The sequence below is a fragment of the Osmerus eperlanus genome, chromosome 8 (assembly GCF_963692335.1).
Source record: "Osmerus eperlanus chromosome 8, fOsmEpe2.1, whole genome shotgun sequence".
In the NCBI taxonomy this organism is placed as follows: domain Eukaryota; kingdom Metazoa; phylum Chordata; class Actinopteri; order Osmeriformes; family Osmeridae; genus Osmerus; species Osmerus eperlanus.
This window is the reverse complement of record NC_085025.1, coordinates 7,452,433-7,593,515: the sequence shown is the minus strand read 5'-3', so window position 1 is coordinate 7,593,515 and position 141,083 is coordinate 7,452,433. Positions and strand designations below refer to the sequence as shown.

The following is a 141,083-nucleotide window of genomic DNA, read 5'->3' as shown; positions in this document are numbered from 1 at the left end:
ATCAAAACTGATGAAAATACCCACCCTTTTCTTATTGCTTAGATATGCATGCCAGTCACATTCAAATAATGGCTGAATAGTTGGATCCAAGAAGGAGTTGGGAAACTTCAATTTCAGTCCCTGGGTTGAAAGAGAAACTTTAAGCAGCTCAATCAGCAGAAGACTAGTAGCTACAGTACATCATCTTTCCATGCATGCCATGAAAAGTTTTTCATATGCATTTTAGCTAGCTAGCTAACTACTTCAGTGTTGTCAACTTGCAGAACTTTAGAATGAAGTAGTTACCTCAGCAATGCCCTTAGCGATTTGAAAATTATGAACTTTCATCAAACCGACAATTTCTATATGTACTTTGGAAGTCATGATGGCTCGTCTTGACAAACTCCCTGGTGCCTGTGTCAGTAAACAAGACAGTCGTCTCCATGGTAACGATGCCTCGGGGTCGCACAGAAATGACGTTGTAGCGGTCCTCTCAATTTTTGTTACGCACGCTACCATAAAAGATTAGGCTTACATATTGATAATAAAGCACAAAATAAAACATGTCCACAATAGGTAGATGATAGGTATGTTTAATAAGTGCTTACAAAACTCTCACAACGTTCTCCAGAAAAAAATCCTAAATGTAACAAGGCACTTTTTTCACAGCAGTTTTAAAAGAGACATAGTTTCATGTATTTATTGAGACCACATGACAATGAAAGTAGGCTAGTCATGGACAGTGTGACTGCTGCATGAGCCTCGGAATACTATAGCACACCGGCAGCAGTCCCAGGTGAATCGCCAAATGCCAAGAACCTGTGCAGCTTGAACTCAAAGTCAATGGGCTGCTCCCTGGGGTCCTTGTACTCCCTGGTCATTGTAGACCCCAGGTAAGAGATCAGTTCGCAATTCTCCTCAAACGATGCTAGCTTCCTCTTGTACTTTTTACGGACATAGTCTGAGTTGTTGGGGTTGAAGGCTGAGGAGCAGAAGAAGAGTGTTGAAAAAGAGCAATGATGTCTGGAGAATCATGTGACTAAGTCAGACACAGATTCTAGTGATAATGATGACATGTGACCTCAGAACACTGTCTGACATAAGGCTGGCACAGTGTGTTAAATGTCCCAGAGGTATCTCTGTGTGCTCGTCATACCTTTCAAATAGAAGGCCAGATAGAGGAGAGACGACCTCTTCACACTGAGGAAAGGGAACTTGGGTTTGAGACACCCAACAGCAGTCAGGCCTTTGATGATTGCTCTAGCAACACCCTGATACAGAAAATATCTTCCATAAAACACTTCCATTCGGGTTCAGATCACAATAATAGCCACATACAGTATTGAACAAAAATCTCTGTAAACAGTGATTAAATCTGATCAATATAATATGTTGTAAAGGGCCCAATGGAATATATTTTCAAGGAGACGCTGACCTGGTAACACCCAGAATTCCTGGCGACGCCTTAGGTTGAATAATACATGTATATCCTATATTTAACCTAGGCGACTCCCCTGCAGCCAGGTGTGGCAGGTGTGTGAGAACCAGTCTCACCTGTTCTAGGTATCCCAGCATGGGGAGGGAGGTGAGATGCACAGGCTCACTCATGGGGGGCAGCTTATCAGGCAGCCTTTGGTCCCAGTAAGTATCAGGCATTCTGAAGGGAGCAGGATTGCAATGGTTGGTCATTGGTGTGACAAATGGGCTTGCATAAAGCCCTGATTTGATCCACCCAACCGTTGCACATGTTTGAATATATTTCATAGCAAGTCTTGATCCACCAAACCTTTGCACATGTTTGAATATATTTCATAGCAAGTCTTGATCCACCAAACCTTTGCACATGTTTGAATATATTTCATAGCAGCAGGTTATTTCATACATCATGTCAGGTCAGAGTCTGACACTGTAATAGTGGGTTGGGCTCCATGATCTCTGACCTTAGGAACTTTACTTGTTTCTCCTCAGTCTCAAAGATGTAGATCCGTTCCTGGTATGCAACAGCATGTTCCATGCTTCCACGGACCAGCGCCTCATACCTGTACGGAGTTCAGGCTCAGACCAGTACCCCAGTGGGTTGGTAGGCCAGAGTTTCCCATAAATCGATTTATTTTTTGCGCGACCCCCAAAAATTGACCACCACAAATGTATAAACATTTTTTTTTCTTTACTGTTTAAACATGGCAAAAAAAAATAAGTTTAAGTGGTGGAAAGCTTACCTCTGCCTCCCGTCCAGGAAGGAGACAGGGCAGTATCCCTTCATCTCCACCTGCTGGGGGAACCTGCCCTTCACCTGGGAGGGTGTCAGCTTCCTGGGCAGCATGCGGGGAGGGGGCAGAGGGTGAGGGCAGCCCGGGATCACAAACTGCTCTGGCATGGCCAGGAAGAGCTGTGGTGAAGTAGGATTAGAAGAAGGTAGGAGGAAGAGAATGAGTGTACATGTGTGTAAATTCATCATGTAGGCTGTGTTGAGAGGCTGTGCTTTGTACATTGTTTTGCGTGCAGCTTCTCAGATGTGACATTCTGCAACACACAGCTCACTATAGGACTGTTTTATCATGTGTGGGACCCACGTTTAAGTGCTCTTGTGAGCACATCTTGTAATAGTGTCCTCTGAATTCAGCGGCCAGCTCAAGGGATGTTATGTCGGAGCAGTCCACCAGATGGCGATGAAGGGCCAGGCTGACGGGGCAGTACTGGCTGAACTCCCCAAGACGAGACAGAAGCTCTTTGGGGGTGATGCACAGCCTGTCAATGCTGGCAGCCTGACCTGTAGGGGAACAGGGAGGTAGAGAGAGAGAGAGAGAGGTAGAGAGAGAGAAGACGCATATTAAGAGAGGTATAACAGGGAGGAAGATAGTGCAGACCATATTGAATCGACTCATTTGAGAACCATCCTAAAAGCGTTCCAGTGGTGTCGCTGTGTTTCCTACCGAGTTGTATGTTCTCCAGGTAGGTGTGGATGTGTGTCATGCTGATGCGGGTCTCCTCCAGGACTCTGTTCCACACCCACCACTTGCTGTTGTTCCCGTCCAGCACCAACCAGTTCTGGTAGTGCTGCTGGTAGTACTGCCTCACGGCCTCCACCTCCCTCTTGAAGCTCGAGTTGCGGATGGTCAGGATCTGGGGGCTGCCATGCGTCAGGTGGGGCCTGACACCACACAGAGGGATCAACGCTTAAACCAGGGACATCATGCAACTTTGCATCTGCAGCCCCATGGTCTGTCTGAGGGAATCTGTTGTCTGTTGCCAGTTCTCTGTTTTCATAGTACAGTTCAAGTACAGTACTAGTACCGGAATTGTAAAGTACAGTACAGTACTAATATTCATGTATTTCTAACCCCATCTGACCTGGTGGGTTTCATCTTGTCCCCCAGGGCTCTCTTGAGAACCTCCACTGTGTCTATCTGCAGCTCCACCACCCTCATGGGGATGATGCTGTGAGCCTCCATCAGGTCAGCCTGCCTGCGAGTCAAAGGGAAGCCGTCCAGCACATACCTGGAGTGGGGTTACCAGGGAAGGAGAGAGGGGGGGCATCTTTATGGTTAATACTTTCCAAGAAATGCATGCATCCATGCATATAGAAATGTCAGTAGACAATCCTACAAGAACACAACTCAGAATAACACCATACTATCTAGACTGAATGTGTCCGCCTACTGGCCTGCCTGCATGGCCACACATCTGCCTGTCTGCTTGCTTTGTCTGTCTGTCTGTCTGTCTGTCTGTCTGGCCTCCCTGGCATCTCACCCTCGGGTGCTGCACACCAGGCTCATGAGCGCCACCTCCAGGCACTGGATGGCCAGCTCGTCTGGCACGGTGAGGCCCTGTGAGAGGTAGCCGCGCATGTCGGCGGCCAGCTCCGTCTTGCCCTGGCTGCTCAGCACCATGCGCATCACGTCCCCGATCGACAGGCGCGCCAGCCCGTACTCACTGGCAAACATCCTCGCCACTGAGGAGAGACAGCGGAAGGCACGAGGCTCAGATTCACACTGGGTTTGTAGAGGTTGTTTTTGTATAGACCACAAGGACACTTTTTGCACTTATTCCTTATATTCCATGATATTGTTTCTACAAAACTATGAAAATACAGATACCTGTGGTTTTTCCAGACTTGGGGGGCCCTACTATGGCCAGTTTCACGGGCAGGGAGGAGTTGGGCTTGGGCTGCTTCAGGTATTTGATGGGGTTGACCATGAAGGTGTTGCGAGTCTCCTTGGAGGCGAAGAAGTAGATGAACTGGTGCAGGAGGACAGCGTAGGTGGTGTTAATGGGGCCCTGCATGGGCTGGATCAGGTCTCCCTCTGTGAACTGTGGGAGGACAGGAAGAGAACCTGCTGTCTGCTATCAGCTGCCACACAACACCACACACTGGGAGCAGCACAGAAACAAAGTTTAGACTTTAAATGGGGGCTAGCTAGGCAGACAGGCAGGCAGGCAGGGATACAAGGTTGGCCACACAGACGGACAGAGAACTGACCCTGACTGGGTCCCAGCAGCCATAGGCGGTGGGGTACTTGTAGGAGAAATGGATCAGCTTGCGGGCCAGGGAGTAGCTGAGGGGCTGGCACTTCAGGAACAGGGCTTCTCTGTTTGACAGCAGAGGCTGGACCTTCTGGAGCAGCTGGTAGCGTACAATCCTGGGCTTACGGCCGGCGCTGATAGTCTGTCTGGGAATCTGGTTCTCCATCAGCAAGTCCTGGAGAACACAGGCAGACAGGTGAACGTTTGTATCAGTGTGTTTATACAAGTGTGTGTATATTGGAGAGAGTATGTTTGTTTGTCTCTGTGTGTGTGTGTGTGTGTGTGTGTGTGTGTGTATGAGTGTGTGTGTGTGTATGAGTGTATTTGTACGAGTGTGTGTGTGTGGTAGTGTGTGTACAGTGTGTGTCTGTACCATAATCCGGTTCAGGTTGTTGTCGTCTGACTCGAAGCGTTCTCCTATCTCCACCTCCAGCCTCTCCGCGGCCGCCTCCTCCGTCTCCTCGTCATCCCCATCCTCGTCCTCCTCCGGGGGGAACTCCTCCAGCAGCATGGCCTCCACCTCATCCTCCATGTCTTCCCCCTCCTCCTCGAAATCCTCCGGGTCCTCGTCCTCATCCTCGATCTGCAGAGGCGGGCACAGGGTGCGGTCAGATCAGGGGTGCGGTCTGTGATACGCAGGCATACGGCACATACCCACCAGGATTTCCAGTGATAATGAGGTGTGGGACGGCACGGGGAGAAGGGGGCCTTTGGTAAACTGACTTGCTTCATACGCTGCTGAGTAATACAGACTACAGTGTTCAAGTGATCAAGGCTGGGGAGAGGGTCACCTTCATGGAGGGCTGTTTGGAGTGTTCTGCTACAAGCTCTGCTCTTCTCTTGGTGATGGCATCCTCCTGCAGAGAGAGAGAGAGAGAGAGAGAGAGAGAGAGAGAGAGAGAGAGAGAAATAGAAAGAAAGAAAAAAGAATAACAGTAAAAAAAAGGTGTGTGTACGACAACAATGGGACTGTTGAGTGAAAGAGAGCAGTAAGGACAACGAGGCAGCAGAATCAACGTCACTTGGTACCCATCCCTCAACTTCTCTCGCCCCCCTCTCTCTCTCTCTCTCATCCTGCCCTGTCCCGCAGGTGAAGTCGTCTTCCTCACCCGTATTTTGCGCCGAAGCTCTTTGACTTGTCTGAGCTGCTCCCTGTGCCGCCCGCGGCGTTCTCTCCACCTGGCGAGGCGGGGAGGGAGCAGGCGCCAGGCCACGTCCGCTGCCTCCACCGCCATGACCACGGCGGCGTCGGGGAACAGCTGCCGCTCCCCCATGAACTGGAACTCGTCGCTGTTGTGGGGGAAGCCCTCCAGGATGAACCCAGTAGACCTGGGGACGGGGTGGATGGAGGGAGGGATGGAGGACAGGAGGGAGGGAGGGAGGGAAGAAGAGAGGGAGGAGAGGGATTAAGTGAGAGAGGAAGGTGGAGAATGCTTTAGCAAGGATTCATATGTATCCTTATGTGTGTGTGTTGCACAGGTCCAGTGTGTAGGTGTAATGTACTTCTCCAGTGGGCAGACGTACTTGTAAGGCTCCTGGTCCCAGAACTGTGGCAGGACCATCTCCAGGATCTCTGCTGGCAGAGGGTCCCCATCAAACAGGTAAGACTTGATGGCCTCCTCTTCATCTGTCAGCACCACCTCCTGACAGCACCAGACAACAAACACACAAAGTAATATTTATGTATTTATCTATTATCCACAAAGCTTCCAGGAGGAGGGTGGTGGTAGGGGAGTTGGGGGTTAGAATATGCTAACATGTACACTTTTATGACACCATTATCTGAATTGAGCTGAATTTCCTGGTGAAATAATTCTACATAACCAGTCTATATATTCTTCTGAAGCACACTCTGTTGAGAAGATATGAAATGTGTCATCACACGCCTCTCCAGCAGGTTCCTCGTGGGGGACGCCCTTCCTGTCAGAGGTGTCTGTGTCCTCCTCGTCCTCAGAGGGGGGCGCCCGGCCCTCGGCCTGCTCCAGGAGGCCCGCCAGCTCCTCGGGGGGCTCCTCGGGGGGCTCCACCTCGTCAGAGTAGGGCACGCGGGTCTGCGTCTTGGCCAGGATCATCTCTTGGAGACGTTCCCGGAACTGGATGTAGAAGATGCCCAGCTTCTCTGCCAGCCACTTGCCATGGGTGGTCTTCCCTGACCCCCTGGTTCCTAGAAGGAAGATCCTCAGAGCTGGAGGCTGGTGAAGGGGAGAGTGGACAATGGACTTGCCTGTGAAGTAACTACGGTGATGGTTAGGAAACACAAAGATACAAATTGTGCCAATGCTTGAGAGAGAGAGAGAGAGAGAGAGAGAGAGAGAGAGAGAGAGAGAGAGAGAGAGAGAGAGAGAGAAAGAGAGAGGTGGGAGGTGTTAAGAGAGGCAACTCATTATCTTGTCACCGCCTCATATCCTCACTGCTATTGCAACAACTGCCTATATTTCTCTTTTCTGTAGGTCTTTCTTAGATTGTTTTCATCATCCTCTACTCCTTCCCGGTAATCCCTTAACCCCCTCCCTCCCTTCTTCCCCCTCTCTGCACCCCCACCTGTACCTGGAGTAGGTGAGTGCGGGCAACGTATTCCTCTGGACGGTTGAGGAAGCGGTCTCGGGTCTCAGGGCTGGTGAAGTAGAAGATCTTCTCCCGGTACCTGGCAGCGTTTTCATCTGGACAGGGCACCAGCACGCCCCTCTCCTTCAAGGCCACGGGGCAGAAGTTCCGGGTGTCCCCCATCACTCTCTTAGACGCGGCATCTTCCTGGGACAGGCCACCCCGGGGCGAGAAGAGAGGGGAGGAGAAGGGACAGGAAGAAGAGGAGTGATGTCATCAACGTGGAACTGAAATCTGTATGGAACTGACTGGTTTTAAACAGTCCAATATCATTCCTGTTGTGGCTGTATATAGTTTAAATGCATGTTGTTCTGTTGTGAGAGGCTGACAAACTTCAGTCTCCTGGTCCTGCTCCTCCTCAACTTTCTCCATCTTCTCCAGGTCAGCCAGGGCCTGGATGACCTCCTCCTCCTCATCCAGGTCGACCCCAGACAGCTCCCAGCCCACGTACCTGAAAGGCTCTGGGGAACACACACAGACACTATGCTGAAAAATGCATCTCTCACGCTCCCAGGCTCATCACTCTTCCTCAACAACACACACACACACATCCCTACACTCACTCTCCATCTGGAGGACCATTTCATTGAGCAGCTCCTCTGGGCTCTTGCCAGCGATCTCCAGTACAGAGTAAACCCCTGTGATAGACGTTTCCATACCCTCCCAGTCCATCACAAACAGCTTCAGCTGCTGCTTGAAGCCATCCATCTCTGGGCCATCAGGGTAGCCCCTCTCCAAAACTGCAGGTAGACTCACCACTAGGGCGAGAGAGAGAAGTGGGGGTGAGGGAGAGGCGGGGGGGGGGGGGGGGAGAGGAGACAGAGGCAGAGGGAAGAGAGAGGCCAAAAACATTGAGAGGTGGGGAGAAGAAGAGAGGTAGGGAGGAGAGATGGGAGGGAAGAGAGAGGTGGGGAGAAGATTGGGGTGGTGGTGATGGGGTAGACTAATGTCAAGTAAGGGGTGAGGCAGATAGAAACTCAGAGTTGAATGTTGGAGGTTGAGACTGAGGGGGATGAAGATATGCGTGCCAATGTGTCTTCACCTTCCTCTTTGATGCTGACAGTGCGAGGGCCTGTCTCTGTGTGATCAGAATCTGGTTTGGCTGCGCCTTATAAAAATACACACAACATCCTCATTCAGCTGGAGTAGAACACACTGAGAAGACAAACTAGGTTCTTACACTCAAGCCAATCCTGAGAGAACCTGAGCCAAAACCAAGCAGTTTGATTCAAGTGTGGCGTTACCCTCAACTTCCTCTTCCACCACAGCAAGCTTGGCCTGGGCATCCACAGCCTTAGGCTCCACCCCTGCCTCAATCTGCTGTCTGCGTCTGAACACCACAGGAAACACAGGAGGAGACTGAAACTGGCTCCGCTGTGTGGCCATATTGGCTCAGCAGAGGCGAAATGGTGCCTTAGCTAGCTACCATTTTGGTTCTACTCACAAAGCATCACTGGCTCTCTCGTTCTCCTCCCGTTGGAGCCTGAGAATGACAGCCTGGTGCACCTCCTCCTTGTTCCGCTCGTACAGCCTCGTCAGAACTGTCTTACCTGGGACAAAACCACTCTGGGTAAGCTCTCACATAAACCAAGCAGCACTTTCTCTGAAGTTTACACAAATATTTTCTCCTGCCGGTTTTACCCTCACCGTCGTTGTCCTTCAGGCAGAAAAGAATGTCGGGCATGATCCCTGCGTGGACTTCCTGTATGGTGGCCAACTGAGCCCTGTTCCTTGGAAAGTTGTCCAGCACCCAGCCTCTCTTGATCTCTGAACTGGCATCTGCTGCTTCAATCTGGAATAAACATCAATGACATTACATCAACTATTTTTTTCTCTCAAACTAATTTGGTGTTCCCAAGGCGTTCTAAGAGTTCCAACCGGTTATCAAGGGAAAGCTTTTATCAGAAGTACCTGTCTAATGCGCTTCTCTAGAACCTCAGCATACAGGTCGAGAGAGGGTGTGGCTGTATTTTGCTCCATCCCTCTCAGTGCCTCCTCCACGATGGCCTTCACCTCCGGATGGTTAGCTGTCACCAGTGGCATTTCTGCATCCAGGCAACAGCACACTCATGGTGAATAACGGTAAACTAAAGGATTCTATGACACTACCGCGACAGAAGTTTGTACTGAAGTGTTTGTGAAGCGAACTCTCCGAATCTATGGAGTGGGTGGTCATCTCTGTTAGATGGCATAAGAGATCAAATGGCATGACAGAATGACTAGTCAGATTTGAGGTGGAGAGACTGACGGATACTCACCTGAATCCTCAGGCGCCGTCTCGCTAATGACGGGACTCACTTCCACTAAGAGGGAAAACAGGCATGTTTACCTTCACCACTTGTTTACATCTTCTTTACGTCTTCCTCTACCTTCCACCATCAAGATGGCGTCATTCTCATTATGCTCATACTCATCGTTGTTAATATCATACATCATCGCTACTGCCGCCACCATCATCATCATCTTTGTAATCATGATCGTCACCTTCATCAGTGTCATCATCCTCACCCTCCCTATGATCATCATCCTCATCCCCACCACCATCATCCTCAGTACCAACTCACTCTGGCCATTGGTAGCATTCATCTCCATTTTGGCTCTGATCTTCTCTATGGCCTGCTGGGTTACATCTTGTCTGACCTTCTCATGCATTTCCTGTCTGAGCTTGGTTACAACAGGCTCCGTCAGGGCCTCCAGGTCCAACAGCTCTGCTCCATAGTTCTGGGCCAGCAGGGCGCACAGCGTGCTCTTCCCCGAGCACGGGGGCCCGATCACAGACACCTTGCAGGGTGGCCTGGGCATGGGTGGCAGGAGGTACTGCCGGGGGTTGGTCATGAACTTGTCCAATGCCTCCTTGGAAGCCATGATGTAGATTTTATCCAGGAAGCTTCCAGTGGGGGAGGTTGGTGGTGGGGGAGATAGTTTGGTTGGGGGTTAGAATGTGCAAAGACATATACTTTTATTACACTATTATATACACACACATGGATGTGAGCACACACACACATATCGTAAATGCTTTTTTTGAATGCACACACACTCCACTCACCCCACAGAGAACTCTGGCTTGCCCTTGATGATATTGCCCTCCTTCAGTGCCACAGGGCAGGCTCTGCACCAGCGGCTCCTCCTCCACCTGAACCCAGGGGCCACCGTCTTGCAGGAGGCCAGAGTCCGCAACAACTCCTCCTGAGGGAGGAAGTCACAAGCCAGTGGTCAGGGTTCACAAGTGAAGGTCCAAGTCAGAGCTGAGCACAGCCTTTCAGGACTTGACAACGTCCTATAACCCCGGGCCGACATGACTGTTTCAGAGGTGTGTCTGACCGTGTCAATCTCATCGGGCAGCTCCTCCTCCTCCAGCTGGAGCAGGCGAATGGGAACAGCCGCCGACCTCACCGCCATGGACTCCAGACGGGACAGCACAGACTAGGCGAGAGCCCCACAGAACAGCTGATGAAACCTTGGCTAACAGTATTAAGACTTCCACTATGAAAGCTTCCCTTCCTTGGTAAACCAAATAGTCTCACCGTAAAGAGCTCTTCTGTGGTTTTATTTCCATCCAGCTCAAACAGGTAGAGGGGGTTATGGTCTGCCATGTAGTCCTGCCAACAGACAGACAGCAGGGTAGACATTGTGATAACAACACTTACCCTTTGTGGTGTCATGTTGAATGTCTTTGGTCAAGAACCTAGAAGATGGTTATGCGTCGATCAAGTGAATAATATGCGTTGAAGTGAATCAAGCAGATAATGGTGTGTGTGTGGTCCTACTGATCTGACCTCCAAGGGTCTAAGCATGGTGTCCTTGTACAGCAGGATTCTTTGGTGAGCGTTTTTTGGAAAGTATTCTGGTGTCCGCACCAACTTAATGATCATTTCCTTCTGAAGTTCCCGCTCCACCTTGCCAAAGGAACAAATAAAAACATACAAAACAGATTAACCACATTAAGGTGAATCTTTGCAGCACTTCAGGTCAATGGCATGGGTTGGATGTACAAACTCAAAGAACTGCATATACATTTTGAATATGAATGAGCCACAATCATCTCCTCTCACCTCCTCCTCTACCTCCTCCAGCGGCTCCTCTTCCTCCTCCCCCTCCTCCTCCTCAGCATCACTCCTCTTCTTGGTGGTTTCCTTCTTGACCAGGTCCCACTGCTCTCTCAGGAACACCCGGCCTGTCTCTGGGTGCTGCCTCTGGCCAGTCTGCCGGCGGATCAAGTCTCTGTCTGGACACTGGGGCCGGTGGGCGGGGGGGTAGACGCACAGCAGACCAGTAAGCATTACCTTACCGCCACACACAGTAAGCACGAATATATGTTGAATACAGTATCGTGATTGATTACTCCATTTCCTTCATCTTTTCTAGATGCAGGGACAGAAGGAGACAGGAAGTGAGGTAACCTTGATGTTGATGATGAAATCAGGGGTCAGCTTCAGGTTCTTTATAAGCTCAATCTGATCCTGGATCTTCAGGTACTCCTCTGACAAGGAGGGCAGACAGCTCAGCACGTAGCCTGAGAAGCAACAGAGCCACATTACGGCCACCGCACACTTGACCTACAGTATCTCAGGACTTGTATACACTCTTGTCAACGTGTGTGTGTGTGTGTGTGTGTGTGCAGTGGGGTAGGGTGAGCTGACATTACCGTAGTGCTTGACCTCTTGCGATTTGAGTCTGTCAAGAATTAACTGAAACATCATATCCTCTGGAATACTCTTCCCCTCGTTCAGAATATTCATGAGCTGAAACATGAGCCGTCATCAGGAAACATCAGGGACTGTAAATCTGCAGAGAATCTGCCTTGGCCTGAACAGAGACACTGCTCACCTCTATGCCTTTCTCTGTACGATCCTGGATGTGTAAATTCAGTAGTTCTGTGTCTGAAATGGTATACACATATTTTTAGAAGAGATGTGTGTCTCAAAATACTTTCAGTGTTGAAGGGAAAATAGTATGAAAAACAAAGTGAATTAAGTATTTACCATCAACCAAGATACACTTCCAGGACTGAGACAGTTTTCTGGCAAGAGTAGATTTGCCAACCCCCTTGGAACAAGATTTCAAAAATAGATTTGTTACGTGGGTGTTTCTGAAAGGACTCGATTCAGTTTCTTTGTGTGTGTCAACTATGTATCTCACCGGCTTCCCAATAATGATGAAGCAAGTGGGTTTGGCAAGGAGAAGTGCCCTCTCAGCTTCATCCTCTATCAAGTTGTCCACATAACCATCCATGATGGTTTTAGGCAGGTCAGTAGACGACATTCACCTTGCAGCTCCTATAGTATAGGTGTAGAGCTAACTTACTGTAGCTTCAATTAATATCGATTAATACATTGTATCAGTACAACCCCGATACAATTGATTTAACGATAAGTTTATGATACAAACCAAAAACAAGTGGCTAGCTAGTTAAGTATATGGCTAGCTGAACTAAAGCGATAGACTGGATAGTACTAGCTAACTGCGCAAATTAGCTTGCTGTGTCTGTCTGGGACTTTTCTCATACAGTACAGTATACGTCTAGCCTAGCTGGTACGTACTAGAGTACAGTACCAGTACACACCTAGCATACTAGTTTTCATTGAAGATCACTCACCACCAATTAATTTTTACCACACAAATGTCGCTGTTCTAAATATCAGCTAGATAAACTAGCTAGTTATATTTGCTTTCATAATTTGCTGTTTATTATGTGTTATTCCTTCAAGTTACAGTAGCTAGCTCTATCCCTCTCTGAAAACGGTGTTGTCTGGTAACTATAGTAACCGGATTCAATGTGTTGGTACAATAAGCAAGTGGAAAGAACAACATCACAGAGAAACGTAAAACTAAACTAAAAGCAAGCGCTCCTTTACGTTTCTATAGGTTTGTTTCCTGACGTAAAATGTAATAGGCCTTCACATACGCTCAATTTACATGTAATTGACATTGTCTTCGATACCTCGGGCATTAAACCTTATTGACTGTGCGGGCACCCGTACCAGCTGAATTCCACTGGTACGTCTCAAATGGCTTTGGACATCAGCAAAAACCAATGTCACGTGATAAAGCGGGGCTCAACCAAGGATCTAAATTTGGAAAATATTTCTTTAAAACTGTTGGGTTCAAAATAGTTATGCATTAGCTTTTAACTTACAACTCCACCGTGGAGTGGTCCCATGCGCTACGCACTTTGAAAACGGGTGCGAATATAATCACCGGGTGCAACGCAGCATTACACAGTTTTCCTAAACAAGCAGACCTCATGACAGTCACCTGATCGTAACAAGTGTATGAGAGCAAAATACAGTGTGTGCAAACTATTCTGGAACAAATGAGAGTTTAAGATGCTATGACTTAATTTATTGATAGTGCACCTTTTTCGCGTTAAAAGTTTTTTTTGTGTGGATATTTTTATTGCGTGCCTTGCTTAACTGGACGACATTTGGTAAGCAAAAAGACTGGCTGTTTACAGGGCAGTATGAATGCTAGTGATGCTACTGTGTTCGGTGCCTGCTTTCGTATTTACCATTCGAGTAACGTTGCTAAATATCATGCTGATGGTATTTTTTCATCTCCCTTTGTTCCAGTTCTAAATGTTCTAGTCTTCGCACTACGAAGTCTACGCAGCTTCTTGCCCACCGTGTGCACCAAATCAGTCTGTTTTGTTGTAGGCTACCAAGAACATCGACTTCAACCCATATATCATGCCTTTAACGGCGGCGGTCATCAGCGGGGTGCAGAAGCTGGTTCTGTACGAAACCAGGGCTGTAAGTCCCATTATTATATAAATTGCTAGTTCCTTTCCACTAGAGTTTACTCCTCAGCAAAAGCAATTTACACTCGTCTAGCTACGTACCAGGGTCAAATGACCCTCTTTCTTTCCTTAACCACCCGACTAATAACAAAGTTACTATTATTGTTAACATCTAGTGTTTATGCCTGCTTTGACTCCTTCAAGGAATGCGTACAGCCTAAGCCACTAGATGGCAGCAAGGTAGAACAATAATTGCCAGATTTGTGCAGCGTACTTCCGAATTCTCGATAGTAGCTGCTATCGAGAATTCGGTCATTATGAGATTTAAGATATTGCCTGTTTTAAAGAAACTCGTGAATACAGTTTCTACGTGCTCTCATGCAATATCATATGTTTGATCTAAAGGAGCAAACAAAAGCCAGTTTAACTACACTGCCATTTTAGTCACGTTGTTTTTCTTTGTACGTTTTGCATTTAACGTTACTTACAACCAAAGAGAGACCTAGCAAACGGCATTACAGTAACTTTTAAAGTATCGTTTTTATGTATTTTCTTGGCATTGACATAAAGTGGCTGTACCATGTCAGCTCCAGCTGGTCGATGATTAAGAGATGTTCAGAAAGTAGATCAAGACTTTATGCAATGAGGATTTGTAGCAGAACAGGATGACACAGGCCTTTGTTCCAGTCTGTTTTGTCTGAAACACGTTATGTCTGGACGTTAAAGACCCAATCTCACACCAAAAAGAGAGAAATAATGTTCTGTAGGTATTCTCCTTATGAGCCAATTAGTACAGGGTCTCTATTATGCTGAGGTGTGTGTTAGATGTTCTCTTTAATAAAAAAAAAAAGCCTGTAGTGTCAGAAGAAACTATTTTCTGTATGTAACAGTCTTCAATTAGTGTTCATTCTGGTCATTGATTTTCTAGTTTGAAACTGTCATCTCACTGTCCCTACTCATCCATGATTAACTCACCCATCCAAACAGCTGTCTCTGTTTGCATCTCTGTCTCACATTTGTCTACTGTTCATATCTTACCGGCTCACTTCAGAGATACTTTCTCGTGGGGAGCAATCACGCCCAGACCAAACATCGTGTTCTCAAAATTGACCGCACGGAACCTCGGGACCTTGTGATTATCGATGACAAGGTGAGATGCCACAGGAACCCAAAAGCCAACCACCAACCCCCATCCACACATGAACTACCCCAGTACTGTTGCATAACACAGAAGAGGATGCCTTGAGGTAAATTGTGCAATTTCACTCACCCTGGCCTAAGAGCCCTGCTGGGGACAGCTGAGATGATGGAAGCAGTTAGACTGCAGCTCTCCTCACTGTGATCATTACTGCTCCAGAAATCTATCGTCCTCCGCTTTACATTTTATTCTGGGGGGGGGGGGGGGGGGAGGGGGGGGGGTGCCAGAACATCACCCCGCCATCCTCCCCCACTGTACATGTTTTACAAGCTTTTCTGTGTAATGGTTAGCCTTACTTGTGTGCTACCTTGAGACCTGAGCCCTATTGTTGTGAAGTCCTTGTATTCCCATTTTTAAAGTTTCATGTGGTATGGAGGATGTCAGCAAGATTTAAGAGTTGTAAATTACATGCTATAAGGGTAGCTGTCATATATCTTGCTATCTTGCTATATGATGCTGACACCTGATCACCCTCTCCCTCTGGTCTAGCACGTGTACAGTCAACAGGAGGTCAGGGATTTGCTAGGGCGACTGGATCTTGGCAACCGCCCCAAGATGGGTCAGAAGGGCTCATCTGGCCTCTCCAGAGCTGTGTCTGCCTACGGCATCGTAGGTAAGAAAGAAAGAAAGCAACCACTTCCCTCACCCCCTTTCTTTCAGGTTGCCGTGGGAACCATGACCAGCCAGTCAGGGGATGTTTGTGGTATGTGTTCTGGAGGTCTGGAACCTACTTCCAAAGCTGCTTCCTGTGTCTAAATGTAGCTAATTATTGGTGGCTCATGTCAGACTGAGGCAAAGGCTCTTGGATGGAGTTTGAAGGTCCCAATACAAAGTAGGGCTTCTTGTCATGAAAGCAGATACTGTGTTTTCTGTGAATAGCATATGGAACTCTGTCTGAACTCATGTTCGGGCCATGTAGAGTAGAACTAACTGCAAGACCTCAGGAGCAAGCTTCTCTGTGTTTTTCCCCCTAGTAACTGCAGATCTCCAGCCTGCCAATAAAGCACTGTGTTACTTTATCCTGGCCTATCCTTGGGTTGCCATAGGACCCGTCTTCAAGGGGCCCAGAATGACAATGTCATCGTTACTTCTCTTACAGTCCTCTTGGATGGAGTAGCCAAATCAATGTTGTCACAGTCGTTCCGCCTTCACCTAATTACTTTTGCGTAATCTACCGCCTGTCCAATTTGGATATTTTTGCTTTTTGAAAGACAGTTGGCCTCCCTTTCCATTTCATCCATTAATAAAACATGACCCTACCATCGGAATTGATGGCAGCCCATTTGAATTATTACAGTAAGGAGGATGAGTTTAACCTATTTTTGCTTCCTAAATGTGTCTTTTGTATTAGAATCTCATTTGTCTGTCAGTGTCAGACTAGTTCGGTCCCTCTGTCTAAATGGATTTGTACTCTTCTGGTGATGAGGACAGCAGGGGTGATCCTGTCTGGTTAAAAATGTCAGAGTTATCAAGGTCACGGTGTACAAAAAATATGCATAAAGAGAGAGAAAGAACATGCGTGGAAGAGGGAAAGGAGGGTAGGGGGGGTTACAATTCCTGTTACCCGTTATGACGACTGTGGCTCAGCTTTCATCTTGGACATAGCCTCATCTGTTGGCCATGACTTGCGTTTATGGTTCTAAACGCAGGGTAATTGGTGTGACTGATAACAGGATTCATAGAGGCAGGACACGCACACACACACACACGCACACACAAGCACACTAAAATGCCATAATGATAATTATGTTTTTGTTCTCGGTACCATGTACATGATATTACCCTAACCAGCTGCAGGTAGTTAAAGTATGTGGTGCAGACAGATTATTAGAGGTGTTGGTCACAGCGACACAGACGGTCTCTGTCAATCTTTAAATTGGGCCCCCTTTCACGGTGCTATTTTCCCCACGTCACCACCAATTCACCCGTTGCAGTGTAAGAGACCTTTCCAGACTGATCTTTGATGTGGGGACAAAAGACAAGGCTTGCCATGTCAGGTAATATAAGGTTACTCAGTTGGCCTGTACTCTCAGGTCCTTTCATTGATAATCACGGACAATCAGCTGAGTGAAATTAGGTCACAAGCTTTTCCACAGCCCCATGAGTCAAGCTAGATCTTCCACAGTCCTGCTGTAAAAGTCTAATAGAGCCCCTTTAATGTGACATGATGATAGAAGGCAATCTAGGTCATCTCCGCCCTCCCAGTCCAAGACCAGTACAATGTATGCACAGTGCCTTTACTGCTAGGCTGACCAAACACATGTATGTGTAACATATGGCTTCCATTACCTAGCCACTGTGTGCTCAGTCTGCTACAGTTGTGCTAGCTCTAGGCTGTGACAAAAGCTTAGTGAGAATGCCAGAGAGGTGTTTATGACAGAGGGGATATCATGTCCTGCTTTAGACTGTCAGTGGAGCCAGACCAGTATCCGCGGACGATATAATACTATGTTCTGATTTAGCTAAGAAGATACAGATAGTCTCTGAAGCTCAATGTATCTCAACCTATTTCCAGACAAAGGTATTTCACCAGGGAAGCAGATGAGATGATGCGTCTGGGAACCACGGTGTGTGTTGCAGCCACAGCCTACATGAGCAGCACAGCCCTCCGCAGCCTGTCGTTGTGTCTGTTATGTAAAAGGTCCAAGGCTTTGAACAGGAGCGTCATGCTAATTCTGGCCCCCTTGACACAATTTCTCTTGGAAAACAGCAGTACCTTTGAGTGTGAAAAGCAAATGTTATATAAACGCATAAACTGCATCTCATTATTTAGTCTCTTTTATTACCTCTGAGATTTTCAATGGAGTATTCATTAGAAATTGAGGTTTTTGATTATGTCATGAGGCCATGGCATGGAGACACACACACACACACACACTCAATCAAATGTGAAAACTCTTTATCTTTGCTAAATGCTAATACAAATCTAGTTCAGAGAACTGAGGAGGTGTTGAGTGAAAGCAGTGGACAGGAAAGTGTGTACGTGTTATTTGGTATAGAAGAGAGGTCCGGGGATTCATGGTGTGTTGATGTGTCTCTGCAGGCTTTGTCCGCTTCCTGGAAGGCTATTACATTGTCCTGATCACCAAACGGAGGAAGATGGCTGACATAGGCGGCCACTCTATCTATAAGATCGAGGATACCAGCATGATCCACATCCCCAACGACTCAGTCAGGGTTACCCACCCTGACGAGGCCAGGTGGGAGAGACACCTTTCTGTACAGTATCTCTCTCACTCCCCTTCTTTTACTTTCCTTGAGTTGTTCACTGTTTCAGTCTCTCCTTTACCCCCTGCTTCTTTCTCATTCACACACTGTTATGTGCTGTCGGTATATGATGTCAAGGATGCACACACACACAATCTGTTCTCTAATTCTCACCTGTTGCATAAGACCTCTTGGTAACACTGACCTAGTAACCCAGTGAGACAGCCAGGAACGATGACATTGAACTCATTAACACAGCTTTTTTCCCGATCTGAAGAGGTTTTCATGATGACGTTGAAGCATCTAGCATCTGTGCTTTCTCCCTTCCATTGCTATCTTGCAGATATGTTAGGATCTTCCAAAACGTGGACCTTTCTAGCAACTTCTACTTTAGGTGAGCTGTTTTTTATTTGATCATATTATACAAGTCTCTGCTTTGAACAATTCGATACAAGGTTGTCTGCCAGCCAACACTTGAGCTGGTCTTATCTAGCAGACAGAAGATTCTCTCTCCAAACCCTCAGCAGCATCACCACATAGGTGTGATGTCCACACCCCAGGTGTGACGGCCCCACCTGAACTATATTCATTGCCTAATTTCAGGGGGGGAATTGTGGGTTTCGGATGTTTGGTTGAATAAACCAAGAATTGTATTAAACAGGGAATCAAATCTACAGTTAAAGTATCCAGTTGTTCTTGTCTTTTTGATGATACTCCAAAGGCAGGTAAACCTGAACTGAAAGTCCCTGATCTTATGTAATCATGACTTGCCAGGTGCTTGCCACGTCCAATAATAGTTCACTTATTGCTTTCATGTGTCTTCTGTTTCCTTTGACCGTGTCCTCCTAGCAACAGGTAATGATCCACAAAATGGCCAATTGATTTGAAATATTTAGCTTTTCAACAATGAATCTCTGATCCTTCCATCCATCCGTCTATCAGCCTAATCATTCAGACCAAACGCTCTCATCATTACTGTCTGTCTCTGTGTGTGTGTGTGTGTGTGTGTGTGTCTGACCCTCTAGCTATAGCTACGACCTCAGCCACTCGCTGCAATACAACCTGACGCTGCTGAAGAGCCCATGTGACCCAGGGGCGGAGCCAGAGGAGGAAGTGCACACGCAGAGCCGCCAGGACAGCTTTGACATCTTTGAGGACGAGGGTCTGCCCACACAAGGTTAGGCACGCAATCTCTTTCTTTAATTCATTCTTTATCCTTTCTTCCTCCCACCCCTTGATCCAGGGTTCTGCACCCCCACGCCGCCCCACTTTCTCTGTGCTGAAACTCCCTCCTAAACTTGTCGGTTGAACCTTTTCATCAATGTTGTGTGTTTGCTCCTCCTCTGTCAGTGGTCCACGGGATTCAGAACGAGCCCTACGCCAAGTATGTGTGGAACGCCAAGCTCCTGGAGTGTGTCAAGGACGTGGTGCATCACGACTGGCTCATGTACATCATTCACGGCTTCTGTGGACAGTCCAGTATCCTTTCCTCTTCACGGAAGAGAGGCCCCAGACCAAACAAACGTTTCAAGCACGTGTTTGAATGTGTGTGTGGGGGGGTCGGCCTTCAGTTTTTAAAGGAAAAAACAAACAAAAGGAACCCGTCGCCCTCTCAGTTTGCATTTGAGGAAAAAACCTTCAAAGCACTGATATTGTCAGACAGCCTATCTGAACCAACCTCTATGCAACACGTGCAGTGCTACAACCACCAAAGGCTCTGCTAACCAATTAGGTTTCTATCCACTGGTTGTGGAACAGCAATAAAAAGATGGCAAGTAAGAAATGGTTATCGGCTATGTAAACAGTGCAAGGTTTACACAGTGTGGCCATCTGCTAGGAGGAGGAGGAGGAGAGGGATGAAACTGGTTGCATATTTCATCACAAGCCGTGTTTATGTTTTAGATGAGAAAGATACAGGCGGGCATGATGTGTGTGTGTGTGTGTGCAGAAAACAGGGGGATCTCCTTCGCTGTTGTTCATTGTAGGTCTCAGTGGGACAACGAGATGGAGACATACAGATATACGCACACTCTCACAAGCCCACACTCTCTCTCACACGCGCACCCCTAGACCTACGTACACACACGCATTGCACATACTACACGTACATGCTTGCACTCACAAACTTTCTCGATCACACGCACAACTGTACATACACATACTCTCTCACAAGCACAACACCTACACACACACACACACACACACACAAACTCACATACGCGCACACACCACTTGTTGTCTGCCCACATTGAGTCTCCCCCTCAGAGAAGGGGGTCTGTATGGGGAAAGGGGGGCCCAGAGAAGGGGGTCTGTATGGGGAAAGGGGGGCCCAGAGAAGGGGGTCTGTATGGGGAAAGGGGGGCCCAGAGAAGGGGGTCTGTATGGGGAAAGGGGGGCCCAGAGAAGGGGGTCTGTATGGGGAAAGGGGGGCCCAGAGAAGGGGGTCTGTATGGGGAAAGGGGGGCCCAGAGAAGGGGGTCTGTATGGGGAAAGGGGGGCCCAGAGAAGGGGGTCTGTATGGGGAAAGGGGGGCCCAGAGAAGGGGGTCTGTATGGGGAAAGGGGGGCCCAGAGAAGGGGGTCTGTATGGGGAAAGGGGGGCCCAGAGAAGGGGGTCTGTATGGGGAAAGGGGGGCCCAGAGAAGGGGGTCTGTATGGGGAAAGGGGGGCCCAGAGAAGGGGGTCTGTATGGGGAAAGGGGGGCCCAGAGAAGGGGGTCTGTATGGGGAAAGGGGGGCCCAGAGAAGGGGGTCTGTATGGGGAAAGGGGGGCCCAGAGAAGGGGGTCTGTATGGGGAAAGGGGGGCCCAGAGAAGGGGGTCTGTATGGGGAAAGGGGGGCCCAGAGAAGGGGGGCTGTATGGGGGTTCATCAGATTCCTGGAAGTCCTTGCTCCCGTCACCAGGGTTTCTTCTGAGACAGAAGGGTGACAGGAAGACAAAGCAAGAGCAGAGACAATACAAGGTAGAAAAGGTTGATCGTGTATTGAAAGTTAAAGAGAAACTAGAAAAGTCAAAGTAAGAAAAGTTAAAGAAAAGTTGGACGGAGTGGGTCAGGCAACGAGAGGACAGGAAAGGTAAAGTAGAGAAGGAATCATCGGTAAAGGTGCTAAGGGTGGTGAGAGAGAGAGATGGAGGGATATGAGAATGATTATTAAGAAGATTCTAGGAATTGGAAAAAGAGTGAACTGTGACCATGGCACTGTGAATGTAAGCGTGTTTTTATGTGCTTGTGAGCGTACATGTGTGTGTGTGTGTACAGTGTATTGTGTGTCCCTCCTTAAACCTGGGCCACAGAGCTCCTGATATATGGAAGGCCGGTCCATGTGACGCTCATCGCCAGGCGCTCAAGCAAGTTCGCCGGAACTCGCTTCCTCAAAAGAGGAGCCAACTGCCAGGTATTCACTGCCGTTGCCATGGCAACATGGCCCACTTGTCCCCCGGTGCCTCATAATAGCAGCAGCAGGGGTGGAGCGGGGATGGTCAGATTTGGAGGGAGGGAGGGAGGGAGGGGGGTGGGATGGGGCAGAGCAGGAGGAATTGGTTGGGTGAGTTGTCAACAGCGTGATTAGGGGGGTGGGCGAAGACTGAGTGAGGGTAACATGATGTCTCTGTCCCCATCTCTGTGTGTGTGTGGGAGAGAGAAAGACAGAGAGAGAGAGGTGGGTTTGTCTTTACCTCGGTGGCACTGTCTCTGGCTTACATGCATGCTTTTTGGGAAAGATTATTAATCTGTGCTCTGATCCTACTGTACGTGGCATCCCAGCTATATGTAACACACATGCTATGACTTCATGTATATATTGAAAACCAGCAGAAATGTGGTTGTGTGTATTGGAAATAGGATTTAATTGACAAGACAAAAAATCCAAATCAAGTGGGACAAAAGATTGAAATGCATCTTCCTTGTCTGACTCCTCCCCCGTGTAGGGCGACGTGGCCAATGAGGTTGAGACAGAGCAGATCATCCATGACGCCTCTGTGATGTCGTTCAGAGCGGGAAGCTATTCGTCCTATGTCCAGGTCCGGGGCTCCGTGCCCCTCTACTGGTCCCAAGACATCTCCACCATGATGCCCAAGCCCCCTATACGCTGTGAGTCTCCTACCCCTACATCCCCATGTTCTGGAAGTGCACCCCACAACACATTTTTGTAGTAAGTTTGATGATGCAGGCCTCTGGTCTCTCGTCCTGTTTAAAAAGACCCAGTGAAGAAAGGGAGTAGTGATGAGGCGAGGGACCGAGGGAGGCAGGGACCGGGGGAGGCGGGGACCGAGGGAGGTGGGGACCGAGGGAGGTGGGGACCGAGGGAGGCGGGGACCGAGGGAGGTAGGGACCGAGGGAGGTAGGGACCGAGGGAGGCAGGGACCGAGGGAGGCAGGGACCGAGGGAGGCAGGGACCGAGGGAGGCAGGGACCGAGGGAGGCAGGGACCGAGGGAGGCAGGGACCGAGGGAGGCAGGGACCGAGGGAGGCAGGGACCGAGGGAGGCAGGGACCGAGGGAGGCAGGGACTGAGGGAACTTAAGGTAACAGCTTGAGGCATCATAGACAAAAGACAAGCTTCACTCCTAAACCAAGGAACAGGGAATCAAGTGAGTGACATCCATCCATCTGTCCCTCCCTCCCACTTGTCCTCTTCATCTATTTCTTTCATTATCAGTCCTGCAGAATTAACCTCCAGAGATTTAGTTTCTGCGATGGAAAAGGAAGAAAGCCTGCAGATAGGTGTGTGTTGAGTCTGGACTGTTTTGAATTCTATGATCTTCCCTCATTTGCCCTTCAGTATATCCCAGGATGACATTTAGCTGCATGTGTGTGATTGTGACTGAGTGATAACTTACCTAATCTACTCCCCCTGTCTGGCCTTTATCCATCCCAGCCTGGCATTTCCTTTCATAATCAACAAATGCAAGATGGATCAGGTTTCTTCTGTATAAGTTCAGTGTCGTACTCAGCCCTAAACCCAACCCCACTTCACCCCAAAAACTACATTTTCCCCAAAACCTCACCCCACCCCAGAGCCACAGCTCACCCCAAAATCCCAATTCACCCCAATATTCTCTGTATAAAATAGGTAATCACTGTTGGTACAATACATGACTTTTGGCGTGTCTGGGACAAAGGATTGAGTCATAGTCAATCACTACACTCCCACTTAGATTTAACTGCCCTTTTATTTTTAATAACTCCTAGATCTGATTCAGCTTCCTTACTTCACCACTCAGTTTTTTTGCAGGCACTGTGTGTTCCTGTGTGATTATATAACCAGATCTTAACATGGAGGTTACAATGCCTTACTAAAGTATTCACTCCCTTCTACCCAACTCACCTTTTTCAACCTAACTGCCTCATATCAATAATGTATTATAGATTTTCCCACTCGTCTACATTAGTTATGTGTATTTGTAAGACATCAGTGGTACATTAGAAGCACTGCCTACAGGTGTAGTTGTTGATGAGTATAGTTTACTTTTGTGAGGCACCTTAATGCCATAGAAATCCCGGTCAGGTAGGTGTATTGCGACTGCGCTGGTGCTCCAGAACCACCTCATAATGCATATGAAGGCAGACTTTCCATCTCTCTCAGCATGTTTCCTTCATTATAAGGTGCTGTGTTACGTGATGTCGGTCGCAGCTTAATGACCAGCCTGGTGTAAGTGGAGGTCTTTGGCGGTGTGAAGGAGGTGCATGCTGGCTATGCGTGATGTCTGACTCATTACCTGCCCTGATTACAGGGTAGGAGGGAAATGAGCCCCACTTTTCTTTTTACTCTGTTTTCACTTTCTCTTTCTACTTTCAATCTCTCTGTCACACAGTTTTTTTTTCTTCGTTTTTTTTCTCTTTGTCCCTCACCTTATTTCCCAGGTGAGGGACCATTTAGATATAAACACATTCAGCTGACCCAGATTCTCCTTTCTTCTTCCTGATTGGTTGAAATGGGGTGCTGTCCTGTGAAGATAGTTTACACCCGTTCGTTGAAAAACAACGGTGAAAGACAGGATGATGGACAAGGACAAACAAAGAGGATTTTCAAGTGCTGCTGTTTTGTCAGGGTCAGAGCCATAGAAAAAGAGAGTTGCGACACTTCCATAGACTCCCATTGTTATCGAGGAATGCGGAAGTAAAGCGTGTCACATGCGACCTGTAGTTCCAAACATTGCATTTTCCACCGTTCAACCCCATTCATTTTCAGTGTTTCCGAAGCAAGTTAGCTGGTAAATTGATGAAAATCCTTCATTTTTTCATATTTTTACCACCACATATCAATTGTTATTAGTAGTATTTCATATAGCTAGCTTTAGATAAAGTGTATCGTAAGATTATAGCTTGTTTGATTCGAAACGCAGTTAGAGCTAGACTGTAGGTCTAGCTAGTAACATAAGCAACACTTTTACTGAAGCTACCTAGAGAGCACGTGTATCATAACCAGAAGTCAGTTGGCTTATAGTCTGTCAAATTAGTTCTAATTATTGGTGTTCGTTGGCATACAAAGTAAGTCTTCTATATATAGCTCTTATTAGCCAAGTTAGTAGAGCTAGCAACAATGAATTGCAAATTAAGTGGTCCGAAGCAAGTTAGCTGGTAAATTCACGAAAATCCTGCATTTTTTCATATTTCGACCACCACATATCAATTGTTATTGGGTGTGCTCAAGCCTTCGGCGAGAGCACAACCTTTGTTCTCTCACATATATATTTATTTATTATTGTGAGAATGCTGTTCAGCATTCTCACTATTGTTTTTCAACTTCTTAGTTCTTCCGCCGTTTTTTGGCCTTTAACTCGTTCTGCATACTTTAACCGATTCCTACAACTTTTGTATCAAAACGTTCAGCTCCTTCAGGAGATGATGGCTATGACTTTTGGTATTTCTCACTTTTATACTTTTTAAGACATTAAGGTTTTTGTGCAAATTATTCTCCCATTAAAAGTAATGGTAAATCCTTTCAAATCATTAAAAAGCTTCCTCCTCTTTCAAACGTAACTACTTCAGCTTACTTTCAGCTAGAGACACCATTCAACCTTTAAAATGTTCACAAGACATTCAGCTATTCCCAAATGATTCAGCTTTTTCAAATGTTCAGCCAATTTTGAATTATGACAGTTTGAAATACATTAAAATGTTTGCTCCTTCTTGATTTTTATGAATGAGCAGCAAGCAGTGGCACACTCTGCTTGCTGCTCTTTTTCTGATATTCAACTAATTTGTCAAACAAATTCCTCTAACGTTCATATAGTTTAACTTAGACACAAGTTATACCTTAAAATGTAGGAAAAATTGTCCTCTTTCAGCCAATGTAACTACTAAAGAGCTCACATTTACAGATTTTCAGCTATGAGCCTTGAAGCGAGAGCAGCCTTTCAAATTCTCTCACTAACTTCAATGGAGAGGTGAGTAAAATCAGTCAGAGAAAGCAGGAAGAAACAAGATTTTGAAACTGCCGATAGTCGTATTTCTGACCGCACAGACATATAAAGGACATCTCTGGTTTCGGCAGAGTCTTGGGTCTCGGAAAATATCCTTATATTTTGGATTGGACGTATAGTTTTGCGTCTAGGTCAACTTGTTTGAGGTGTGGATGCTAGGTAAATGTTCGTTTTTCTCTCTGCCTAGCTCGTTAGCTATCACAGCTGCGCCATCACCGTGGCAACCAAACAAACAAGCACCAGGAAAGCAAAAGGAACACGTTTTTGAAACTGCAGGTAGAGTCGTATTTCTGACTGCACAGACATATAAAGAATATCTCTGGTTTCGACAGAGTCTTGGGTCTCGGAAAATATCCTTATATTTTGGATTGGACGTACAGTTTTGCGTCTAGGTTATCTTGTTTGAGGTGTGGATTCTAGCTACATTTCTCTTATTCTCTGCCTAAACTTTGTCAATCTGTTCATGAAAATAATTAATGTCAGGCTAAACCGTACAACGGAACGTTAAATCAAATTCAACCAACGCAATCGCTACCAAGACGAACACAGCAGTAGTCTACTGTACTTTACAATTTACCAAGGCAGCTTCTCCACACGGCTATATCGCACTTGGCGTTGTTACTGACAATGATCGCTACCAGTGAGCTTTTTATGAAAGCGATTTTCCACTAAATAAATGTCAAGCTTATTTACGTTTTTGGGGGCATATTTTCAGTTAGCAGATGGTACTGTTTGAATCGCGATTCCATCTTCTACTGCCTGTAACGTCGTAGAATAATCTTCAAAGGGGGTTCTTTATTCATGAATGAATGCAATATGAGTAGGCTAAATGCCTTAAAATATCACGAGAAGGGAAAAACTTTAAAGGACGTTTAAGTCATAGAGATTAGGTCAATTTTTACACAGGTCTGCCAAATTTATTCGTTTTGATTCAACGATGAGGCTGCCTCTTGCAGGGGAAATGAGAAGACATCTATTTCATTCTACACTTCACTCGTATTTTCAGTTGTAAATGAGCAGCAAAAAAAATATTTTAAATCTACTGTATGTAATCTTTATAAATAATAAGTATGCATTTTTATATAAAATATACAGAACTATCAGTTGTAAAAATGTCATCCAAAAACGGACCCCTGTGCAACCGACGCAAGCAAACACACCCTACAATTTCCCCAGAAATTGTACCCTCTCTAGTTAGTATTATTTTATATAGCCAGCTTTAGTTAAAGTTTATCGTAAGCTTGTTAGATTCTAAATGCAGTTGGAGCTAGACTGTAGGTCTACGTAAGCAACACTTTTACTCTAGCTAGCTGTACATGTATCATAGCCAGAAGATCACCGGATCACTACAAACAAAAGGAGTGGAAGAACACAGGACATATTGTACAATAAAATGTTTTATTGAATGCAGTCGGTTGCCTTGTTTATTCTGTTCTATTTACCAAACTCCTTTCTTGTCTTAAATTGAGCAGTTGCTGGTGATAATGGTTAGATTCAACTTGCATCAAGTACTACAAATATAAGTGTTGTTAATGTGGTAGGCTAAATTGTAAGTGGGCTGATGAATAAAAAAAACGTTTAACAAGACCCATTTACTTCAACCGTCTAAGGTTAAACGTTAAGTGGAACAATATAGTCCTCATTAGGCTACTGTTTGGTTTGTACAGTATGGTAGCTAGCATAGCCATTTCTAGCTCTGCTTCACAATATTGCGTTATGTATAAGTTCATGTAATACATACATGTTAATAAAGTATCAGACATACATGATACAACACACCAGTAACCAATTGACATTATGTGTTAATATACCGAAAATGTCCGTGAATCGAGATGGTGCTGCTGTCTGTCCCGCCGAAAACCATTCAAACAGGTTGACAGCAGTGGGGGTTTTGTTTAACCCTCGTGCTGCCTTCGGGTCACATGACCTAAAGGTTCATAACGAACCATCGTTGTGTTTACCCAATTTTACCCAATACAAAAACAAATAAAAATAATTTTCTTTTAACCTTCGCAATGTGGGGGGTCTGAGACAGCCCAACGGTTAAAAGAAAATGCTTCACTTTGTTTTTGTATGCGGTAAAGTTGTCGCAATACGACGGTGGGTCACACGGCTGATGGGTCAGAACGACCCGAAGATAACACAAGGGTTAACTACAGGGAGCTACCGGAACCACGTGACAAAAAAGCTCTAGCCTTTTTCCTGTGTTTCACTGGCAGTGAGTGTTCACAATGTTCTATTTCACTCCATTCTACACCAAACACGTCAGGGAGGACTGCCTTTTGTAGATACGAGTCTGCTGAAGATAGACAGAATATCGGATTTCTTTAACCAAGCCTGTTTCATTCATCATTTGCCTGAGAAAGCGACTTCCGTTGGCCAGCTTCATTGAAAACCATTCAAACCGGTTGACAGCAGTGGGTTTTTTTGGAACTACAGCGAGCTACATGAACCACGTGATCACGTGTCGGCGAGATCAAAGCGTGTCGCAACTCTCTTTTTCTATGGCTCTGGTCAGGGTGTGCTACGTAACCACCCGCTTTAACTGTACCCTGGCTGACCTGCTGGTTCGGTTACTTGGCATGTGTTCTCCTTTATGACTTCACTGATTGGCTAGTTCTGAATACGTGATTTGTTGGTCGAGGAGGACCTAATTAATAATAAACAGTCCTATTGCATTGTAGAACACATATTTATTGAACAGGTTAGTTTGAATATACCACATATCTCAGAACAAGGTTGAAACCTTGGTTGAAAAAGGTTGAAACTGTCCTGTTAGAAGTAGTTGACCTTAGGCCTGTATGCATCTGATGGCTGCCTCAGACATCCTCCACCCAGTCGCCTGGTCACAACCATACCAATGTTCTGAACTGCTCACGTACGGGCACACTACTGATTCTCATTGACCTCTGACCTCCCACAGTGGACCAGGCCGACCCCTACGCCCACGTGGCCGCGCTCCACTTCGACCAAATGCTGCAGCGCTTCGGGTCACCCATCATCATCCTCAACCTCGTCAAGGTAACCTAGCAGCCTCTCCTCTTCCTCAGCTCTGACCCTGCAGAAAAGAGCCCAAGCTCACAACATCAGAAAGGTTTAAGAGACACGTGAGGCGCAAAATATAGGAGCTCTTTCATGCAGAGCAATGAGGTCACGACAATGACAGAGAAATGGATAGCGTGCCATAGAATAAGGTCGCTGTGGCTAGTTAGACTGGAGGAGGGAATAAACTGGTCATTACTAGCTGTTGATGCCCCTTATAAAAGGTAGAGACAGCACGCACGCGCTCTATGACTCATACGACCAGACACACCTTAAAAACATACTCGTATACGTTCCCCAGACACACACACATCCTCTCAACTCTACATGTAACCTTTCTATCCACACTGCGTGGCAAATCCAGAGCCTTCCCTGGTTTTGTGTCCAGTGTCCAGCTCACATTGTCATCCCCAAGACAACGGATAAAGAAATATCCAATCAGATCCCTCACACAAATGTGAGACCAGGGGAGTGTGAAAGGGAACCCCCTCTATCTTCACACTCTGCCTCTTCCTTCCTGAGAAAGAGAGAGAGGGACAGAGAGAGAGGGACAGAGAGAGAGAGGGACAGAGAGAGAGAGGGACAGAGAGAGTGTGGAAGACAGGTTGATATTAAACAGAAATAAACCATGAAATTACAATAGTCTACGGGGCTGTGGGAGTGATGTATACTGTGGTGGCCGTGATCACGGCCAGAGATGGGAATTGTGTGTTAGTGTGTATGTGCATGAGTGTCTTTGTGTGTTCCTCTATAAGTGTGTGTTAATGGAAAACGATGATGCAGAGACGTGTCTAATGGCCAGAAGTTTTTTTACGTGGAGTGTCTGTGTCATGGTATCAAGGTGGTTGGAAACACTTGGTGAACTAATTTAGCCATTAACACACTGCTCATTAGGCTGCATGCTGGGATACTGATTGGCATGTGTGTTGATATCTGTGGGATATTAAAGGCTGTTGTGTGTGATTAGCTGTGTAGTGGCACACTTTAAATGGGGACAAGATGGGAGAAAAAGAGGTGGGGAGGGATAAGGGGGTGGAAGTGGGGAGGGACGTAGGGAGGGAGGGAAGTTGGGGTAGGAGGAGGGGAGAGAGGGAGGAGGTGGGGATGGAGGAGGGGAGAGAGGGAGAAGGTGGGGAAGAAGGAGGGGAGAGAGGAAGGAGGGGGGGAAGGAGGAGGGGATAGAGGGAGGGGAGAGAGGGAGGAGTTGGGGAAGGACGGGAGAGAGGGAGGAGGTGGGCTAGGAGGAGGGGAGAGAGGGAGGAGGAGGGGAGAGAGGGAGGAGGTGGGGAAGGAGGAGGGGAGAGAGGGAGGAGGAGGGGAGAGAGGGAGGAGGTGGGTTAGGAGGAGGGGAGAGAGGGAGGAGGTGGGTTAGGAGGAGGGGAGAGAGGGAGGAGGTGGGGAGAGAGGGAGGAGGTGGGGAAGGAGGAGGGGAGAGAGGGAGGAGGAGGGGAGAGAGGGAGGAGGTGGGGAAGGAGGGGGGGAGAGAGGGAGGAGGGGAAGGAGGAGGGGAGAGAGAGAGAGGAGGTGGGAAGAGAGGGAGGAGGTGGGGATGGAGTAGCAGTTCGAATTGGGTGTTTGTAATACAGACATGATGTTTAAAATATGCTGTTCTTCTATTTCAATGCCTTTTTTTTTATTAACATTACTTAAGAAAGAAAGACAATTAGGAACAAAATCTTACAGTCAAAGAAACACTCAGACACAGCTGATGTGAGTGACATGACTCACTCTTTTTAAGTGTTACCGGAAGAAAATAAACAACTTATTTTTTGTCTTGGATGGGGTGTTGATGGATGAAAATGGTTTTGGTCACAGTGGTGTGGTCTACAATCTACCCAGACGCTCCCATGTTACCCCGCTCCTCATCTCTCTCCACTGGCTACCTATCATGGCCCGTATCAGATTCAAGACCCTGGTATTGACCTTCCGAGCAGTGAACGGGACTGCACCCGTCTACATCAAGTCTCTCCTGCAGCCTTACACCCCCACCCGTCACCTACGGTCTTCTTCAGACAACCGCCTGGTGGTCCCACCGCTCAAGACCGCCCGGTCCCAACACAAGCTCTTCTCCTGTCTGGCCCCCCAGTGGTGGAATCAACTCCCCACCTCCGTCAGAGACACTGACTGTCTCTCCACCTTCAAGAAAAGGCTCAAGACGCACTTGTTCCGGGAGTACAACGGTACTTAGGAATGGTTCGCTTGACCCGATGTTAGTTTCCTCAAGGATCACAATGACTCTTGCTCAGAGACTTGTTGCTCTTGTGGTTAGTGGTAACTGATTTAAAATTGTTTGTACTCGCATAGCAGTTCATGTTGTTTAATTGTAACTTGTTTAACTACATGCTCTTATGGTTCTTCCCTTTGGCACTTACTTTGGTTGTTCACAATGTGTGCTTCATGTTTTGGCTACTTGTAATGTTTTGTGGCTATCTCGTTGTTATGATCAGTGACCTATGCACTTTGTAAAGCTCTCTCTTGGAAGTCGCTTTGGATAAAAGCGTCTGCTAAATGAATAAATGTAATGTAATGTGTTGTTTAGATAACAACCTAGATTATAATTCTTTTTTGCAACAAAGGTTTCTCTCTCCTGTCCAACCAAAGTGGTCATGTAATTCAATATTTACCGACAGAAAAGAATGACGTGCCAAGTAAAAGTAGGCCATAGACCCAGTTTCATAACCAAACACAGCTTTGTGTCTTGGATCACACTTTTGTATTGGTGTTTTTTTTGGGGGGGTGTAGAAACGAGAGAAACGGAAGCATGAGAAGATCCTGAGTGAGGAGTTGCATCCAGCCATCTTAAACCTCAACCAGTTCCTCCCACCAGAACACTGCATCGACTACATTGCCTGGGATATGGCACGGTACACCAAAAGGTAGCTGTCAGCCAATCATTTAGTTTATCTTAGCCTTGTAAGCTTAGCAATGAGCTACATCAAAGTGAAGCAGCTCATCTTCTGTCAAATAAGACAGCCAAAAAGGGAAGAAATCTTACCTTAACTTCCATTTCCCCATACACATTGGACTCAGGTCTTTCTCAATCCATTTACATGACACGTGTCAGTATATTGTACAACGTATTTTCTACACTGCTGTGCACAGTTTTGCATGTACAATCAGATAGCTTAGTGGCTGCCGTAGCCATGGAAACTGAGGGAGGCAGGGATGTATTTTGTGTTCATGTCTGCAGCCTTGTTAATATCCATGAACCCACACTGCCGAGTCCACTCACAACTGCTACCTTACCTTCAGGAGATGTTCAATGCTCTTGTCATTTAAGTTTATTTTAAAGTCTAACTTTTCTCCTCCCTCACCCTTTGCACCCTCTCTATTTATCTGTCCTTGTTTTTTTCTTTCTGTCCTTGTATCTCACTTTTCTTATTTGTGTTGATCTAACTTTCTGTCTCCCCCCCCCCCCACCTCCTTTTTTATCAATCTTCTCTCTCTTTCCTCCCGCCCCAGTAAACTGTGTAACGTGCTGGACCGCCTCAGTATGATAGCAGAGAATGTGGTCAAGAGGACTGGCTTCTTCATCAACCGTTCCGATTTCTACTGCCACAACCTCCGGCCGGATGACAGGTTAGTCCCTCCTACACACACTCTCCATCCCCTGGCCTACCCATCCAGCTACCTCAACTACAGGACCCTCCCCAAACTTAGAACTCACAAACACACACATACACACAAAGACCCAAAGCCCTACCACCCGCCTCTGTCTATTTCAGAACCAGGTTTAATATAACCTTTTTCCCCGTTAGAGTGTCTGCTAATGGGAATCATAAAAAGTCCATCTGGGAACTCCCCAAAGATGTGGACCATTAATAGAGACAGCGGTTGTCTGAGTAACCAGTCAGAGCCTAACTGGCTGAGAGGATGGCAGACCATGCAACCTAGTGCTGAGGGACTCTGCTCCCACACATCCTAATCACATGGTGTGGACATGACCACTCCATTACATAAATAGCAGCACCAAAGCTAATGCTTGTATTCTTTACCATTATTATGATGCCAGCACTGTCAAACACCAGCTTCACAAACATTCCCTCTCCATGTTTCTTTCCAACAAACAAAAAGTTGTCTCTCTCTCTCACACTCCCTCTGTCTTCTGAGGGTTGATAAATCCATGCTAGCTCAATTCCATTTGCATTAAGTCATTTAGCAGTCGCTCTTATCCAGAGCGACATACAGTAAGTACAGGGACATTCCCCCGAGGCAAGTAGGGTGAAGTGCCTTTCCCAAGGACACAACGTAATTTGGCACGGCTGGGAATTGAACCTGCGACCTTCTGATTAATAGCCCGATTCCCTAACCGCTCAGCCATCTGACTCCCTTCCAATTCCAAGACTGGACGTGCTGTAAATCCAGACCCCCTCCTGACTCCATGTGTGTTTATTGTCCTCACACACACAAACACACAGGCCAAGTTTCTCAGACCAGTCTGGAATTCCGTTTCCATAGAAGACGACTGACATGTGATTGTAGTGATACTGTATGTGACAGATTCACACACAAAAAAACAATGTAAACCCCAAGTTAAGTTTTTTTGTTGATTTGTGTTTGCCTGACCATTTTGTTTGTTTTTTATCCAAGGTGGGGAGACTTGGGTGGGCACATCTCCTCCAATGGACGTGTCCAGGTATGATAACAACACAACACAAACACACACCCCCAACCACATCCCACACACCCTACTGAATAGCTTACTCCCAGGACCTCTATTCATGTTTCCTGTGTTGGGCTGTTGTGGTGCTGCTATGATTCATGCTTAGGTAACACTAATATTGGAGTAATTGGGTTAAGAGGATCTTGTCACATATGGAGAAAAACCCACCACATGCTCTTGTTGTTATGTTACCATGGTAACCTGTAAGCACTGATATCGCTCATGTGTCTGCAAGTTTGGAAGAGCTGATCTTGTCTGTCTTTTGGTATTCCCTCTGTCAATGTACACAATACATATTTTTTATGTAGTATTCATATAAGTATTATAATAAATGGATGTACAGTATATATTTGTTATTTGTATAAAACATTTCTTAAAGGAAAAGGGAGTACTCCATATCTATTACCATAGCAACAACAACACCAACTTCCTGTTTTAGACTGGAGTCCTGCGGACCAACTGTGTGGACTGTCTAGACCGGACCAACACTGCCCAGTTCATGGTGGGGAAGTGTGCCCTGGCCTATCAACTTTATGCACTGGGCATGATTGACAAGCCCAAGCTCCAATTCGACACAGACTGTGTCCGGTATGGAACTAGCCCCTCTTACAGCATAGCACAGTACAACATTAGTACATGTCACAGTCTTATTGAAAGAAATCCATCATTTACATGCAAGGCACTCAGGCACTGACTGAAGATTTAGACTACACAATGAAGCACATTGAGAACACTTATGTTACTGACCTATTGCCTAGTCGTCTATTCTGGGTTTGTAATGTGTGTGTGTGTCCAGGCTGTTTGAGGAGCTCTATGAGGACCATGGAGACACCCTCTCTCTCCAGTACGGCGGCTCCCAGCTGGTCCACAGGGTGAAGACATACCGCAAGATCGCCCCCTGGACGCAGCACTCTAAGGACATCATGCAGACACTGTCCCGTTACTACAGCAATGCCTTCTCAGGTACACACACACACACACACAAACTTAATCCCACCCAGTTCCGATTTCCCCCAAGTATTAGTCACATCTTTTCAATTACTCTGTAAAAGCCCCCCATATATACACGCACACACACCACATACACAAAACCTCAGAAAAACAAAATAGTGCATTGATTATTACACAACCAAGTTGTGGGTTGAGCTTAGTCATCCTCTCAACCCTCTAGCCTCCCCCCCCCCCCCACCCACAACTGCCCCCCCAAAACCTAGGTTACCATGGAAATGCAGACTCACTTTTTCCTTACCCATTCACAATCCTACTGTTACATAACATTGCCCCCCCCCCCTACCCCCACCACCATCCATTAGTCCTCATAAATTTTCCATCTACAGGGAATTAATTATGAGTGTTTTTTCCGCGTTTATGGCTTCTGACACATCTAAATAACAATATAAATCAAGTGCACACTTCCCCCTCTGACACATGTACACACACACACCATGTACAGTAAGAGCATGTCATTACTGTATTGAACCATTGGTGAACTCATCTGTGAGCAGAGCTCTGGTCCTTTGTCATCTGGATTGGCACCAGACATCTGCTAATGAGTTCAGTCATTCCATGACTGCGTTGAGCCGGTAAATTATTTTATTGATGAGCAGTTTTGGGGCGGCTATGGCTCGGGGTAAAGAGGATTGTCTGTTAATCGCAAGGTTGGCGGTTCGATCCCCGACTCCTCCTAGGTCATGTGCCGAAGTATCCTTGAGCAAGACCCTGAACCCCAAGTTGCTCCCGATTGGCAGGACGGCACCTTGCATGGCAGCTCGCTGCTGTCGGTATGTGTGAGTGAGAGTATGAATGGGTGAATGAGAGTGCAAACATTGTAAAGCGCTTTGAGTGCCGCTAAGGTAGAAAAGCATGTTATTGTTCCTCGCTGCCCTGCAATGATTCCCTGAAGTGTTTCAGAGAAGACAGCTGATTGACAGTGACTTTCTTTTAATGCACATACACACCCTATTTTCCCAAGATTCAAAAAATAAAAGTAAAAATCACATAACACAAACACACACTTGGGATGCTCGTCATTACAAAGGGATAACTTAAAGAATCATGACTTCACCCAGGCGTGGGCAATCTTTTTTTTTAATTATCTTACAGTAAATGCTAAACATTTCCTGAGGGGCGCTTTTGGTTACAAGAATACAAGTGAATCGGCTCATTTATCCTTTGGGCAAAAACATATCAATATTGTGGATGTTGTTGATTGTGGCTGCCACTATGGGTCTGGCTTTCCTGTCATGGAATTATCCTTCTGAGGCACATTCACTCACTAACACACACACATGGTCTGATTGTTGTTGTAATGCTTAGTTAATTTGCTCATAGCCCAAAACTAGTCTTGAGTTATCACCTCTTCCGTATTGATGACCGTGCGTGTGTGTGCGTGTGTGTGCGTGTGTGTTTTTTATCCGTTTACCCTACCTCCTTGTTTTCCCTGCACTCTGAACGACTCCCATTTTAATCAATGGAGACACAACCCTGTGCACCCGAGGGGCACCTGAGTGCGGGTCCAGGTCACAGTAATTCTGGAACCCTCCTGAGCCAGTCCCCTGCCAACGACACTCCTAACAAGGACTGTGTCAAAGGACTGGAAAAATAAAAAGAGAGTGAAGAAAGGGACAGCAGTCAGACTAAATCAGCCGGTCTACTGTTATGGTGCCCTTCTCCAACACCTCCTCACCCGCTTCTTCCTGATTTACAATTTCATTCCCTTATTACCGTGGTGCGAGTCAGTCGAGTCTCCTCCTTAATAAGAACACTGGGACACTCACTTTCTCTCTGGCTGTCTCACATTAATGATATTTTTCTACAGGTCCACAGCTGAATGTGTCTTTTTTTGACGGTACAATAATGAAGTCTGATATATGTTTTCTATGCTCCCTCCATCCCTCCCCTCCTACTTTCCTAACATGTATCTTAAGCCGCCCTTGATCCTAAAGTCAGGTACAGGATGTGTGTTCGGGTCGTAGATGGTGTGTGATTTCATTGACCCCACAAGCTCAATGACATTTTTGTTATGTCCTTTCCATCTAATCTTGTACAAGGCCATGCTGAATTTATGGCTTATGACAGCACCTGAATTTAGACACTTGCCTGTAGGTCTGGGGAGGGCCAGTCTGGTTACTCAAGTGGACAGGAAGTGAGGTAGAAAACAGAAAGAAACACGCATACACACACACACACAGATCAGACATCTTGTAAGTTATCTTTGTGTTTTATCTGTTTCTTTCCCAGGAAGAAGTTACATGTCTTTTATCATCCACTTATCACATAATGAGTCAAAAGACCCACGCAGGTTAACGTGTTCCAAAATGACTTTATTGTCTAGTATTATTTCCAGCGTATACAAAGTCATACAAAGATCATTTCCTTGGCTGCTTCTGTGTAGGATCTGAACTCCCACGTACAGGCTTCAGTGGACAAAGCTCAGGATGATAATTACCTTCAAATTGGTTTTAGGTTAAAGAGCCGTAATTATGACTGCAGTCCATCATTTGGGGGATAATTGATCTGGCAGTTGGACGAGGGTAAGCACCACCTGACTGGCTTTGCCGCGTGCTGAGGCCCGTGCCACTCACCGTACACCCATGTGGACTTGGAGACCAGGAAGTCATGCTCTTGTCTTGGATCTGTGTTTGCGTACCTGTTTTTTTTTTCCTGGAAACTTCCCTGGTGGCTTGTGTGTATTTGATTTGAGAAGGTTTCTCGTATGTTCTGAATCTGCTAACTGTGTTCTATCTTCCTCTATAACTGGGTTTTATTATCTCCTCATCATTGGTGTCTGTGTTAACTGTTTCTGTGATGCCTGTGTGTCTGTGATTTGTGTGTTTGTTTTGATTTTTTTTCTCTCTTTTTTTTTCTCATCTCCTCTCACTCCATCCCTCCCTCCCTTTGTCTCTTCCTCAGATGCTGACAGACAGGATGCCATTAACCTGTTCCTGCAGGTGTATCAGCCATGTGACAACAGGCCTCACCTGTGGGAGCTGCCTACAGACTTCTACCTGCACCAGAGCAACACCATGGCCCTGTTCCACCACCGCCGCAGGTACCACACACACCCGCTCACTGGACACGCCAGCCAACACCACAACACCAGCTAGGCGCTGGTGGGGCTGTCGGAGACTATACCCCACACCTCCTGAAGTGTGTTTGTCGTGTCATAATGTGACCTAGTTTGCAGAATGGAAGATTTTGGAACTCCCTTTGCTGAAACATGTAAACAAACTACCGGTAGGTTGGTGGCCATAGAGATTGAGAGCATATCTTGTTGGTCAGTTCCATATGTGTGGAATTGGTGCTCAAGTATTTTACTTTGTTGTTGTGTGTATATACAGTTAGGTCCATAAATATTTGGACATTGACACAATTTTCATCATTTTGGCTCTGTATACCACCACAATGGATTTGAAATGAAACAATCAAGATGTGCTTTAAGTGCAGACTTTCAGCTTTAATTTCAGGGTATTTACATCCAAATCAGGTGAACGGTGTAGGAATTACAACACATTTGATATGTGGCCCCCCCCTTTTTAAGGGACCAAAAGTAATTGGACAATTGGCTGCCAAAATGATGAAAATTGTGTCAATGTCCAAATATTTATGGACCTAACTGTATATATAGATACATAAGTAATGCATCAATTAGCCTAGTGTGTGTGTGTGTGTGTGCCTGCTGTATAACCTCACAGTAGATTCCTCACAGCTTTTCGATGCGTGTGACAGTGCCCATGCACCTAGGTGGAAACTTATTTCTCCACACACTCAGTGACACTTACAGACACACAAACAGTGCTATAGCAGAGCTTCTGCTGTTTATACACTCCCACAGGACGTCCACTCTATTTCTGTGTGTGTGTGTCCACACACACGTTTGCATGTCTGTGAGGGCCAGGCAGAGTTTGTTAGGCTTGTTCTGTCTGTGCTCATATGACACCGCAACACTTCACAGGCAGAAACAGCACTAAGTCAACTACTGAGAGAGAGCAGTCTGTCTCCCTGACAGCCTTAGTTTTGACCCAGTTCTTTGGTGTTCTTGGTATTCACCACTGTGACTGCTCCTTTTACTGTAACTTTGTGACTTATTGAATAGAAGGATGTTTTGTTCGATGTTAGACCCAGGGTTGGCTCTATGAATTCAAATCTCCATATCTGGGTTATAGAAATGTAGGCCTAATAGCTGTTCTGAATGTTTTTTTCTTTGCAAAATGTGTGTGTGTAGCTACACGTACTGGTGGTCGGAGGGAATCTTGTCCTATCTGCCACTGCCCTATGATGAAGGTACGTCCTTGATTCTCTTCTTCAGTCCTATTTGAAGATCAACATTACCATGAGCTAGTTACACCTGCCGTTTATAACACACTTATGCGTCTACATTGTTGGTGTGTGTGTGTGTGTGCGTGCGTGCGTGCGTGCGTGCGCGCGTGTAATATTTGTTATATGAGCGTGTGTGAGAGAGCGAAAGCACATGAATAGTGTAAGCCTGTGTGAGGTTGTGTGTCCTCATTTTGTTCACTCTTTTCCGCTCCATCCATCCAGTCCCTTGTGAAGAGAACATGAAGAAAGTGAAGGTGAAGAGGGTAAACCGCTATGACCAGAGCATCGACATCTACACAGAGTTCTTCAAACCATATGAGCTCACCTCATTTGACGACACCTTCTGTGTGGCCATGACCAACTCTGCCAGGTAGGGCTGGTGTTACATCTATAGGCCAGTGTTGTCTCCTCCACTTCCGTTCTGTGGTGTACACACACACACACACACACATTTGGACATGCTTAGCCCAGTTCCTCTCTATATCCTGCCCCCGTGCATCTGTTAAGTGCCCTGAGCAGAGGGTGGGAACTGTGTCATCCGTTTGAGAGAGCTTCATCGAAACCAACTTTACTGTGCGTGTGTGTCTGTGTGTGTCTTTGTTCTCACAGGGAGTTCATGCCCAAGACGGTGGGAGTGGACCCCAGTCCCTTCACTGTGAGGAAACCAGAGGAGACAGGGAAGTCAGTTCTGGGGTAAGCTTGTGCGGGATGTTTTGGTTCAATTGTGTTTTTCTGTATCAATTTACTCGAGTACATGCTGATGAGGGGTGTGAGTTTATAAAACCCCCAAAACATGTGCAACACACACACAGTGTCCTCCTCCCTCCTGTTCCAAAGCAGTCAATTTGTCCCCATCTACTACAGCACTGCTACGAAACACCAGACATGCGTTCATGGACCTATATCTGCTGTCGTTGGTGTTGGTGTGTTTTTAAATGAGGCAGGGGGAAGGTGTGGTGTGTGTGGGGGGGGGGGGGGGGGGGTGGTGCAAGGTTTGGTGAGTAACCCTCTGCCATTTAAGGCAGGTGTTTGTAGAGACAGAAATAAGTGGTTTGTTTACATTGGTCACTTTTCTGTGTCAGCACACTCTGTTCCATCCCCTCCCCCACCCCTCTCTGGCTTCCCGTCCACTTTTATCCCAGTGTGTCCCAGAGTTAAGGGCAGTCACTTGTAACACAAGCCATTCTCTTGGTTAGCTGTTATACTGGCAGAAGAAGCCTTCAAGCCTTTTCTGTGTGAGCAATTAGGACGCCACGACAGTCAAAGCCGTCTTGAACTTTATTCATCTTCATTTGTCGTTCTTAATAGTCTAGTTCAAAAAACAACAACAATTCTGTCTCTCGCGGGTTCATCACACTTGTATTAATTAAAATTAACATTAACATCTCTCGACGTACAGAAAGGTCTCTGTTGCTGCACATGGTGCATGACTGTACAGTTACATGACTACAGGGGCATCTATCTGTTATGTCCCGTCGAGTGCACCCCCCCCCCATCTTTCACTCCTCTTTCCCTCCCCCTCTCTCAGCCACCTCCCCTCCCTCCCTCTCTCCCTCCCCTGTCTGTCCGTTGTGTCACATGGAGGTTGCGTGCGTGCTGTTTTCAGGCTGACTGACGAATCCCTGACGAATCAGTCAGGCCTTATCCATTACATTTACATTGTTATTTAGTCATTTAGCAGACGCTCTTATCCAGAGCGACTTACAATAAGTAGGCAAGTAGGGTGAAGTGCCTTGCCCAAGGACACAAAGTCATTTGGCATGGCCGGGAATCAAACCAACAACCTTCTGATTAATAGCCCAACTCCCTAACCGCTCAGCCATCTGACCCCGTTATCCCTACTCTTCCCTGCTGTGGTCACGGTCAGGTTACCTTCTGGTCTCAAAGCAGTAACCACAGTGTGGTTCATCACTGTCTGTTAACCTTGCGATCTTTCCACAGCTGTTCCCTTATATTTTAACAGAGGCATTCACTGTGTGTCCTGGCAACAGCCTTGGATACCACTTGGGGCTGCTGTGTCACTGATTTGTGGTTTAACTGGGGTGTGTGTGTGCTGTCTTCTCTACCTTCCCCCCCTCCCCTCTCTCTACTGGCCACACAACCCCCCCCCCCCCCCCCCCCCCCAGTAATAAGAGCAGCAAGGAGGAGGCGGTGCTCCAGAGGAAGACGGCCGCCAGTGCCCCGCCCCCCCCCAGCGAGGAGGCCATATCCAGCAGCTCGGAGGACGACTCGGAGGAGGACCGCGAGGACGACCCCTCCGTCTCCCAGCGCTCCACCCCCGTCAGGATAGCCGAGGCAGGGGACGGCGGCCGCGCGCAGGAGGTACGGGACTGCACACGCACGTGGGAATGAAGCCCCGCGCGCGCACACACACACACACACACGTCCCATATGTCTCTTGTGTCACACAGACAGGAGTTGAGGGGAGGGGAGCAGGCTGGGGATATTTCATATGTTGTCTATTTAACATTCCACACAGCCGGCCTGGCTCATGCTGGCAGTGCCACCCCCATCATCAGATTCTAGCCTGCCACTGAGATGATCCTTGTGTTAACAGGCCTCCACTGTCTCTCCTCTCCTAAGTCAGGTGTTCCACCTTCAGCATTTATTCAGCTGTAAAATAGTACATTCTAGAAGCATTCAACCAGAACCTGACTAACAGACAGACAGAACGTCCGGAGTTCTATTTATCTAACTGGGTCACAGCAGAAGCAGCAGATGAACCCACAGGCCAAGATGGAACTAGAACAGAGCAGGAACATCTAAGTGGCTTTCCCGTAGTAGTCGTCCAGATAGTGGCCCTTCAGGCCAGGCTGAGTAGAAGGTTTTGCTTCTGGTTCATACGCTACCTACAGGCTGGCTCTGCCCTGCGTCCACTCTGTTTCCTACTTCCTGTCTCCAGCTTGTTCCTTACCTCTCTTCCTAGAGGCCGTATTCTCTGGTTGCCCAGGTGACCAATGCAAGCTCGTCCATACAGCTCCAGATACGGCAGTGACTTAAATTCCTTGTTGTGGGGGGACGGGAACCAATCAAACTATGATGCAAGGCAACAAGGGAGCTCTCAAAGGCTCCTGCTGGGAACATGTCCAGTAACGCACAGGAGAGCCAACCATGACCCCTGTGTGTACCTGCCCCTTCCAAGTGACCCCCCCCCCTCCTCACCCTGATATGTTAAATACGTTCCTATGCTAATTCCTGCTTAAACTGAAAAACATACATATACATTAACCTGTAGATATACTCTGTTTCTCATTGATCTTGAATGTATAAAATATAGTTGCTGTATTATTCTTTCTCTCTTACTGTCTCTTATCCTTTGTACTAATGAATACATACCGCTGCCATTTATATTCATTCCATCCCTTTTTCTCTTTCTCTGTGTCTCTCCAATTCTTCTTGCTATCGAATGGTTGATATATAAAATATTTCTTTCTCTCGCTCTCTCCGTTTTCTTCTTCTCCCAGTCTTTCTCACTGTCTCTCTCTCCCTCCCCTCCCTGGCCTGGAGCTAAGAGCCTGACATGAATATTTGGGGGCGTGAGTAACGTGTGCGTCACGTGTTGTCTGAGCTGTCCACGTGTGTCTCGTGTGGCTGCCTGAGAGCCTGAATGATCCAGAATGCATCGCCACAGCGCCAGGGGAAAGCTAACTGGCTGAAATATTTAAACATCTGATCATTACCACACAATTACACACACTCATGTCATATCCCTGGAGGTTGCTGTGTGTATGTGTGTGTGTGCCGACTACAAGGTGTGTTTGTACAGCTTCTCTGTAGTGGATTGCTTTTTCTTGCATGGTTAGCAGGAAGCCCAAATTTAATAGAGCTGTAATGACTGATTGCCTCAAAGAGCCTTTTGATCAAGATGAACATTCAGCTGCTGTGAGGGGCACAGGCACCAGAAACAAAAGACCACTACTCTTTCATAGAGAGAAGGATAGAGAGAGGCTGATGGAGAGAGAGACAGAGAGTACATGTGATGTCTGGGCTGCGTATTGACACCTAGCTGTGGACATGGAGGCTTGTTTGAGGTTGGTCGTATTACGCTAACACACATACACTCACACACGGCGCTGGTGTTTCTCCTGGGAGGAGCATGTGTCTGAGTGGGCACATGGGGGTGGTACGGTCAACGTGACTGACCACTCGTGTGTCTCATGTGGAATGCAGCAGATACTGGGAGATGTTTGATGCAACATAACAGTACTCAGCACCAGCCTCCAACCCTAACCTCTCTGACCTTTTACCTGTGAACCCCCCCCCCCTCCAGGACCAGCATCAACCAATGAGGGAGACCTACGGGCTCAACCTGGCTGACTCTCCCGCCGAGGGTGACCTGCTCATATATCACAAGTGAGAGATTCACACACACTGGCATTACACTCACACACGGATACATTCAATGCACCCTCTCCTTTTACTCGCGCATCACCATCCAATCCACTGAAAGTAGTCCCTAGGAAACAAGGCTGGGCTATTGAGTCCTCTAGTAATGATGGTTCCCCGCGCTGTAACGGGCCGGTGTTGCTCTCAGCGGCTGCAGCAGTGGCCTGCTGTGTGTGAGTGCTGTGGTGATCTTACAACCCATTGTCAAGCCCTCTTTTCTTCTCCTCCCAGACCCTCACTTCTCTCTGTCTTTCTCCTGGACTCTTTGTACCCAATTATTTGTATCTTCTTTTTCCTCAAACACCTCACTGTGTTAAGAGTCTGTTCTCTGAAAGCTGTGCGCGTGGGGGGGGGGGGGGGGTGTCATCTGGTTGCTAAGGGATGGGTGGGGGTGAGGGGGGAGTCCTGTCTTCCCCTCCTTTAGGGAAGTAACGACCTTCAAGAAGGGAACATGCGCTCACACATTCAGCCTCTCACTCATTCACACATGCACGTACCTGCAGACGCACGCATGTACACGCGCGCGCGCGCGCCCTGGTAATAAGAATAGAAGTGGTGTGCTGGTGGGGGGTGGTCTCTCAGGACACCGGTGGATGCTGGCTGCCATCATCGCAACCTGGATGAGTACCCACCGCAGAGTAAGGGCTGTGTGGCTTTCCTTTGAGACCCTCAGATCCTAATCCTGACAAAGAAATGAATACACACACAGGCACTCACACGGGTACACACACATACACACCTGTGAGACCTCCTGAAGTAATACTCGTTGTTGTGTGGTCGTTTTTATCAGCCAACTAAAGATGTGAAGATAGGACTCCTATGTCCAGTTTTGTACTTATAGCTGGGTCTTATCAGTCTTAAAGTGTGTGTGTGTGTGTGTGTGTGTGTGTGTCAGATATCATGTTCTGTGGATGGAGCTATATAGAAGCTTCACCTTGTTTGTGATCCACACACACACTCCTTGATCTCGACTGACCTGTGGGTCGTGCCTCCTTCAGGTAATGAGAGACCTCATCTGTGTGTCTGCATGTCTTTCCAGGACTACACAATGGTTAACTGTGTGTGTGTGTCTGCAGGTTTGCACACCTGGGTCAGAATCAACACACAGTGGAGAAGACGGAGCGCACTTACCTAGAAAATGCCATCAACCTGTGAGTGGACCCACACACACACACACACACACACAGACACAAAAGGTACATGTAAAGTACACAAAAAGGCACACCCACAGCATTGTCACCATCTGTGCAAGTTGACCAGCATACATCTTTTTCTGGTTCAGTAGTTAGTAGTTGTATTTTCCTCAACAAGACTGTTAGTGACAGTTCAGATAGCAGGTGTTCAGATGAACTGAGCTTTTGGTCTCACCTCCTCTTCCTCTATTCTCTCATGCTCCCCCTCTTTGGTCCTTTCACTGTCTTCTTCATCTCCCTGCACTCTGCTTCTCCGCTGAGCATGCACTGAGGAAGCTAACCTTCCACTGCACATGTATTGCCAATGTGTCACACATATAACCGCAGCAATACCCCCGCCTGCCCCCCACCTGCACACACACACACACACACACATCTCTTTCGGAGAGATGTGTGACCTCCTCGTGGAGGAGGTCACACATGGGCCAGAGAAACTGGAAAGAGAAGCAGACAGTGGTCAACTTCACTCAACGCATGCACCTGGAACTCTAATATACCTCCCAGCCTCTCAGAGCCCAGCTTCTCGGAGCGCAGCCTCTCGGAGCGCAGCCTCTCGGAGCGCAGCCTCTCGGAGTGCAGCCTCTCGGAGTGCAGCCTCTCGGAGTGCAGCCTCGCATCATCTCTCTCTCTCACATACAAACACTCACACATACTAGAAAGCAGCTAGACGTCTCTATGTAAAGTATGGCCTTAACAGGACACGTGTGTTAGGGCACATGTACACGTGTGTATGCATGTGCAGGGTGGGGGCTGCCGTTACAATAGCCTGCTGATTAAAACAGAACAGTGGTTCACTAGCACACCTGCTCCCAACAGTGGGTTTGTCAATGGAGGACATTATCTTTGTATTAGACACAATGACACAAGCTGTGGACACTATTAGACCACATTTAGACTTAACACATGACTTTTCACTCATAAGTGTACAGTATTATCCCTTTATATATCTCTCTCCATTACGCTTTCACTGCTTCCAGTCTATATCTTCATCCCCTCCTCTACAGATGTCTGTCTATCCATTGTCTATCTTATCCCTGTCTATCTCTCTTTCGCTCTCTCTTAATTTTAATCATCTCTGCCTCTTATCTTTTCTCTCTCATCCTCCCTTTCTGATGTCAGGACCACGCATCCAGCAGGTGTGCCTTCTGTAACATATATGTTCTACATTGCAGCATCTAAAACATGGATTTCCTCTTTTCTGCCCCCTCTCTTTGTTTTGAACTAAAGGTTATGATTTTTGTCACTGGCTGATGTGTGTAGAGCTAGCTAAGGTGGGCGACACTAAAAGGTCACGTATCAGCAGAAGCGTGTGTGTTACAGACAATTAAAGCGATTCCCTTTTTTCGCTTCCTGATGGCCCTCACCTGCATGGCGATTTCTGGTGGGTTTGTGTGGTGTTTTGTCAGGATGTGACAACACTGGTGTGCCAGATGTGTAGATCACACATGCACACACAAATTGGTTTTGTTATTCTTGCGGGGACTCACACTTCATTCAATTCAACCCTAACCCTAGCTCCAAACCCTAACACTCGTATCTCCTTAATGTAACCCCAACCCCACCTGAATGTCATTCTAACCCAGACACAAATCCTAACTCTGAACCCCATTTTCTTTCTACTAGTTTCCACTTGTGCTCTGGAGAGCAAGCGTACCAGCTACACCTTCGCTGTAACTGTCTAACCCAAACATTGGCTCCATTTAGTCAGGTAGAGTCTCTAAGAGGGAGAGGCATTCAGACACTAAACACCCAGACCTTGTCTAATTAGATTTACAGTGGAACAATTTCTTCCTGCCAAGCAACGGGTATGAGTGGAGGGGGCAACAGGAAGTGGGTGTGGGGTGTCAAGGTAACACCTGTGAGTGCTGAGCTGATTGCTAAGGGAGATGTGACTCACAGGAGCTCAGGGCCTCTGTGCTACCAATCTTATGCCAAGCTCCCCTATGACATTTTTGTCTGAAAATGGCCAATTTGGTGGTAAAAGATTATTCGTTTGATTTTGCCAATTTCTGCTCGTCTTGGTGGAAATGAATCCAACGCTGTCTGCGGATGAGGACCTGGAGGTGACAGGTCAACATTAACACACCAACGCACACTCATCCCACTGGTCAGATTGCAACTACTACATGTCACTTTGGTGCGGTACATATTGACCTACATGCCCATAGGCTGCCCTAAGTGCTGTCCTAGAAAGGAATAGAGAGAGAGGGGTATAGAGAGGGAGTGAGAGGGAAAGACAGACAGACAGAGGGAGAGAGGGAGGGAGCTAGCAGGAAGAAAATAAAAGCTAAGAGAGACGCTAGTTTCGACCTCAAGGTAGAGACATGCAGTATCTTTAACTCTTTCTCCTTCAGGCTTGTACTGTACTTTACTCTACCGCTGTATCAACATTACACTAAGCCCCTGTACTCCTCTCCTTCCCCTCACCTAGCCATCTCCTGCCCCCTCTCCTGCCCCTCACCTAGCCATCTCCTGCCCCCTCTCCTGCCCCCTCTCCTGCCCCCTCTCCTGCCCTCTCTCCTGCCCCCTCTCCTGCCCCCTCTACTGCCCTCTCTCCTGCCCTCTCTCCTGTCCCCTCTCCTGCCCCCTTTCCTGCCCTCTCTCCTGCCCCCTCTCCTGCCCTCTCTTCTGCCCCCTCTCCTGCTCTCTCTCCTGCCCTCTCTCCTGCCCCCTCTCCTGCCCTTTCTCCTGCCCCCTCTCCTGCCCCCTCTCCTGCCCCCTCTCCTGCCTCCTCTCATGCCCCCTCTCCTGCCCCCTCTCCTGCCTTCTCTCCTGCCCCCTCTCCTGCCCCCTCTCCTGCCCCCTCTCCTGCCCTCTCTCCTGCCCCTTCTCCTGCCCTCTCGCCTGCCCCCTCTCCTGCCCCCTCTCCTGCCCTCTCTCCTGCCCCCTCTCCTGCTGATTCATTCCCATGTTCCTATGTTATTTTAAGGTTCTGCTATTGTTAGGTTTCCAGATGGTTTTGCTCCTTTAGTTGTAGTAAAATGATCTTGTTCAGGGCAGGTTGAATGTGCAGTTTGACACTCCTCTGACCAACCCTCCTTCTTCCTCCTCCTGCTCCCCCTCTTCTCTCCCTGTTTTCCCTCCAAACCCCCTGTGTCCTCCCCGCCCCCTCGGCCAGGGTGCCTGTGTCCCGTTTCGAGGAGGACAGCATCTTCGAGGTGTCCCCTCCACGTGTGGACAAGGAAACCTGCGAGCTGTTTGAGAGCCATGTCATGACTGGCCACGGCCAGGTGAGGGCGCTGTGCAGGGAGGATGTGCTCATGTACCGAGAGTACATCAAGAACAGGTACATGTGAGAAAATCAGCTCCACCAACCTGTCGTGACCCCATCTCCACCTCATCCTTGGTCTGGATGGGACCGAGGGGTTTTGACGGGGTGGGGGAGGGCTCGACGGGGGTGACTCTTCACATACGTCATTCAGGAAGACCAGGCTGGAGCTGTCCTGATATATCCTGCTTGGATGGATTTGGATGGAAGCTCTATGGGGTGCCATTTCAAGGACCTTTTTCACATTTGCTATAATGTTCCATTCTGCTGTGAGAACCGTCCTTGGGGTGCCAGAGACTCACAGGTGCAGTAACAGACCTTGCTAGACAGGAAAATAAAATTATGTTGATGGCTTACAAGAACTTCAAAGTGGGACAGCTCATGTTTTAATGATTGCTTTAATTATGCAGGTATGTGCACTTTCAAAGGCCAACATCCAATTGTCCATTTTATTTGCAACCTTTTTTAGTTTTTTTCTCTTTTTTTTAATGGCATACCTGACTTTTAAAATAGCAACTATGTATTTTTTTTACATGCAAATTAGATTTTCAGTCATTGTCAAGATACTGAAGAAATTATGGAAGATGTAAACTGTTCAAACGATTGGTTGCACTTAGCCCCTGAAATTATGAAAGGTTTGACTGAATCCAAGATGTAATATTACTTTCTATTTTAATTTGTCACACTTATTAATCATGAGTTGGATGACTGCCTTACTGTTAAATGTACTTCCTAAGGATTATGTAACAACATGATGTCTTAATTAAACATTATTTATTAAATAAATACAATTTGTGAGTTTAATTTGGATGATAAATGGTAATGGGTGGGGACACAAGTCAGACTGTCTGTCTGTGAAAGAGAGTGACTGAAATTATTATAGGAAACTATTATTAACTGCTATTAAATCCAATAATAAAACTGGATGAATGAAAAGAGGGATAAAACAGGTGCTTGCCTTCTCTCTGTCTGTGGATTACAATCTTTCCCTTCTCTCACTGTCACTTGTCCTCTCTCATCCTTTCTCTCCGATCTCTCTCCATGTCCTGATGGCTCATGTCTGTCCTGCCAGCTATTAGGAAAGCAGTTGTGTGTCTTCAGAGAACGGGATTAGCATGCTGAGTCGTATAATAGTGCACAAAACAACTTTGGTATTCACTGAATCATTCAATGTTTTCCATCTCTGCCATGTATAAGATTATTTAGGAACTTGCCACAGTATATATTGCTGGCATGTTTATGCCATGTTTTTGCTGAAGGTAATGACCAAACCAACTGGACCAGAGAAAATTCTGATCTATCTGACATTTTGGCTTAAAGCGTGCAAGGTTTTTTGTTTTTGTTTTGAACAAAGGCCTACAGTATCTTGCCTGTGTGAACATCTGGTTTGTTTGTGAGAGGGATGAGGAGAGGTGAGGATAGGGAAACAAAGAGGATAGAAGAATGAGAAACAATGAAAACGATAGCATGGTATAATGTTCTGGAGCTCTTTAAGATGTTTGTATGTAAAGGAAAACACATGGTTGTCTTCTCTGTCTTATGTAATTGGTGTCAGCATGTCTTTTGTCCTTCAGCTCTCCCCCTCTGTCCTCCCCCAGTCTCTTCCAACTGCCCTTTATATGTTTACCATCCTTTTCCAATCTCTGCATCTCCATCTCACCTCTCTAAACCTCTCTTCCCTCTTGTTTTTTTTCTTTCGCTCTGCTTACTTTCCGTCTGTCCCACTCTGTTTCGTTTAGCCTTCCTCTCCAACTCTTTCTCTATTCACATGGATGTTTGTCAAATTCTCTGTCAATCTTTTCTTCTTTCTCTGTCTTTTACTCTTTCCAGTGTATTCTGTCCTTTTATATCCACTATTTGTAAAATGTATTTTCCTTGGCGGACAGACAGACCCTCACATGCAAATACAGGGGTGGACATTGATTGATGTCAGGTTGAATGACATTGTGTGTGTGTGTGTGTGTCTGTGTACGCGTGTTTTTTTTGTCTAAGGGGAAAGCTGTAGATGTTTTGATGTTTGCGTTCCACTCAACCGTAGTGCCAGCCCACCCCCCCTTCTCCCCCATGCACGCGCACACACACACGTGTGTACATACGTACATACATTTACACTCACAAATACAAAAACACAATTTAGAATACATGTGATGATCAAGACCCTCTTTGTGACCCTGGTATAACAGACTAGCCTCATAAAAAAACTGAAATATCAACTTGTTGTTAATGACAGTTATATTTCATCCAGTTAAGATATTATTCTCTTCCACTGCTGCGAGAGAAATGCAAGAAGCACCAATGGTTGCTAGGAGACCAACACAGGTTGATACAATATTCAGCAACGGCTAGACTGGGCAACACAGAACATTTCAAAGTGTTAAATTAACTGCAGAAGTGTTCCTTTTTACGGACATTTGATGCGAAAAAATCTCCAAATCCACCTGCTTTCCTCTACCAGCCCACCCTCATCCACGCACCCAAGAACACACATATACTGTGTTAGTCTGTCAGCCCCCCTGAGAGAGAAACAGGAAGAAAGGGAAATAAGAAGGGACCTGAAAAGATGGATGGTCAAGATAAGGGAGGAGAGAAAGAAGGAGGAAGCGCTGATGGACAAAGAAATGAAGAAACTAAGATATGAGATGGAGAAAGTAAAGGATGGAAGTAGACATCTTAAAGTACATCCGGTACATTCCTTGTGCACAGTTAATGTTACAGTATGTTTGTGCTTTGGACAACCACAATGGACAGACAAGGATTCAATCAAATGACGTTAGATTGTCCTTAGTGTTGAGCAAGCTGAGATGTGTTTGCTTGACATCGTTGTGCTGTCCTTTTGTGTGTACATGCTTATTTTCCTTATGTGTGTGTGTACATGCTTATTTTCCTTATGTGTGTGTGTACATGCTTATTTTCCTTATGTGTGTGTACATGCTTATTTTCCTTATGTGTGTGTGTACATTCTTATTTTCCTTATGTGTGTGTGTACATGCTTATTGCTAGAGACAAATCTGTGTGTGTGAGGGAAAAGAAGAGAAGGTGTTTGGGTAAAGAACACATGTGGTACAGGTTGAACAATTAAACATAATCCGGGCCCTATCCTGGGAAATAGAACTGAGCCCCTTTACCAGGAAACAGAACAAGGGCCATACCAGGCTCCGGGACTAGGTCCCTTCACAAGGAAACAGGACCCTGATGAGGCCAGAGGCACCACACATGGTGGCCTGGGGGCCATTGAGTTTGTTTAGCCAGTTTGTCCAGACACCTTTTTGTCCGTGCTGTGTCACACACACATCTTCTCTTTTCCTGCTTCTCTCTCCACTCTCTCTCCACTCTCTCTCTCTCTCTCTCTCTCTCTCTCTCTCTCTTTCTGTCTCTCTCCTACAGAACTGGACACCCACAGCTATTGAAGCATCATCAGGAAACTCTAAACATGAAAATGAAAAACCTGCTTTATAGTGGAATAAGATAGTAGAGTACAAAAATGAAGGCATTCAGTCCTATTCTCATCCACCGATGAAACTGAGTTTTTGGAATTGTTATTATTGTGATTTTGATGTCAGTTTTGTTCTCCCGTATTATTTCAAATATCAAGTGACCACTGTAAACTGATAACATTAATTAACTCATGTAGGCAGCGTGGTGCAAAAGTATTGTCTCATGTTTTATGTAGCCCTGATAGGGGATTGCGCGCATGTCCCATGGGCAGCATAGCCCCTGCATGTCTGCCACATGTGTTCAATCTTCAGCTTGTGATCGAAAGGCGGTCTCTCTCTGTCTCTCTCTGTCTCTCTCTAGGTCTCTCTCTCTCTCTCTCTCTCTCTGAAATGCTACACTATCAGCACTGACGTCACTTGGGTATAATAGCAATCCCAAACCGCATCCCGTCGACAATAATCGTTACTTTTCAGCTCTCGCGCTTTAACTCGTCTCCCCCGCACCGGTCAATGCTTCACGTCGCACCTGCCCTCAGTGTCTCGCCCATGCGAGGGATACGGAACAAAATCAAGGGGTTTACTTGAGCGATTCCGTGGAGAAGGACGGTGAATTGCCGTGCAAGTGAAACAGGGGTATGTAGCACTCATTTCCCACTTTCCATCAAAGACAACATATTTCAAACGGTTCTATATGATTTTATATATTATTGGACCTATATTGTTGTGTGTCTTTAGATCTTAGATGTTGTTCAATCAAGTACTGTGGATACGTTGTTGGGGTTACGGCCAACACTTCGCTTGTCAAAGTTTCAGCACCATGGACAGCTACATATGCGTTAGCGCTTGCGCTTACTCAATTTGCTTTGCTCGGTCTTTCTCGGCTATGCTATTATGTTGTATGTCAAACATAAATATGTACATGATTGTTTCAATTAAGATTAGGAACGATTATCGTTGTTTTTACTCTCAATAGGCACAATAGAACTAGATGGGCTCGTCTGCTTCCTTGGTTCTGAGACTAGGCTGCCTAAACCTTTTTGAGTCTTGATCATGCAACTTCCTTCTGTTTACTTTGTATAACTTTATATATCTATATGAGTATCTACATTTGGGTTAATTCGACGTTTTCTTTCTTTCTCTTTCTCTATCTTTTTCTTTAGGAAGGAAAACTGAAGGGAGACATGAACGAGACACTGGTTGTGAATGACTCTTTGACAGCGGCTGTTGAAGCGGCTCTTCCCTTTATAGAAAATGAGTCTCCGGATATGAACGCTACCTTGGAGCTCTCAACGGCCCCACTAGACTTTGCCATCAACCCGTGGGACATCATGCTCTGTATGTCGGGCACCGTCATTGCATGCGAAAACGCCATAGTGGTAGCCATCATCTTCTACACACCCACACTGAGGACCCCCATGTTCGTGCTCATAGGTAGCCTAGCCACTGCGGACCTACTAGCCGGTTTGGGACTAATCCTAAACTTTGTGTTCCAGTACGTCATCTCCGACGAAACTATCAATCTTATAACTGTTGGGTTCTTGGTAGCCTCCTTTACGGCGTCCATCAGCAGCCTCCTCGCCATAACGGTGGACCGTTACTTCTCTCTGTACAACGCGCTGACATACTTCTCAGAAAAGACCCTCCAGTATGTCCACCTAATGCTTGTGGGGACTTGGGGGGTTTCACTGTGCCTGGGTCTGCTGCCCGTGCTCGGCTGGAACTGTCTGAACGAGCCACAGTCATGCAGTATTGTGCGCCCGCTCACCCGCAGCAACGTGACGCTGCTGGCCATCTCATTTTTCGTGATATTTATGCTTATGCTCGTGCTCTATTTCAAAATTTGCAAGATAGTGTGCCGCCACGCGCACCAGATTGCGCTCCAGCAGCACTTCTTCACCACCTCGCATTACGTGGCGACCAAGAAGGGTGTCTCCACGCTCGCCATCATCCTGGGCACGTTTGGCGCGAGTTGGCTGCCTTTTGCCATTTACTGCCTGGTGGGGGAGCGCGAGTACCCGTTGGTGTACACGTATGCCACGCTGCTACCGGCTACCTATAACTCCATGATCAACCCTATCATCTACGCTTACCGGAACGCTGACATCCAGCGCTCGCTGTATGTTCTTTTCTGCGGCTGTTTCAAGGCCAACGGAGCATACTGCTCGCGGTCCCCTAGCGAGGTCTAGGACAGTCTAAGAGAGACAGAGATAGAGTGAGCGCGAGAGAGTCATGTGCACTGTGTGTGGCTGCAGACCATCAACAGTCCGCTTACTGAAAGTGCTAATTTGGTCAAGAAGCTCAAATCTTTGTCTAACACATCTGCACTTTAATGGGGCTCGACAAAATGACGTACGGAGTCCATAAAAAAAAAATGCTGTGAACAATGACGTTTGTGAAGAAAATTAAAATAAATCTGAGAATGTTATTTAATACGAGAATGGAATTATACATATGCACTTTATTCAATGTTTCAAACTGCCAAAGCAGTATTGTGTAGGCGTCATTTTGTGATGAAGTTCCTGTAAATGTCGGTACTGTGCACTGTAAAAAAAACATTGTAACAAAACAGGAACAATCTGGCAGCATTTTCTATTTTAACGTCGTCTATGATTGTGCGTTTTATACCAGGTTACAGAAAATAAAATTACATTGAAGAGAATTCCGCACACCTCGCGTGTTTTATTGTCTTCCATGTTCCTTTTAAGGTTGTCTCATGCAGCACCCGAGTTGTTTTACGCTTCCTATTTCCCTATATCTATCTCTCCCCACTCTCCACCCCATCCAATCATTCTGTGCGCAGGTGAAAAGATGAATGGCACGTTGAGTGACTAATCCCAGGAACAGCTTCTGTTTGCTGCTCAACATCTCCAAAAGTGCACTCAGTGTGCACGTGTGTTTGCGAGAAAGTGAGATAGAGACGGGGGTGGGGATGAAGAGAGAGAGAGAGAGAGAGAGAGAGAGAGAGAGAGAGAGAGAGAGAGAGACAGAGACAGAGACAGAGACAGAGACAGAGACAGAGACAGAGACAGAGACAGAGACAGAGACAGAGACAGAGACAGAGAGAGAGAGAGAGAGAGAGAGAGAGAGAGAGAGAGAACTGGACCGCAGAAAGGTTTTAAACATGCTCAAATGTGTTTGAGGAAAGAGGGAGGTAGCGCACATGGATTACGGTTGACCTCACTCCAATCTCACACGTGAATCAATCCACACAGTGAGCCGGTCTGATAGATGTAGCCCCACTGTCAACCCAACAGTTACCTTTGGAACAGATGAAATAGGGGTTTTAAAGAGGCGCAAATCAGGAATATGCGTACGGGATGTGGTGAGATGTCCGCTAACCTGATCAGACAATTATACAATACATTAAAAGTACACAGTAGAAACAACAGGTATGGCACTCATCTGATTAACATTTTGTTGGAGGATCTGAACAACATTGAAGTTTTAATTGCATATCAAAACAGCAATCAGTCTCATAAAATGAATGTATTCTCATACAAGGTTTATCAGCATACTTATTATGCTGTTGCTTGCACTTCTCCTTTGGGATGCCTGAAAGGTTGTGGTTAAAGTAAGCGTGGCTCTGCGCAGCCACAGTACCCAGCAGCACCGCCACCGTGTTTTATCTGTGTCCATGTTTAAACAGACATCCATCCCCGCGCTACGATAATGTCAGGCACCCCTGGGTATTGAAGACTGGGTGCGCAAGGCGCTGTTTGGACAAGCACGCCGTCTCCTCGTGAACCGGTTTACGCGCTGCTCAGTCACGCTCTCAATCACAATTTCTATGCCAATCACTTAATCACAACTTTTATAACCAGACAGGTGCCATTGTATGGTATCGGCAAATGGGAAGGCTGGTCCGAGGGGTTTCCTGATGGGCCGTCAGCAAAGTCTGAATTGGGGATGGAGAACTGGGCTAAAGGTTGCTGCATGCTGACGTTGCTAATGGAGAGCATGTAAGAATAAGTGACTAGGGAGACGAATCTAGAGAGCGATGTTTGTTTATAGTAGAACATCTTCCTGAGCAGATGTGCCCTGTTTTTTTTTTTTTTTTTTAACTGTTCGTTTTAAAACCTAAACCGTTGGTGTCGTCATAACAAGTGCCCAACAGAGCCACATGATTGGGCGACCCTGGCAATTGAAATATGGCTCACACTCAATACTAGACTTGCTAATTATAGTCTGTAAACGGTGAACGGTGGACCCACTACTTGCTATGCACCCGGCTTGGCTTGACATTGCATATCAGAGGATTTGGTTTGGCCTCTACACCCGTTTGGGTGCTTGGCAACCTTCAGGGGTTGGCTGTTTGAAAGCCAAAACGCAGACGAGATGTCAAAAGCAGGGGTCACATAGCTGTTCAGTTTAGCAGAGGGAGGGAGGTAGAATTAATTTGAAGTCAGATTGGTCCTGCCTTCCGAGGTAACTTCAAGCAGAATGTACTTTCAAACTGCTTCTTTAGCTTACCTCCACACAGGGGGGTCGTTAGACCCTTTTTACTGGGGCACGTGCCCCAGTATAAATCTGCTGTGCCCCAGTAAAATCTAAAGTTTGAGTTTTAACAATTTACTTTATTTGTCAATGCATTCATTTAGATTGATAAAACCATAAAAAATAAACGCAGTATCCCAATCAACTCTTTTAAAAGTGTTCAACCGAAAACACAAACCGATGCCCGCAGAATTCCATGTCAGCACGCTCTTCTGAGCTTGCCAAATAGCCACTGCAGCACACACACAGAAGTCCAGGTGTCGGACTCGGCACACAACTCAGAATCGAGGTAGTCTAAGAAAACATTTCAAAACAAAAGATAGTTTATAAATGATAGGCCTACCGATGATCTTATTTTGACTAAAACATAAAAACAATATTACATGAAGCTGAAAAAAATTGTATTTGCGCTCAAATGAATGCAAAACAAATGTGCCCACTTGCATTAGCTATTGATGTCCCTGCCAAATCTGATATCAAACTTGCGTCCCTGAACTGTTGTATATTGGGTTAAGCCAGGGGAGTTTCTATAGCCTAGTAGTGCATTGTGCGCAGCAAGCTTGAAAGAAAAAAAGGGATATGAATAGGGGACTGTGCCCCAATAGAGTTTGATGTCTAACAACGCCTCTCCACAGCATCGCTCTATGGACAGCGTGTCTAGAGTACATATCAGTGTTTTAACTTAATAAAGAGGATGCAAGCACACACAACACACATGATCTCTTTCTTTCTCTCTCTCCCATCACATACACACAGACGACCACCCTCCTCTATCTGTGTGACAGAGTCTTCCTCTGTGCCCTCCCTCCCTCCCTCACCCCCTCCCCTACCAGGATTCTATAGTGTTGGAAAGTGCTTTACTCAGATCAATCAAACTGGTGATACCAAAGCCAGTTCCAGATGAAGGGTGAGGATAAATGTGTGTGTGTGTGTGTGGGGGGGGGGGGGTAGGGGAGTTTCTTCCTGTAACTTTAGACTCCACGGGACCACGACACTCAGACAATAAGTCTGTGACTCAGCCATCAATAATGTTCATGATTCTGGAGTTGTACTGTAAATATTCGGCTTGGCAGAGTATTTGCACAGTTACTGGCTTTAGAAGATTGTGATTAGACTTCTGGCCCTGTAATATTTAATGGTATCTGGTACACAACTGTCACTTAGGTTTTCATTGCTGTGGAATTCAGATGGATACCTGATTGAGAGCATTATGGACACATGGTCAAAAGCCATATTTTGAGGTTGCATTTAAAATATTCAATATTTCAATCAATCTTCCATCTTCTTCCCCTTGTTTTGGTGGCTTTCTGGTGACCTCATGGAAGATCTGATGGGCTTTACACATGTTCTGATTGCTAACCTGTCAGAGCAATACACACACACACACATGCACCACCTCCTACAGAAATGTAACCCGGCAATAAACCACAAACTCATCTGACCTCCATCCCCTTTCTGCATCTGTTCAAACACTTGTGTGCATGCATGTGTGCGTCCGTCCTGTGTGTGTTTGTGTGTGTGGATGTTGACTCAAAGCTGGTTAGAGTGTTCTGGATCCTTCTAGAATGTACCTGGAGTTCTGAGTGATGTTCCTGACTGGTCTAAAGCTGATCTCATCAATCCTAGTCAGACGGAAATTGTACTTGGTAACTATTCCTACATTTATCTATAAAACAATTATCACTAAACTAAGATCAAATATTTCTGCTTGATTAAATTCAAATGTTCAATGTGCGTGATTTTGTCTCTTTTTGATGTTAGAATATTCATACTGTATGTTATTATCAAATAGTAGTGTATTCCAATAACTGTCATGTTGATTTTTATTTTATTATTAAACATTTTTGTTCCTATATGTATTTGAAATCCACTACAATTTGGTCTCTCACTGTGCTCAGAAACTACTCTGTGATGTTTGTGGGCGTGTGTGTGTGGACCATAAAGTCTAGCACAAGTATTCTGCGTCATTCTTTATGTGTGTAGGAGGGTAGAAGAGGTTGTAAATGCTTTACTCTCTGGGCAGACTGTTCAAAAAAGTTCTATCAGATCCTGAAACAGTCGGACTCATCAAGTGTGTGTGCGTGTGCGTGTGTGTGTGCACGAGGGTTGGTTCCAAATCAAATCAAATGTATTTGTATAGCCCTTTTTACACGCAAGCATGTCACAGAGGGCTTCACATACGCCCATAGAACTGCCCCTCAACCAACCTAAACCCTCAAGGTTCCACATCTCCTTGTCCTCAGATCTCATGGTGAGCTCACAAAGCCAAACCAAGAGTCTCCCCAGCATTATCCCATCTATTATTAATTATTAAGTAATCAAGATGTATTTGATTTGTGTCCCAGTTGGCACTTGAGATAATATATTTAGTTTAATTGCAGTGGGGGAGACAAATAAAAAAAAAAATTTGACAGGATTTGCTCATAAGAATGGACCAAGATGTCGTGAGCAAGAGCTGTTTAAATGACACAAACAGTTTTCCTTACATACTTACATTTACATTTAGTAGACGCTCTTATCCAGAGCGACTTACAGTAAGTACAGGGACATTCCCCCGAGGCAAGTAGGGTGAAGTGCCTTGCCCAAGGACACAACGTCATCTGGCACAGCCAGGAATCGAACTGGCAACCTTCTGATTACAAGCCCGCTTCCCTAACCGCTCAGCCACCTGACTCCCCTACTTCAGCCCATCTATTCCTGAGTCTGAAGTGAGAGGCTCATGTCACGTCATGTGCTAGCCCTGACAGATCCAGCTCGGTACAGCTACTGAGGAGGCACGTGCTGAGCTGGAGAAGGGAACAACTGGGGCTTCATTCCAAACACAATTTATTTACTTATCACTCAGAGAATAAGTGGTTGACAGACAGCCGTTACAAGCACCATCAGTGACTATGCAACTACAGTAAATTATCATTTTGTTTTGAATAAACAGACCATTGATCAGACACATTAGCTTACCTCTCCTCTGTCTGTGTATTGAGGCAACTGTAGGGCTGTTGGCGGGAATATCCATGTGTAAAAATGTACAAATCCAATATTCAGAGGTTGTCATGTGAGTCCTCTCTATTGACTGCACATCTATCTATTTTCTGTCCAGAAGGTAATCTCTCGAGTTGGAGAAAGAACCTACAGGTGAGTAACTCTCCAGGAGCAGGGTAGGAGTTTGAACTTACAGGACGGTATCTCTTCAGGAACAACAGAGTGAAAACCTAGAGGAGGATAGCTTAAAACTGTAAAGATAACCCACAGGAGGGATAGATATATAGGAACAAGGTTGCAAAGCCCTGGTCTAAACTACTTGGGAACTGTCATCAGAACTGATGCTGATCTCCTCTTAGGCTGGGTTGTTAAGATGAGTGTATAGTACAAATTGTACTGGAAGACTGAACATCCTGTGAGAACATGACTGTCCTGTAGCTTGGAGAGAGATATGACTAACAAGCCACTACCCTGCTCCAACAAGCAGCTCTACACCTTCTCCACTCCATCCATGAGCAATGGGCTGGATTCAGGTGTGTGTGTGTGTTATAGGCTATGATAGGAATGTGTGTGTAAATGGGGAGATATGTGTCTCATGCAGGCCTCAGCCTCATTGTAGAACAGATACATTGTTTAGGGTTTAACACACACATTACATAGGATACTACTGAATTCAAAACAAGCATCTAATGGATCAGTTTGACCTTTGATAACTTTTCCCTGTACTGTTGTGCTTTGAGTGCAAGAAAGGCACATTTCAAATGAAATGTATCATTATTATTATTTATATATAATATGCATACTACAAAGAACTTGATACTTAGTCTAAATGAAATATGCAAAAAAAAGAAAAACGTGTTTACAAAGTTTGGGAGCTTGCACAGTGAAGTGTACTGCTGCCACCTACTGGTAACATTGATTAATACAGTACCAATGTGGAGAGAACATTGGATGTTTCGTCTTGACCAGAAGGGGGCAGAGTTGAACAGTTTTCTTATACACAATCTGCAGGGACTGCTTCTGTTTATTGTGTTGCATTGAGAGCTTATTATTTATTACCATAAACAATAGAATCAATGTCAATAACATTTACACAAACACTGTCAATTTATATGCATGCATACAAATTCAAGGTGGTTCTGAATCCCGTAACCTCAACCTTTCTTGTCTTCTTCACTGATTCAGCATCAGCTTGATACTCAAATGCTGATAGGAAACCTTGACCTTCCTACAACATGTAATGGTCCTGGTTCTGTATACAGTTTATTTAAGAGGCCAAGAAGCTTTCTGGAAGCTTAAAAACAAAACAGCAGTTCTGAAACATAACATTAGCTTTTATTAATTCAAGCAAACAGTTACATAAGTTACATGGTATACAGTATTCATATTGTTCTTTTCAACCAGGGCTTTTAAACCACTCCCCCCCCCCCAACCCGCCTCTCCCCACCCCACCCCAACATAGAAACAGCTAATTCAAACAAGCGCAGGCAAAAAGTAGTAACACCACAATACATTCATCAACTCAACTGTATGTCTGTTCAAACAATAAGGCAAGAATGAAAATCGAACAAACGAACAACAGAAGAAAATAGAGAGAAAACAAAGGACGTCAGACTTCTTCAAAGTGGCCGTGAGGCAAAATGAATCCTTCCTCTTTTTTTTCCATCTCCTTTTTTTGTCTTCATAACAGCAATTTGAATCCTCCATTTGTGTTTTGTGTTTGTTGAACCATACGAGGTAAGGCTTCTCGTCAGTGGACAGACCCTCGGAGATAAGCTGCCTTCAAGTACCGTAAAAGTGGTTCTCGTTGGTCGGGTGCATTGTAAAAGTGATTGTTATTGGTCAGATGCATTATAAAAGTAGTTCTAATTGGTCAGATGTGCTGCTAACAGGCCTTAGGACAACAACATCATGGACATGTTCCAATCATCTAGAACAGCTTCTTGTTCTTCTCTCCTCCAGAACTGAGAATGAGTAAGTTACAAGAGTAAATCATTGTCCTCATAGCTGAGGATATGTGGGAACCTTTCAAACTGTGAGAACCCAGTATTCCATTTGACCAATCAGCAGGATATCTTATCTAGAAGCATTTTGGTGGCTCTTTTAAACAAACAAACCCCGGTAAAAAAAATAAAAAATAAAATTGTTGCTCAAACTCTCAGCCACCCCTGGAGTGCAGATACATGTCACACACACACACACGCACCCACACGCACACACATACACATCCCTGGATAGCTGGATGACGTTCTCAGATGCCACACACTGTCTTCATTCCGGTCACTAAATAACACACAGCAATCACCACATGGCTTTTCATCACAATAGTTTTCCATAGGCTGAGGAGATAAATGCTGATAATATAAAAACTAAAACCGCTGACCTAGAGGATAACCTGCCATCCACACAAATGGTTCATATTGGCAACAGGTGGCCCATTAAACTGCATTCGTTTGAGTAAAAAAATAAGATAAAATACCACCTCTGAACACTAGGTGGCAGTATTGTATGAGAACTGAGGACAGATTCATGCCACCTTTTTTACACCTCGACGATGAGGAAAACAAATTAACAAATGGAAATGGTCTTCTGCAAGTTATTCTTTAAAAGGTTATCGAGAAAACGAAAATCCAACAAATCAGTTATTTACTTCGTTTTTTTTAACAACTGTACAACAAGTAGATTTTTAAACAATGTTGATGATGTCACACAAGACTTAAGAGATATAAGTCATGACATCACAGGTGTGTCGGAGAGGATAGAACACCACCTGGAACACAAACTGAGCTCATCCTCCAAACACACCAACCACAGAAAAGAGAGAGAGAGAGAGAGAGAGAGAGAGAGAGAGAGAGAGAGAGAGGGAGCACAGAGGAAAGGCTAACCCAACAGATAGAGAATTGAGATGGCAATGAGACAGGCTTCTGTGGAGTTCTATTTGAACTTTGCTTAGGCTTGTTCTCGTCATGCCTTCCTCCTCCTTCGCTTCCCTCCTCCGCTCTTCCTTCTCCTTCGTCACTCCATCCAGTCCCCCTCGTCGAACTCAGACTCGTCCTCGGAGTCGGAGTACTCGACGGCGATGCGGCGAGACAGGATGGTGGCCACGTCGTTGCCCACACGCTCGTGCTTGGCCTCCTGCTCCCTCTGCTCCTCCACCTTCCGCAGTTGGATACCTGGGGAGGGAGGGAGGGGGGGGGGGAGAGAGAGGGAGGGAGGGAGGAGAGAGGGGAGGGAGGGGGGGAGAGGGAGGGAGGGAGGGGGGAGAGAGGGAGGGAGGGGAGAGGGAGGGGGGGAGAGGGAGGGAGGAGAGAGGGGAGGGAGGGGGGGAGAGGGAGGGAGGGGGGAGAGAGGGAGGGAGGGGAGAGGGAGGGGGGGAGAGGGAGGGAGGAGAGAGGGGAGGGAGGGGGGGAGAGGGAGGGAGGGGGGAGAGAGGGAGGGAGGGGAGAGGGAGGGGGGGAGAGGGAGGGAGGGGGGAGAGAGAGAGAGAGAGGGAGGGAGGGGGGGAGAGAGGGAGGGGAAAAGAGAGAAAGATACAAGGTTTAGAATCTACTGTGAAATGGTACGAAACATATGCTACAAAACACACATGAATTCAGACGCTTTTTCCAAGCAACATACAATCAACCATCTGCACAGGTACACGTTTACGTAAATCCTATTGAAATCAGTGTGCTGCTTTTTCTCAGGCCTGGGAATCAGGGTGAAGCTGATAAGGTACCGCCCAATCAGGATGCTGCTGGACCCCGAGGTCCCACCCACCTTTCCGAATGGCCTCCAATAGGACGCTGCGGGCATCGCTGATTGGCGGCAGGTTGCTGGGGTGTCTCTTCCCCTCGTGTCCTGAGTAGGAGGCGCCGGACGGGAAGGAAGGCATGGGGGGCGGGCCTGGCGGGCAGGGGGAGGAGCTCCGCGCAGCTGAGAGGGGCAGCGGTGGGGGAGGTGGCGGGGGAGGCAGGATGCCGCCGTCGGATTGGCCGGGGGGAGGGCCCTTGTCCAGGACCTGCTGGAGACGGGCTGGAGACAGGGAGTGGAGGGGCGGGGCCACGGGGGGAGGGGCAGGGTGGAGGACGCCAGGGGCGATCTGGAGAGGGGCTGGGGGAGGGGGGATGGCAGGGGGCTGCTGTTGGATAGGTAAGGGGGGGATGGGAGGAGGGGGCGTGCCTCGCATGCCAGAGGAAGACATGGTGGAGGGTAGGGGGGGTGGTGGGGGAGGCAGGGGGGGAGGCGGAGGTGGAGGGGTGTTGGAGTTGAAGCCAGGGGTCCGGGCAGGGGACTGAGGTCTGCTGTCTGAGAACCCTGAACTGGAGCTGAGAGACAGAGACAGAGAGAGAGAGAGAGACAGAGAGAGAGACAGAGAGAGAGACAGAGAGAGAGACAGAGAGGGAGACAGAGAGAGAGGGAGACAGAGAGACAGAGAGAGAGGAACGGAAAGAGAGAAAACCACAGACGTAAAAGAGGAAAAAGGTTGGTGAGTGTTCTGAGTGAGTGCCGTTCAGAGAACAGACTCATCAACCCTGTTCATGACCTAATGACATCCAATACCTCAACTGAGGGAAAGATGGAGGAGGAAAGTTTTTGTCCCTCGACAGAACAAAAACCCAACAGAAAAATAGGACAGCATTGAACGCAACAGAGCAGAGCAACAGAGGCCCCTGACTGGGCCGGCATGTCTCACCTGAGCATGGAGGGTGGCTTGATGTCCCCCAGGCCGTGCATGGGGGGTGGGGGTGGAGGGTCGTGGGGGCGGGAGTACATTCTGTCCCCGGTGCGATTGAGCAGTTCGTTCATCTGTGTGTAGGGAAGCGCGGCCAGCGAGAAGGGCCCGTCCATCTGGTCCATGTACATGGGAGTCCTGGGGGAAGAGATAGGGCGTTACACACCAGGACCAGGAGGAGGAGGTGGGGAAGAGATAGGGCGTTACACACCAGGACCAGGAGGAGGAGGTGGGGAAGAGATAGGGCGTTACACACCAGGACCAGGAGGAGGAGGTGGGGAAGAGATAGGGCGTTACACACCAGGACCAGGAGGAGGAGGTGGGGAAGAGATAGGGCGTTACACACCAGGACCAGGAGGAGGAGGTGGGGAAGAGATAGGGCGTTACACACCAGGACCAGGAGGAGGTGGGGAAGAGATAGGGCGTTACACACCAGGACCAGGAGGAGGAGGTGGGGAAGAGATAGGGCGTTACACACCAGGACCAGGAGGAGGAGGTGGGGAAGAGATAGGGCGTTACACACCAGGACCAGGAGGAGGAGGTGGGGAAGAGATAGGGCGTTACACACCAGGACCAGGAGGAGGAGGTGAGGAAGAGATAGGGCGTTAGACACCAGGACCAGGAGGAGGAGTTGGGGAAGAGATAGGGCGTTACACACCAGGACCAGGAGGAGGAGGTGGGGAAGAGATAGGGCGTTACACATCAGGACCAGGAGGAGGAGGTGGGGAAGAGATAGAGTGTTACACACCAGGACCAGGAGGAGGAGGTGGGGAAGAGATTAAGTAGTGTTTCACATATCCACACACACACACACACCTGTTGTCGTGGAAGGCGGTGGAGCCATTGGCCTCCCTCTGCTTCAGGGCTTCCTCTGACTCTTCCTCCGCTAGCTCCGCCCCCAGAGCCAGCTTCTGCCACTCCTTCTTACGGTCATGTGGTGCCCGGGGAATCTTCTCTGGCTCGTGAACACGGTCAATAGCCTTCAACTGGACCAGAGGAAGAGAGGGAGAGAGAGAGGGAGGGACGACGCGAGGGAGGGAGGGAGGAAGAGGAGAAAGGGAAGTGGGGGAGAGTGGAAAGATGGGACAGGGGATTGGGGAGGGGGAGAGGCGGGAAGGGAAGAGGAAGAAAGGGACGAGAGGGAGAGGAGAGGATGTTAGAATGTGCATCCACACTCGGAATTCTAGAGCAGAAACACACCTGCAATCTCATACATTGTCCCAACACCTATGGAGGAACCAGCCAATCAGCTGAGAGGAGGCAGGAGAGGAGGCAGGAGGCAGAGAGAAGGAGAGGAGACGAGACAGGAGGAGAGTAGGAGAGAGGGGATAGATGTCTCTCATGTCTCCTCTCCTATATGCCAGTCCACCCCAACACACAAACGAACACACACACAGCCCCCTCCCCTTATGCACGGCGGCTGTTGCCATGGCGACAACTCTCTCCTCCTGTGATGTTTTCATTTGAGACTGAGCCGTGCGGCATATTTACATAGACATATACACACATACACACACACACACTTTACATCCGCAGAGTATAGCACACACAGATAAACCCTCCCAACTGAACAGCAGAGCGAGGCAGAGAGCCCCAGTCAGAGTCTGGGAACGAGGAGGACACAGGGCTCTTAAGGAGAGCCTGGGATACACACACTACACATGGACGGATAGAGATATATAGATCATTTATATATCATTATATTAATGAACACACCTTCATTATTTTATTAATTACATTCCTAGTTCCCGGACCTAACATGTACATTTATCATGTAGTAATACATTGTCACAGGTCCTGCCCTAACCAAATACACACTCACTCACACACACACACACACACACACACATCATAATCATCATCATTGAATCACTGTGTGTAGTCACATACCTGCCCTGGTAGGTCTAAGTACCTATAGACCTGATCATACATGCGGGGGTCCTGCAACTACAAGAACAAAAAAAATCCACAAGAGAAGCATTGGGGTGGAGGTATGGGTGATGGGAAGGGTGTGTGTGTGGGGGGGGGAGGTAGAAGGAGGGGAAGAGGGGGGTGGGGGGATACACATTAACACGGCCCAGCAAGACGGGGATGACAGTAGGAGGCAGGAGAGACACAGAGCAGGGGGACTGAACAGGGAGGGCTCTTTTGACACAACATGACACACACGCACACGCACACCAAGCTGGAGATTGCTAGGATTCCCCTGGCTACACGCTCACACACACTGCCAAACGTAAACGCACACACTTTAATTGAACACGTACCGAAAACGGAAATGAATAGGCTTGATTTGAGCACACAGACTACAGACACACACATATGTAAAGTGACATACACACACATGAAAGCAACACAGAGAACATTCAACAATCAACAGAGGAACACTCAGAACAGAGCAGTTTAGCACAGAAGGTCGACATAAGAAAAACAAATGTAACATCGGACTAGACAATTTCTAAAACAAATTAAACCTAGTCCATTTCTAACGAGAGATCACAACACATTACAATGATAACAGTTTAATATACTTCCCTGAACTGTTTAAAGAAGCAGAAAACATGTGGTTTATGACTTACACCCTTGCCTTAAGTTAGTACTCTATTAGAACAGTGTTGGTCTGAGGAGCAGGTGTGTGTTTATCGATGTATGAATTATAGACATCCATTTTATCCCTCTCTCTGTCTCTCTCTCTCTCTCTTTTTCTCTCACACACACACACACACACACACACACACACACACACACACACACACACACACACACACACACACACACACACACACACACACACACACACACACACACCCAACACTTAATCAGGCAACTGCAAGTCTCCTTTTCTACCTATTCAGCATTCCCACAAGCAGCTCCCATCCATGCAGAGTGCTGGTGTGTGTGTGTGAGTGTGTCTATGTTAGTATTTCATCCATGCAGAGTGCTGGTGTGTGTGTGAGTGTGTCTATGTTAGTATTTCATCCATGCCGAGAGTGCTTGTGTGCTTGTGTGTGTAGATGTTAGTATTTCATCCATGCAGGGAGTGTGTGTGCTTATATGGTCATTTGCTGTTACGTGTCTGTGTTTGCTGGTATTTGTCTGTTTGCGGAGGGCTGGTGTGTGTGAGAGTGCTGGTTTGTGTGTGTGATGGTTTTCCGACGGGTCATGACTCATTTGAGAGACAGGATGTTGACTGCGTGACAGGAGGATGATGATTTGATGGGACATAGACTCGTCCCGCTTGGATAATTGCTCTCGCTCTCTGTGTCTGTCTCTGTGTCTGTCTCTGTGTCTGTCTCTGTGTCTGTCTCTCTCTCTCGCTCTCTCTCATACACTCACTCACTCACACACACACACACACACACACACACACACACACACACACACACACACACACACACACACACACACACACACACACACACACACACACTGGCGCACACCTCACACACACACAAGTGTTGGAAGAAGAACGAACCCCACTTGTTAGTATACTCCTGCAGTATGAAAGGCTGAGTGCTGAGAATGGACGCCCAGGGTATGAGCTGGGTGACACTGTGAGTTAGCGAGTCTGTGTGTGTGTGTCACTGTTGTAATAAATGTGGCTAATTTCAGGTCGCTGTGTGCCTCAACTGAGCATTCATCCTTCATCTGAATGTAACAAATCAACGACACCGTGCAAGTCTGGCTGTGTAAGCATGTTTATGTGTGTGTAATGTGACAGGCTCAGCCGAATGCCAGTTTCAATGTGCCCAATCCCCCCTAACCCTCCCGCATGAGAGTCCAGGGCTCTGAGAGACAGACCACCCTGAGAAGAACACAGCTGCCAGTCCTACACCAGTATTAACCAGTCATACACCAGTATTAACCAGTCCTACACCAGTATTAACCAGTCCTACACCAGTATTAACCAGTCCTACACCAGTATTAACCAGTCATACACCAGTATTAACCAGTCATACACCAGTATTAACCAGTCACACACCAGTATTAACCAGTCCTACACCAGTATTAACCAGTCATACACCAGTATTAACCAGTCATACACCAGTATTAACCAGTCATACACCAGTATTAACCAGTCATACACTAGTATTAACCAGTCCTACACCAGTATTAACCAGTCCTAGCTGTTGTATAAACCAGTCCTACACCAGTACTAACCAATCCTAGCTGTAGTATTACCCAGCCCTAGCACCAGTCCTCTGTGTGAATGGAGCTGCTGGTTGCAAAAGGCATACATAACTGGTAAATAACTGCATCAACAGCACCGTATCAGTCCCATTCAATACATCACAACGCACACCCAATCTGAGTTTCTCTCTAGAGCTTGATAGTAATTATTCAGTCTCCATGCTTCCTAACCAGGCAGCTAAAGAGACACAGGCATTATGTGAGGCAGGAGCAACACTCAGACAACTGTGTGTGTGTGTTAGTCAGTGGGACACCAGTGCTGCCGGGCAGGGCTGGAGGTCAACCAGGGTGTTGAGGTGTGAGAGATGGAGTCAGTCAGCCTGACTGCTGGAGGTAGTGAACATCAACACTCAGTGATCCATCTCCATCACCTGGAGGTTAGCCACCAGGAAGGTGGAGGAGGGGGAGGGAGGGTTAGTCAAGGTGGTGGTGGGGGGGGTTCCTACTCTAGAGCAGAACAAACCCAGAGGCCGGTTTGGGGTGTTGGGGGGGCAGCAGGCTATCCCGGGGATCCGAGGTGGGGGTGGGGGGTGGGTACGGGAGGGGTCTTACCTCTGGGGGGGCGAGGGGAGGGGGGTCAGAGGGGGCTCTGACGTGGCCCTCCGGCCACACATGATAAGGCATGTCCAGCTGCACAGAGACAACAGAGAGATGGTGAGGAGGAACACAGGGAGGGAGATATAGAAGAGGGAGAGAGAGATTGGGGAGGGAGGGGGGTTAGCGAGGGAGAGAGATGGAACAGAGGGAGATAGTGTGTTTGTCCGCATGTCTATGTGTGTCTATTAATCCTGCCTGCTTCTGCCTGCCTGCTTGTCTGTCTGCTTTCTGCCTCTCCCTCTAATGCTATGTTCTTCCCTAGGCCTACACAGTGGGAGTTTTTTAGAGCACAATTTGGGTCAGATGGGACCAAAAATAGTTCCGTAAAAACAGATTGCATGAGGAAATATTTCCAATCAGACATGTCAGACATGTCAGTTATACCACCCCTATTTGTGTATCTAACAGACACAATAACTTGCTTAAGGGAGCATTATCACAAGTACTAGAGTAGTACTATAGTATGTGGTAAACTGGTTCCACATTACCCCCCCCCCCCCTTCACCCCAGCAGACAGGGTAATCCAGTGAGACAGATACTAACACAGCAGCTAATTAAATTAGCTCCTGTCTCCCTCCCGCTAGCCTCCATTCATCACCTGGATTTCACTTGATGTGTCTGTGTGAGTGTGTGTGTGAGTGTGTGTGTGTGTGGGGGGGGGGGTTGTGTGCATGAGTGAGCTATAGAGCTGATTTGGATTATACCAGTAATCTACGACTCATGCGGAACAGAGGAGAAAAAGGAGAGAAAGGATGGAGGGAGGGGGGGGGGGAGGGAGGGAGGGGGAGAATGGCAGAGGAACATAAAGGGTGGAGTGCTGGATCAGTAGTAGCATGGCTCTACTAGGTTGGACAGTAACTGGTCCAGTGCAGGGGTCAGAGGGATGCACTTCCTGGCACTCACAGCCAATCAGGATCCACACTCTGATAGTGCCACTTATGATGACATTAATGGACAGCTGGCACAGCTAATCAGCAAAGAATAGGAGTGAGACTTTATATGTGAGATGTCTGTTCAGCTGTGTGTATGAGTGTTTGTGAGTGTGTGTCTTATTGTAACAAAAAAAACAAACATGATCACCCTCCCTGTCTATGCTAGGTAAAAAAAACACCTTCAGAGACACAGAAAAGCCACCTCATCCAAACAACCACACAACGCACACACACAGCATTTTCCCTGGAAGACATTAAGTTAATGACAGTGCATCACTCAAGGAGCTAATGAAGAGTGTAAATCTACCAAAGTTTAACGGATGCTCAGACTACACTTCCCCTGTGTGTGTGTTTGTGTGTGTGCGTGCGTTTATCTTACATCATCTCTCAAGTCTCAGTCCCCTCCCCAAACCGCTTCATACTATCTCCCAGTAAGCCTCTGTCTGATTGGTTGGCCATGTTGGGCAGTCTGACTACGATGGACTCTGATTGGGCAGTTAGTAGAAGGGGAGACCAGCTGGAGCTGATTAGTCTATGGGGCCCCTGCTGCCCAGGGAGGAAGAACCCTCCTTCTGTTCAGGGGCTCACAGCTCTATAACTGAAGGGTCTGTGGAGGTGAGGCACTCAGAAAACTCACGGAGCTCCCTAAAGAGTGTGTGTGTGTGAGAGATAAAGAGAGTGTGTTGACTAATCTAGGAAGTTATGTGTGTGGGTGGATGTCTGTCAAATAGTGTGTATGTGGGGGTGAATGTGAGTGTACGAATGTGTGTTTGTGAACAGTAGTAAATAAGTGTGTGTGCCTGCATGACTGGAATGCATGTAAGAATGCATGTTTTTGTGTACTTTATGTGTGTGTGTGTGTGCCTAAGGATCTGTGTGTGTGTGTGTGTGTGTGTCCCATTAGAAGAGGCAGGGGCAGTGAGCAGGCAGATCTTACTACTCATGAGAGTGCCATTAGAGTGGCAGTACAACTAATGTTTGCTGAGGTCGTTCTGGATATGTGATTCATGCTACATTTCAATATAATGATGCACGTGTATGTGTGTGTGTGCATGTGTATTCTATAGCCCTAACCACAGCCTGCTCAACCATCTCTTTTCCTTCCTGTCAACCAGGTCCCTGGACTAAGAACCAATCAGCTAGCGACAGCACACCCGGTCCTCCAATGAAAGGACAGGAGGCAGGGCTCCGGCCCAGGCCGCGGGGGCCAATGGCGGCCCTTCCTTACCTTCTGTTTCCTCCTCTCTTTCCTCTTGTCCTCCGTGTCCTGCAGCATCTTCTCCCTCCACAGGTCGAAGAAGTAGGAGGGGTTGGTGTAGAACTTCAGCCCCTCCTTCCCATCATCTCTGGGTGGAGGAGAGCAGGATGGGGGACGAGGAGAGGGGTTAGAGGAGAGAGGAGGAAAAGACAAAAGGGAGAGGAGAGAGCAGGATCAGGAAAAAGTAGGAGAGGGGAAGGAAGAGAGAGAGAGAGGTGAAGGGGATGAAGAGAGGGCAGGGGAAGAGGAAGTGAAGTGGAAAGAGAAACACGATGACATGGGTCTTTCCTGTTCTCCCACTTCCATCCACCCTACTTTTTCTCTCTCCCCTCCATCGTTTCCCCTCTCTCTCCTCTCCACACCCATCTAGCTCTCTGCGCCAGTGGAAGTGAAGTTCTGTTAGGAGGCGTGGTGCAGAGCCATGGCGACCAGAGGGGGACACCCCGAGAGAGACAATTATCACTTCAAAGAGACCTACTGACAGGAGAATCATTTATCACACGCGCGCACACACACAGTCAAGTTATTCTCATCATAAATGTAAAGGTGCAAGACACCTACAACCTGATATCGCTCTCTCCGTCTATTTTTCTCGCTCTCTCTTTCACAAGCAAAACACATCTCGTTATTAAACACACCATGTTTTTCGTTTAACTTATGTGGGAGGTATGAGCCTTTAGGCATGGATGCCGACACTGGGTCTGACCTGACCACATACATCACAGCTAGTTTAGATAGGAAACAGAAAAGGAAACCATAAAAAATACAAAAACGTTTGAATAGAAATATGAGGTCAGGGTTTGGGCTAAAACCTTGAGGGTTCTGGTTGTCTAGAAACAGAGGCAGGAAAATCTGTTAGAGATAATGCCAGCTTTCCATGCAGTTGGAATGATGTTGTCCATGTCCCTGTTTCTCCAGTGGAGGTTCTAAGGGGACATGATGTGGATGGGTCAATGGGTCAAACACCATTTAAATAGACCTGTGTGTTTGCAGCGCTGTAGTCCCAGACTCAGTGACTACAGGTCCCATCATGCACCTCTCTTGGCCCTCCCTGGGCTGGGTGACAAGATGAAGGGATGGGAGGAAAAGAGGACATGAAACGGGGGAACATCAAACAGAGGAGAGGAAGTTTAATGACATGCAGCAACTGGGGGAAGAGTGCCACAGAGGAGCAAGGTATGTGTGTGTGTGTGTGTGTGTGTGTGTAGAGTGTATGGGTGTGTGTGTATTTGTGTGTGTTGAACGTGTGCGTCTGAGAGTGTTTATGTGAGTGAATGAGCAGCAGAGCCGCAGCTGTGCTTGTGGTGGATTTGAACAACAACAGCCTGGGGTGTCTCAGAGAGCCCCATGGTGACAGAAAAAAGATAGAGAGACAGACAGACAGACAGAAAACACACACACACACACAGACACCTGCCCCTCAGAAGGCAGGAAGGATTAGGTTGAGACACAGCAGTTAAACCCACACATACCCTGGCTGGCTGAAAGACCCGGAAGTAATCTACACCTGCAGCTGTTTCTGCTGATAACTGTGTTTGTGTGTGCATGTGTGTTTCTGTAATTAAGAGGCTATTCTTGCAAACCTGCAACTCTTTCTCTCTCTGTTTTGCTCTCTCTCACACACACACACACACACACACACACACACACGCGCGCGCACACACACACACAGAAAGGGGTCTCATCTTGCCGTGATCTCTTCCCGCTGGCCAGACCAGGTAAACCTGAACCACCTAAATCATGGCTCTCATGTGATCTCTCTTTCTCTCTCTATCTTTTTGTTTGTCTCTCTTTCTCTTCTGTCCTTGCTTGCCCCGCCTGCAACCTGAGCTAACAGCTAAGAGGCTGACACAAACACATGGACACTCCCTCACACACCCACATACAGTACATCAATAAACACCCACAAACATAAGTTCAAAAGCATGTGTGCACACACACAATCCTGTTTCTGTTCTTCCCTGTAAGGTCCTTGCTGCTCGTGTGTTGGGAGTATTTCCCATGCTTTGAGCATAGGCATCAATAATTCAGCGTTTGCATTAAAAGAGCTATCTCTCTCAAACACACACACCACCCCCACCCAACACACACCCGCACCTAAACCCACATGCACTGCATCACCGAGGAGGTGATCACTGATCCCATATTTCTTACACTGTCCTATAGGATGAGAGGACACTCTTCATGCTGACCAATGGTGTGTGAGATTGTAGAATCAGCGGCCAATAAACCCCCCGGATTCTAAGAATGGCCACTGACTATGTCCAAGAGGCTCTCATTAGGAAGAGCTAGCTAATCAGGTGTGACTGATTGTGGCCAATCAGCAGCGAGGACTGCCCTGCTGACCTGTAGGGCGTCAGGATGTTGAGGGGCGGCGGCTGCTCGCAGATGTGGAAGGTCTCCTGCAGGGGGATGGGCAGCGTCTGGCGGTCAAACAGCTGCTGGTCCTGGGTGGTGGAGCTGCGGAAGGCTTTCCTCATGGTGATGCCCTGCAGAGACACTGGGGAGAGGAGAGGAGGGGATGTGAGGGGAGAGGAGGGGAGAGGATGTGAGGGGAGGGGAGAGGATGTGAGGGGATGTGAGGGGAAGGGAGGGGAGGGGAGAGGAGGGGAAGGGAGGGGATGGGATGTGAGGGGAAGGGAGGGGATGTGAGGGGAAGGGAGGGGAGGGGAGGGGAGGGGAGGGGAGGGGAGGGGAAGGGAGGGGAGGGGATGTGAGGGGAAGGGAGGGGAGGGGAGGGGAGGGGAGGGGAGGGGAGAGGAGAGGAGAGGAGAGGAGGGGAAGGGAGGGGATGTGAGGGGAGGGGAGGGGAGAGGATGTGAGGGGAAGGGAGGGGAGGGGATGTGAGGGGATGTGAGGGGAAGGGAGGGGAGGGGAGAGGAGGGGAAGGGAGGGGATGGGATGTGAGGGGAAGGGAGGGGATGTGAGGGGAAGGGAGGGGAGGGGATGTGAGGGGAAGGGAGGGGAGGGGAGGGGAGGGGAGGGGAGGGGAAGGGAGGGGATGGGAGGGGAGAGGAGGGGGAGTTAGACTGGTTTGTGTGTGTTTCTTTTGTAATTTCAAGATGCTTGTTGGACTGTATCAAGGTGTGTGGGGAAATGGAAAGAAAACGAGAATGTGTTATAGATCTCTGAAGAGATAAGAGACATAAAAACACACACACAAACACTCACTCTCTCTGCTGTACCCCCTCCTCCATCACACACACTCACACACACACATTCCCCACTGTGAATGGTTTTGGAGAGAAGAAAACAGCAACAAATACACAGCATCATCATCATTAACATCATCATCACAGCTCATGGTAGTAACAGTGTGTCATCCTCTGACAGGGTATTGTTCTATTACAGGTGGCTAGTCAGGTGGCTAAGCGGTTAGGGAATCGGGCTAAGAATCTGAAGGTTGCCAGTCAATTCCCGGCCGTGCCAAATGACGTTGTGTCCTTGGGCAAGGCACTTCACCCTACTTGGCCGGCTTGAAGGAAGGAGGCACGACTCTGCCTTTACACTCCCAAACAACCCCATCAAGACGTTAGCAAATCCTGGAATAATAACAGAGGGGGGAATTGATGTTGCACGGGTGGTAACAGGCGGTAGCTGTCAGAAAAAAACAAGGTTGAGGAATTGCTGAGAGAGAAAAAGACAATTGGACGTCTGACCGACCGTCTGCTAGCGATCCACAGGGCTGCTAGCAGGATCTGAATAATGTATTGCACTATGATAAGTGAATCCACACTCATCCCTGAGGGGATGAAGAAGCTCTGTTATATCCTGAAGGAGGCATGACAGAGAGAGAGAAGAAAGAGAGAGGGAGAGAGGAGAGAGGGAGAGAAAGGAGAGAGGGAGGGAGGAGAGAGGGAGAGAAAGGAGAGAGGGAGGGAGGAGAGAGGGAGAGAAAGGAGAGAGGGAGGGAGGAGAGAGGGAGAGAAAGGAGAGAGGGAGGGAGGAGAGAGGGAGAGAAAGGAGAGAGGGAGGGAGGAGAGAGGGAGAGAAAGGAGAGAGGGAGGGGCTAGAAAGAGGGATAAGTGAAAGCGGTGGATGAGAGAGCGAGAGAGAGAGAGATGAGGGAGGGGGATAGACAGTGTTGTGCCACAAGGTTCATCTCCATGTCTTCAGTGATCTCTCCTGATAGGCCTATTACACCACAGTCACAAGCCAGCGCGTATCCACTGTCAAAATACAGCGACAGATTACCCCACAGACTTGCCAGAGCTAAAATACTCCCCCCCGCTACCTCAATCTCTCTTCCTCTCTTTGGCTCTCTCACTCTATCTTGACTCTCTCTGTCTCTCCTTCACTCTTAGATAATCATTTGAACAGTGTCAACCTGCTGTAGAGGGAGATTGAGGCTAGAACAACTAATAACACTATCATGTAGGACTGAGCTGTACCCACAGAGAGGGGGAGAGAGGGGGGAGAGAGAGAGGGAGAGAGAGAGGTGTGGAAGTAGAAGTGAGATGGAGGGGGAGCGAGCAAGCGGGGGAAAGGTGTTTCTTCAGTGTTATTTCAGTCACCTGAGCCTGTGAAAGTATCATCATATTCCAAGTGAAGACTTCAGACCTCTCTCACACACACTTGGGAAAAGCGACTCTTTGGCATTACCTAGGCTTCCAGTACAGACATAACAGTAAACAGGAAGTGTAAACGACAACAGAGAGGAGCGTGTTTGTCCCCTTTGGACCTCTGACCCCTGGTGTTCTTTTTCTGTCAGTTCCTCAGCTTAGTGTGTGTGTTTCTCTGCCCTGTACGTCTCCTGCCCTGTACATTTCCTGTCCTGTACATTTCCTGTCCTGTACATCTCCTCTAATATGTGCTGCAATTTCTTATCAGAGCAGAGAGGGGATAGTCTGTCTCCCTCATATCTCCCTCTCTCTCGGCAGATCTGATACCATCTAGTCAATATACACTGGACCCAAGAGAGGTGAGACCATACAAACACACCCCGCCACACACACCAGTGCAACCACACACACATACACAATTACATGCTCACATCGACGCACACACACAGTCACACAAACACACACACATTACACTGGTGTGTAAAAGGATTACATATAGTCTCACCTGCACCCATCAGAATAGAGAAGGTAAGGTTTCAAGAGAGTAAGTAATAGTGAATGTGTGTGAGTGTTTGAGTGTGTGTGTGTGTGTGCTTACTTCTGTGGATCACACTAACTTTAGGGATGTGTCTGCTCTAGCTGAGAGTTAACACATTGTTTAGTCTAGTCACTGTTATGATTGTGTAACAGCAGCAGCTTGAGCTGGGCTGGCATGCTGCAGTGCAGAGAGAGAGAGATGGAGGGGGAGAGAGATGGAGGGGGAGATGGAAGGGGAGGAGGGAGAGAGAAGAGAGAGAGAAGGAGAGAGAGATGTAAGGGAGGGGGAGACACCGAGAGGGAGAGAGAAGAGAGAGAGAGAGAGAGAAGGGGAGAGAGAGAGAGATGTCGTGAAGGGGGAGAGAAAGAGGGAGAGAGAAGAGGGAGACAGAGGGGGAAAGAGAGATATTTGTCAAGTCTCTGAACATGCCACATCTCACATCTGCTTATTGACCATTTACCCACAATGTCTATAGAAATGGAAAAAGCAGATGCTAGGGAAAAAAGATTAGCTGGCTGGCTTGTTGCCTGGTTAACCGACTGTCTGGCTGGACTAAACTTGCTGACTGGTTAACTGGCTGGCTGGCTAAGGAGACTGGCATGTAGCTGGCTGGTTAATTGTTTGGCTGGCTAGGCTGACTGGCTGGATAGTGAACTAGAGTAACTGACAGCTGGCTGACCTGACTGGCTGGCTGACTGCTATCTGACCAGTTGGCTGGCTGACTTACTGAAAGAACAACTGGTTGACTGGTTGGCTGGCTGACCGACGGGTTGGTTGGCTGACTTTTTTAGCTGAGTGACTGACTAGCTGACTAGATGGCTACAATGATATAATATGGCCATTAAACAGGGGATATGAGCCATTAGTTTGGCTGGGCAGAATGATAGCGAGCTTGACAGGACACAAATGGCATTCCATGAGATGGAGGACGAGGGGAAATCAATCAGGAAGGGAGGGGAGAGGGAGAGGAGCAGAGGGGGACGGGAGGAGGAGGGGAGGACAGGGGGAGGGAGGGAGGGAGGGGGGGTTGGGAGCAGTGAAGGAGACAGAGAGGGCCTATAGGGCGGTCTGAAGAACGACCTTTAACAGCTTACCCTGCCCAGACGAGTGTCCAAGGACATGTGTGTGTGTGTGCGCTCGTGTGTGTGTGCGCTCGTGTGTGTGTGCGATCATGGACGTTAACCCCTCCCCCCCGACAATGCTCTGCATACTGATGTTATCCTGTTCCTTAACCTTGATATGTTGACCTTCCTCCTTTCATCCTGGTCTGCTCTCTCTCCACCCCGCTCCACCTCACACACACACACACACACACGCACACGCACACACTGACGCATTATGATTCACGACTCTTCCCTGCATATCTAACACTACATCAGTTGATCTCTATGATTGTTTCCCCCTCAGCTGCAGCTTACAATAACCATCTAGGTTTTACCTTTTACTACAGACACACAGACACACAGTCCTGCTCACACACACACACACACACATTTCACACACGCACTACATACATTTACAGCACATCAGATACTCCACACATGCTATTACTGCACAAACACACACACACCTTCCCCGACACCATCCACACGCTCCACACCCTAACCCACTGCCCTCCATCTCCCATCCCTCTCTCCTCTCCTCCCCTATCCCTCCCCTCTTATATTCACGCCCCCTTCCTTGATTTATGACAGCCCACACTCATCCTATCCCCCTCCCCCTCTCTCTCATCTTCTGTCTTCGCCACAGACCACAGACCACTGAGCCATACAGCCTCACACTGAGAATGCCGTAGGTGCTTGTAGTGTGGTGTGTGTGTGTGTGTGTGTGTGTGTGTGTGTGAGAGAGGGTTGTGGGAGATGATAGGTAGCATTTGTCTGTCTGAATATTTCTGTGTCTTCCTGTCTGTCTGCAGCCTAGACCCTGTAACCCCCCTCCCCTCCATACCTGTCTGTCTGCATCTGAATGCACCGTACCTGTCTGCCTGCCTGCAGCCCTGTACCCTCCCCCCCCCCCCCCGACACATGGTGCAGTGTCTACACCCTCCTGCTTCTACTGCAGTGGCCTGTATAATACACCCATCCTTCTATCCCTCCATTCCTTCATCTCTCCACCCCTCCGGTCCAATATCCCTCCACCCTAACTGCAGCAGAGCTGATCTGTATCTTGCAGAGGATGGATGGGGAGGGGTGGAGGGAGGGAGGGGTGGAGGGAGGGAGGGGTGGAGGGAGGCTAGGAGGGGAACCCTGGGCTAAAGGGTAGATGAAGCCTAGCACACACACACACGTGAATATATCCCTTTGTGAGGTACTAGCCTAATCTAACTCAGCGGGAGCCTACAGAGATTGGCTTTGTTGGATGGGAACAGTTCTTATTTCTGTCAGTCTACTAGGCGCTCTGTGCCTTAAGGATAAGACACTGGTAGCTCATTTTGTGGGTATTATGGTGTGTGGGTGCATTTGTGTGTGTGTGTGTGTCAGGGCTGGACAGTGTGTGTGTGTGTGTGTGTCAGGGCTGGACAGTGTGTGTGTGTGTGTGTCAGGGCTGGACAGTGTGTGTGTGTGTGTGTGTGTGTGTCAGGGCTGGACAGTGTGTGTGTGTGTGTCAGGGCTGGACAGTGTGTGTGTGTGTGTGTCAGGGCTGGACAGTGTGTGTGTGTGTGTGTCAGGGCTGGACAGTGTGGAGTCACTGGAGTCTGGTTCCACCCAGGAGTGGATCACCCTGTCCAGCAGAGCTGCAGTATTAGATTAGTGGACTATCATTACATTAGCTACTACTGAGAAGAGGAAGGGAGGAAAAAAGAAAAGTGGTGGGGGGGGGGGGAGTTTCTACTAGTGAAACACAGTTTTGCACATCGCCAGAGATATTTGATTTAACTTGATACTGCAAACGAACACATACTTGTCTCAAACTGCTCTTGTCACATCAAAGTTACTAAACCAACCAAAACATGCTTCTTCAGCTCAAACAGCAGCGTCTGGCGTGATTACCCAGTCCCAGGCACCAGAGACAACTGGGAGTAACGTCATCCAGCGCTGTAAACATACCAGCAAGGCCTCATGGGAAATCGATGGGTGCTATAGAGCATGGTATTACCCTACTGTCTACCCACCCACCCTCTCTTTCGCTCTCTCCCTCCTCGCTCTGTCTCCACCCCTCTCCCTGTCTGTTTCTCTCTCTTCTGCTCTCTTTCTTTCCTTATATCTTTCTCTCTCACTCTCTCGCATTCTCTCTAACCTGTTTAACATGACAGCCTTAACAAAGAGAGGCATTATCTTTCATCAACGGAATACATCCAATTCATCCTTCTATTTAATTTCCTCTGAATGAGAGACCTTGTGTGTGAGGAGAGGGAAGCAGGGTAGAGCGGGAGCAGGGTAGCAGCGTGTGTCTACAGTACTTGTGTGTGTGTGTGTGTGTGTCCGCTCACGTTCCTCCTCTTTGGGGTCCAGCTGGGTGACACTGATGGAGAGGCGGTCCACACGCTCCTGGAGAGAGTTGACCCGGAAGGAGAACGAGTGGGCCTCGTTAAACAGCTCCCCAAACAGGTCCTCTGCATACTTACCTACACACACACACACACACACACACACACAGAATTACCATTTTGTACGTTTAGTGAGTGTACTGTATGCAGGCATGTGTGTGTGCGTGTGTGTGTGTGTGAATAACTCACTCAGACTACTGAGCTGGCGGATTACGTTGGCGAGGGACACGTTGGTCACACATTCCAGCTCGTTTTTAATCGCCCGCGGCAACACCGTGTGACACAGGTGCCTGGGCTCGATGCTCCTCTTCACCAACGGCATGCTGGGATAGCGCTACCGCGAGGACACCTGCAGAGAGACGGAGGGAGAGAGGATAGAGAGGAGAGGAGAGAGGATGGGGAGGAGAGGAGAGAGGATGGAGAGGAGAGGAGAGAGGATGGAGAGGAGAGAAAGAGAGATGTGAGGTGGGAGAACAGAGACGGAGAGATGAGAGGGGAGGAGAACGGAGAGGAGGGGGAGAGGAGGGGGGAGCGGAAAGAACACAACGAAGGGTGAGATGTAAGGAGGGGGGGGATGAGAGACGGGAAGGAAGGAAGAACAAGGGAATGGTGATGAACAAGATAGATAGAGAGGGAAGAAGTCAAGGAGAGAGTGACAAACGTGAGTTCGTTGTAATCCAGCAAAACTACACGCACACACACAATCACCCAGCTCCCCAGGAAAATCATGAATAATACAAAGCAATGGGGGGTTACTCCTGCAAACCTCACTAAAGGCTTTCTATGCAGCTAGCCAGCGTTTAGCGCTTCTACCCTGTACACACATCACAGTGAGGCGACAGGAGGGGGGGAGGTGAGACTAGGAATATGGCAAGCCTGACAATGAAGCACAGAGTCAAAGTTATCATTTTAACGAACCATATTGTGCATGGTTCTACGGAATCAGAGCTTTAACCACAACAGCTCACAACAGAGTCAATGGTTGACTAGGTAATGCACACACATGCTAAATTAAACACCCTGTTTTAGTCAACTTTAATTGAAGGCTGTTTGCGTATGAGTTTGGGTACAGGCGTAGTTAAAGAGCACAAAACACCCAATTACTGGGCTAGCTCTCCAAAAAGTAGGTCCGGGAGGTATTACAAAAATGGTGGAAGGAGACGGGGTGGTGGGCGGCCTGTTGACATGATTCATGGTGGAAGCTTCCTTATAGAACAGCAGGCTCTGTACTGGGTAAACCTATCCCTCTTATTTATCTAGGCTGTCACTGAGCTGGGTAGGTCTATGGGGAAGGGGTGGTCCATGAATTCAAGCACACACACACACACCTAAACTCATCACCAATCCCAACCCCCATTTCAAATAGTAAAACATCTCTTTTGCTCCTCTCATCAATCCTTTCCTCTGTCACCCACACAGACACACCCACACAGACACACCCACACAGACACACCCACCTCCACGCCCCCCCCCCGTGTGTGCCCTTCCCATGACCCTGCATGCAGTGACCTTTTCCCCATGGTCATGTTACCAGTGATTATGCTCGACTCCCCCAGTTGCCAATTGCTCAATTTGCTGCCCCACTAACCATCAACGTATGTGCTGAACACACACACACACACACACAACCAGGTGACTAATGTAGCTGCTGGACACGGTTGTGCCCGCTGCCCCCACCACCACCTCGTAGCTCTCTCCATCTACTTTCCTCCTCTTCCTCCCCCCTGGAGGTCACCTCCGACGAGCCCAGGGCAGCGGGCCTTCTGAGGGGCGGGGATGACACACAGGCAGGGTGTGGCACTTAACGGAGAGACAGAACCAGAGCCAGAGACGCAAACCCAGGCTGTCAGACCGAGTGGGAGGATGAGGACACAGGGACACAAACACAAGGGTCTTTAGGACGGAGTGGGAGGCCACTGACAAGAGGATGCTGGGAGAGGCTTCATCCTGGATCCAACTGGCCAGAGAAAAGAGAGGATGGCGAGAGGAGGCATAAAAGAGGGATGGCATGAATATAATAAATGAGAGAAGGAAGGACATGATGCTGCCAAGACGTGCTCTTCTTCTGCTTGTGGTAAACCCACGTACACACACACTGTGTGGGCGTGTGTTTCTGTCTGTGTGAGTGTGCGGCTGTCCGTGTGTGTATATGTGTGTGTGACCATAATTACTGATTGCACAGTTTCTGCAGTTTCTGTGATTGGACAACAGTTGACTGATGATGAGTCATATATCCCTGGGTGGGAGAAAAGAAAGGCTTACACACACACACTCATACACACGCATACATACACACACGTGTTTATGGACGTGTGTGTGGATGTGTGTGGACACGTGTGTGTCAGTGCGTGTGCATCCCATGGGAGTCTTCGCATAACACGAACGTGTGCCTGCAGAGGTGTGTCTGTATGTGTTTGAATATGACTAAATGGGACGCAATAGTAATTAGCAGCCACCCACACGTGTCACACGGCTGTGAGTGGCGACCTCACTGGAGCAGGACTGGAGCCAACCTATGCGTGCTGCCTGTGCTCTCCCCAGGAACCAGCATGCAGCTCCTGAAGTGGGCCCTGGATTCTGCCTCACAGTCAAAGAAAAGCCGATCTATCAAACCCCTCAGAACCTGTTCTGTTTTGTAGCAACCCGTCAATATCCTGGCTATCATCTAGGAGAGAACAACAGAGACAGAGATGACAGAGAGAAGGGGGCGATGGGAAATAAATAAAGGCAATAGAGGGAGAGAGTGATGGGGGGAAGGAGTGCTAGAGGGATAAAAACTGAATAGCCTACTGTAGAAAGATAGAAAAACCGACAACACCTTGTGTCAACTAGCTTAACTAGTCCGAAACGACAAGTTTAACGAGACAAATGAGCCAACACAACCTTAACAAGGTGCTATTGTTACCAAACCAGGAGCAGTGCTCAGGCTAGTCAGAACAGGCCGTTATATCACGCCCCAACACTTAGAGGGGCCTTAACGAGGGCCGTATGACGAGGAAACCCTTAACGAGGGCAGCTGAGGAGAGCATCTGGTTCAGAGGGAAGGTTCTGGAGGTAGGCTAATAAGCTTTGGCGATGGGACACTTACAAGTCTCACAGAGAACATTTTTTTTTTTTTAAGTAATTAAAAGATCAAGCAGCACTTGGATGAAAGGGTCCCAGTGTGGTGGTGAGGTGGAGGAGGCTGGAGACTGGAGTGAGTTCCATGGCTAATGCCGTCCGCCAAGTGTCGAACAGAACTCAACCATACCCAGCCTCTCTTCACACGCATGGCACCGGGAGTTCAGTGGAAATGACAGGGCTTCAAAACAATGAGGCAACAACGTCAGATTTTCTTCATTCAGAGCCTCAGGGAAAATAGCCTCCTCCTTTTCTATCCATTTTGTAAGAAGCCGGCATTGAGAACTGATGGACATTGTGGGAATTGTCCTCAGATCTCCATTATTCACCCAGAGACATCGATACAGCACGCTGATCATCCATTCGCTCCAAAATAATGTATTTCTTTCTTTCCCTCTACCAATCGCTCTCTTTCTCTTGCTATTTCTCCTCCGTTAGCTGAGATGTCCCTTCACCTGAACGGAGGAACATGGTCCTGCAGCTGCAACTCAGCTGAGGGCAGTGCTCCACAGCAGAGCCTCTTCAAACCCTCACAAAGGAGCCATGAACACAGTCCAATCACCATCTTCATTATCTCCTGCTCGCTCTCTCTCTGTTTCAATCATTCTATATTTCTCTTGCTCCATGTGTCTCTCTCTCTCTCTCTCTATCTCTCTCTGGCATTCCCGTTGCTCTGGCCTACCCACCTCCCCCCCCCCCCCCATCCCCCTCCGTCTCTCCCTCGTTCATCCTGGGTGGCGCACTGTGTCTGTCACACATCACCATGGCAACGGAGCAGGGGGATGCTGGCCTCTCCGCCCCTGGGGAAGGATACGGGAGGCAGGACGAACCATGGAGAGGAGAGGGAGTTCCGGACGGAGATACAGTCCTGTCACCAGGCTATTACACCTCAGATAAAAGCGTCTGCCAGGCCTAAATGACACATTTGAATAGAATGAGTGGTGTGTAGAGGACTGAGAAAGGACCGCAGAACCTTGAAGCTGATTAGGAAGTAAGGAACGGGTGAGTGGAAAAAAACTGACAAAAAGGATCCAAAAAAAGAAACAAAAAGAGTGGGAGTGAGGGATATGAAAAAAGGGTGAGAAGAATCGCAATAAAATGTGTGTAAGAGAGAGAGGCTGAGGACAAGAGAAAAAGATGTGTGAAAGAGACAGAAATGAGGAATGAGAGAGTGAGACAGAGAGAGAGAGGCAGAGATCGAAAGGCATTCAACTATTGTTGAGACACAAGGAGGCGGGGGAGAGGGTGAGTGTGTGTGTGCAACAAACTCCATTTGTGACTAAAGTCTCTGAGCAAAACTAAATATTTTCCAAACCCTCTCTTTTGTCACATAGGAGCCGGCGAGACAAAACACACCACAGCGGAAACATTGAGCACTTCTGGCTACAATAAACAACAACCAATCACAACACACAAACCTCTGCAGCAACCAATCAGAAATGACTACAGAACAGCAGCAGCCAATACTAGATCAAAGTTCTGAGTCCCACAGCTGGTTATGATTAGTCAGAGAGGAGCTGAAGAAACGATTTGAAGAGAAACCCCAAACCTCCCTTTCAGACTGGGAAAGCTCAGCAGTGTTTCCTGTGGTTCAGACACGAGATGACAGAGATTCACTCACAGACTCAGGGGGCCCGTTTGGAATGAAAAATATATAAACAGAACCATTTATCGCTTCTCTATTCTGTTGTTTTATTGAAGGATATCTGCATTTCCAACCGCTATTTGTATAATTTCCCACTCTCATTAAAACAGTGGACGTTACATTTGTTGTTTTCCTGCACCTTTTTTCTTTTTCTCCATTTTGAACATGATCAGCTCTTACTCTCCCTCTCTCCTTTTCTTCAGATGAGAAGGCGCTGTGACAGTTGGCCTCATGCTTGTTTCGCAGACTGATTCAGAGTTTATCCGTCCTTGAGAAGGTTGAAAGAGATTCCGATGTGTCAAAACACATAGTTACAGAAATAGAAAGGGTAAAGCAGTGGGAGGGAGAGAGAGAGGGAAAGAGAGTGACGGGATGGATGGAAGGAGAGAAGTAGGCTGGGAAGGATGGGAGAGCAAGTGAAAGAGAGAAGCAGGGAGGGAGGAAAAGAGACGGAGAGAAGAGCGATGCGAAAGTCTTTTCGTTGGGGGGAAAAGATGACAGGGCTTATCAGACGCCACACCTGACGCCTCCCTTCCCGGTGGCCCATGATGCTTTGCTGCTAGTGAGGATGGGCTGTCAGCGCTGGAGTCGCTTGACTGGAGACCTGAGGCCTCTGACGGAACACAGCGTGCACAACACACACACCCACACACACACCCACGCTCGTAGACCTATGTACTCACACAAACGGTCCTTCACCACTCTCTTTCCTCTGACAACTCGCATATCACCCTAGCGGGAGATACCAAAGCTCTCTGAGAAAACCGTACCCTCTCCTGCACCCCCACCCTCTCCCCAACACCACCACCTTCATTAGGAAAGGGACGATCCCAGTTGTGTGAGGGATCCTATAAGCTGTCCCTGTCATCCATCCATCACTCCCTCGTGCCTCTCTCTCCCTCTCTCTAACGCTCTCCTTCCACCCATTCCGCATACCAACCCCGTCCCTCTCTCCCTCCTTCTCTCTCCATCTCTTCTTCTCTCCATCTCTTCTTCTCTCCTTCTGTCCCGTGTGCCTTCCCTCTCCCTCCCACTTCTCTTCACTCCAATCATCTCTTCTCCCTCCCTTTTCCATCTCTCATAATATAACTCCAGATCACGTGAGCACAAGTTAGAGTGGCATGTGCAGACATGCCTGCCAATTAAAATGTTGTAACAACCTCCGATTTGGTGGAGAGACAGCAGCTATCAGGTCCCTGACAGTGAGGTGTTAGACCACACACAAACGTTATTGGAAGGCTAAAGAATACACCTCTGCCAGGTTTGTCAAGGTAGGCTATGCAAGCAACATTATATTAAGCTCTGTGTCAATCATTCTATGAGGGATAATGCTACATTTACATTTAGTCATGTTGTCATGCTAGTCATGTAAGATTGGAAAATAGGTTAGGTTACAGTTGTTAACCAAAGGCTTCACCTGGCTGTCTCCAAGTGAAAGTTGAAGGGGAAAGTATTAGTGGCTTAAGTACTCCAAAAAAGACAATTTCCTGTCTACCGCCTGGACACACAGAACAGGAAATCCATCACCCCCACAGATAGAGATAACTCCCCACTTAACCGGCTGATTACAGTCATCAGCTGGCTGGCGGGCTGACGGTGGGTACAGGGCTCGGAATTAACTGCGTCCCGTCGTCGATGAAAAAGATGTCTGGGACAGTTCAACACTTTGGGACGACTGCGGGACGATAGACCATAACGATATAAAATGCACACACCAGTGGTTCAACACGTTTAAACACAAGGGCCGCGTTTCCCAGATTCGCTAAGAGCTTCTTAGCGCTAAGAGCTTCTTAGGAGCGCTTCAACAGAGCGCTCCCAAGAAGCAGTGAGCCGTGTGAACACGACCCGGGACGCTCGGACACCACCAAGATGACAGCGCTTCTGCCCCTCAGGGAAGACCAGGGACCCGTCATGAAGATGTCTGTGCGTTGATGCCCGATAGAGATAAGGACGGGCGGCAAGATCTCGACGTGAAAGTGGTGTGAGGTGAGATGGAACCGCCCCAGACCGACGCACAGGAGAACACACCGGAGCCTGCGTGGTTCATGCCAGCCTTGGTGCCAGCCTTGGTACCTACCAGATCAAATGAGCTGGATGTCTAGTGATAACATGAACATTCCACGTCCATCCTTCAATAATATATGGCGTGGGTTAGAATGGTGCAGCTGTGCTTGTTATGCAGAGGTTGGGGGGTTGGCTTCATTACACTCCCTCACTGTTCACACGGACAGTGAAGGTCACTGGAGCTAACTGCTAGTTCCCTGGTTTAACCCACGTCAGCTAGTCAGACACACACACAATATGTGTGTATCTTACAAACACTGTCTACAATACACACACACACTCACTCCCCCTCACTCAACCACAGAAGTGCTGTGTAAGTGCGCAAGTCAGCCAAGGCAACACTCTCTCACATGAAAAAGTCACTCCAGCCAAAGGAGTGACTTGGCGCCCCTTTGTTGGCTGTCCCTTGGTTGCCCTCAGCGACCAGCAGATCCAATAAAGATACAGGGTACTGCGTTTGGCCAATGGTCTTCCTCCACATCCCAGACTGGATCTGGCTCGGCACCAGTGTGCTGTGTGTGAGTGTTTGGAGTTATACCACAATGTGTGTGTGCGAAAATATAAGTGTGTGCAAGCTGTGCATGTGTGCGAGGATATTTCCATGCTATTTAAACCTTTCGCAAAATGAAAGCTCCTACCGTGCCAGTGAAGGACTGCTCTACTCCTGAGCTGAGCAGGATGGAGAGAGAGAGAAAGAGAGAGAGAGACAGAGAGAGAGAGAGAGAGAGAGAGAGAGAGACAGAGACAGATGAGTAGGAGAAATGGAACACCAACAGTATAAACACACAGTGCTGCTAGCTGGTCATTCTTAATTAAACAGCGTCTCCGCCAATTCAGCATCCTGGTTCAGCGCCAAGGTGCTGAATAGGATCAAAAGTGCAAGCGACTCCTCCGCACCCTTCTTATCCACTTCCTACTCAGTCTTCTTCTTCTTCTTCAGAGAGCAAATGAGCTCTCCATCCCTGACGAGCAGATCCGCCCAGTAACATGGAGGACTTCAGAGTGGGCCCAGGCAGAAGCAGTGTTGGGCTGAGGAGGGCAGGTGGGGTGGATTACGGAGTGTGACTTCCAGGGCAGGACGTGAGGGGTGCAGCTGGGAGGGCCACTCACAGGCTGGGTCCTGTGTGAAGATGAGATCTGGTGCCATTTTGTTTCCCTGCGCATGAATGGTTCGATTCTGGGCCAAACAAAGCCGGCAGGCGGTGGCGGTTCCTGCTGGTGCCCTGTGACCGTGCCAGCGGGCACCGCCTGGCAGAACAGACCGAGGGTCAGGATGGGCCAGGGGGTTCTAATGGACTACCCGTTTCAAATCGATGAAGAGAGATTCTATTCAAGTGTGCCAAAGAGGAGCCTTTTCAAATCCAACAAACGCACAATTACGCACGCACGCACACACACACACTCTCTCTCTCTCTCTCGAACATACACACACACACACACACACACAGTCTCAAACTCACTCTCCCACTCATGTAGGCGCACATAAACACACACACACACACACAAAGAACACAAGGACAGTCACAAACTAATTTTCCCACTCCTGCACGCCCACACATACACACACACACACACACAAAAGCCTGCCTGATCTAATGAATCGTGCCAGTCAGTGAGTTGTGCCCTTCTGCCAGCTAGGCAGGACGGCAGGGCCCTCTCTCCACAGGGCTTTCTGCTCTCTGCAACTGGCATTTCCTCACACAGAGGTCAGAGGTCAGATGGTGGGCATCATGTGACCCGCGTCTCATGACAACTGAGGGCCCTTCCGTCTCTTGCTGGGTAAGTACTAAAACCACACGGGTGGGCAGAAGGGTGGGAGCGCATTCTCTACATTCTAAATATGTCAAGAGAGAGAGAGAGAGAGAACGGGGGAGGAGAGACCATGACAGGAGGAGGGGAGAGGGCGAGAGGGGTGCGAGCGAGGGAGAGAAAGAGGGGATGGTGAGGCAGAGCGAGCGAGAGAAGGAGGGAGCAAGCAGACGGTGTGTAGGGTTCCCAGTCCACCCGGGACACATCCCCAAGTGCCCTCCACTTACTCTGCTGCTCCACTGCACGATGATCACTATCGATTAGTTGTACCTGCCAGGCTGTCCGCCAGCCAGTCCACCCAGGTTTTCTGAACGGTGGCCATGGACAAGGTGCCCGCATCGTTTTACATCACTTTATTTCGATAGAGGATGACGCATGCACTGTGTTTGTTAAGTGTGTGTGTGTGTGTACACTCGAGGGTGCCTTCAAGCTTCAGCAGATTGTTTTCAGGCCCATCCCTGTACACTCACACTTTCCTCTCTTTATCTGTCACAAACGGTTTGGATTTCTCTGTACATCCATCATTTCATACTTGCGACAGCGCTGCTGTAGGACGCAGTGAATGAAGGCGAGATGTTCTCATTCTTTCTCTGTCAGAGCACATTGTAAGGCTTCCTGCTCGTCTCCAATCCACACATCTCCAAAGAGAAGCAAATCAAATTCTTCCTGGAGGTACACCACTTTTCTTCTCCTTCTCACTCTCACTTTCTTTTCCTACCCTCTCTCATTTCAAGCCCTGGGCATTTGGCCCATTGTTTGCCGGAGCTGGCTTGCAGACCAATGAGAGACTGTGTGTGTGTATGTGTGTGAGATTGCTGATCTAGTCTCGTCTCTTATCGCAGGACCCACACCTTTTCTGTTATCTTTACTAGCATTTCGTCCAAGCCCCCCATCCATAAACCTCTGTTGGTGTGTGTGTGTGTGTGTCTGTGTGTGTCTGAGTCATTGAACAGTTGTCACAGTAATGTCCTACACTAGGCCCTAGTGTCCTCAACTGGGTCCTAGTGTCCTTGGTTGGGTCCTACTGTCCTAAGCTGGGTCCTAGTTTCCTGGTCAGATGGCTGTAGAGAAGCTGCTGAATATCAATGATAAACAGACTGAATAAAAGCCCTGAACATGCCTCTACTGGCCTGCAGTACTACCTTATCTTCCATTCAACAGGCCTCAAATCTTATGGGGAGCTGGCACTTCAGAACAGACATGAATTCATGCCAAACTAGACCCTCCATCCTCCATCCGTTCAGAATGAGCCGTCAGAGACGAGTGCTCCAAACACAAGGACGTGACGACAGGCCTTGCGTCGGCTTGATGGAAGAACAGTTTTTGTTCTTCTGCTAGACTTTGAAGGCGAGGTCAGCCTGGCCAGCAGGCGTAGCTTTTTGGTTGTTGTCATCTTAGCTTTGCTTCCTCACATCATCTCTGCTCCAACTTACCACGGATCACTGTCAGCCCTTTAGGACAACACCCAATCATGTCCAAATAGGAAACTCTCCAAACGTCCAAATAGGCACTTAGCTGTGGCTGGAGCTAGCTCTGGCCGACTAGCTTAGCCGTGTTCAAGAGTAGTCTGAGGGGGGAGAGGGAGGGGGACTGACAAAGGAGGTCAATAAATGAGTTTCTGTTTGAGAGAGAAAGAGCCAGAGAGAAGGAGAAAGAGAGAAACAAGCAGCAGTCCGTTTGCCGCTCTTCCTGTCTGCCCTCTTGTCACTCTGTGTCTCTCTTTCTCCTTGTCTCTCTCTCTGCCCCCCTGTCTCTCTCTCTCTCTGTCAGGAGTCATCCATCAGGCGAGGTCTTAGCCACGCAGATGAGGCTGCTGCCTCCAGCCACCCCTAACATTTACACAGGCACACACACAGCACCATGACCCCTGACCCGACAGAGCAACGCGTGTGGGCGGGCCAACTCCAGATCCTCCCGTTCAGCCCAAGGGACGATGCCCTACTTGGGATGACAGTTTCAGTCCAATACTACATTCTGTTGCCTCGCCGTGTCCTACTTGAGGGCCCAGAGCTGTTTTCATCCATCATGTAGTCAGAGAGGAGCCGAGCTGGAACTCTTCTACAACACAGAATTCTAATCATGTTCTAATGTGCTAAACAGTCTTAACAACAGTGGTTGATAAAGTTGCTGATCGTGTTCAACACCATGTGACTAGGACTGCTGATGTAGCTGCCCTTGTTCACAGCTGGGAAATGAGTCTATTTCGCTTTCTCACACACGTACACACGCACACAAAGACACACACACTGCCGTGCTTCTCGGAGCACAAACGTCCCCTGCTCCGTGTCTGAGCAGGGTTTCAAGGCCCCCAGGGGAAAAGGTCAGGATCAATCGAGAGCGCTCACCTAATTAAAGGATCTCTCTCCTCCTCCCCCCTCCTCTCCTCCTCCCCCCTCCTCTCCTCCTCCCCCCTCCTCTCCTCCTCACCCATCCTCTCCTCCTCACCCCTCCTCTCTTCCTCACCCATCCTCTCCTCCTCACCCCTCCTCTCCTCCTCACCCATCCTCACTCCTCTCCTCCTCCTTACTCCTCCTCACCCCTCCTCTACCTACTCAACCCTCCTCGATTCCCTTCTCATCCCCTTTCCCTTCTTCCCCTCCCTCCTCTCCCTATCAGTCCCTCACCCTTCCTCTCCACTACACCCTTCTCACATCGCTTCACCTCCTTTTTGCTCATTCCACTCCTTCCTTCACCTCTTTCAAGGATCAGTGCTTGCATTTGGATAAAATAACCTGCCGAGCCGAAGCCTAAAATACTGCAGTCCATCTGTCGGCTTCGCAGGACTCACACTCCTGCACCTGCACAACTTCGGGTGTGTATCTGTGTCTATGTCAGACTGTGTGTGTGTGAGAGAGAGAGGATGCTCAAGGCACTTATAAATATTTGAATAACCTAACCACATCTCATAACAAATCTGGTGTTCTGGTGTTATGACACCTCTAAACCTCGCACACAATCACACTCACACCTCTTTAAAATCATTTTAAGGAACCAATTTTAGTTATCCTTTTATAGCTGTTTTCGCTATAACGTATAATATACGTGAAGTTCACTCATTTTCCCCCAGTGATTTTAAGCCAGAGTGCCTGCGGTTTCAGCTCATCATGCCGACCCTGGGCCAGTGGTCGTCTTAGCAACAACGCCAGTCTGACCTCACAGCCATAAACCATATGTTCTCTGTCATTCACACACACACACAGACAGACAGCCTAGTCTTCCAGGTAAGGCAGAGGGGGCGGGGCATGGCAGGGCTCCGGGCAGGGCTGTGGAGGGGACAGGCTCCCTAGCTGGCAGAGTATTAGGATGCTGTAGAGTTGAGGACCACCACCTCTCTATCAGTCTTATGTAACAGAACACACTCACCCTGCCTGCAGGGAGCAGGCTATTCAGACTATAAATGGATGGGTCTTACGTAAGGGAAGCCCTTGTCTTAGCAGGATGTGTATTCCAGTCATGTGTTTCGAGACCACAAATATCAGTCGTCATGGCTGCTCCATTAAGCACTTATTAAACCTGGATGCTGTCCTCTATAGCTTTACCAGCAGGCTGAGAGACTAGCTCTGTATCTCCTCCTGCTCCAGCTTCGTGCAACCGAGGGTATGTTCGCCTCTTAAGTTCTGGAGCATCCTGCATAGACGCTGTCCTCAGAAGCACAGAAATAGACCCCCTGAACCCTCCCCCCCCTCCCTCTCTCTCTCACACACACCTCTCTGCTCTCCTGGGAAGCCTGTCTTGCTGAGGGTGAATCTTCAGATGAAGTGGAGGTTGAGAACGGCACATGAACTTCCACTGATCCAACGCCTCCTTTACTTTCTACCTCCCCTCTCCTCTTTTCCATCATCTTCTCCTCTACCTGTCCTTCATCTTCTCCTCTACCTGTCCTTCATCTTCTCCTCTACCTGTCCTTCATCTTCTCCTCTACATCTCCTTCATCTTCTCCTCACCATCAACCTTTTCTTTCCTTCTCCTCTACCTCTCCTTTACTCCCAGAACAGGACCAAAGTCAAGCCTCTTTTGGATTACTGTGGCCTGATCAAGCTTAGCCGTCCTGGCAGGGGAAGAGGAACATTTGGTCCTCTCAAAGGTCCCACAACCTCCCCACCTAGCCGTCCAGACAAACATAAGCTACGGTAATACTTAAATGTCCAATATTTTCCTTTGGATTGTACCCTGGTTGGATGTTTTTAACCACTGTCTTTATATCCAATTCCACCAGCCTTCTGTGGAATTCCTCGGCCTCTGTGTGACCTCTCCCCTGAAGACAGGTCCTGCTCCCCCTCCCTGTGAAAACCACGTGAGGATGTCGATGATAAACACTGATCATGCTTTGAGCCCCATCAAATCACCCATTAATAAAATGTCCCAGTGTGTTTCCCGGCAGTGCCTTTGATGCGGATGGCATTTCCTGCTGAACATAAAAGACAAAGAGAGATGGCTTGTGAGCATCCGCTTTCCAACAGACCCATCTGGAATGCTAGTCTGTCATTGGTGTGAGCCTGGGCCCCGTTCCAAACCCAATCAGACAGGACTGGGCTGCATGCAAATCCAAACGAGAGCTGGCTCCTCGCGGTGAGCTCTAATTAAGCAGCCAAACATTGGCTCCTAAGTGAAGGCTGCAGTTGTCTGTGAGCACAAGCTTCCCTCCTGAGGACCGGGGTCAAACACATTGAGTTGCCGCTCCTCTTCCCCCCCCCCCCCCATATCACACTTTACTCTCAACACCAAAACTGAATTCCTCACTCCACCTCGCGTTTTCTCACTTTTTCTCTCTCTTTCTCCCTCTATGATTTCTGTCCCTCTTTTTAACTCTTACTCTTTAAAAGACAATGGAAAAGAGAGAGAGAGAAAAGTCTGTCTCTCTGTCTGTCTGTCTCTCTCTCTCTCTCTCTCTCTCTCTCTCTCACACCCTCATCGTTCATCCCTTCCCTTCTCTCTCGATCTTTCCTTCCGTTCCCGCGCTCACACTTCCTGTCTTGCGTTTTGAAAGGGACGAAACAGGGAGAGAAAATAAAGGGGTGTGCGTATGAAAATGCTAATGTGGTCCTGCGTGGCAGCGGCGAGGCAGTAATTGAATCCTGCTGTCAGGGGTCTGCTGTCAAGGATTCAGCGAGAGAGCGAGCAGGCGTGAGGAACACAACTCATCTCCCCGCCCCTCGGAAGCAGCCATCAATCAACACACATCACTGCGGAGACCAGGCCGCTACGCCTCAACAACGACCAATCAGTAGAGAATCCACTCAGAGAGGGGTAGAGAGCGATGGAGACGGAGAAAGAAGGAGAAGACCTTATCCTTTTTTACGAGGTAAGAGTGAAAATGAGGTTGAGGAATCATACAAGGGAGAGAAAGAGCGAGTAGTGAGGAGAGACAGAGCAAGGTAACAAATAATGAAGGCATTGCAACAAAGAGAAAAGCTGTTTGCTCGCCGTCAGGGTTCCTGCCTTCAGTTTTAACTGTCGAACTTCAGTTTGCATTATTCAAATCTGTTGTACATGCACAGGAAAATGAGCTGAGCAATCCACCAGCCTGGAGCCTCCGCTTCACTGTGCAGCAACTACAATAGAGCACTCTGAAGAGGAGGCCCTCTGTTTCTCTGGTCCGCTGGTATTCATCTCAATTCTATAAGAACAAAACTCACTGTAGTCAAGGCCTGAATGTGTGTGTGTATTGTGTGTTTGTGGATGCCTACTGTGGTCAGTCCATTTTAGACAGCAGGTTGCAAAATACCTCACCTGCTTGGCTAATCAGGACACAAAGGAATCCCCCCGTGCACACACACATGCGTGCGCACACACACACACACACACTGCAACCAGACCCCATTGTCACTGAGTGGCCAAACCGGGTGACAACACAGTACACAGTATCTCCTGGCTGCTTGGGGCAGATGTCAGCTGCATTGTGCTGGGTGACTGACTGGAAGGTATCGGGCTACATTAACCATCAAAACAAACACGCACACGACACCGGGGGAGGGGCCAAAAGTCCCTACCTGACCTCATTTTATTGACCAGTTGAAGTCCTAACTAAGACGAGGCTAGCTTACCTGCACAGGGGCTCTCGATGTACAGTAAAAACGTACTACTGATAAAGAGGAGCACCAAGCACCACCATTGCTGCTTAGCCTTTTGGCAAACAACCTCATAGACTACTTATGAAAATCGTTTTTCAAATTAAGGTTTTAAAGCTCAATTCAACTGAAACAGAAGCCTCCCAAAACACTTTAGTCTACTTGAGGACTCGAGGAAACTATCAGCACGCTTTTTAAAGCCAGCAACTTAAAAGCAAATAGTGAATTTCACTTACAAAACAATGCAAATCTAGGCTTCCCTAAACAAGCTCTGCAATGTAAAACCTGACTCTTTTAAACCAATAGCACTCAGTAGCAAATGAAAACAAGCTATGCTAGAAAACAAGCTAGCTTTAACTAAGGCTGATGAGTGGTGTTGTTGTACGGCTGTGTAGCAGTTAGGGAGCTAGCAGGGTGGACACAGCCGACAGACTTGACCACTCAAGGAGAGATGGGGGGCTTGCATCATGCTGGGAGAACATGCTGACTTTCATTTCCACTCAAACACTATGAAAAAAAGAGGGAGAAGAGCTGATGGAGGGAAAGAGGGATGAATAGTGAGGGAGTAAAAGAGAAAACAAAGAGAGAGAATGAAAGAGCGACATATTGAAATAATAATCTACAACGTCAACACCTGCTGTCTATTGTTTACCCTGAACTTCAGAGAAAGGAGGGGAGGTCAAAAAGAGGGAGTAAAGGAAGGAGGGTGGACGGTAGACAGACAAACAGATCCCACAGTAAGTGTATGCATTTCCTACTGTAGGGTCACAGCACAAAGAGAGACAAGCAGGTGGAGTGGAGGGTTAAGAGGGTCCGAGGTGTGAAGTTGTGTGCTGGGTGAACTTGTCATTCCTTCCCTCCTGAAGGAGATGAGGCGTGAACAGCGCACCTCTGCTCTACGTGGACAAGTGGAGCACCGCATCACCCAGGTCTAGGCTATCTGTGGTGTCACAGACAGATTAGCATCCTGACAACGCGCTGAGTGACACCCTCACTGCCCTCCCGCTCCCAAGAAAGAGAGAAAGAAAGGGGAGGGATGAGACACTCGGAAGAGCAGTGAGGGGCAGCTGGGCTGAGCCCTGGTCTGAGGCAGCACAGAGGCTGCATTATGGAGGCCTAAGCCTGGGGAGAAGGGGGAACAATGGCCCCTGTGTGGGTCTGCCTCTGGAGGATCACAACAGCTGGGAGATACAGGAGCTTCAGACAGGCCTTCACACACACTCTCTCTCTCTCTCTCTCTCTCTCTCTCTTATATAAAACCCCAAACCCATTATTTTGCTCTCTTTGTTCCTACCACCCCTCTTTTTTTTATCATTATCACTCTGTCCCGGTATTCTTCTCCTCCTTCCGCTCGCCTCCCTTGCTCTCCTTCCTTCTATTATTCCTTCTCCACTCCCCTCTCTGCTATACCTCTCCTTCATGCTCCTCCTATCCCTTCCCTTCCCTTCTCTCCCTCTCCCCCTCTCCCCCTCTCTCTCTCTCTCTCTCTCTCTCTCTCGCAATGGGGTGAGATCCTGCAGCATGAGAAAGTGTTGGACTGGCATAGGATCAAAGCAAAGGCAGCAAAAAAAAGAGAAAAGAAACTGGGTCCAAAAAGCGTCTGTGAGAGAGTGAGACGCTAAAGCACTTTTTCTGTGAGCGCTCCCGAGCAGAGGGAAGAACTGAATACTAGTGATGTGGACAATTTTCTTCAGCAAAACCAAGTCTTCCGAAACAGCACCAAACAAAACAACAGCAGCTTCTATTTAGAGAGTCCTACCTCCAACACCTTTAGGAAGATAGGTTACAGTAAGTCTAAACTAGGTATAATCCAGCATATGGACTCCTGTATCATAGAATGTGTTCTGCATCCTACCTTTGCCCCCCCCCCCCCCCCCCCCCACACACACACACACCTCTTGGTTCGGGTTGATGCTTTTCAGTATGCTTGTTCCAGTTTGCAGCAAACGTGTGTCAAGTAGAGATAAGGAAACCCAGGCGATATGGAAAACCCACTCGTAGTAGAAGTGCACACTTCAAAGATAACGAGGGCAGTGGTTTGGGACCAGGCTGAGGAATGCTTGCTGGAGCCAGCTAGTCTACACTGCTCTAGCAAGCTCTACATCTCCTCAGAGCTGGGAATAGGTGAACTGGTACTGTTTGTGTGTGTATGCTTGTGTGATTTATTTCCTTAAATTTCTTATGGGGGGATCCTGGGGGCATGTTTCATGTGCATGGGTTTGTGAAATGTGGGCATATGAGTGTGTGTGTGTGTGAGAGAGAGAGAGGGAGAGAGGGAGAGAGAGAGAGAGAGAGGTGTGTGTGTTGTGATTGAAATGTGAGCATTTGAGTGTGATTGGACGCTAGACTATAGCTCTGGTATGGGGTCAGTCATGTGATGTTTTGAATGCCTATGCTGCAGAACGATAGTCAACAGCTGTGAGTGGGCATAGTCTATAGGGGGGCAGTCTGGGTTTAACATGGCTGCCTATGGGAACCACACATTACCTTCAAACACATACTTATATAAATGCATAAATGTAGATAAAGCTGGCCTAGATACCCCTTCTCCAACTAGTTGATTCAATGTTTCCTAGGTCTTGTAATATGTCTTGTCATAGTAAAAATCTGATTTAATATGGGAGGAACTATGAAGATTAAAACAAGATATTGCCATATCACAACAGATAAGCACTCTCACAATATAATCTCCAAATCTGGACTATTAAAATAAGCATGATACTGATGCTAGAAGCGCAGTTTATCTACATCATCAACCCTTGACAGTGGGCCAGTTCGCTGCACCTTTTCCCTTCCAAGCTTTCCAATAATACTGACTGCAATGCAATGTGTCAGTCACTACCTGCGACATGTTAAGGGTGTAGATACAAACCTGTTGTTAAATTTCCAAAAGTCTGTAGGCTATGCTGGATGGGACTTTCAATTACATTCGGGAGTCGATGTTAACTCGGATAGTGCAGTCTAATTTCCCATGTAGTTCTAGGAATATGTAGGCTATATGTAGCCTAACAATAACCTCTTTAGAAAGAATCGGGGTCGAATTTCACAGTGCTTCTTGCAAACCATTTTTACTGACTACAGGTTTCATATAGCCTACCATATCCCCACCCCCATGGTAGCTGACAATCGAACTTCAATCCAAACGAACTGAAGCTAAATCGAATTCGACCCTCACCCTTTTTCCTTGATAAGTCGATGCATTATACGTGTAAGCAGAAATATCGTCGCTATACTCGAAGGTGACATCCTGTTAAAATAGTATTCCAACCTGTCAAACAAGTGCATAATTAAAACCCAAAACTATGTAGCGTGTCTTTATTTGAAAATGTTGAAGAATTTTGTTTAACTCTATTATTCATCTTCCACAGATAGTCAGTGCGGTGTGATCGTTGGCATAGTGCATCACTATCCAGTCGATTCTTATAACGAAAGCAATTTGTGCAGATGTGAACCCCTCTCCCCCTTTTATCGTGGAATTGCATGTGTCTTCCAACTGGCGGACACTAATAAAATAAATTGCACCTTGACAAATATTTTTAGCAACTCTCGAGAGTAGGCTATAAAATATTTGTGCGTGTAAGAAAATGACAGTTGTCAATCCCTTCTAATTGTTAGCTCACCGGGCAGTCACCTGTTAGTGATGGAAGCTAGAAGATGCACCATTGATATGAGTGGCACAGTTCGCGGACTGAGTGATGGCCAGTCAGGATTGTATTACCACAGAAATCAATTGACAAACACTACGCTAGCTACCTGGTTTCGAGTGTTGGAAACTCTGAGAAAACCCCAAAACAAGTAGTACAAACTTACAGTTGTAATTGTCGAAGCTAGAATTTCAATTTTCTTTGGTTAGATGTGTGAAGATTCTGAAAAGAGAACGTTTTAACGATACCTTAAATGTTTTTAAGATTCCTCCTATTTTCTTGCCATTTCTACCGCAGAACTGTGCACCAGCTGATTCAGTCAGTTCAGGTATACATCCTCATTCCATACTGTAATTAGACTGGAGAAAATTAATCCCGTTAGAAAAGCAGGAATGAAGGATCAAGTCACAATTTTCTTCCAAAGGGATCCCGATAATACTATACGGGGAGTAAAATGGTCGATGCCAAGGTGACGACGGGCTTTACAAAAACATAATCTCAACAATTTGATCAGCATGAAAGAAAATTCTACCTATACACAGCTTAGTTGACACGGTCTCCGTTTTTTTGCAGATGAAATTACCTATAGTACACCGTGATGGTACGTACCACTTTCTATTGTCGTACTATCCCACGCTGTGAATGCACTGGGAGCCACAAGGCGAACCCGGGCACAGTACCTGATTGGTCCGTTTCCTCCAAAGCCCTCCTTGGTCATACTGGCCATCCAATAGAGGGTAAAACGATGAGAAGCAATTTGATTATACCAGCCCTCACTGTACTTCGCAAATTGATTATTATTTTGTGTAAGGGTGTAACTTTATGAACACTAGCAGAATTGATCAATGTCAACCAACAAATAACTCAGACACATTATGACACACTTTGTAGCCTACATGAATGCAAGATCACAGATCGAAATTGACGTGATCAATTGATATGATCCTCTCATGGCAGTATTTTCTACATCTGAATGGACGGTGATTCTGTCTTTTTCTTTTTTTCCTGTCACATAAAATTAAGGAACATATTTGACAAAGGCCTTCTAGCGGTGTCCTCTGACCTCAGATCAGACCGCACACTTCAATCTCCCAGACCAGCAAATAATAACCTCATAAAACACGCCCCACAATACAATTATTTTATTTTTTAACAGAGTACCATAATAATCATGATATGTGATTTTACTGATGATTTAAAAGACTCCACACGTTACTTTGATTGCATGAATGAGGACGACTCCGTTTTCTCATCTAAAACGAACTGAACTTCGTTTCCGGTCAGTTTTCACAACATCCAACATGTCTGCCGCCGTAGGATCCCTCGTTTCGTACAGGAGCGATTCAGATTCGGAAAATGAGTCAGAATCTAATGCCAGTCCCCAAAATGTTGATCCTGACGCTGTGGCACATCTTCTGCCGTTAAAATCAAACACAACCATGTCTTTGGCTGTCCTTAATGCTGCTCCGGAGGTTGCGGTGAAGGTAAGACTGGTGCATTCGCACACATCATTTCGATGCTAGTTAGCTACTAGTACTAGTAGCTAGCTAATTTGTTAGCTATCTACCGGATCATGCATGCTTCAAGTAAACTGTCTTGCTGCGAATACCTCCTCCACCTGCATGTCTACTTTCTTTTTTTGTGTAGCATCTGTATTAAAATGTATTCATTTCAATATCACGTTACGTAACTGGAAATGATAGCCAACGTTAGTATAGTAGTTGGATAACGTTCTGATGTGCTACTGCTAGCTACCTAGCTAAAAAGCTAGCTGGCCAGTATAGGTTAAATAGTATCGTGTAGCTGAGACGGCGGGAAAAGCAAAACATGTTACAATGTCCCATTAAGCAACATTACAACGTTTTACGTTTAATTGGTAAGGCAACTTTCATTTGAAATAGTTTCGGATATAATTCGTGAGTGACAACAAAGTCAAGATAAGCTCGAGCTAACGGTGTCATTTTTGTGTCCACAACAGGAGGCAGTTGAGACGGGTACACACCTCGACCCCTCCCTCAAAGAGGTCACTTACAACCCTACTTATGAAACCATGTTTGCACCAGAGGTAAGATTCGATTCAATTCTTTCAAATGGTTACCACTGCTGAATAGCATCACCCCTATGTGCTTCATAAATCCAGCCGTATTTCATCAGCTAGAGATGAATGCTTGTAATCTAATATGCTCTGATCAGATCTATCTTTCTCTCATTCCTTGCCCACTCCTCAACCACTAGTTTGGCCCATCCAACCCATATAGATCCCAGCAGATGTCCGCCCCGAGGAACATGCTTTCCGGCTACGCAGAACCTGCTCACGTCAACGACTTCATGTTCGAGCAGCAACGGAGGACGTTCTCCACCTTCGGTGAGTTCATGCTGTGTGACTCAGAAACAGATCTTTGCACTGACAGAGGTCAGGTAAAGACATGTTTTAATGTAATATTTAGGTTAAATGCCAATGTGATAGAGCTGGTTACTAATGAAGTCTCGGCTTGCAGGCTATGCTCTGGATCCCTCAGTGGACACCAGTCAGGTTTCCTCCAACAGCTACATAGGGGCAGTGGACGAAGCAGAAAAGAAGAAAGGTGAGCGGGCTAATTCATGATTGTGAGTAAAATTTTTATTGGTGTAAATAAGAAAAGGAACAGAAAGCGCTGCAATATTTCATTGTGTTCTTCCTCTAGGTCTAACTGTTTTTGAGGTTGGGCCGAAGAAGCCTGACAAAAGGAAGAAGGTGAAAGGGGGTGAAGCGGAGGACATGGACAACTTCCTGGGGCCGTGGGCGAAGTATGCGGATGAGAAGGACGGAGCTAAACCTAGTGAGGTAAGCTCGGTCTGTAGGAAGCCTCCGTTTGCCTGTCACAGGTTTAACTTACTTAAAAAGACTTTGATGCATACAACAACAAAAAACGTATTCAGTTAGTCATTAAATGACATTCTGAAGAGCCATTAGTGGGACCTGGTTTTCTATCGCACTGAGAAATGTTCTCTGATCTCTGGTGTTGTTTGTCTTGGCTTCTGGTTGGTTGACAGGAGGAGCAGAAGGAGCTGGATGAGATCACTGCCAAGCGCCAGAAAAAGGGGAGGAATGAGGACGAGGCTCCAGCGGAGGAGAAGACCGTTCTCCATGGTAACGCATGTCTCTCAGCTAAAGAACAGTCACGTGATTGGATGAGTCAGCTTCCAATCCAACGATTCCTGCATTGAAGACATACACATATTTACAGGTTTGATTGACTCCATGTTTGTATTTCCCTCCCTAGTCAAAGACATGTACGACTACCAGGGTAGGTCCTACCTTCACATCCCCCAGGATGTGGGCATCAACCTGCGGACCACAGACATACCAGACAAATGTTACCTGCCCAAGAAACAGATCCATGTCTGGTCTGGGCATACCAAGGTGAGTCGTTTGGGTGTATTTACGTTTGTTAATGTGTGTGTGAGCGCGAGAGAGGATGCAATTAGAGACACACAGGTTTTTCTGACGGCGTGTGGTAAAGATCTGGGGTCAGATGACTGAGCGGTTATGGAATCGGGCTACCAATCAGAAGGTTGCTGGTTCGATTCCCGGCCGTGACAAATGACGTTGAGTCCCTGGGCAAGGCACTTCACCCCACTTGCCTCGGTTGCCCTGTAATTACTGTAAGTCGCTCTGGATAAGAGCGTCTGCTAAATGACTAAATGTAAATGTAAGATCTATCTGTTGGATTGGTTATGCAATTTGCATTACCACAAGTCTGGGATACTTTAATCTGAGCTCTTCTTCCATTCAACACCTGACCTTTATTCAGAACAGACTCATCACAGACAAGCCTATTCTGTTGTTCACTGACGGAAAAGCAAAATGAGTAGAAAGAAAGAGGCAGACGTGATGATGGAGTGAGATTGGTGGGGAGATTGAGAGGTAGAGGGAGGAGGGAGCGAGAGAGATGGAGTTGAAGGTAGACAGGGAGATGAAGACAGAACAATATTATGCAGATGATCATTTGTGGACTGTCTGCTTCCCCTCCCTTCCTACAGGGAAGAGAATCAGTCAGGGCTGAAATGAGCATGGCTTTCATCTACTCACCCAGGAACACTGCCCCATGGTTCTAATTGAAAACCTGTAGGCTAGAATACTAATGGTTTAGCAGACGTTTGGTTTGGGGTGTGATGGATGGAGGAGAAGGATGGATAGCTTGATAGGGAAAGTGTGTAGCTCTCAGAGAGATGGGGAGAGAGAGGAAGGGAGAGGGTGATTTGAGGAATGGGTCTGAACAGAAAGTATGCATAATTAAGTGTGCAGTAAGACATGGGAGTGTAGCGTCTGCCTGCCTAGGACAACATTAGCATTCACAGAGTATTGCCTCAGAACTGGTCTTCAGTCGTTCTTGGGCACACATATTCACGCATCCATATTACACACTCTAAGCGGGGCTGATCCTGTTAAACAATGCTTTCAATGCTCCACCCCTCTTCCTCTGTTTCTCTCTCCTTGCAGGGTGTCAGTGCTATCCGTCTGTTTCCCATGTCTGGTCATCTGTTGCTGTCCTCCTCTATGGACTGTAAGATTAAGGTAAGGTTCCCTTCTCCACCTTGACCCCATGCTATTCAGTCCTCACTGTGATGCTCATTAAAATCCCAGTCTCTGCTTTTGTCCTCTTATCTCCTGCCCTCTCCACTCCCCTCCACTCCTCTCGTTCCCCTGCCCCCAGCTTCTCGTCCATCCCGTTGTTTTTCAAACGAAAGGATCCCTCATTTTAATGTGAAGGACAACCACCCCATGTGCGGTGTTCCTGTCTCTCTCCATGGCTTGTGGAAGCCATGCTGTGGTTTTACTCATTAGACCCATTTCTGCCTCAGGCTGTGTGTCAGGGCTATACCCAGACCCCTGCTGGCTGGGGCCGGGCAGGCATGAGGTTGGGATTAGCAAGGGACAAGCTGGGATGAGGCAGGCTCTAAGCCAGGACGAGCCCCTGGTTTGAAATAAGACCCCCGTTTGTTTAGGCACAGACCTTCCCTGATCACCTGCATTATCCCAGTCACTGAAGAGAGGGAAGGAGGGAGAGGAGAGACGGGAGGAGGGAGAGGGAAGAAGGGAGAGGAGAGAGGGAAGGAGGGAGAGGAGGGAGAGAAGAGCAGGAAGGAGGGAGAGGAGAGACGGGAGGAGGGAGAGGAGAGAAGAGAGGGAAGGAGGGAGAGGAGAGAAGAGACGGAAGGAGGGAGAAGAGGGAAGGAGGGAAAGGAGAGAAGAGAGGGAAGGAGGGAGAGGAGAGATGAGACGGAAGGAGGGAAAGGAGAGAAGAGAGGGAAGGAGGGAGAGAAGAGGAGGAGGGAAAGGAGAGGAGGAGGAGGGAAGGAGGGAAAGGAGAGACGGGAGGAGAGGGAAGGAGAGAGATCAGACACGCTGATCGTGTGACCGTGGGACATGATCCGAGGACACAGAGTTTAATCTGTCGCTTCTTCTGTTTCCAGTTGTGGGAGGTGTACAACGAGAGACGGTGCGTAAGGACATTCATTGGTAAGTAGAGCATCTTAGGTCTCTTCCCCCGACAGTTTATTTTCAGTCTCAGAATGGATTGTTCCTCGTGGATGACAGCACGGTCCTGACATATCGTGCAGTGATGTCTGATGGCCAGGTTTCTGTGAGGATGTTCATGCTGAGTGGATGCCGATACACAGTTATCTTGAGTGCACAGATAGGTTTGTGAGCTGCCCCTGGTCAGTCTTCTCCCTGGTCAGTCTTCTCCCTGGTCAGTCCTGGTCAGTCCCCCAGCAGAGGCTCTGGGCTGGGCCAGACTGTCAGAGTAGAGCTGTGGTTCTGCCTGTCAGACCTCTGAACACTGCATGTATAATTGAACAGGCCTGGGAGGAATGGAGAGATGGAGGGAGGAGATGGGAAGGACCGGTAGATAGACAGACCGCAGTTGAAGAGGACGGGGAGAGATGGGAGAAAAGGCAGATTTTGATAGAAGCAATGGAGTGAAAATGAAGGAGGGAGGTTGTCTAGGGGAGCTGGGCAGTGTTTCAGGAAGGGGACTGAGACGTGTGTGTGTGTGTGTGTTTCTCCCTGTGCTCAACACAATCAGCAGTATTATCACCCTCTTTGTTTACTCCTTTAACTCCTCTCTCCTGGTCTCTATTTCTCTCCCTCCTTCCTATTGATTGAAGAAAAGGGTCCGTTTTTTCCCTTTGTCTTTGATTGCAAATCGAAACTCTATTTTCTGTGTCCTTGTCTTGTCTGGCAGGGACCACTAGAATGCTTTATAATGAAGAACACAGCCTGAGATAATGAACATGTTCTAATGATGTGATACAGCCCTGAGATTATAAACCAATGCTCAGAGGTTCAGAGCCGGATGACCTGCTGGTTATACAGGGCGAAAATCAGTCTAAGTGCTTGAATGGTTTTGTCAAGCTGTGTGTGATTGTGTGTGTGTGTGTGTGTGTGTGTGTGAGAGAGAGTGTGGTGTTGTGTAACTGAGCTGTATTGAGCCAAGTGACCAGCAGGAGTTAATGAGCCTGTGACCAGCCTCTGTGGGTTCTGTTGTCACCGCGGCAACGGTGTGGCCCTGATAAAAAGGCAGTTTGAACAGGGAAAGGTTTCTGATTGGACAAAGCCCAGACGTGGCAGGTACCACTTAGACAGAGGAGAGGGCTGGAAGGAAAGAAAGATGAGATGAGGGAGAGTGGGGAGGAGAGGGATGGTGGAGCGAGAACACTCTGCCTCTCCTCTTGTGTTTCTTTTGGATTTTAACCTGCTGTGAGGAGACACACATGAATTAAATATCAGAGGCCATAAATACCAAATACCACTGGAGACTTGGTAACATGGCAAGGGAAATATTTTGTTTTGTAAAGTGTGTTTTTGTGTGTGTGTTTTTGTGTCTCCAGGCCACAGCAAAGCGGTACGAGATATCTGCTTCAATAACACGGGCACCCAGTTCATGAGCGCGGCCTACGATCGCTACCTCAAACTGTGGGACTCCGAGACAGGTCAGTTGACGAGGTGGGGGGGAGGGGGGGGACAGGACGACTTGTGTGGTTGTGTGTAAGAGTCTGCCTCTCCAGCAGAGGGCAGTATAGAGACTGATCCAAGTCCACTGTTTACTCAACATCTCCAAAGCCAACTCCTTCAGTAGGGAGTCTGAGGACTGCTCCTTGTCTGACTATCATCTAACATTCATGAAGGAAATGGGGAAAACCGTCATTATTGGCCAACTCCTCGAGATTCACTCTCATAAAGAATTCATAATGGCGTTAGATAATGGCATGTGTATGTAGTTTGGACTGGAGAAGTGAAGCTGAGGCTGTCCTCTCCCCCAGGCCAGTGCATCTCCAAGTTCACCAACAGGAAGGTGCCCTACTGCGTCAAGTTCAACCCCGACGAGGATAAGCAGAACCTGTTTGTGGCTGGCATGTCAGATAAGAAGATCGTTCAGGTAATGGCCACTGCAGAGAGGGATAGTCACGCTGCACATGCACATTCACCCAGGGTGGGAGACCAGGGGCTGGTGGTTGATGGCAGAAACATTCATACTCCACCCATATTCTACACATTTGTACACACACACACACACACCTTCCAGATGATTCAGGAGAGTATTTGTGTGTGTGAGGGAGAGAGAGGGGGGGAGGGGATGGATCATTAATCATGTGCAATGTGGTGAGAGAGAGAGAGAGAGAGAGAGAGAGAGAGAGAGAGAGGGAGAGGGAGGGAGGGAGGGAGGGAGGGATGGAGGGAGGGGGAGGGGGACTGCCATTGCCATGAAAAGCAATTCAAACCTGTACACCCACATTAAATAAGCACATCTTCTACATTACTATATCATAAATTTATTTTTATTCTTCTCCCCCCAGTGGGACGTCAGGACGGGTGATGTGGTCCAGGAGTACGACCGTCACTTGGGTGCGGTCAACACCATCACTTTCGTGGACGAGAACCGGCGCTTTGTCAGCACGTCTGACGACAAGTCCCTCCGCGTCTGGGAGTGGTGAGTGGGGGGGGGGGGGGGGGGGCAGTGGTTGTTTGTAGAAATCATATGAAAAGACAAGTTGATCGCATGCTTAAAAAACATTGTTGTCGATAAGAACTGTTCAGCTGACCTTATCAGGGTCAAAGGTCACCCATCTGTGCTACCAAACAGCTCTGTTTCACTGCATCACTCCATGTGATGCCTCATTTACATATTCTCCATTATCAGTGAAGTATGCCTTCTCTGAGCCAATAGCTGGTCTTGACAGGGATCCAGAGACCATTCTGTGAACTCACCTTTTTGCCAGGAAGGTTCTGTATGAATAATACTGGTACTGCCATGGTCCACAAATGAGAACGTGTTTAGTATAGCCCTGGAGTCAGCATATGAAACGATCAGACTCGCTATTGAAATAACCCCTTTCAATATCCTAGTTCATTTTCAATATAATTGTGTTCATTATCTTCATTATATATTTAACTCAAGCCAGTTCCAGCCGGGATATTGTTTTGCTGAAGACCATTTTTCCGAGCCGCCAATCAACCCAGCTATGGTTTCCATGGCAACAACAAATGCCAGCGTTTGTGCCGTTTTAGGTGTTAAATATTTTAAGGAAAATTATCGGGTGTTTGTTTCACACACTGTCTCCTCTTCTCTTTTTACCTCGAGTAGCTGACATCCTGGTAAAGATATACCCCCTCCTCCCTCCCCCTCTGTTTCTCGCTCTATGTACTCCTCCTCTCACTCTGTCAACCCCCCCCTCCTCTCTATCAACCCCCCACTCACTATCTCTCTCTGTCTCGCTCTGTACACCCCCCTCCTCTCCCTCTCCCTCCCTCCCTCTCTCTATGCCACCTGGCTGGTACCCCCCCCCAGAGAGCTCAGATGGCAGGATTAGGGGGAGCTGAGCCACCGCTCAGCAGAATTAGGCTGAAATGCACAAGGAGTCACATATCGCTGGCACCCTGATGAAGAGGAGGGTGGAGAGAGTAATGGGGTGAAGGAGAGGTTAAGAGGGGGGAGGGAGATGGGGGATGATGGAAAGGTGAAGAAGGCGGTAAGAAGAGAATAGTGGGAAATGATGAGGAAGCAGATAGTCATAGTATTAAACGCATGCTGCCATCACACACAGTTGTACAGGCTACCCGCTGTAAGTAGCTGGGTTTCATCAGGTGTGTGTTGGGAGCGGCTCACGATCAATCTGAAGCACAATGAGCCAGGACAGCACAGGGCAGCAGGTCTCCATCATTAAGCCATCAATAAAGCAGACAGGAAGGAGAGATCAGCACAGGTAGCAGGGAGGAGCACAGAGATGCCAGGGGCATGCAGATGAGCTAAAGGTTGGAGGCGACAGAGGGTTGAAAGAAAGGGTCAGAAAAGAGAGTGGGGAGTATCTTTGAACTCTTTTTGAAGGATGGATGCTAGGGCCAGCCCTACTGGTAAGCCACGGCCTTCTCACCCTGAATCAGAAAAGGTTGTAAATGAATAATTATCTATTATTTCTTCAGTTTAAGTCCGGTAAGACCTGAGACCCTTTTTTTCTTACAAGGATGCGTTGTGCTGAATCAGGCCTGGGTCATAGACTGGGTTTGGCCCGGGTCAAACCCTGGGCAGACTATCACAGCATGAAGCCTTCCCTTCCTCCCTGAGATTCACTCTCTGTCCTTCTGTTCTATTTCTGGCCTCCTCGTTCTCCTTCTCTCCCCCCCTCCCTCTCCCCTCTCTCCAGCTCTGTCTTTTCCTGCCTCCAGACCAGTTATTTGTGGAGCTGTGATCCACGGAGGCTCCATGTGTTTGTCTTGTGTTCAGGGAGCTTGGCTCGGCTCTCCCTGTGAATGCCGGCTGGGTCAGGGGGCCCGTTTTAGGGGCTTCTTTCTCTCTCTCGATCTCTTGTCCTCCGAAGCCCATGTTTGGTTATGTGCAGGGATGGTGTTTACAGAGGAGGCAGAGGAGGATGGCCCCAGTCCAGTCTCAGGCCAGCCTGAGCCTCCTGCTGCGTCAGGGAGGAGGAGAGAGGGGACCAGCATATTCATGTGTCACACACTGCCACAGAGACACAACCCAACTACACACACACACTCAAACACACAGACTCTCTCTGTCACGCAAACTGTTGGTGAACCTCCCTTCTGTCCTCCTGTCTGCGTACACACACACACACACACACAGAAGGGGTCGATTTGTTTGGGGGGGTTAAAGCTGTTGGCAGGGTGTTAAGACAACATCCCCCCCAGCTTTTCTTAGAGTATTAGGGTAAGAGGGGCTCATTGCTGCACACTAACCGTGTGTGTGTGTGTTTCACAGGGACATTCCTGTGGATTTCAAGTACATCGCGGAGCCTAGCATGCACTCCATGCCAGCTGTGACTCTGTCTCCTAATGGTGAGTGGTCAGCTGTGGTCAGACATGCACTAATGGACCTACATATCGCATTAGCTTTTAAAGTCTTCCTTTCCTCCTATCCAACTCCCTTCTTTCCTCCTATCCAACTCCCTTCTTTCCTCCTATCCAACTCCCTCCCCCTTCGTCTAGCCTTCCTCCTCCTCCACCCATTCTTGTTTCACTTTGACTGGTTGTGTTTACGGACTGTTTGTCCTCAGAGAGAATATCTTATCTTGTTTTTTTTTGTTGTTTTTTTTTTGCTTTACCAAATGACTTCCCCACCCAGGCTGTTCTCTCTTTCTGTCGCTTTATTTTCTCTTTCTTTATGAACAAAGGGGAGAAGGTGTCAGCAGACTGGGGGAGATTGTCCCTGCTGTCTTCATCCTGCTACACCTAGTGTGCTTGGTATTTAGGGATAATGGGGTCTTTTATGTGCTTTCACAAGGAGAGTGGTCACTGAGGGACATGGAAAGAGGGAGATAAACACGCACTTACACACCCCGGGAAACACACACACACACACAACAGCAATTTCCCTCATGTTTCTTTTTAAGTGCAGTGATGTGTGAAATACTGCAGAGTCGGTTTGCTCTAGTCTAGAGAGACCAGAGGACTGTCTGTAGGACCAAGAGACCACGGTGGAGAGAGATCAAGTGAGCGTTCACTGATCAAACGTTCCGTCATGTTCTCCAGTTCTCTGCCTCCTCCCTCCTCTCAGAATGCTTCTTAGGTGGTCCACACACAAAGCCCAAATAGAGAGTTGTAGTTTAAACTGAAATCCATTGCTTGTTTAACCCTCGTGCTGCCTTCGGGTCACATGACCCAAAGGTTCATAACGAACCATCGTTGTGTTTACCCAATTTTACCCAATACAAAAACAAATTAAAATAATTTTCTTTTAACCTTTGCAATGTGGGGGGTCTGAGACAGCCTAGCTGTTAAAAGAAAATGCTTCACTTTGTCTTTGTATGCGGTAAATCTGTCGCAATACGACGGTGGGTCACAATGACTGATGGGTCAGAATGACCCGAAGATAACACAAGGGTTAAGTGTTAAACAAACTAAGTTAAGAGTTCAAGTGGAAATCACTGCGAACTCATGGAAGTGCCCAGGTCGGAAGGTGTGGTAACCGTGTATGTAGTTCTGACTGATGTATGAACTTTCCTTACCTCGCTCAGGTAAGTGGCTGGCCTGCCAGTCCATGGACAACCAGATCCTGATCTTCGGAGCCCAGAACCGCTTCCGTCTGAACAAGAAGAAGATCTTCAAGGGTCACATGGTGGCGGGCTATGCCTGTCAGGTGGACTTCTCTCCAGACATGAGGTGTGTGTCTGCGTGCCCCTCTTCCTCACATTTGCACACACCCTGTGTGTTATTACTGAACCCTAGCTACAGGGGCCAACAGTTTCTCTTAGTAACCATGGCAACACCCACTCTATCCTGTGAGGTGAGACTCGGGTGAAATGGAAAAGGAATGATTTTAGATGGAAGCCTAACCTCTAGATCTTCTCTTACACCCCTTCCCCCTCACTCACTCTCTCTGTCTCTGTCTCTCTCCCTGTCTCTCTCTGTCTCTCTCCCTCTGTAGTTACGTGGTGTCTGGGGATGCTGACGGGAAGCTTAACATCTGGGATTGGAAGACCACTAAGCTGTACCACCGCATCAAGGCCCATGACAAGGTGTGCATCAGCGCGCTCTGGCACCCCCACGAGACCTCCAAGGTCATCACCTGCGGCTGGGATGGCCAGATCAAACTCTGGGACTAGACCCTAGCGGCTCCTAATCTGGAGGGGGTTACACCCTACCTGTGGGCCTGGAAGGCAGAGGCACAGGGGCCCTACTTTGGGAAATTGAGAGAAAGAAAGTTTATTTTGTATTTTTTTTGGGGGGGGGGTCTCCCCTGGGAGACAGGGTTTCTGTCCTGTGTTTTCTATAATTGCTGGCCGTGGGCTGGTATCCAGTCCTGTTGTAGTCATGTTTATCTGTCTCAAGAGGAGGGGAAATGGTGTATATGTAGACTGAGATGAAAGACACAGCAAAAGTATATTTGTAAGGATGTGATTTTATCTTGCTTTTTTGTTTTAATCAATGTCCCCTTCCTCACAGACATTTTTAATCCTAGATTAAATATTTCTTTATTTTTGGAGAAAAAAAACAGTCCCTTTGTGAAAATTAAACATTTCGTACATTTTGCCTGTAAATTAATTTGTTAATCTTCTGTTGTCAAGCCAATTTAGTTGCTTGTCATTGAAGAGCCGATTTACCAGCCAGTTTATTTGGATTTTCATTTTTATAACAGTGCTAATTCTCTTCTTTTCAAAACTCTTAAACCCTTTCTGAAAGTAAGCTGACTTGAGTCATTTTAGCCCCAAGTCTCTCACAGCTTTCATAATTTCAACAATATTTTTTGGGGAAAAAGTAATTAAGAGTTATCACGTTTAATCTATTCTCAAAATCGAGACTTCATATCACATTTTGTAATAAATGTGGTGACAAATCTGTTTGAAAGCTGCAGAGCACACAGGAGAGTTAAATAAGGGGCTTGAGGGAAAGGGAGGCAAGAGGAGGGAGGGACCGGGGGAAGGGAATGACTCAGAAAGGACAGAGAACAACAGGAATCCTCATTACAGAACTAATGTGTGGCTGCGTTGACATTCTGTTACAATTACAATTGTTAGTATCAAGAACCCTTGTTGCCAAAATAGTTTTTTATTATAATTGCTGTTCAGTCTACAAACATGCACAAACGGCACTATTATGTAGGAAAAGAGAATTGGTAATGTACTCTTTCCCGACATCTGTAACATTTAAATAAAATATCCTCCGTATTTTAAACCTTTCTTCTGCAAAACAGATTTTAATACAAAATAAACATGACATGTTCTTTGTTGGGACCATCCTTACAACTGGGACTGCCACGCACCCCTGGGTCATTCATCAGAGGTGATTGGCCAGCAACGTCTCCCTGACCAATGTGGCTTTTGGCTTCGGCAATATGATCAACCTGCTGCATTTCCTCTGCGGTGGAGTATCCCGTAGGAAGGTAGTGAAGGAGGAGGTGGTCAGGACTGGTGGGTTCCAGGCCAGCTCAAGATAAGGACTTGATGACAGGGGGGACTGTGGTTTGACGCCCACACCCCACCCTCCCCTTACCCTGGCCAACACGCAATCGCTTTGATGCTCTGCCTCTCTGGTCCAATTACACCTTCCCCTCAACATGGTCGAGATCATTTCAGACACGTGGGAGGGGTCAACGAGGGGTGACTCATCAGTGTTTTCATATAGAGCTTGAAAGGAGTGTAGTGTTCACATGTGACTCAACTGTAGAAGCCTGAAACCCGAGACATTGGCAAGCCACGTTCCATGTTTCACAAGGAAAGCCTAAGGAATGGACAACCTGTATCGTCCATCAAAACCCAAACTACATTTCCCAGCATGCGTCGTTATTCTGAGCAGCTTCTGCTTTGGCCCGAAGGCCTGTCCGTTCCGGTTAGTGCCCTCACTGTGTGTTCACCCAGCCCAGCGTGTAGGCACTGCTGGCATTCAGAACATTCTTGTGCAGGAAGAGACGGGGTTTGGCTGGGTCGCTGTAGGAGCGGAAGAGGCGGAAGTGAGCGCGTTCCAGCTCCTTCAGCAGGCTGAACCAGTAACGGACCACAGAGGGGTCATCTCCACCCACCTCAAACCCTGCCCAGTGGAGGTGGAGCTCCAGAAGGAGTTGGCCCACAGAGTCGAGGACCCCTTCCAGAATCAGATTCTCCAGAATCTTCCATTCAGCACTCTCCATGTCTGCTTTGAGAACATCCACCTAGAACGGCGGAAAAAAGAGTTATCAGGAATGACATGTGACCTGATTTGCCAAAAAGTTCCGCTCTGTTGTTTCTGTGTCTGCATCATCACATCGTGCTTGGACAGAGGGAGAGGAAGAAGGAGGGAAGAAAAGGAGAGGATGTTGAGAAGGGAGAGAGTCATTTATCAGCAATAAGAGATGCAGTAGACTGATAAAAGATGAGGAGTCAAGATGGGGTTACAACATTAACTATTACAGGCAATGATGGAAGAGGAGAGGTGAGAGAGGAGGAGAAGAGATGGAGAGGAGATGAGAGAGGAGGAGAGGATGCAGAAGGGACTGAGCTGATGGAAATAACTAAAGCAGAGGCAAAAACACCGGGTTGGAGATGAAAGGGCGGATAGAGAAAGTATAGAAAGGTCCTGGGGAGGAGGAGGGGATGAATAAACGAGTTCAACATGAACGTTAATGATGCCCCAAAAGAAGGATCTTTTGGAGACAAATGTCCCGGAGTCATGATACACTTAACCTAAACTCCCCTCTGCTCATCTGGAGCCTCAGGCCTGGAGCAACTACTTAAACTGGGTAGGAATGTTGACTGTTTGACCTCTAAGAGTGTTAAGAAACTCATTAGCAGTTTTGGTCTGACATTCCATAGGGCTGGATCATTTTCAAAAACCTATCCTTCAACCTCCATCTCAGCAGACTGCCAAGTCGCTCCTCCCACTGCCACTGGCGGATCCTGACGATTGGTGAAAGTAATCATCCAGCAGAGCAATCAAAGCAAGATTCTTGCAGCATTAATTTAGCTAGAACTACTGCTATCTTCCCAAACCATAATACAGATCTGTACTGGTACATTTAGCAAGTGATACAAACTCAATCAAAACAAAGACCTCTACTAAACATCTTACCAAGCTTGAGACATTTGCTGGCTCTCAGTGCAACCCCCCCCCCCCCCAGCCCTTTCCTTCTTCTGGTAACCAAAGGGCCTTAACATTTCACGTTTTATATCTTTTGTGCTCAGAAAGTCCCTTTCCTCATTAGACTACTTCAACGATTGAGCTTTCATAAAAGCAGCTATTCCCTCAGCTGCAGTCTAGATGAAGTGCTCTGTATTTTCTGTATCTCTATGGGGATATTCCTCAGGGCAGAGATGTTTCTTAATTGGACTGACATGTCGTACTGGAGATGATTTGTGTGCTGTCTGCCTGTGTACTTGTGTGTGTATCACTGTGAGTGAGTGTGTATGTATGTTTGTGGGTATATAAGTGTGTGTGTTTTGTGCGTTAACTTCTTTCCATGTGTATTTAAAGTTCTCATTACAATATAAACATGAACGGGCCAGAAGGCAATCCACAGGCAGTGTACTGAAGTATGCATCCAGTGTCGTCACACTGTCAACCCATGTAAACCAGAAGCCCCCTCTCTGTCCTTAAACCTGTACCACCACCAGCTTGTCTACACTTCCTCGACAGGGCCGATGTGGACCTTGGCGAGGTGCCAGTCTGCCTTTAGCTTCTCCATATGGTACTGTGGCTCCCCGGACATCCCAGAATGTACTGCAGCGTTAGTGTTTCTATTTCCCACTAAATGACCAGCGCCTGGAGGAGGAAGGGGGATGGATATAGAGGAGCAGAGACAAGGCCAAGGCGGCTCGAGCAGGGATACATGGAAGTAGGTCAAGTGGTGGATTTGTGTCGTGTGTGCGTGTGCTCGGCTGGCCTGAATGATGGTCCGCTGAGGTATATGATGGGGTAGAGAGAGATGCTATTTTGTGCCTAATTCGAGGCGGTGCCCTACTCTGCCTTCCCCCAAGGTCAAAATCAAAGTCAGAATAACTCGTGTTCCGCAAGAGAGGATGATTGCAATTCAGGCACACCATATGTTCAAATGGATTTATTTACATTAAAAAAAATGAATCCCTCTCTCTCTCTCTCACTCTTCCTAAAGATATTGTTGAACAATACCAAAATAGACATAAGACTTTAGAATGTGTCTTAAAATAGTACGTCCGATACAGCACACTGAAAAGGATAGGATGACGTCCTACTTCCAGTAGCATTTGGGCAGTATGTAGGCTAGAATGCAACCTTCTGCATAGTGTAAAGGGGGCTACTTTTTGAGATAATAGTGTAATAGGGGACAATGCTAAACTTGTTAAACTGCACCAGTATAAAGTGATGTGACATGTTGAAGTAGCAAGCCCCAAAAAAGGTTGACTTTTTTGTACTCATTACCTTTTGGGAACTTAACACTGGACCCAGATCTGTTCAACTCTCTAAGGCATTGAAGTTATCTGGGAGAAAGCAGCCAGTTCTACCTTTGAAATTAAGGGACAGAACAGAGAAAGGAAATGTTCAGAATCCTGTCAGAACAACCTCTGTAGGCCACAACTCCAGCAGTTATCTTAGAGAAATCTGCTTTTGCACTTTATTCACATACCATCTCCAAAATTCATGTCTTAGGAATGAAATACCTCAGAGTAACCAATATTCTGTGATGTCCAAAGGAGGGATAACCTTGCAGAGAGAGCGACTATTTTTACTAAGCTGATGAATTCTCAGTAAGTTAGCCTGTGCCAATTACGCAAGCCCTGCAACCATCCTACATAGCAGGGGCCTACACAGTAGTTAATGGCTTCTGTCTCCACTCCACAAAACTGCAAAGGTAATTATCTCCATTGAGCCACTTTTTATAGAGGAGGTCCAAAACCATTTGGACTGCCGGTTTTTATGACTTAATTTGAAGATCCCTTTGATGAGAGTTACACCACAAGTTAAATAACTTCACAAAAATTGCTTTTTTAATGTCTAAATCTTGAACTTTGAACTTGACATTTTTTACAACATATTGCAGCAGAACATTACTTGACATGGACTTGGAGCTTAATATGTTCTCAGTAGACCAGCTGTTTTCAAGAGCAATGGGTGTTAGGTTCCAAACCTGCTCTCAAAACCACGCTCACAAACATAATTGAATTTGTTTACAGAGACTTTGACACAGCACTCACCCTCCCAGGACTAGAGAAATGTAGTTTCTGGATGCGTGATTCCATCAAGCAGGTGATTAAGTCTTTAGTGTTTTTTAATTAGCAGAAACTCGAGAGACATGCTCTGTAATGAGAATAATTTAATTACACAGTGAGATCAGCAGAAAGAGAGGCTTACCCTTCCCCAGGGAGAGGCTGGGCACAGGCCCTCAAACAGCTGCCCTGGAGAGGGGAGTCACCGAGGTCAGGCCCTCAAACAGCTGCCCTGGAGAGGGGAGTCACCGAGGTCAGGCCCTCAAACAGCTGCCCTGGAGAGGGGAGTCACCGAGGTCAGGCCCTCAAACAGCTGCCCTGGAGAGGGGAGTCACCGAGGTCAGGCCCTCAAACAGCTGCCCTGGAGAGGGGAGTCACCGAGGTCAGGCCCTCAAACAGCTGCCCTGGAGAGGGGAGTCACCGAGGTCAGGCCCTCAAACAGCTGCCCTGGAGAGGGGAGTCACCGAGGTCAGGCCCTCAAACAGCTGCCCTGGAGAGGGGAGTCACCGAGGTCAGGCCCTCAAACAGCTGCCCTGGAGAGGGGAGTCACCGAGGTCAGGCCCTCAAACAGCTGCCCTGGAGAGGGGAGTCACCGAGGTCAGGCCCTCAAACAGCTGCCCTGGAGAGGGGAGTCACCGAGGTCAGGCCCTCAAACAGCTGCCCTGGAGAGGGGAGTCACCGAGGTCAGGCCCTCAAACAGCTGCCCTGGAGAGGGGAGTCACCGAGGTCAGGCCCTCAAACAGCTGCCCTGGAGAGGGGAGTCACCGAGGTCAGGCCCTCAAACAGCTGCCCTGGAGAGGGGAGTCACCGAGGTCAGGCCCTCAAACAGCTGCCCTGGAGAGGGGAGTCACCGAGGTCAGGCCCTCAAACAGCTGCCCTGGAGAGGGGAGTCACCGAGGTCAGGCCCTCAAACAGCTGCCCTGGAGAGGGGAGTCACCGAGGTCAGGCCCTCAAACAGCTGCCCTGGAGAGGGGAGTCACCGAGGTCAGGCCCTCAAACAGCTGCCCTGGAGAGGGGAGTCACCGAGGTCAGGCCCTCAAACAGCTGCCCTGGAGAGGGGAGTCACCGAGGTCAGGCCCTCAAACAGCTGCCCTGGAGAGGGGAGTCACCGAGGTCAGGCCCTCAAACAGCTGCCCTGGAGAGGGGAGTCACCGAGGTCAGGCCCTCAAACAGCTGCCCTGGAGAGGGGAGTCACCGAGGTCAGGCCCTCAAACAGCTGCCCTGGAGAGGGGAGTCACCGAGGTCAGGCCCTCAAACAGCTGCCCTGGAGAGGGGAGTCACCGAGGTCAGGCCCTCAACCAGCCTGGGAAGGACTCTGGGACCAGGTTCATAATGTTGGAGATCAGAGAGGGAGACATGGTGTTTTGACCAATTGACGTCATGCTGCTCTGTGTGTGTGTGTGTTGCTGTAAAAAATCACTGTTAGTCTCTAAAAGACAGGCAGGTCTGGTGCTGAGGTTCGGTCACCATGGAGACAAGCTTGGACTGTGACCCGTGAAGTGTGACGGGTTGTTTCCATCCTTATTCTTTAAGTATAACTTATTTTAGAGTTCTCTTCCCCTGGAACAGATTTCATGTTCCAAATGAGGGGGGCTGTCGCTGTCTTGGTGTGTGGGGTTGCATCAAATTCCCCTTTTTTGCTCTGTTAAATTGCTGCACCAGTCCACACTTGACCGGTGGGGATCTCATTCTATTATGACTGTAACTGTTAGCTGCTCCTGGCATTCTCTAATCCCTGCTCTCCTCTCTCTGTCCCCCCCCACACACATCCCTTGTGGTGTGGGGGGTTTGAGTTGTCAGCACCTGCCTGGTCGTCGGTCAGCCAACGCTGGACCTGGTCGCGAGTCTCCCGGTCCTGTCCTACATCTATAAAGTTGAATAATGGATTTTGGTGTTTTAAAAACCCATCGACACTGTATGACTATGTTTAGCCTGTGTTCTGCTCCTCTCTCCCACCAACCGTCTCTGGAGGAGGGGATCCCTCTCTGAATTGCTCCTCCCAAGGTTTCTTCCATTTTTTATTCTCCTGTTGAGAGTTTTTTGGGAGTTTTTCCTTGTCTTCCTTGAGGGTTTAGGTTGGTTGAGGGGCAGTTCTATGGGCACATGTGAAGCCCTCTGTGACATGCTTGCGTGTAAAAAGGGCTATACAAATACATTTGATTTGATTTGATTTGACTCATTCATAAACGGTATAATCACCCACGAGGAATACAAACACATGCATATTTCAACCTTTAGAAGCTTCTCATCCGATCTCACTGCTTCTCTTTTCACAAAAGCAGAAGAAAAGAGAGTGAAAAGCGGACTGGTGTTCCCACTGTACACTGTGTACCCACTTAAAAGCTCATTATGGGATGTATGAGTTGGTCTGCATTTCAAGCAGGTACAGAGATAGGACCTCTCCTTACTGATGCATGAATACAGGTGCACGCAATTATATACATACAGACACACACACATATACAGACACACAACCACACGCATACAGGTGCACGAGCATACATAAACACACCAGCACAGACACACACACTCCCACACACACACCTTTCCCTCAAACTCATTTGTAAAGAGTGGAAACTTTGTTCCTGGCTCCCGAGGAATCAGAGGCTGATGCCTCCAAGCATGGCCAGGCCAATGCTAAACACCAATGTGAAGCTTGTGGGCTTTCTTCTCAAAATCCTTTATTTAAATTTGCACTCATTTGCTGATGCAGAAAAGGAGAAGGATAGAAGTAATGAATTAGGCTGAGGTAACTGCTGCCGAAACAGGTCGTAAAAAAGCCAGGGGTGTAATAACTCAAGGAGCAGCTAAAATAAATGAAGTCAGATTATTACTGTGGAGGCAGATTGATATTCTGTATGGAGGCCAGGATGAAAAATGTGAATTAATTTCAGCTAAAGGCTGTGTGGTAGCGCTTGTTCTCAGCTTGTCTTCTCTATCCCCTCTTAAACGTATCTTGCAGCAGTGTCTGAATACCACGTCTCCTCCTGAGGACATTGGAGTGGCAGCAGCTGGGCACTCCCTCTGACACATCACCAGCCTGGGCTGAGCCTGACCCTCACATCCTCTCAGACGTCCCCTCTCCTGGCTCAGAGCTAGAAGCTGCTCTCTCTCTCTCTCTCTCTCTCTCTCTCTCTCTCTCTCTCTCTCTCTCTCTCTCTCTCTCTCTCTCTCTCTCTCTCTCTCTCTCTCTCTCTCTCTCTTCCTGGACCAGCTCCACCTCTGTGGGGAAGTAGCTATCGTCCTGCTCCACACAAATCTGTTTTTTGGGCGTGTTCGTTTGTGTGCAAACACTCCTCTGCGTGTGTGCAGGTTTCTACCTGAGTGTGTATATGTGCGTGTGTGTGTGTACTGTATATCATTAATCTAAGCTGAACCATATGAGCTGGCCTGAGGTGCTTCAGTGTGCTCATATTCAGCATGATAATGTTTACAGGAGGAAGCCCACAGAACCGTAAGTGAGTTCTCTGGCCTGAAGCAATAGAGTTAGACGATAGAGGAATGACAGATGAGAAGACGAAGGTGGAGGAGGAGGATACCGAGTAGGAGGAGATAGAGGAGAAGAAGGGAATGTCTAGTACTGCAGAGTAACTGTGTAGTACTGCAGAGTAACTGTGTAGTACTGCAGAGTAACTGTGTAGTACTGCAGAGTAACTGTGTAGTACTGCAGAGTAACTGTGTAGTACTGCAGTGTAACTGTGTAGTACTGCATGGTAACTTCCTAGTACTGCAGTGTAACTGAGTAGGGCTGCAAAGTTACTCACTAGAATTCTCTGTATTGTCCTGCTGCTTGTTCCTTGGCTGGTTAGTTTTCATGAGTGTGTGTGTGGATGGCTGGATGGCTGCGTAGGTGTGGTGATTATGTGTTTACTTTTCATAATTTGTTTATGAAGCCATTTAAGTGATGAAACTTATTGATGTTTGCTGCATTATACATTTGGGCCTCAAAAATTATGTATTAATATTTTGAGCCACACTTGTTTTTCTCATCAGTGATAGCATTTTGTTCATCCCTTTATAATTTGTATAATTGTATCAAATTAGGAATCCTGTTTCTACTAAAATGGTGAACTACATTTCCCACAATCCCACAATGGCCCCACTTCCAATGCCCTCTGACCTGTCTGTGGCCAAAGTCGTTGAGGATGGTGGCAAGCTTCTTGGTGTTGCCGTGGTGCCTCTGGGCGGAGATGGCTGGGTTTGGGTCACGCCAGTCCACAGAGAGCTTGTGGAGCCACATGTCTCCCTGCTGGAGGTGGGGCTGTCTCAGGCTCGGGTCGAAGCAGTGCACCTCACACCCCGCCCCCCCCAGGGAACGCTCCAGAACACGCTCCGCTACACCCAGTCTAGATGGAGAGAAGAAAGGAGGTTAGCTGGGTAGAGGAATAGATGGATGAAACATACTAATGCACATGTTTTTCTCTGTCTTTCTCTCTCTCTTTATATATAACCCTAACCCAAACACACTTATGTATGAATAGAATCAACCGCTTGCATGAATATGGTCTTGCCTGGTGCTATTGTGAAGGGAAATGTATGAATATTTCAACAGATAAAAAAGATTCACAATGTGAACAATTTTCTTCAAAATGATTTATCTCTCACTTAATTACCTTCTTTACACTTTCTCTCTACCCTTCTCTTTCTCAATTTCTGTCTCTTTCTTTACACAGAGAAACACATCTGTCCTTTCTGGTCCCCTGGGTTAAGTTGTTATATGGCTGCACGGTAATTGCAGAGTATGAACAATCTCTCTCTCTCTCTCTCTCTCTCTCTCTCTCTCTCTCTCTCTCTCTCTCTCTCTCTCTCTCTCTCTCTCTCTCTCTCTCTCTCTCTCTCTCTCTCTCTCTCTCTCTCTCTCTCTCTCTCTCTCTCTCTCTCTCTCTCTCTCTCTCTCTCTCGCTCCAGTCTTACAGATGAGCTAGTCTAGCTCCCCATAGACTTCGGTGTGTTTCAGTGAGGCTGAGCAGGAGAGGAGGGAGTGATTCAGGGAGATATGTGGGGAGACATCTCTGTCACCTTTCTAAGTGATCAAGTTAAGACAGGAGCTAATGGCATCACGGGAACACCTGGAGACTACATGGTGGGCTTTGCAGCTTCAACACTACACAGCCTTAAGCTTTGGTGGGATTACATCACAGAGCTATGTGTGTGTGTGTATGTGTGTGCGTGCCTGTATTTGTGTGTACAGTATGTCTGTATGGGTGTTTCTGTATGTGTGTTTGTGTGCTTCAGTGAGACAAAGGCAGGGTAATTGCCATGTGGAGTTGCACTGGATTATGAGGCTAATAGAAGAGAGCTCTGTAGGTTTTTTATATGTCTCGTAGGAAGAGATGGCTGAATGTGTGTGACTTTGTGTGTGTGTGTGTGTGTGTGAGGAAGAGAGCCCCCATCCTGGTACACATACTCTAAAAAGCCCTGTCCTCTTTCTGAACTGTTGTGTCAACAGCGCCCTGAGCCCACAAAGCTTCACACTTCCTGAGTGGGAAGGTATCTGAAGGAAAGCCTACTTCCTGCCTCCTTCTCTATGTTTGGAACTTTACTGTTTGTCTCCCCCTGTTCTATCCTTCCTGTATCTACCACTCCTGGCTGAGGAAGATGGAACCCTTCCATAGTGCTGCTCTGGGACGAGGATTAGTGACTGATGCAACACCCTCTTTGCTCTGCTCTGATCTTCTCTCTCTCTCGTCTAGAGGGACAGGGGAGAAACAGGGGGCGGGCCGGAGGGAGGGAAGGAAGGTGAGCGAGAAGAGGTAGAACAAAGGAGAAGCAGAGTGAGGTAGAGAGGTAAAGAATGGGAGAGTGGGCTGTCATGTGTGAGTCCAGGCTGTGGCCCCGTGCAGAGAGCCAATGAGACAACATCTGCTCTTCTTGTCTGGGCACGGGAGCTCACAGCTCGTTAAACACTGCGTTAATGAGACGTGACCAACACACACACACATGTACACACACACACTTACACACACATGGACACATATGCACACGTACACACACACACACATACATACACGCAGACACAAACACACGGGCACACATGCTCACATTCAAACACAGGCGCCCAGTTTTCCATGCGTGCGCTCTACAAACTGGGGCTTGGGGCAGAGATATTATTTAAAGATGGAGGGGGTGCCGTCCAAAGGATGAGATACCTGGAATACCTGACACAGATTAGTGAACATGACCATACACTTGCCACTGAGTGTGTGCGTGTGTGTACGTGTGTGTGTTTGTGTGCATGTGTGTGTGTATATCATTTTTTTTTTACGAATCCAGAACCTTTTCTGAAAAATAAAATGTTACAGTCCCAGATGATTTACTGACGTTTTTTTATGATTTTTTCCTAATTTATTTATGAATTGGAGCTTTTCATCTGTGTTATTTGTTATGGCATACAGTAAGTAGGGGTGCAGCCTACTTGAACTCCACAGTCCACAGGATCTCTATGATTCAGTATAAATTACAATATATACTGTATATGGTTCAGTATATCTAGCTGGTAAAAAGGTCTTCAGCCCCCATTGAGAGAAGCCAATTCTGCTGACTCATGTGTTTGGTTCAACTCTAACATTACAGCTGTTGGCCACAGATAAGCACATTCTGAAGGTATCATGCATAATTCACCAGTCCTGTTCAGGGCCTACGGTCTGTCTTTCTCTGTGTGCGTGTGTGTATGTGTGTGTGTGTGTGTGTTGGGGAGTTAGCACCATTCATTCACCCAGAGGAAATCAGATCCAAACTCCAGACCACTTCATTTGAACTGTGACCCCACCATAAATAGGCTGACAGCTGAGTAATCCCAAACCACTCCTTCCTTCCTTCCTTCCTTCCTTCCTCCCTCCCTTCCTTTCCTTCCTTCTCCCCTTTCTTACCCCCTCTCCTTTTCTACTTCCCTCTCCTCCCTACACCTCTCCTCTCCTGCCTCCCTGCTCTCCTACCCTTTCTTCCCTCCTCTCCTCACTCATATCCCCCCTTTGTCCTCCCCCTTCCCTCCCCCCCTCTCCATCCACAGCCCCCCAGCGCCGTCTGACCTCATGCCAGTACACCTGTGCTGTCTCTCATCGCTCAAATGAAAAGCTGCTCTCCTCCAGCTGAGCCTCTTTAGCCTCCCACACCAGGTCCCTCCACGTCTGCCCAGCCCAACCAGGGTCAACAGAGAGAGGAAGAGGGACTCAAAGGGTCCAATCCCTTCGACCTATATGTGGGTGCTCATGTGTGTGTGTGTTTGTACCACGTGTATCTGAGTGAGTTGCTGTTTGAGATTGTGTGTATGTGTGTGTTCCATTTTTCAATTTTGTATTGTGGTGGAAATAATATTGATTCCGGAGTTGTCTGTCTGTGTGTGTGTGTGTTTGTGCTTGTGTGTGTGTGTCGGTTCTGACCCCAGAGAGTAGACCCTGCAGTGTTTGCTGTGTATCTTGTGAGCCAGGCTGTACTTGCTGTCCAGACACACAGCCCAGGGCCCCTCCTGGCTGGTCTCCAACACAGCGCCCCCAGAGGCAGGGGGAACACACGACACCTGCGGGGAGACATCAGGTCAGTGGCCTTCATCATCCCCACCATCATCATCTTCATCATCCACAAAAATCCTCAATTGTTGAACAGGCTCATTTCAAACAAGTCACATGCAAACACACACACAAACACACACACATTGAAATCCAAACCAGGGATTTTATTCATATTTCAACATGTTTTTCCATACTCCTCTCCTGTGCCTCTGGCTGTCCTCTCTCATGGGTGTCAGTGGAGGATAAAAGATTGGATTAAACATGAACGAACGCCTTCTCCAGCCCTCACACCCTTAAAATGTCTCCTCTGACAAGGCTTCACCTTTCACCCACAGCAAAACTTCACCTCCATCTCCTCCTTTCATTTGACATTCAAGGATTCCGTTTGACAAGGAAAGACTAGAGAGGTAAAGTGATTTATGATGTCATTTCCTGAATGACAGTGTGAGCTTGTGGTGTAATCCACACTCGGTAAATCAACTTCTCTACTTGTTCTACATCTTTTTTTTCCATCTTTTCCATCTATGTTAAATTAGACCCAGCTATGTAGCTGAGCTCTTCCCAGGACTTCAGAATGATCACATGATCACTAGGAAGCAGAATAGACAAGAAGGAGATCATTTTATCCCTTTATAACAGCACTGCAGATTCCTCAGACTTAGCTGATATATGTTTGATATCATGTGTGTGTGTGAATACTGAATGTGGTTGGTTATCTGGGGGTGCATGTGTGCACTGGTAGGGGACGTGTGTATGGGGATGTGGTGTGTGCCTATGTACTGCACTGCATGGTTTTATGTATGGATGTGTGGGGGCATCTGTGTGTGCTCATGTTCCGCAGTGTACGTTTTATGTGTGTGTGTGGTACATGAGTCAGAGTGAGGCTAGTTCTGCAGCTCATGCTGCATTCATCATTCAAAGCAGCTGGAGCTGAGTGAACACTCTACAAGCCCTCAGCTGTCAACAACCCAGCGTCAGAACATGTCAGCCGGGGAGAGAGAGAGAGAGAGAGAGAGGGTGGCTGAGATGAGAGAGAGAGATACATTTTCTATAACTAAATGATCAAGGCAGGATGTGATTGGTGTTCCCATGAATCTGATGTCGGTAATTAATATGTATGGAAAGGCCGTATAGATAGAAAATAGCTCATATTCGTTTTCACTTGGTCTTTCTCAGGCTGGGAATTCTGTAAACAACTTGTTTCCCCAGTGGGGGTTCTAGAAGCCCTGGGGCTTCTCTCACATTGTGAAGTATTTAAGGATTTGGAATGTGCGTGTGTTTGCAGTCCTCTAAAGAGAGCTGTTTCTACCCATCAGACAAGGCTATGAACAGTGAACAGATGAAACCAAAGAGAAGCATAGCTAAAGTGCCATTGTGTTTCCATCCCACTGTGGGACGTATCTTGTGAGAGAACACTCAAGCCACACTGCTGTGCTTTAGTCTTTGTCTACTGTGCTGCCATATACTATTCTTCATCTTTTCTTCATAACCATTGTTGTAAGCCAAGCAGTGCGTTTGTGTTGTAAAACTTGTATGTGTGAGTGTGTGTGTGAGCGAGTGTGTAATCAAATATGTAAGTGTGTGTGTGTATAACATATCTGTGGTTTGTGTGTGCTGCATTGACTGCCATTGATCTGACAGTCCTAGTGAGCATGTCTCTATGAGGTTGTGTCCTGCCAAACGCAACGCCAGTCAGAATTACTGCTGAAGACGCTGTTTTCACCACAGTTACCCACTCTCCCCCTGTCAGAGGATATGATGGACGACTCCAAATGACACACACATACGCACACACACTCTCTCTCACTCTCTATGTATTACTATTTTCCTCTCTTTCTCTCTCTCTCTCTCTCTCTCTCTCTCTCTCTCTCTCTCTCTCTCTCTCTCTCTCTCTCTCTCTCTCTCTCTCTCTCTCTCTCTCTCTCTCTCTCTCTCTCAATGTATACATTGTGAGATAAAGAATAACTCCAAGCAGTCCACAACTGTTAAGATAAGTTCTGATGTGTTAAAGTTCATTTTAATTTGACAAATAGCCACCATCTCAGTGTGGTATTTACTCAACAAAGCTATACCTGGGAAATAACAAAGCCATTGATTCTGAAATCTCTCTCATAACATTCATTTCTAGCCTTTACTTGTGTTCTCCAGGGCACAGACACAGTGCATGCTTCTTAAACTCCAGCCTTGCCTCATCTTATCAGCCAATTCATTCTCATTTGCACTGGTGGGAATGGGCAAACAGAGGCGCCTCATTGATTTGAGCTGAGACTGAGATGAGTCAAGGGTGCATCTGTCAGGTGGATCGATAGAGTAATCAGTTATGTCTGCACTACCAAACTAAATAAATGCACCACCCATAAGCAGATTATGAAGAGGACCAATTGGATGAAGTGTTTGTTAAACTGTTATAGTTTGCCTCAAATGTATTAGCTTTACTTCAAAATGACCCAAACATTTCAAGACTTCATTCAGTACTTCATATACCATTGATGATCAGATTTGGCATAATCGAGTCAAGTTTGTTCTCCTCCTACTCACCCCTCACAACAGTATTAGTATCTCCAAATCTGGATCCCAAGGAACCAAGATCAAGATGGAGCAAGCCAAGTGAGGCAACGTAGTGACACCTGTTAGCGTTAGCATACAGTTAGTGCCTGGCATGCTACATAGTAACATGTTCACAGGAAGCTTTTGTTTACTTGCGGTGTGGTGATGTAGTTGAGGAATCTTCGAGCCTCGTCCTCCAAAGAGTGTGTCTCTCCAGCCCACGGCTCCAGGTCTATGTGCCACCGAGTAGTCTGCAACACAGCACAGATACACACAGTCATCCGTAAGAATGTTCATAATAATTCATCATATTGCAGTTTCCTGACATTAAAAAAGTGTGTTGTTCTGGTATGCTCTTAAAGAGGGACATTCAATCTCAAGGTTTTTCCTTGCACTCAACTTACAGTAACTCACAAGCACTGAATCTTCCTCCATAGCTTGAACAGTGCTTCCAAACAGTGTTTAACATACAGCAGTTGGAGCGGTTAGAGCGACCCATTCCTAGTGCCTGGCAGCTAGCTAGGCTACATTCATCATCAGAGGAATGTGTCTGGTTGTGATTATAGCAGGGACTGGGAGAGTCTGCCGTGCGCTTGGTCTATGATGTGTTCCCCTGTAGACGGAGATTTAATGGGTCAAACACTGTGGACAAAATGGTTTATTAGCCCTAGATGCAGGAAACTATTTTTCATTGTTGTCATGTGGCTTTTGGAAGTTTTATATGTTTTTGGGCCCCATAAAAAAAATGCTTGACTGGACCCCCTGAACCAGAAAGAAATTATGATTAGTGGTGGCCATGAAATCCTATCTATATCTCCAAGCTTCTCTGGGCTCCATCCAAGCTGATCCCACTGAATGAACAGGGCCCCCTCTAGATAACTTTCCATTGCTGTGTTGTGGGCCAGAACTCTCTGGCCCTTGTTTAAAGAAATTGTTTTCAACATATACCAAGACCAAGACGAGACCAAAACCTAACTTCACTTGATGCATTATGAAATAGATGAATAATGTCTCAAAGCATTCATCCTGAAACGTTCTAAAACATTATGGGTGTGTTAAACCGGTGTCAGAATAATTCAGGAACACTGTTGCACAAGACTAACATTGATGAAAGGTAAAAGCACCCTTCTGATGTTTCCTTTCCTCTCAAGACCATAATTACATCTGTTTCTACCCCACTACAACAGGTTCCTCAAGTCTTTTACTCTAACAATTGATTTCACATGATTGTGTTTGGGTTGGCTTCTGGTCAGAGCTCAGTTGAACCATAGGATCTTGCTAGTTTGGGTTCTGATCAGAACTCAGGCAGCATCTGTCAAGCATGCTGTGGTGAACTTGACTTATATCAGCCAGTGAGACATAGTGTTTCCATCTCTCCCATCTTACTGTCTTTGTCATGTTCCCTCAAAAAGTTCAGTACACAATAAGTATTTCTAGATTTGTTGTTTCTTTATTCTCTTGCTATCTGTCTCTGTCTCTCTCTCTCTTTGTGGTGTAATCTTCTTCATGTCATTTTGTTCTTGCCCTTTACATGTCACTATCTATTTTTTCCATTTCTGTGTGCCTTTCTGTGTTCCTCTCTCTCTTATCTTTCCATCACTCTTTCTTTTTTATCACGCCTGTCCTGATCCCACACTGCTTCCAAAGGTTATGATTACGCTGGATGTTGACGTTTTTCATCAGAGCATGTTCCAAAGCCCAGATAAAACCATTTCTAACCTTCACCTCATGGCTTTCCAAAACAGTAAAAGACAGACTGTCTTTTTGTCTGGAGTCCAATAATTAATGGTTATGTTTTTTTATTTGAAATGGGGACTGTAGAATGAAATGCAATCTTTCAGACTCTGTCAAGGTGTTAGCCATTTCTCCTGTCAGCATCTTATGACCTGCAGGATGTTCATTATTTATCTGCTCTGACATTTCCATTTATCTGCTGTGTGCAGACAGCACAAATAAAAGACACATACACACTGGCTTTCTTTCCTTTATCTATTCTCTATCCTCTCAAAAGCCATTTGTGTTATTTTTGCAGCCAACTTATCTTGGCTCCCAGCCTTGTTCCAGGGTTAGGGTTAGGGTCTGCTTTTCCTAGCCCAGCATTGCCCAGCGTCACCTAACCTAGCCCAGCATGGCCCTGCGTCACCTAACCTAGCCCAGCATGGCCCTGCATCACCTAACCTAGCCCAGCATTGCCCAGCGTCACCTAACCTAGCCCAGCATGGCCCTGCGTCACCTAACCTAGCCCAGCATGGCCCTGCATCACCTAACCTAGCCCAGCATGGCCCTGCATAACCTAACCTAGCCCAGCATGGCCCTGCATCACCTAACCTAGCCCATCATGGCCCTGCATCACCTAACCTAGCCCATCATGGCCCTGCATAACCTAACCTAGCCCATCATGGCCCTGCATAACCTAACCTAGCCCAGCATGGCCCTGCATAACCTAACCTAGCCCATCATGGCCCTGCATAACCTAACCTAGCCCATCATGGCCCTGCATCACCTAACCTAGCCCAGCATGGCCCTGCATCACCTAACCTAGCCCAGCATGGCCCTGCATAACCTAACCTAGCCCAGCATGGCCCTGCATAACTTAACCTAGCCCATCATGGCCCTGCATAACTTAACCTAGCCCAGCATGGCCCTGCATAACCTAACCTAGCCCAGCATGGCCCTGCTTCTATATCTCTGTCTCCACCCCCTCTCTCTTCCCTGTCTGCATCTCCATCCCTCCATCTGCCTAAATCCCCCCCTCCTCTCTCTGTAGTGTGTCTGTGTGTGTGTGTGTGTGTGTATGTGTGTGTGTACGCAGAAGATGCCAGCCTGCTGTGAGCAGATGGGATGAGTATTCAGAGATCAGTGATCACCCAGGGAGCAGAAGCCATCGACACCTCAGGGGCTCCAGGGTTAATCACTCCACACTACCAACCCCCAGACTCTGCTGGTGCTGGGAGGTCCAGAGGGGGTCCAGGCCCTTTACTCTTCTGTTGAACTCATACTCACACATACAACTCAATCAGCCACTGAGAAAGCAGGTGCACCTGTGAGGTCATCAATGTGCACCCACTGAGCAAAGGCCTCATGGGCTCTGAGGGAGCAGAAGCTCCCTATGTGCAGCCTGCACATAGGTGCAGGCTGCCAGGTAATGTTGACGACAACCTGCCGCATAGATTCATGTTAGCTTATCTGTAAACTTTAGCTCAGGGGGTTAATGTTGTCCTCTGTCAGGGACAACGAAGAGAAAGTTCTGCTTCATCAGAGTTCTGTGTCCTTCAGGCTAGGTGTGAGCAATGAGGCTGGCCAACCATAAATAATCCCTGGGATGGCTGGAGTGGGGGGACAGTGACTGGCTCCAACAGGAGCAGACATGCTGCTGCACACGTTACACACAGGCACACACACACGACACACTGACACACACATAACACCGAAAACACACATCATGCACAGACATCAGAAACATCACATCACACACATCACACGCACACGCACACACACACACACACACAGCTCACACGTCACACAGACTCAGACATCACACAGGCACACATGCATCATGCACAGATGTCACACAGACTCACACCTTCTCCATCAAAGAGAGAGGGAAAGCGAGAGGGAAAGGGTGAGACAGGAGAGAGAAGGGCAGGAGAGACAGCGAGAGAGAGGCTAACAGGTAGAGAAGCAGAGAGACAGAAAGACAAAGACAGAGAGGGGGCGAGCATGATCGTAAGTATGAGAAGATGGAACGAAAATGGGATGGAGGAGCCTGTAGCTACAACAGGAGGAGAAAGGAGAAAGAAATAAAGAAACGTAGTTTATAAGCTTGTATAAACAGTTACAGGGTGTCTATGCAAACACCATTCACAGTGTGGGATTGACAGAATGACTCTGGCACGATGCTGGGATGCCGTGTCTGTGAGTCCGTCCTCCGTCCGTCTGCTTGTTCTGAAGAGCTGCTGTGAGGAGCCTAGGACTGCCAACGCCACCTGTCCAATCTGGCTTCCTCCTCTGTTATCCTGATAGAACGTTCTGGTTAGATGGGAGATGCCTCAAGCACATCACGAGGCACGTTATGAAAGTGTAGTACAACGCCCCACACCCTGTCTCAGACACGCACGCACACACATCTTAGCCAAACTTGCCTGGCATCAAGCTCTTTGAACCAACCTGACACAGCTACGATCTCCCCAGTTGAAATTGCACTGTTTATTGTTTTATGAGCCACAGATCATCCATCTCTCTATCTCTACTCTACCCTTTCTCCCTCTTTTCCGTTATCACTCTGTTCGAAAAGCTCATTATAGCTATGAATCTCATTATCTCTCTAGTGGTTGCCATTCAATCACACATTCAGCCTGCAGACCGTGTCACTGCCTGGGATTTACACTGATGTGGTGAGTGGGACTCCAGAGCGGGCCAGGGGCCCTCCCATTCCTCCAAGCCCAGGGAAGAGAACTCCTCTCTGGGGAACACAAGGCCAGCTGACAACCTTCATTTTACATATTTGGGAGTTTCATGGGAATGTGGTTGACTTTTTATTTCTCATCAGTTTGTTTTCACTATAGCAACCCAGTGAAATTAAAATTCCTAACATGCCTATTTATTCTGTCAAGTTTGCCTGAGCCCATCCTGGGCCTGTGTACCGTTAGAATATAGCAGACTAAAGCAGGATTACACTGATCTTTTTAATAAAGCGATAATCTGGCATGTATTTAGCTGCATCTTGGGAAGGAGTAATTAAGGGAGGAAGAATAGAAATGAAGAGAGTGAAAAAGAGATGTAGTTGAGCTAATATTCAGAGGCCATTTCTGTTGCACTGTTACTCTGTGGAAAGATTGTATATGTACACTGTCTCAGTAACTCACATCTGGGTTGAATATGCTGTGTGTTTGCTTGTGTGTGTGTACGTGTATGTGTAGGAATGTAGGGAGGCAATGAATCAAAGGTTTTTAGAGTGTGTTGAGAGTGTGCAGAGTGGTGGAGATGGGGGTTGGGCTATCTGCATACTGTACATGCAAATACTCCATAGCAGGCTTATACAACTACTCATCCACCATGACCTACCAATACCACACACACACACACACACACACACACACACACACACACACACACACACACACACACACACACACACACACACACACACACACACACACACATACACATACACATACACATACACACACACTCATGCATGCTGTCTTTGTCAAACAAAGCTGTTCTGAGATCAGTGTTTATCTTGGCATCTCCCCAGGCTCTGTTGTTCCCAGAGAGGCAGTCCCTGATCCTGGGTCTGTTTGCACAGGTGGTTGTCATTAACCAGAAGAACCTACAATATCTCCATCTGGACCCATGATATGCTGCCTCTCTGTTGCCCTAGCTGGTCCTGTTAGCTCGTACTGCTACCTTGTGCTGCTAGCTGCTCCTGCTCAGTACTAACCTTGGCCCGCAACATGGAGGACGCTGGTTGCTGTGGAACTGAGCTGATTCAAATGAGGCGAGTCGGAGTGCTGTGCTTCCTGGACTGTGTGGTTAGCTCGTATGTATGAAACCACTCAGTGTTAAACTTTTAGGCCAAAAAAACAGTCCTGAGGGGGAAAGAAAGGGAAATGACTAAGAAAAAATTGAAACTTGATCGATTCCTGAAAGTCTCCATTATAAAAGGCTGTTTCCCTCTTAAAAAGTACTTTTCCTTTCAAGTGAGAATGTTTGTTTCCATTCACAACCTTTCCACCCAGATAACACCACCATGACTAACACTAATGTCATGTCTACCTTCTCTTATCAGAGTTGATTCAACATTTGGCATGCCTGTCTCCATGTAGAGGAAGATAGCAGATATAGTCTGAAGTTAAAGAGCTTTTCCAGTCTCTCCCCCAGCCACGGTGACACATACCTTGAGTACCTTAAGATGCACGCAGACACACACCGAGAGCCAGATGACATGCAGAGAGAGGTAGGGATGCAAGTAACGAGTTAGATAGAGGGAAGATGGAAGTGAGATTGCAAGAAAGTGTCATCTTACTAATGAGAATATCAGTTCATGAGATGTTGTCAGCTTGTAACCTTTCAGTGGGGCCACACTATATCAACACTTAGTACTGCATGGACTGTGCCTAGAGCAAGAACCATAGATAGTTACATTAACCACAATGCTGTCCACAAGTTTTATTCTAATTCAGTTTTCTCCTTTTATTTACTGAGATCAAAGTAATGTTGGTTAGCACGTGCTCTAATTATCTTCACAAGCCTTTAAATATCTCCATCCATCTGTCATCAGTCACCTCTGCTCCCTCCCTCTATTGAACTATTTTCTTAACTCTCTTCATCCCCCTCTCCCTGCCTCTAATCATCCCCCCTCCCTTTCTTCATCTCTTCCTCCCTACTTTGTTCTTCCCTCTCTTTTTCAAGTTCTTCTACTTCCATGCCTCTTCATCACTTCATCGACTTCAGGCAAACAAGTCTCTCAGATAAACAGAGACAGTGCTTTCAGGCCACAGTCATCAGACTCTGGATGCTTCAAAGGAACACTTGCTAATACAAACGTATCCCTCCGTTGTGTCTCTCCTCTCCGCGCCCAGTCTAGTGGAGCCAGGCTCTGTCATCTGTTTAAAACCTGGATGGGAGGTGTGTGTCTGTGTGTGTGTGTATCAGTGTGGGTGGAGGTGTGTGTCTGTGTGTGTGTATCAGTGTGGGTGGAGGTGTGTGTCTGTGTGTGTGTATCAGTGTGGGTGGAGGTGTGTGTCTGTGTGTGTGTATCAGTGTGGGTGGAGGTGTGTGTCTGTGTGTGTGTATCAGTGTGGGTGGAGGTGTGTGTCTGTGTGTGTGTATCAGTGTGGGTGGAGGTGTGTGTCTGTGTGTGTGTATCAGTGTGGGTGGAGGTGTGTGTCTGTGTGTGTGTATCAGTGTGGGTGGAGGTGTGTGTCTGTGTGTGTGTATCAGTGTGGGTGGAGGTGTGTGTCTGTGTGTGTGTATCAGTGTGGGTGGAGGCGTGTGTCTGTGTGTGTGTATCAGTGTGGGTGGAGGTGTGTGTCTGTGTGTGTGTATCAGTGTGGGTGGAGGTGTGTGTCTGTGTGTGTGTATCAGTGTGGGTGGAGGTGTGTGTCTGTGTGTGTGTATCAGTGTGGGTGGAGGTGTGTGTCTGTGTGTGTGTATCAGTGTGGGTGGAGGTGTGTGTCTGTGTGTGTGTATCAGTGTGGGTGGAGGTGTGTGTCTGTGTGTGTGTATCAGTGTGGGTGGAGGTGTGTGTCTGTGTGTGTGTATCAGTGTGGGTGGAGGTGTGTGTCTGTGTGTGTGTATCAGTGTGGGTGGAGGTGTGTGTCTGTGTGTGTGTATCAGTGTGGGTGGAGGTGTGTGTCTGTGTGTGTGTATCAGTGTGGGTGGAGGTGTGTGTCTGTGTGTGTGTATCAGTGTGGGTGGAGGTGTGTGTCTGTGTGTGTGTATCAGTGTGGGTGGAGGTGTGTGTCTGTGTGTGTGTATCAGTGTGGGTGGAGGCGTGTGTCTGTGTGTGTGTATCAGTGTGGGTGGAGGTGTGTGTCTGTGTGTGTGTATCAGTGTGGGTGGAGGTGTGTGTCTGTGTGTGTGTATCAGTGTGGGTGGAGGTGTGTGTCTGTGTGTGTGTATCAGTGTGGGTGGAGGTGTGTGTCTGTGTGTGTGTATCAGTGTGGGTGGAGGTGTGTGTCTGTGTGTGTGTATCAGTGTGGGTGGAGGTGTGTGTCTGTGTGTGTGTGTATCAGTGTGGGTGGAGGTGTGTGTCTGTGTGTGTGTATCAGTGTGGGTGGAGGTGTTTGTCTGTGTGTGTGTATCAGTGTGGGTGGAGGTGTGTGTCTGTGTGTGTGTATCAGTGTGGGTGGAGGTGTGTGTCTGTGTGTGTGTATCAGTGTGGGTGGAGGTGTGTGTCTGTGTGTGTGTATCAGTGTGGGTGGAGGTGTGTGTCTGTGTGTGTGTGTATCAGTGTGGGTGGAGGTGTGTGTCTGTGTGTGTGTATCAGTGTGTGTCTGTGTGTGTGTGTATCAGTGTGGGTGGGTGGGTGGGTGGAGGCGTGTGTACATGTGTGTGCATATTTAGGGTAATGTGTGTGTATGTGTGTGAGGGGGAGCCTAGTGATAGCTGAAGGTAAGTTGGGTAGGGCATAGCTCTGGGGGGTCGGGACGGGGAGCATTCAGCAGATCAATGCCTCTCATTCATATCAGCACGGTGGGAGGTGGAAAACCTCCTGGAATGTCCTAAACAAGGCGGTCGTGTCTGAGAAGACTATTGTGAGGGTCATTCCACTCAGGACATCCCAGGCTGACACTGACTTCTACTCGACGAGAAGGCTGCTTTGTGTGGCTGGAGGTACAGCACAACAGGCCTCCTGTACAATCCACCCATAGAAATGACTTTGTTGATCTGGTCTCTCCATACAGAAAGGCCTACATATGGGTTTGATCACCATTAGCAGTGGGACAAGAGCCCTTTATGCTAAAGTAAAGCTGAAGTCAATATGCTGTTCTGCTGGAAACCATCCATGTCCCCAAGCAGCCACTGACATCATTTATCTGCAGTCAGTCGCTTAGTTTTTTACATCAAGATGGATTTTTGCAACTAATAATGTAGTGATTGAGAGTCCCGATCCCAGTCTGAGCCTGCAGCCCCAGTCCCAGCTATAGCTCCAGGGAGGGGGCAGCCATAGCTCCAGGGAGGGGGCAGCCATAGCTCCAGGGAGGGGGCAGCCATAGCTCCAGGGAGGGGGCAGCCATAGCTCCAGGGAGGGGGCAGCCATAGCTCCAGGGAGGGGGCAGCCATAGCTCCAGGGAGGGGGCAGCCATAGCTCCAGGGAGGGGGCAGCCATAGCTCCAGAGAGGGGGCAGCCATAGCTCCAGGGAGGGGGCAGCCATAGCTCCAGGGAGGGGGCAGCCATAGCTCCAGGGAGGAGGCAGCCATAGCTCCAGGGAGGGGGCAGCAGACAGAATGGGACCCAGGTGACGTGTCACATTCTCAGACATAGATTCAGTGTGACTGTCCCTGGCTCCACCAGCTTTGGATTAAAGCTCCCTGACAAGCCCAGTCACACCTAAAGGATTACACACAGTCCACTACACTCTCTCTCTCTCCCCCTCCATCTCTCTCTCTCTCTCTCTCTCTCTCTCTCTCTCTCTCTCTCTCTCTCTCTCTCTCTCTCTCTCTCTCTCTCTCTCTCTCTCCCCCTCCATCTCTCTCTCTGACCCCCCCTCTCTCTCTCTCTGTCTCTCTCTCTGTCTCTCTCTCTCTCTCTCTCTGTCCCACCCTTGTTTCTTTATGAGACTTTATACTTACGTTTCCTCTCCCTCTCTTATTCTCTCTGTCTGTCTCTTAAGGGTCATGGGCCATGGTCAACACAGCTATTGTAAATTCTTACAGGCCACAGTAAGCAGGAATCAGTCAGGGTAGATACACCTCCTCCACCCAGCAAAACAAACCTAATGGATTCATGTTGAGTGAAAGCATTTACTTTCAATCCAGTAGACCCTCGTTCGAATGAAAGCAATCAATGTCAGACTGTTAGACAGAAGAACTTAATTAAATCCGTACTAGTTTCTGATTGGAGTTAAGGGCCCTCACATTCCAAGCTGTCCATTAATGCCTGTTCAAATTGGACTTGATTAAAACTCACTTTAAACAAGAAAACTTTAAACAATGGAGCCCTGATGCCAAAAGGTTGAGTCAAACTAAAACATCAACATAGATGCTGAGCTTGAATTAGAAAATGGTATAACACTAGTATGTTAAGATGTCTTCTTTGTGCTGTTTTTGTCAATCTGTGTCTCTGGAGAAGCATTCCTCAGATGAGACTCTTGTCTTCTGAGAAGAGAGATTGAGGGAAGGGTGAAAAGGAGGGAGAGAAAATGTGAACTTGCTACATTACATAAGTCAGGGAAAAGAAGGGATCAGAGAAAGATATACAAGGGTGCAGCAGGACTGTGTGTGTGTGTTGTGTGTGTGTGTGTGTGAGAGAGAGAGAGAGAGAGAGAGAGAGAGAGAGAGAGAGAGAGAGAGAGAGAGAGAGAGAGAGAGAGAGAGAGAGAGAGAGAGAGAGAGAGAGGGCGAGAGAGCGAGAGCGCGAGAGAGAGAGAGAGAGAGAGAGAGAGAGAGAGAGAGAGAGAGAGAGACAGAGAGAGAGAGAGAGAGAGAGAAGAGAGAGAGAGAGAGAGAGAGAGAGAGAGAGAGAGAGGAGAGAGAGAGAGAGAGATGGAAAAAGGACGTGCAGAGATAGGGGTGGATGAGTATGGATTTGTATTTATGAGTATTCTGGAAGGTTTATCTTCATGCTTACTTCCACAGATTGAGTCACAATGCTCAACATTTTGTGGAGCTTTTTCTCTCACTTTCTTTATCCTTCATCTCCCTCTATTTCACTCACACATCCAATCCACAAGATGCTACACTTGCCATTTCCAAGGCCAACAAATCAAACAAAGATAAATGTAAATGTAAAAGAGGTAAAGGATTACGTTTTGTGAAGGAAGGGAGGTGTGTGTGTGTGTTCTGGTGTTTGACAACACAGTGAAAAGATCACCTTCAATGAGTTCACTTCCTGGACAAACCCAGAGGCTGCCTGTCCAAACCTATTACCACACATGCACACATGCACCTACATACAGAGACTCGTTCGTTTATCCACCAAGTGGAACTGAGATCAGTGTTTTTGTTCAGTCTAAGAGAAAATGATTTGCCTCGTCATGCCGTCATGTCAGCTCTGTCTCTTGTGAAGGGGCCTAGAGAAGCTCAGTCTGGTTGAGTGTGGCTTCACAACAACTGATAAGAGCAGCTGAAGTTTCTCTCTCAGGCTCAGTTGTAAGCTGAGAGAAGTGATTAGACAACTAAGAGAGAACAAGGGTAGGAAGGAGGGCGGGAGCTTTCTAAACAATTAACCACAACATGTCCCTACACCAAGTGGAGTGGAACAGAAGCATGTAGGTGTGTGTGTGTGTGTGTGTGTTTGTAGAGCCTGGACACGTGGGCTAGGAAAAACATGTCGTGTTTTATAATCAGTCCTCCATGTGAAACTGGAGAAGTGCCTCATCAGTCCAGCACAGAAGCAATCACAGAGACCTCCACTTCACGCTGAGACCCACCAGGGTGCCGTGCATGGACCAAATCTCTGGCCAGCTACAGTCTATGAGGTTGCCACGTGTTTTACTATGCTTGCTACGATTGTCCACTTGACACCTCTCTACTTTGGCTGTTCTTCTGAGCAGCATGTTGCCATGGCCACGTAGGAGAGTTGGAGTATGAAGTGTGCCACAACAGCACTGTGCGGCCACTGATTTCCTGTATAATGCATGTTAAGGTCATGTGGTTCCTGTTTGGCGCTGTCTCATGGAACAGAGCTGTCTGGCCTTCCAGATGTGTGTCCTTCATCTGTAATGCAGAGACAGTCAAGAGAGCACCGCCAGAGACAAAGAGCGAGAGGAGGGAACGAGAAAGAGGGAGGAAGGACAGAGATAGAGAGAGAAAGAGAGAGAGAGAAAAAAGAAACAGTAATGCAAGAGAGCATAGCTAGAGAAATAGGGAGGGAAAGAGAAATAACGAGAGGAACAGAGATTAGGGACATTCAGAGAAAGAAAAGAGCGAGAGGAGAGAGATAGAAGAGCAAGCGAGACAGAATAAGAGAGAGAGTAGGGGAAAAAAAGACAGAGAACGAGTCAGAGAAAGAAAGAAGCGAGAGGGGGAGAGAAGAGAGAGAGAGAGAGAGAGACAGAAGATACCAGCGAGCAGGAAAGCGAACATACGGCATGCAGAAATCTCCCTTGCTTTCCTGCAGGGCAGCTTATGTGACAAATGTGTGTTTAGGAGCGCAGCGGACAAACATATGGTGGTATGCAGTATTGATAGTCCCCCTGCACACATCTTCCAAGGCTGGAGCCTGTCATGCCAGAATTGCTTTGCAGTGATTGTCTAACAGCATTCCAGTTATGGTGAAGGGGATCACCAGTCTCACTCCCGTCAGTGTCTTTGCATGAGTACAGGGTTGAAATGAACGTGGACAGCCTACTGTGGCAGAGAAAGAGAGAATGAGGGATATAGAGAAAGAGAGAGGAGACGGGGGAGAGCAAGAGAGATGGAACAAAGAGAAAAAAAGAGGGAGAGAGGTAGAAGGGAAAAGCAGACTGAAGGGTGGAAGGACGGATGAAGGCGAGGAGAGATGGATGGAGACGGCAGTGAAAGAGGGACAAAGAGACAGTGATGGAGGAGGAAATAAATCAATGGAGAAAGGGAAGTGGTGTAAGAGTGTGGACCTCTGTAGGTCAGAGTCCACCCGCCAGTGTGTGTGTGTGTGTGTGTGTGGAAGTGACTCTTCATATGGAGCAAGCATCTGAATGGGCTTTTGTTGGACCTGCCTCTGTATGGACATTAGATGGGTTGTATGGGGGGGGGAGGTGTTTCTTTCTGTGTTGGACTGTGTTTTAATGTCCCCCAATGGAGAAACTTTACAAGGATATCTGTAACCCTGTTCTAACATTCAAACCAACTGTGTCTCATACATACTCATCTTGCACAGCGTGTCCTGAGCACCTCTTGCATCACCATTTTCTCAACAAGACTTCCAACCCTGAATGGTTCATTTTACAGTTAACTTTCCTTCTGCGGAGACACAGTTTGACAGCCTTTTATAATGTTCCGGCTGAAGACCAGAGAAGTCCAGCGCTGGTGCTGTGTGCGTGTCGATGAGAGAGCGTGAATACCTGCCCTCACTTAAGTCTGTCGCTGCATTGTCACATGGCCCAGGTTTTCATCAACATCATTTATATCCACATGATTATCATCAGCCGCAGTCTTCCTCCTCTAGTCCAGTGACACCTCCTCTCTTTCATTTTCAGATAGGAGCTATTCAAATCCATCACCCAGCACCGCACCCCCCTCACACCATAAACACACACATAATATCTTAAGAAGATCAATGTGCTCATTGCTAAACACACGCTGACTGAATGCTTCAGAACAAGGCTGAACGAGTTCTAAACACAAGCACTGCTGGTTATGTTTCGCTCAGGGCTGATCCAGGGCAAGGCAACTTCTCCATCTAAGTGCATTAACAGAGAGAAAAAGTAAGAGAGAGAGACAGATACCGAAAGAGAGAGAGAGAGACAGATACCGAAAGAGAGAGAGAGAGAGAGGAGAGAGATGAGAGAGAGAGAGAGAGAGAGAGAGAGAGAGAGAGTGAGAGAGAGAGAGAGAGAGAGAGAGAGAGAGAGAGAGAGAGAGACAGTGCACTCACTACCTCAGTCATTCATTTACCTCAGCCATTTCCTCATTCACTCCCCACTCACCTTTTTGTGCGGGCCAAGAGGTGGGCAGCACCGTTGTTGAGGGGTCCTCGCTGCCTCCTGCCTTCCTCCCAGCCTCTGGGTCCTTCTTCAGCGTGCGTACATAGGACACCCTCCTCTTCAGTTCCCTGTCCCCCTGCTTGTCCGCAGGCAGCCCCCCTCTGGTGTGTGCCCCCCTTTCCTGGAGGGCCAGGCTGGCTGGCGAGGGTGGTCTCTGGGGCAGGGGTGGAGTACCCCCCCTCCTACCCCTCTCCAGGTAAACATGCACACAGACAAGGAGGACTGTGATCAGGGCGCCACACGCAGGGCCAGTCCTGGGCTCGCTCTGTCTCTCCACATACCTGTGCACAACACTCGAGTGTGCGAGACGGCGGCGCTCTCTTTCACTCTTCCTTCCCCACTTTCTACCCCAAGTCTCTTTAGTCCATCTTCAGAGGAGTCAAAGAGGATCTCTCACTTCATCCCATCCTTTTTCTTGGCGCGATGTCACCTCCTTATTCGCTTCTTCTCTCTCTCTCACTTTGTCCTCCTCTCCAGTTAGAAGAGATTGACGAGATGAACAAGCACCTGCACCCACGTCGGTGTAGGAGTGTGCATATGTCTGCGCGCGTGTGTGTGTGACTGTGTGTCTCGGTCTGTTCGACTGTGTGTGTGTGGGTGTGTTAGAGACGGCACATGGAGTCAGAAGTGTAGTGCGTGCCACTCACATTGAAAACTTTGGCAACTCCCCCCTCACTTTCAGAAGCCTCCTCCTCCTTCCCTCCTCCATAACCCTAACCACCCCAACACCCACCCTTTCTCAAACACAGCCCTCTCAGTAATTCTCCCTCTCTACCCCCCTTCTCTCTCTCTCTCTCTCTCTCTCTCTCTCTCTCTCTCTCTCTCTCTCTCTCTCTCTCTCTCTCTCTCTCTCTCCGGCCCCTCTCATCTCAGGTTACTGTGTAACTATACACAGGGCGGGACCAGCACAGATCCCCAGCTAGCTGTCACAACACAAACCCCCTAACTGGAGGCACACTTCACCAGAAGAGATAGAGAGAGGGAGGGAGAGAAAGAGAGGAGAGAGAGAGAGAGAGACAGTAAGTTTAACTGATTTTCAATGAACAATGAGAGAGCTATATTGTGAGATTACAACGTGTGCCACCAAGGAGGAGAGGAGAAGGGGAGGAGAAAGGACACAGAGGAAAGAGAGGGGAAGACAAAGACAATCAGAAAAGCTTGTAAACATCCAGGGTCTCCTACTGTGTATGAGATGTAGGGTCTGGACAGAACCTTGGTTCTCAGTCCTCAGTCCTCTGGTGTTGGGGTCTCTGTGTTGGATTGGTTGTTATAGTTGTTGCTTAGTGTACAATTCAGAAGGTGGCAGGAAAATAATCCTTCACTCTTAGTATTAGTGACGAACAATGGGTTTTAGGTAATAAAGATGGTCCTCTACTGCCGCCCCAAAGGCACTGAGTGGAACTTATGCATTTGCTCCAATTTCTTGATGGATTGATCAGGTATTATTTTGGTCAATAAGAAATTAACTTGACAGAATACTATTTGCTGTATTATGAAAAATACTCAATGGTTATTTGATGTCACAATTTGGACAGGCTCTGACTTTTGGATCATTGCACAGTATATATAGGCCTACAATTACACACACACAACACACACACACACACACACACACACACACACACACACACACACACACACACACACACACACACACACACACACACACACACACACACACACAACACACACACACACATCACACACACACACACAGAATATACAGTGTACAATATGTGTATGTGTATATCTTGTCATGTACATATAAAGTGTATATATCCTGTCCAGAAAGATCACATCATATCAACATCATGTGTTTTTTCCCCAGATGCTCATGATGTTAGACAGGCTGCTGCAGCCACTGGAGGTAGCTGATGTTTTGAGGACAAACCACAGGAGCACTCAGCATCTCAACACTCAGTCATCCTCAATTATTCAACAGCTTGTCTCTGTCACTCCTTCCATTGTCTTATTTATTTATCTTTACCTTTCTCACTCTCTCCTTTGTTGAAAATGGTTGCTTCCCCCATGAATCTATGACTTTCATCTTCTGTTACAAACAACTTATATTTTTCTTGTATTGGAACTACTGTGCAGTGTAATTTACTAATGGCTATACCCCAACAGCGTCAAAATAGTAGAATACATAGACACCACTAGGTGGCAGCAAGAGCACTCATGAATGGAAAAAAATAGTCAGTAATTCACTCCAAGAGTTCAGGGGATGGTTCGCTCAAAATATATTTTGATCTATCCTGGACTACAAACAAAACAAAACCGGGCCCGAACTGATCAGAGAGACAGAGATGACACTGACCTCAAAAGGCCACCGTACTCCAGAATTGTTGTAAGGTCATGGCTTTTCACGAGTCATCCTCTCAAGACTCTTCATAGTTTGCTTGAGGAACACAAGCCAAGTATTGATCCCAGCCTAAAGTGACTGAGCAGTGCATCTCTGGTTCCCATGCTGCCATTAGCCAGGTGATGGAGTGGTCAGTCTCCTCTGCTGTTCAAGGTCACATACCCAAGAAAGAGCTTACTAGTCTGGAAGTTTCTGTCACTCACTCCTTCCTTCCTTACCTCCTTTCTTCCCTCATTTCCTTTCCTTGCATCCTTCCCTTTCCACCTGTGTGGCCAGTGACCCGACGGTGATCCAACTCACACTCACAGACCCAGTACCCCCAGGTCAGAGGGTTCCCCCCCCTGCTTGTCATGGTGATGGACTCAGATCAATGAAGGAGTGGGAAGGAGGAGGACCTAAAAGATTTCCTGTAGGCCGAGAGATTTAGACAAAGATAAACCAGATGACCATCGTCATGATCCAGATATCCACGTCTGGATCATCTGGATATCATCCTGCAGAATGGCTGGTGTCTCAGGTTCCAGGAAACAGCAGCAACAGTCCTGAAAGCTGTGGATCAGTCTAGTGTCAAGACCTCAGCCCTAGGGGTTGGGCAGAGAGAAGGTTGGGCCCTGGGGTGAGCTGAGAGTGGACATGTATATTCAGTGTTTCTATCCCAAAGATACCAACACCAATAGAGTTTGATTTGCAGTAAAACCCCATGGAGCCCGGCCACCCTAACTGGAGAAGCCACACTCTGATCTTCTTCACAGACTTCTACTTTTCATCCTCTGTATTACTGATTGAATTCCGTATTCCCCTTTGGAGTGGGTAAAAATGGCTACGACATAGATTCAGGTTTTATGATCAATCTAAGTAAAAGCCAATACAGTGGGCAGAATGCATTGATATTCCTAGTGGAGCTGTGCTTTTCTCCTGGCAGATCCATAAATCCTTGTCCCCTGGATGGGGAGAAACAGGCAGGTTTTAATGGGAGGCTCGGGATGCACAGCTGGGATTAACAGCCTCCAGAAAAGGGACAGTCAAGCTACATCAGCAGCACCTCTCCTCAGATTGGACCTCTAGTTCACATGCTAGTTG

The 141,083-nt window shown here is 47.6% G+C and overlaps 7 protein-coding genes across 11 annotated transcripts in view; 3 read left to right on the top strand and 4 right to left on the bottom strand.

Moving 5' to 3' along the window:
* The window catches only part of ppil6 (peptidylprolyl isomerase (cyclophilin)-like 6), a 2,393-nt gene extending 1,983 nt beyond the window's left edge, over positions 1-410 (bottom strand). The window contains exons 1-2 of one of the 2 annotated variants that reach the window (XM_062466984.1): positions 286-410; positions 25-120 (exon numbers count right to left, since the gene is read on the bottom strand). In XM_062466984.1, the coding sequence (XP_062322968.1) occupies positions 25-120; positions 286-363 (174 nt within the window). In that variant the 5' untranslated portion in view covers positions 364-410. The remainder of the gene's footprint in view (positions 1-24; positions 121-285) is intronic. The other variant, XM_062466985.1, reaches the window with a different exon arrangement.
* A 155-nt stretch (positions 411-565) lies between these two features.
* On the bottom strand, positions 566-12,841 carry ak9 (adenylate kinase 9). The gene is made up of 37 exons (XM_062468500.1): positions 12,707-12,841; positions 12,250-12,386; positions 12,093-12,156; positions 11,938-11,990; positions 11,756-11,852; positions 11,511-11,623; positions 11,163-11,342; positions 10,887-11,006; positions 10,635-10,709; positions 10,432-10,533; positions 10,157-10,296; positions 9,672-9,994; positions 9,366-9,410; positions 9,019-9,152; positions 8,755-8,899; positions 8,552-8,657; positions 8,352-8,437; positions 8,150-8,215; positions 7,671-7,865; positions 7,441-7,568; positions 7,051-7,254; positions 6,390-6,695; positions 6,028-6,146; positions 5,613-5,832; positions 5,280-5,360; positions 4,877-5,086; positions 4,460-4,678; positions 4,077-4,290; positions 3,730-3,931; positions 3,331-3,477; positions 2,913-3,130; positions 2,553-2,749; positions 2,199-2,368; positions 1,920-2,018; positions 1,534-1,636; positions 1,136-1,250; positions 566-961 (listed from the first exon to the last, which is right to left on the bottom strand). Exons 2-37 carry the CDS (start codon positions 12,370-12,372, stop codon positions 750-752), a joined length of 5,331 nt encoding a protein of 1,776 aa, XP_062324484.1. The 5' UTR covers positions 12,373-12,386; positions 12,707-12,841; the 3' UTR covers positions 566-749.
* A 347-nt stretch (positions 12,842-13,188) lies between these two features.
* fig4a (FIG4 phosphoinositide 5-phosphatase a) lies at positions 13,189-48,324 on the top strand. Of its 2 annotated transcripts, none has more exons than XM_062467561.1 (24): positions 13,189-13,537; positions 13,764-13,859; positions 14,898-14,996; positions 15,534-15,657; positions 18,088-18,244; positions 18,595-18,645; positions 19,277-19,428; positions 19,602-19,730; positions 21,545-21,645; positions 22,178-22,340; positions 28,597-28,694; positions 31,458-31,591; positions 32,178-32,294; positions 33,306-33,351; positions 33,818-33,966; positions 34,175-34,341; positions 37,291-37,429; positions 38,603-38,661; positions 38,920-39,067; positions 39,307-39,390; positions 40,824-41,019; positions 42,968-43,050; positions 44,160-44,234; positions 47,395-48,324. In XM_062467561.1, the coding sequence occupies exons 2-24, from the start codon at positions 13,797-13,799 to the stop codon at positions 47,570-47,572; spliced, it is 2,712 nt and encodes a 903-aa protein (XP_062323545.1). In that variant the 5' UTR covers positions 13,189-13,537; positions 13,764-13,796; the 3' UTR covers positions 47,573-48,324. The 2 variants fall into 2 exon arrangements, with proteins under 2 accessions (XP_062323545.1, XP_062323544.1); XM_062467560.1 differs by having other exon boundaries at positions 13,680-13,859.
* Positions 48,325-51,446: 3,122 nt separating this feature from the next.
* On the top strand, positions 51,447-53,637 carry LOC134024966 (G-protein coupled receptor 6). The gene is made up of 2 exons (XM_062467727.1): positions 51,447-51,611; positions 52,139-53,637. Exon 2 carries the CDS (start codon positions 52,160-52,162, stop codon positions 53,162-53,164), a length of 1,005 nt encoding a protein of 334 aa, XP_062323711.1. The 5' UTR covers positions 51,447-51,611; positions 52,139-52,159; the 3' UTR covers positions 53,165-53,637.
* Positions 53,638-59,844: 6,207 nt separating this feature from the next.
* On the bottom strand, positions 59,845-97,763 carry wasf1 (WASP family member 1). 3 transcript variants are annotated; one of them, XM_062466977.1, is made up of 12 exons: positions 97,690-97,763; positions 97,329-97,439; positions 78,920-79,079; positions 78,674-78,808; positions 72,490-72,643; positions 70,114-70,231; positions 67,909-67,986; positions 65,056-65,112; positions 63,982-64,151; positions 63,127-63,303; positions 62,211-62,758; positions 59,845-61,624 (listed from the first exon to the last, which is right to left on the bottom strand). In XM_062466977.1, exons 3-12 carry the CDS (start codon positions 79,050-79,052, stop codon positions 61,467-61,469), a joined length of 1,728 nt encoding a protein of 575 aa, XP_062322961.1. In that variant the 5' UTR covers positions 79,053-79,079; positions 97,329-97,439; positions 97,690-97,763; the 3' UTR covers positions 59,845-61,466. The 3 variants fall into 3 exon arrangements, with proteins under 3 accessions (XP_062322961.1, XP_062322962.1, XP_062322963.1); XM_062466978.1 differs by having other exon boundaries at positions 97,664-97,704; XM_062466979.1 differs by lacking the exon at positions 67,909-67,986 and having other exon boundaries at positions 97,690-97,762.
* Positions 97,764-98,350: 587 nt separating this feature from the next.
* On the top strand, positions 98,351-109,610 carry cdc40 (cell division cycle 40 homolog (S. cerevisiae)). The gene is made up of 15 exons (XM_062466976.1): positions 98,351-98,564; positions 99,059-99,145; positions 99,316-99,445; positions 99,579-99,665; positions 99,765-99,904; positions 100,114-100,210; positions 100,344-100,483; positions 101,564-101,638; positions 102,538-102,583; positions 103,957-104,058; positions 104,389-104,504; positions 104,923-105,056; positions 107,343-107,419; positions 108,598-108,742; positions 109,008-109,610. Exons 1-15 carry the CDS (start codon positions 98,382-98,384, stop codon positions 109,183-109,185), a joined length of 1,737 nt encoding a protein of 578 aa, XP_062322960.1. The 5' UTR covers positions 98,351-98,381; the 3' UTR covers positions 109,186-109,610.
* mettl24 (methyltransferase like 24) lies at positions 109,558-138,243 on the bottom strand. Its single transcript, XM_062466981.1, is given in 7 exon segments — positions 109,558-111,227; positions 118,355-118,580; positions 121,614-121,750; positions 124,442-124,540; positions 137,585-137,614; positions 137,616-137,881; positions 137,884-138,243. Coding segments are annotated over 7 exon segments (1,104 nt in total). The 5' UTR covers positions 137,921-138,243; the 3' UTR covers positions 109,558-110,918.
* Positions 138,244-141,083: the final 2,840 nt, after the last annotated feature.

What these genes read in the sequence shown, in the direction of transcription:
- fig4a (XM_062467561.1), top strand. Translation starts at nt 13,797, where the DNA reads ATGCCTTTAACGGCGGCGGTCATCAGCGGGGTGCAGAAGCTGGTTCTG. An exon ending in GCCCAAGCCCCCTATACGCT is followed by an intron (nt 22,341 to 28,596) that starts GTGAGTCTCCTA and finishes GACCTCCCACAG; the next exon opens with TGGACCAGGCCGACCCCTAC. An exon ending in ACAGGGAAGTCAGTTCTGGG is followed by an intron (nt 39,391 to 40,823) that starts GTAAGCTTGTGC and finishes CCCCCCCCCCAG; the next exon opens with TAATAAGAGCAGCAAGGAGG.
- ak9 (XM_062468500.1), bottom strand. Translation starts at nt 12,372, where the DNA reads ATGTCGTCTACTGACCTGCCTAAAACCATCATGGATGGTTATGTGGAC. An exon ending in GTACAGAGAAAGGCATAGAG is followed by an intron (nt 11,853 to 11,937) that starts GTGAGCAGTGTC and finishes CTCATGTTTCAG; the next exon opens with CTCATGAATATTCTGAACGA. An exon ending in GCTGCTGGGACCCAGTCAGG is followed by an intron (nt 4,291 to 4,459) that starts GTCAGTTCTCTG and finishes GTCCTCCCACAG; the next exon opens with TTCACAGAGGGAGACCTGAT.
- cdc40 (XM_062466976.1), top strand. Translation starts at nt 98,382, where the DNA reads ATGTCTGCCGCCGTAGGATCCCTCGTTTCGTACAGGAGCGATTCAGAT. An exon ending in CTCCGGAGGTTGCGGTGAAG is followed by an intron (nt 98,565 to 99,058) that starts GTAAGACTGGTG and finishes TGTCCACAACAG; the next exon opens with GAGGCAGTTGAGACGGGTAC. An exon ending in CTATGGACTGTAAGATTAAG is followed by an intron (nt 101,639 to 102,537) that starts GTAAGGTTCCCT and finishes TTCTGTTTCCAG; the next exon opens with TTGTGGGAGGTGTACAACGA.
- LOC134024966 (XM_062467727.1), top strand. Translation starts at nt 52,160, where the DNA reads ATGAACGAGACACTGGTTGTGAATGACTCTTTGACAGCGGCTGTTGAA.
- wasf1 (XM_062466977.1), bottom strand. Translation starts at nt 79,052, where the DNA reads ATGCCGTTGGTGAAGAGGAGCATCGAGCCCAGGCACCTGTGTCACACG. An exon ending in AACATCCTGACGCCCTACAG is followed by an intron (nt 70,232 to 72,489) that starts GTCAGCAGGGCA and finishes TCCTCCACCCAG; the next exon opens with AGATGATGGGAAGGAGGGGC. An exon ending in ACTTAGACCTACCAGGGCAG is followed by an intron (nt 64,152 to 65,055) that starts GTATGTGACTAC and finishes CCTCTGGTCCAG; the next exon opens with TTGAAGGCTATTGACCGTGT.